Here is a 130,216-nt window from a genome sequence, read left to right on the forward strand (position 1 = left end):
ACTATCCTACTGAATAATAAAATAAGATATTCTAAATTCTCTAACATTGGCTCTAACTTCAGTAAATAAGCTTAATAAACAAATCAAATATTACTATATTCTAATCTATACAATACGTCGTTTATGTACATCAAATATGTATAAAATTCTGATCTCAGCCTAATCAACGTAGAGAAATGAATATGATAAAGTGGTATCAGTTTGATGCTAGACTGATGCATTTACAACAACATGCTTCAATGATGAGTCAGAAAGTATTTCTGATTGTCACTGTCTGCATACCAGCCGCTCTGTCTGGCATGAGAATCGAATAATCCGAGCTTTCTGATTTTATTAATGAAAGATTTTTTGTATTTTTGACTGCATGAGAGATGTATCGTAATGTATTTGTTGACTAAGTTAGAGCACACACATGTAGACTACGCACTGCGAAAAAAAAAGTATCTTACCTAAACCTATGTTGTCTTACTACAAAAAAAAAATAAACAAACGGCCACGTGTTTAAGGACAAACCATACAAATCTAAAACACGTGACTGCGGCTCTTTAAATTTTTTTGGTGTTAGACCACTGTTGTTTACCAGGTCTCAATCTTACAACAATAATTTGCTTATGTAAATAACATTTTCTTAAGGGGCATAATTACAATGCCAAACAATCATTACCAATCCTCCATACACTAATAACTATGCAGATTCCAACCTAAAATCCACCAAATACAAAATAGCACCAACACAAAATTGAAATGAAGCAAATTCAAATAAAACAGCATACATTCAAGGCAACTAATATATCCAGATCAAACAAACCAAACATTCATTGCTGAATCGATACGAGTAATATACAAATAAACGGATAGGCTAATGAAACAACACATGGCCGGTATAAAACAGTTCGAATCATGTGTAGATGTTGTAAACTCCATGTCAATAAAGGGGCCTGTTTACGAGATTAACGGACAATACGGATGTAGAGGGGGATTGGGAATTTTTGTTGCAGAACATGGCAAAACAAGGATGGATGAACGAAGTATAATAGGAACTATAGGTAAACAGTGACAGTATTAAAAATCAGTCAATAATATGGCATAAATAAAAGTCTGTCTGTTCTGTGTCATGAGCAATTGTAATTTAAGTTTCATCTTATTAATTATCTAAACATTTTTCGTACTTCAAAGTTTCCCTTTAAAAATTACATTATTTCACTTGAACATGACAATTACGAAAAAAGTATCGAAAATGATTGTAAAACAACGAGGAAAAAATTCAACCTGTATAAGAACATTCCTAGCAGTAGGTGACCCTGAAACGTGTATCTAGGCAAAGAAGGCGTTACAGATTTTGGCAATTTGATGAGGAAGGTCAGAAAACAGTAGCCATTCGGAGAACCCTTTTATATAAGGTGAAACGAATTATTTTGCAGACTGTTTTACCTATAAAATGGTGGATTTATTTTTAACAAATACAAAGGAGAATCCTATTAGCAAGACCCAAGAAAACTATAACGCTAACAATGGAACAGTAGTTAACTATGTAGGAAGCTCAGAATTATAATTGAAAAATATCACTTGACATGGATCTTAAAGCAGTGAGGTAGATCAAGGATAAAGAAATGCCGAAGGCCATTGAAGACTTTGTACAGAAGAAAAAGATTGCAATGAAAGTATAAGTACATTAAAAAACACTTAAACCACCAACAAACAGTGATAAATCCCAAACAACTGCTAAACACTTCGAAACAAAAAGATATAAAACAAAATCACCTACCCTACGGTTCCCTGACCCAAATAAAGGGGTGAAGACACAATTTTCTAATGAATTTAAACCGTTCAAGTCTTATGTAACTGTGATTAGGCTACGTCCATATTTGTCGACATGCGATACGCTCGTTTGCTAGCCTTAGCCACGTAATTGATTCAATCCCCTTTATTGAAGCCACGGTGATGTGGCTGCCATTATTTTAACTATGGTCTAAATATTGAGCTGGTTTGTTAAGAATTGGGTTATGGGGGCTTAGGTTCTTGATAGGGGCCGGACTAGAAATACATCGTGAATGTTGATTTGGTCTTTATTTTTTCGGAACATTCTGGGCTAGCTTGAGTTCACCAACCATTTTTTTGTCAGTTTTGCATGTGAAGAAATAAAGTGCTTTGTAAATACCCATATCTTAGGCTACATTAGAGCTCGGAAGTAAGAATGAATATCCAAAATATTATTACAGGTAGTTGTCTTACGTTGCGTATGTTAAGTTTTGACGTATTATCTTCATCACCTCAATTTTGTTTTACTACCTCAGGAACAGCCTATTATGAGGGAGCACAAAGCTCAAGGGAGACAACATTAAAGTCTGATATGCCTACTAAATTAATTTTACCGCTACTATAAAGTTCCGTCTAAAATATAAGCGCCAACACTTAATCCTTTATGAGAAAAGTTTCGAATGTTATTAATACTAAAATAAGTTTTAACGCTCACAGCGAAACTGTAAAAAGTAAGTGTGAAATATATTTTAACACTTAAGTTTTTGAAGAGTTAAATGGTGTAAAGGCTATGTGCTAACTTAGGGTGTGCACACATTGGCATACACCTAATTAGATCCCATATTGGTTAGAATAAAAATATTTTTGCAAAATCTAGATCCATTATAAACGCCAGCGAAATAATGTGTCTTAAATATTCCCATACCATAAATGAACACAACACAACTCTCTTTTTTCACACACAAGCAAAACGAATACATTGTCATATTTACAATCCAGTGCAACGTTTTTTCAATCATCATAAAAATTAATTATATAAATAAATCAGTCTCACATTAAAAAATACTTCTGATCAACTTCAATCTTTTTGCCAAACTCGACATCTTAAGTGGTTACAAAACGACCCCTATGAATAAGCTTTGGGGCGGTTAATTTATTAACTTGTTAGCAGCTTATACGCAGTTTATATTTTTGGTCTGCTATATCTTGCTTTTTATATAACATGTTGTGTTAATTGTAAAACACTGGTACTCAGCTGCCTCACGTTAGACGAAAGGCCGACCCAAACATTGTAATTGAGAAATTCTAGGCAAATGATGATATGTAATTATGCAATAGTAGCAAGCAAAGTATAGCCTTGTCAAAAAAGAAAGCCTAAGTTTAATTTTAGTAACACGATAACATCTACAAGCCAACACAAGTTCACGGCCACACAACTTTAATCTCCCCACAAAAGGAATAAAACCTCAAAATAAATCAATCGAATCAAACAAATTCCAGCAGCCAGCCCCAATTATACCACCATAACAGTTCCAAAGAAACCCAATAATCCAACGAAAATAAAACATCTAATCGTTTCATGGACTGTAAACACAGGAACATCTGAAACTGAAATAACGTTATAAATAACTACACAAATAACGGTTAGAAGGCATTTCTTTGTCGATACATGGAGACTGATTTGTGAACGGTTTTGTGTTGTCGCGGCAAAGATTATGATGTAGAAGCGACAAAATATTTTGAACATTTTACGCTTACTGCGATCAATATCGAAGGTGTTTTGGAAGCTGTGGGATTGTTCGAAAGAGTTATTGCGGCCCTGGTACATAAACGGCTTTAGAAGGAACATGATGGGTTCTAGTCAGTAAGGGTTTTATACTCCCTCACGCTGCACAGCGGGATTTGATGAATTCCCACAAAAAGGTGACCTTCTAAACCTACGTCTATGTAAAATAATACTCGACTATTGTATTCTCTTAGGTGCTAGGTAAAAGCCAGGAATGCACACTAAGCCACAGCTTTCTTTGACAAATTATAATCTTGCAAAACTCCCACACACTTCATGCTATAAAAAACTTTAATAACTCACAACCCTAAAAAGGCCTTACAAAACCTAATTACGCCCACATTTCTACCCTCACGTCGGGGCTCAAAATTTTAATCTATGTTAAAATATTCTTAGTCTAAATATAGGAAGAATGTTGAAACGTCCGACAGGCGGTACTATAGTTAGTTCGCTTCGTGAAGGGCATTCGACCTTGGACGTTGAGTACTAAGACTTGCATCTGCTGCCTTTGTGCAAAAGGAGATCCTAGACGGACGGTATTGGTAAGGGTGCTTGACGAATTTGATGGATCGCTGCCCATGCTGGTATTAGGTATGTTCATGTTACTTGCAGATAAATGTGATACGGGAAATCTAGAAGTAAAACTCATTTTGGACAACCGATACAGTAATTAAGAATTGTTTTCTGATAACCAGTTTTAAACTAGTTTGAAGAGATCATATAGGCAGTATCTCTTAAAATATTGGTACTCGGCTGCACCTACTGGAATCCAACCCCAACATAGTTGGAAAAAGGCTAGGCAGATGGTGATAGTAATTAAGAATTGTTGCATCTTGCACATCTAATCGCGAAATTAGTTTTTTAGTATAGGAAAAAAAAAGTATGGAAATTATCCCCGTCGAGGTTATCTGTGGTTTCATTTAGTTCAAAACGAATGAAGTTATATATTGCTGCGTGAATTTCTTGACACTAATAAAACATATGGTTTGCTTTTTAAATACATCAGCTTTGTCTTAAACGTTCAGAAAACTGCTTCTCATGCATGTCAAACAATTTTGACCGTCTAAAGATCCTTTAAGCATAGCTGAAGGAAACAAGAAAGAAACGGCCGTCAAGACAGATTAGCATTCCGTAACGTGGAGGGTAGTTGCTGACAGTTTTAGAATGTCTTTTGAACTTGCTTTCCGAGAATCTTCAGTAGTTCTCGATCTAATGAGTGGTAATGGACTTAGATTTATCTTGGAAAAAGAGAAGTTTCATGTAGTGCACATGTGTTGTGATTTCAGTAGCTTTAGTTGGAAAAGATTTGAAAGAGATTAGGCAGAAACCCGCTCACTGATTACAGATTGAACGTTCACAATGTTTTATTGTGTGACAAACTGGATATGGGTTTTGCCTCAAATCTTATAACATAAAAGTATGAAACAGCATTTAAATATTTACGTCTGTCGATTTCAGTAACCTATAACCGATGGTTGGTTTACTAGTAATACAAAAAAGACATTAATGCCAAACATTCAAGTATGTAATGTCAAATTCCTATTTCTATTAATCTAAAGAACCGATAGATAAATTATTGAAACTCGCCAGAAATTGACGAACTCCAACCAAATACCGAAGGTTTCAACCTTGACAATACATTGAAGATACAATACATCCATACAATATATGAACATCAATATCTAGATATTACTAAAATAATATTCGAACCAGAATGGCCTATTTCACCAATCAAGCCTTGTATTTTCATAGCCCCTGTTACTAGACTAAATTAATTAATTCCTTCTAGGCACGTGAAGGATATTTCCATCTGAATATGGGCCTGAATATATGTATGTGGAATAATTATGTGCCAAGTTCCAGATCTTTGGAGAAGCTACAGTTTAGGTATGTACTAGAATTACTTTGGATCAAAAGGAAAATCATTTTCTGTACTATATGTATATCCATACTTAATAATACTACAATCAATACATGTTTTTTTCTTTGTACTGTAAAGACTCTGAAACTACTGAACCTATTGGAAAAATTCTTTCACTGCAAGGAAAACTACTCTCTTCCCGAGGCTATATTTTATCTCGATACGTTCCCACGGGTCGTGGGCCAAACCGCGGGAAATCGACTAGTAAGTCATAAAAAAATACAATAAAATCAGGTAACTATTTTCAACTTTTCATAAAACCGAACCAAAAATGCATATAACATAGCAATCTTACATCCACTGGTCCAATTCCATGAATACGCCACCCACACAGCCCTTCAATAAATCTAACATATTTACCAAAATAACCCATAAATATAAAGGTTAGTTTACATAAGCAATATTTATCGCGTTATTTACCCGTCTAAATATAATCGAGCATTCCCAACAGCTCAATGGCGGTTGATAAATCCATATAATTGACAATCTGACGATGTGTTCGTGTATTTGTAATAATGATTTTGGCATGTTTTGCAAACATTTCGGTTGAATTATTTGGTGGAACTCACACTACTGTGTGGTTCGGTTCGGTTTTACTGCGTTCTTGAATACTGTCCATTTGTACCAACGATATTTGAAAGGCAAAAATTATAACGGGACTGTGACATTTTTCGAAAGAGTTACCGCGGCCTGGTACTTGAAGAGCTTAAATTAAAGTCAAAGACATTTGATGATTTCCTATAAAAAAGTGTAATCGATGTTTCACAATTTTTTACTTATGTAACTGTATTTTCTCCACTATGTTTTGCTCCTCTCATTAAGTTACATATTCTTCCTTCCATTCACTACTTTATTTATGCGTTTTGTAATACGTCAGTAGTACACAGTGACAAAGAATCCACGACCGTGGTTACAGACGTATCACCATGTACCATGTATCGGAACGTAACGCATGGTAGTGTGTGATACGCCTTTACCCTTCAGTTTGTTAGGTAGCACCTGTAGGGCGTGGGAGTGACGTACAAATGAAGGGTCCGATCATGTTATAATTGGAGTTCTATAGATGGGTGCTGATAGAATTATTAAACTTGATAATGATCGTAATAGGGTAGGTGTTGATGTATCGGAATAGATAAAACATGGTTGTATAAAATCCGTCCATGCGCTGCGCATTTAGATGGCAATATAAACAACTTGATTATATACACCTAATATAGCCAATGAAATATCCTTAGAATCTAATAAAGCATCTTGACCCGAACTAGATGTACCAAAAACAAAAGCATAGGTTCCTCAAGAGAGCTTAAAACTTAAACAAGTTATCCAAATAAAAGTCAAGTTATCATTCGATGCACTCTTCAATCAAATAAACTTATTTAATAAACATGATTGATCAAACAATGAAACTCTTGAGAAACAAAAAACTACCAAGATCGATAGTTCCAACTACACCAATCAATAACCAACTGCCAAATTAGGAGAGAAAGATGAGAAAACTCCAATAAATCTATCGAATCAAAACAATAATGAATCATCCTAATTTCATAAAACAATGATATATTATCATGTCCAAAACAGTTAACATCGCAAGCTAGAAACTTTCAATTACAAAGTTGGACTCACAATACCTGGAGACTTGCCAGCCCAGAGTTGCCATATGAAATTCTGGAACTACTATAAATTCAATTATTCAATTCTATTTGCAACTGAGACATTTGTACGTCTAAGTTTTTCTTTGCATTGCTCATTTAATGTAGGAAACTGCGCTGATCTTGCTGAATACATTCGGATGAGGATGGCAATAAATTTGGGAAGTCTGGGCAACTGGTATTCTTTGCCAAAAATGTTTGGTGCACCATTGGGTGCTGTATGAAAGTTGAAGAGTCAACGAACTGTCTCAGCTTTTATGGCTCTTGGAAACATGATATTTGAAAAAAGTATAAAAACCATTAGTAAGGTCAGGTATTTTGCATTTTTCTTGGCATTCTTAAAATTTTGTTCAATTAAAAAATATCTTTGTGTATTTCTGTGAAAAAAGTTAGCCAGCCATATTACACAGGTTCTTACACGTGCCTAAGTGGGTAGTATGTTTCTTCCCAGGTAACGAAAACTTCCATAGCATTTTCGTGTTAACAATATACTTGACAATAGCCAAAAGAACTTTTTCACTATTTTTGATCCATCAGAACATAGAAAGAATTTTTTATCTTTCTTTGAATGGAAAAAAAATATTTCTTAAACTTCCTGTAACATGAGAAACTTGTGCCTATCATGGTTAACACAATTTCGCGATGGTGTCGGAATGGTTGCACAAAAACTGCTTGGAAACCAGTAATTGCTTTAACTATGGGAAATAGTAATTACTTTGTAATACCTTAAGCTTTACACCTTACGATACGACCAAGATTGCCAAAGTTTTTTTTTTGCTAAAGGCTAAACGTTAAGAAGAATTTAATCAATGTATAATTGCGTAAAAAATTGCAAATTTTATATGTATAGGTTTTAACTGAAATAAATTAATTTATTTTTTTATTTATCAAATCATATGTAAGTACATATTGCTGATACAATAGAAGCTTGGAAATATATGAATACTTGGATTCGATTCCCAAGTAAAACAAAATATTGTTTGTTTTTCATGTTGCATTTTTCATATACTGAGTGTCAAACACGATATTATCCCACTCATAAAGTATTGCGAAAAAGAATCTTTTAATATCAATATAGAGAGACTTGGATACTTGGATTTTAATGGATATCAAATTTTTATAAACTCTAAGAATATAAATCGTCTCATATAAAAAGCGTCAATTTCAATAAAATTATAGGTTGTGACAACGGGTAACAATTATAGTGACAGTTCTCAGTGAGCAATTAATAGTTAATAACGATTCTGATTGGCCCTAATTGTGTTGTTTCTTGTTAATAAAGTGACGGAGAAAAATGAGGATTTTATTCTACGCTACTTTTTATACTTTTTATTTATAAAGGATATTGTTATATAATGTTATATCTATGTCTATTAACAGTGATATCTATCATAGTAAAAACTGTGGGCATGCAATCACAATCCTAGTTTACATATGACGTCTCACTTCTTTCTTCTTTTAATATCCTCCTTACGTACTCTCGTATCTGCTCCCCTTAAACAGTCCATTGTAATTCCTTATGTATTCCCCTTACAAATTCTCTTATGTAATTCCTTATGATACTCTCCCTATATTCTCCTTTATCTACTTTTTTTATAAACTACCATACATATGTCGGAGAATGAATAATTATTTATTTTTCGAGTAGCAACACTAGACTGAATGTTGTGAGCTTCATATTGATGTTTGACAGTGACGTTGTCTGTGTCATTTCAATCTGTCAGTAGTGTGAATGTCGATGGAGCTCGCTCTCTTGCTCCTGAGACGTCGCCGGCGCCGGGTGTGCGCACTGACCGAGAAATATTAAGATGGCGGACGAACATCACCAACACGTGGATTCAAATCCGTTTGAATCTGCGACAGCAGCGGTGGGATTACCCCAAGGGGCAACCTGCGAGCCTATTGCGATGCCAGGTACACAAGAACATGGATATTTTACGTCCCAATCTACAGCGCGAGAGAATATGGCTGATGGAGCTGGGAATTCTAACCAACAACCTTCTATGAGTGCCGGCTTAGCTAGAAAACTGAAAGCGGTTTACACGGCAGTTTGTAGTAACAGAAAGCTTTCATGAACTTTTTCGTGACATGGTGGAGTACAAGAGCGATCTAGCTGCTACGAATAAGTTGGCGCTGATAGATCGGCTGGAGACTGGCTGGAACGAGTCCAACAAGTTTGAAGTTGTAGTTTCTGGTATTACGGATACCCAGGTATGGTCAGATTTACTTAAAAATACCCTAACCTCCTTTGTTTGATTGAGACGTTATAAGAATTACAAATTATTTTGCTTTTTGTTTCGATAAAATGATTGTGATTGTGACCCAACCCAAATAAATGGATTGTAATGTGTGAGAACTTTTTATTACACTTTGACTGAAAGCTGATACGCTTTGTCTGAGAATTTGACTGAAAGCTGTTACGCTTTGTCTGAGAATTTGACTGAAAGCTGATACGCTTTGTCTGAGAATTTGACTGAAAGCTGTTACGCTTTGTCTGAGAATTTGACTGAAAGCTGTTACGCTTTGTCTGAGAATTTGACTGAAAGCTGATACGCTTTGTCTGAGAATTTGACTGAAAGCTGTTACGCTTTGTCTGAGAATTTAACTGAAAGCTGATACGCTTTGTCTGAGAATTTGACTGAAAGCTGCTACGCTTTGCCTGAAAATTGGTACGCTTTGTCTAAGGCATAGATTGAAAGCTTGCTGCTTGAACCGGTGTGTCTTCTGGAAGCTTCTACGCTTCGTAGGCTTATTAAGCTAACGTGTTATCAAGGTCCTTATGTTGAAAGCTTCCACGCTTTGCGGGTTAATCATTTAAGTTTCTGAGACAGACCTGTCGTTTCTATGGTTTCAACGGACAACGCGAGAGCGCGTTGATTGTCAGTATGGCCGTGTCGGAGAATGAATAATTATTTATTTTTCGAGTAGCAACACTAGACTGAATGTTGTGAGCTTTATATTGATGTTTGACAGTGACAGTTGTCTGTGTCATTTCAATCTGTCAGTATTGTGAATGTCGATGGAGCTCGCTCTCTTGCTCCTGAGACGTCGCCGGCGCCGGGTGTGCGCACTGACCGAGAAATATTGAGATGGCGGACGAACATCACCAACACGTGGATTCAAATCCGTTTGAATCTGCGACACATGTGTACTCCCTTAAATAGGTATTCCTTCAAGTTGATGGCTATTTCCTTGTCTAGTCCCTTCTGTTTTCTACTTATAAACATCCTTGATGATAAAACACTTAAGTGTCCATTCTACTAAAACTTATTGCCTTTTCAACGACACATCCAAACAGAATACATCCGAGAAATCAATTAAAAACTAACATTTCCCGTCAACAAAGTGACCATAAATCGTTACTAACACTAAGAATATCGAGTAATTAATCGCGAACGCCAGTCGATGCGATGATCTGAACATCGATTCGTATTTAATTATATCGATACATGTAAATCGGAAGATGAAAATTGATCGTCGACCGCACTGTGTTCATGAATATTGAGCTACGGCTGGAGCGGGGCAAATTTCATGTAGTGCTATCATAATGTGCAGTTTACCATCCCTTAGATGGAATATTTAGATGATTTAGTAACATATTATTTTTATTGACATATTTTTTATCGGTCAGACTCCGTTTGACTATATTTATAACTTGAATTTCATTTCAAATCCAAAACTATGGATTGAGATAATTTATTTATTGATTGGAGTCAGATTCGAGATAATTCCATTTTAATTCTCACTCTTATGAGAATCTAGACCAAGACTGCTTCTTGCAGATATTAAAATAGTTTTGTGATTATTAGAATACATTAAAATTGTAGTCCAGAATGAAAGTAAGTAGAAAAATAATCAACGAAAAAGCTGTGATTTAGGAGACATGTATCGGATCCAGCAAAATTCCAAAACCGTGCAAGTAAAATATCCTCACGGATGGGCACCAATTTATCGCCTAGATATTGCTATAAAGCGGTTCTAGGCTTCATTAAAATTTGCCCTTTGATCTCACACACATGTATGCGCATATATCAATAGTAATTTAATGAAATTGGTTCTGTATGCTTTCATGTCGAATTCTTGATGTTCACAGGTTTCTTTGACAGGGTTTATTAAATGATCTGAAGAATGTTGGTGAAATAGGTATTTTCATTTGCACCTAGGTATGAGGAATCTAGATTTTGGGGTTTCACCTTTTGGATAACATCCAGTACGAGTTCTGTATAAAGTTAACTTTTCTCATCATCATCATTGTCATTCGTAAAACTCTGTCAAAAATGCACTTATTATTTTCGTGTTCCATTTCAAAAGTTAGGCTCAGTCAGGCCTTGAATCCCTGCTTTCTTGGATATTTCCAAATAATTCATACTTCACGTTCATTTCTTCACGTCAAAGTTACATCCCTTCAAGCAAGAATTTTACAAGAAATAAATGACGAGCTGTTAAAGTAAACTAGACAGTAAGTAAAACTACTCGTTATCTAACTAGCCGAGAGGAATTTAATCACAATGTACTTGCTAACTTCCTTAACAAAGCACTCTGTTAATACATGTGTAGAACATAATAAGTACATAGTGTTGTAGGAAGGTAGGTAAATCGGGATTGTTGAAAATAAGCCAATATTTTGAAAGTACATGACAAAGTAGTGTTACAATATTCAATGTTGAAATTAAGAGCTCTGTAGGCGGTTACCATTAATAATAATTAATTGTAAAATATTTAATACTTAATAAAATATGGGACACGAGAACAGCGAATAAATAAGATATTTAAATAAACACCAGTGGCACTAAGCTTCCCGAGAAGAAACACATTAGACTTTGCCTAGAAAACGCTAAAACCTTAACTAAATATCTGAACCAAACATTAATGGAATCTATAATTATGATCCAACTAAGTGAGCATGTTCTCGAAACCAATTTGCGATGCAGCTTCAACAAAGCTGGGAATTCCACGAAAAACCCGCTTTCACATACACACTATAACACAAATAATTTACTCCTATTACACCATGCATGAGTTTATGCAAAATATAATAGTACTACCTATTAGGTAACCTATTAGGAATTTACTTGTAATTTACAGCCCAGTTATGTCCAAATACTTTTGCATGGTTATACAAGATGGATGACTATAATATGTCAATATCTACGAGTACTAATGTATGTGATTTCCTAATGTCTAATGTACCTATGTTTAGCCATGGGTCTCTATTGTAAACCATATAGAAGTTCTGTTACGCCTGAGAGCATTGGCTGAATATTTTTGGGGTGGTACCTTAGAACCACAACATGAGAAACAAAACTTTTTATCCCTATCCAGATAAGGGAGGTAGTTCCCTCAGACCTTGGGTGATCCCGCAAGTGGAATACAGTTTGTAATTTTGACTGTCTTTAGTTAGGTCTTTAAATTAAAACTTCTAATTGAGGTACAACAATTAAAATTCCTATTTTATAGTCTACCTACGCAATTGAATTTGACGACACGAGCTAGTTAGATTTTAAAGTCTAAGCTACGCTACACACACACATGAACATTTGAACTCCAAACTAAAATACTTGCTGATATTAATTTTCTCCTAACTTATAAGACTTCGCTCCCATACCTAATAGACGTTCAAACAAACCAATCAGAACTCATTTGTTACAAAATTGAATTGGATCGCTTGTGTAATACTTAGGTACTTGCTTGCTTGTATATTTTTAGGTTATTATTTTTTAAGACCTATTGGGACTGTTTAATATTGATTTATTAGAGTATCATGTCTGATCAAACTCTGATTTGTTGCTTAGAATGTCACTGGTTTTTAGGGTTTCGTACCCAAAGGGTAAAACGGGACCCTATTGTTTTCGCTCCTCTGTCCGTCCGTCCGTCCGTCTGTCACCAGGCATGAACCGTGATAGTTAGACGGTTGAAATTTTCACAGATGATGTATTTCTCTGGCCGCCATAACAAATACTGGAAACTAAAATAAAAAAATATTTTAGAGGGCTCCCATACAAAAAACGTGACTTTTTTTGCTCATTTTCTCAAAAATGGTACGGAACCCTTGATTTGACGAGTCGCACTTGATTTGACGCGGTTTTTAATCTTAATAAGCCAGTCCCTAATTCTGGCACAAAACTCCTAAAAGTCTAAATGACATGATTATAGATCTTTCTCATAGAAAAGAGGTTCTCTGAGTTATCTCACTAATCTGACGCAGGTTTTGGTCTTGTATGACCTTCATAATTAGATATTGCCATTCACTGCTAAACGTAGACCACCCCGAATGAACATCAAGGTTTTCGTTTTAGACTCACACATAATCCGAGTTCATAACATAATCAATTTTGAAATCATCTATGCAGTCTTCAGATATACTTCAAAACACATAACTACAAAACTTAATAGCTGTTATAACATAACCGATATGGAATCACACCATCGAGATACACCATAAGATTTCTATTATATGGAAAATATAAGGTAAACGGCTCGGAGCGAGGCGCGTCTACAATCGCTCGATGACACGTCAAACGTACCATGACGAGGTCGGGAGCTGGGGTACCTTGTTGTGGTGTTATTTTGAATTAATTATATTATTTCTATTTACTATTAGAGAAAGTTTTAAAATATGTCTTAATGATGTTTATTACGGGAATGTTTGTGTATAGATACTAAAGGCGTTCTGGCGAAATTTTGGCCACAGTGGCTGTTCTAAGTCTAAGTAGATCAATCAACTGTATGCGCTCTCCATTTTCACAATTTCCTAGTATAATAGAATGTCCGGATCTTTAGCAGACACAATAATAGTGCAATTAATTACCTATTTGATATGATAAATGAATGCCATGGAAACTATAATTATAAATTTAAAAGTTGTTATTTAAAATAATAAAATTACAGTTTTTAAAATCACCCTAAACTAAAAAATATTTCATTTGTGCTTATCAAATTTTCCTGAACATTAATAACAATTCAAGCAAACCGCAAAATAAAAACAAAAATACACAAAAAAAGAACAAAGCCAAAAACATCAAAACCCCATCAACACAAATCTATTACAGATTAAATTTCAATCTATAAACCTAATCCGGGGGCGCGGAATCCGTTTAAAAAACCTATCATGTCGAAGCAAATTGGAAACCGGTTCTAAACAAATTGTTTTATACAAGTCACGGGCAGATTACACGTGCTAGGTGGGAGCCAACAGGAGGATTACGGGCGATCGGTGTCCTACCGCGAAAAACATTGCTCTGGACGGTTGAAACGCTACCCGTAAAGCTTGCTTGAATTGCGTGGCGCGTTAAGTTTTTTGTTGTTTCACTTTTGTTGACTTTGGTGTGATAGGTGTATGTCATAGGTTGATTTTGCTGGCAATTTAACGTGATTTTGGGGAGGTAATAGTTTTGGCTATACATAAGTTAATAAATGTAAAATAAAATGTGTAAAAAATCGGCACATTTTATAGTAAATGAAAAAATCTCAATAAAGTAGAACAACTGTGTCATTTTTAAAACATTTTATTTCACCACGTCTTAACACACGTTCGTTAAATACAACATTAAGCTACACAATTTCCTAAAACCCCAACCATTTCCAAAACCACACAAACGCGAAAACATTCACCTAACATTTTTATTTCAATATTCAACACACACAGTACAAATATTGCATACTTTAACACTAAACACTTGCCGAGCTCCCGGCCTATAATCACACGCCCCAGGTGTTGTGATGCACTTGTCTGCGAATGGGTTTCCATTCAGCCTCCCCGCGACTGCCGCGCTCAACACCACATGATCCAGAGTGGGATTTTATAATATAATGGATTATTTTATTTGACAGTTAAACACAATCGTAAAACCATGCTAAACTCTACTCTCTTTCCAGCTATTTATCCCACATGGTGGTGGGGTCAGCTTTCCTAATTTGTCTTCTCCACTTCGCTCTATCTACGACATCGTTCTCGGACACCTGGCACTCCTTCAAAAACCATACTAAACTCTACAATTTTCAAAAACCCCCACCATTTCTAAGGCCACTAACGCGAAAACATTCACCTAACATTTTATTTCAATATCCAACACAAACAGTACAAATATTGCACACTTTAACACAAAACACTGTTACCGAGCTCCCGGCCTATAATCACACGCCCCAGGTGTTGTGATGCACTTGTCTGCGAATGGGTTTCCATTCAGCCTCCCCGCGACTGCCGCTCAACACCACATGATCCAGAGTGGGATTTTACAATATAATGGATTATTTTATTTGACAGTTAAACACAATCGTAAAACCATACTAAACTGCACAATTTTCTAAAACCCCAACCATTTTAAAAACCACACAAACACGAAAACATTCACCTAACATTTTTATTTCAATATTCAACACACACAGTACAAATATTGCACACTTTAACACTAAACACTTACCGAGCTCCCGGCCTATAATCACACGCCCCAGGTGTTGTGATGCACTTGTCTGCGAATGGGTTTCCATTCAGCCTCCCCGCGACTGCCGCGCTCAACACCACATGATCCAGAGTGATTTTATAATATAATAGATTATTTTATTTGTCAGTTAAACACAATCGTAAAAGCATACTAAGCTCTACTCTCTTTCCAGTTATTTATCCCACATGGTGGTGGGGTCAGCTTTCCTTATTTGTCTTCTCCACTTCGCTCTATATACGACATTGTTCTCGGACACCTGGTACTCCGTCAAAACCATACTAAACTCTACAATTTTTTTTAAAAAAAACAGCATTTTCTAAAACCACACAAACGCTAAAACATTCACTTAACATTTTTATTTCAATATCCAACACAACCAGTACAAATATTGCACAGTTTAACACAAAACACTGTTACCGAGCTCCCGGCCTATAATCACACGCCCCAGGTGTTGTGATGCACTTGTCTGCGAATGGGTTTCCATTCAGCCTCCCCGCGACTGCCGCGCTCAACACCACATGATCTAGAGTGGGATTTTATGATAGCTCTCGTCGAATCCATATTGAATATATATTTAACTAGCTTTCGCCCGCGGTTTCACCCGCGTCAATGGTGACAAAAACTATCCTAAAACCTTCTCCCGGGTCTAAGATACCCCCTCTAATTTTCAGCCAAATCGGTCAAGCCGTTTTCATGTTATGTCGTGACAACGGAAAGCGGGTTTCATTTTTATATATATAGATAGATATGACAGTTGAACACCATCGTGAAATCACACTAAACTCTGCAAAAAATCAAAAATCGTTTATTCAAACTTGGCTGCGAAACAGCACTTTTTGAACGTCAGGATTTTACAAAAGACAGCGCCAAAACACCCACTCTACGCAAATTTCGTAAATCTCCAACCTGTTCTAAAACCACATAAACGCGAAAACATTCACCCGCATTTTTATTTCAATATCCAACACAAACAGTACAAATATTGCACACTTTAACACTAAACACGGTTACCGAGCTCCCGGCCTATAATCACACGCCCCAGGTGTTGTGATGCACTTGTCTGCGAATGGGTTTCCATTCAGCCTCCCCGCGACTGCCACGCTCAACACCACATCATCCAGAGTGGGATTTTATGATAGCTCGAGTGGAGTCCATATTGAATTCTTTTATTTGATCTTTGGGAGTAAATTATGAAGTTGAGGAGTAGTTTTATGAAATGCTTAGCGGTTTATTTTATGTTATGAATGGTATTTCATTCTTCTCATATACATATAATATCATGAATTGGATCTAGCCTGGATAGGTTTTTTTATGATTTTCTAAGGTTTTTCCAAAAAAGTTTTAGTCTACTTGAATGTCGTAATTTGGTAAGAATTACCTACACTTAGTTCAAAACAACAGACTCTTAGGATCAATTTCAAAATCGAAGCTCAATTTTAATAAAAGCTGAATTTTGACACAGAAATTCACAACTCCAAAATGGTTGTTAAATTTTTCTTCTTATTCATCTTCTTATCTTATTGACCTTAAAGAATAAAAGTATATCCATAAACGTTTCAAACAGAAAAAAAATAACTTCAAGTCCAAACAAATCAGGACAAGACACCCTCTACAAAAATATTTGGACCATCATAAAACATTGTGGGAAAGATGTCCTAATTTTAACTGTTTCTTTATAGTAACTACACACTGCAGACTTTTAGTCGGCCGGGAGTTTGTTTGGGCTCATAAATCGGTATGAAGATGAATAGTAGTACGCACATCACAAAGTTCAGGTACTGAGCTGGTTTTAGAGCGACTGGCAACTTTGATTGGAGTCAAGTTTTTATTTTTGCTAACCATCGGGACAACTGTCGGCCGACTTTTTAGTTTTCAGTGTATGGGTACTCTTCACGGTTAATATAACTTTTAGTACTGGCTTCCTAGAATGACTTACGATTGAATCTCGACACGATGCGCCCATATGTTCTTAATGGGTTAGAAAAATTTCGTCCTTTTATTTAACTGCGTAATACCAGTGGGAAAGGGCTATTTTGTGGAATGTGTTCTTAATTTTTGTAAAGAGTGTGACTTCATTTAAGCAGATTTTCTCCTGAAAGAAATATATCGGGTAACTGTATAAAAATTATGATAGATAGGTATTAATGTCCTTCACCTAAATCATTGCCATATTTCCAAAACAAACCATTAGATAGTACCAGTGTGCTAAAATAACATAATGTACATAGACAATGTCGTTTGCATAAAACGGTTCTTTAACCTTACAATTCTGTCAATCTACGCACAGGAAATGAAACAGATAGACAATCGGGAAACTTACCCCTTTGGTACGCAAAATGCGCTAACATTACGCACGTACTTTGCAAGAGGGCTACGCAGTGAAAATTATAAAGGTATCTTGGAAATGAAACAAAATGAATTATTTTTAATAAGTTTGATGTATATAAAATCACGTTCATCTTAATATGATTAATTTAAATTATAGGATATAAAAAATATCTTATGAAAAAGATTAAGGAAAAACAAATTCTACGACATATAAAAAACCCAACAAAAAAAAACTACAATTGACACTAAATCCACGGAATAAATACACAATTCTAACACTATTGTCGTACCCGGGTTCCAAATTAGGGCTGTAACCACACTGCCCCGCGCTGAATATTTATTATCGCTCGCAACGCTTTCCTTTCCTTTATTGTAGTCTTTCGAAATCGGACGTGATGAAGTAATAGAAGACTGAAGCAATGAGATTTTCTTATTGTGTTTCTAATTACTGTGGTTTATTAATTGTTAACTTCAAAGTTTGGATGTACTCTAAAATCGTAGCATCATAATTGGTATTTACATAACTCTTTTATTGTCTTCGTGATGAACTTTCAAATGAAATTGTATTGACGATTATTATCAAGGACGTAGACCATGAAACGTACCCTTACGGATCGAGTGTGTAACATCTCTAACTATCAATCTCCAGACTAATAAAATTATGGCATACTTACCTAAGTAATGAAAAAAATATAATTTCCATAAATCTGCTTGACTGAAAAATGTTAACTATCTCCATAGTAATGGATAGCAATCCACGGTACTCCGAACTATCCACGGTTTTCAGTATCACCTAAACCCAACCAAAAAAAAAGTTATTAAAATCAGTTGAAATTTAAAATCCCCCATCATAATTTCTAACTCATCGAAGCCCGAATACGGAGGAACTATTCATAAAATTCATGCTTGTTCACTAACTACGAACAAAGGTTAATCTAGCAGGCTCGTGGTGAACAATGCTTCATTCGCAGTACTATGTTATAACATTTGAGCATTCTTTGCGTTGTTTCGGAGCTCAAACTTTTCCAATAAATTTTTGTGACGTCGCTTTTGGGGTTTTGGTGAAAAAGTGGTTGTATCGTCAATTGTCACTTTGAAGTCTTACTCTAAGCGTAGCAAGACGTAGGAGTCTCGTTCAGGACTTACTTTCGACGTATGTCCATCTTAGCTACAGCCAAAACTCCATAACTACAGCTTGAGCAATTTTTAATCCGCAATAAACAAGTTAAGCTTAAGTTAGCTCTTTGGTCAAAACATCATTTGAATGTCAAAAAAATTGAGACTTATGGCAGAAAATTGGTCAGACAATTCAATTATGACGTGCATTAAGAGAGGGCGTCCAGCATTGTATGACAATCATCTTCGCTCATACTATATTCCTTTCTAAACCGTAATGCTTAGATACCCATAAAAGTACTATCACCACAGAACCTGTAAGCACACCTCAAAACATTTTCATACTCCATAAAGACAGTTCAGTACATAAAACCTAACTATCTACATATAAAAGTGTCGTCTGTACGCCTGATCCACGGAGAAAAGAAAGATAGCGGAGATACCAGAAGGAAGGTAGGTCAGGCACCTTCTTCTTACTCGAATGTACGGTGGTCATGACCAAAACGATTAGTTATGAGTGAACTAACGAGGCGTTCGAGCTCTTTGAGACATCTATCAAAAAATGTTGGTATTACAAAAAATAATCGGGACCAAAGAAGGCATATAAGGGCGAAGACAGTAGCGTTGCTCGTCCCTCGCATAGCCGAATTTTAGCGCGCTAATTTCTAATGAGATTTTGCGTTATGACATCTCCGCTAATCATTTAATTCTCCATGGTTTGAACCCTTCCCCTTTTTAGTGGGACTGTAGCTACTGATAGATAAATAGATACTGAATGTTTGCCGTATTGATTGAATACTGCTCCCTATTTGCCTTGCAATGTAAATTGAGAAGGGGAGGCGTATCATTTACCTAACTGTTAGTAGGTGTAGTGTGTAGGGAAGTCTGGACGTCCGTATCGGATCGTAGAAGTAGATATATTTTATCATCATTCAAAGTTTTCAATCGCTGAAAACTTTGTAGGTAAGTATTTAAGAACATTCTTTGTTATGAAAACTTGAGGATTAATTCTTTTTTGTGCTCAAAGATGTAACTTATTTCATTTATAGCCTTTTTACGTATACAATTAAATGACCATTAAAATAACGAACAAAACCATGTTGACTCTCAATAAATTAATTCACCTAGTAAATGCTCACTACCTTGTTGTGTCGAAGCGCAATAAAACGTATACCTAATTTATAGCCCTCGCAAGTCCCCATAAAACTAAGCATCTATCACAAAGTAAGCAAACCTCTTTGCTAACAAGAAACCCACAAACAATGAAGAAAGCCCTTCAAATTGCAAGAGCAGAAATAAAAAGAATGTACTACTAAAATGTATGGCCAGTCATATCCTTATTGTAAGGGCGAGCGCACATGCGCGTCAAGTTATAGCCCACAGTGCGCGCTTGGACTTAGTTCCAGTACTTTATTGTGAACCGTTAAATTTTACAGCCATGCATAAGCTGAACGCTTGGGGCAAAGATTACGTGATACCACAGAAGCGAAATGGTTTGAACCTACACACATTAGCATCTGTGAAGATGATGGCGGTTTTTTGAGTTTTAGTAATACGGAATCATAGGTACATTATACCCAAAATAATGTATGGTTTTAAAGTTGAGTTAAGATGGAGTCTAGTTGCTGTAGTTATTTTTTTACATTCTTTTTTTTCAACAAGCACAGGTGAATATGTAAACGAAAGTTTCTTTTAACAGATTTCCCAAACAGGAGGAGATAAATATTTTTTTTCCTAAAATGTATTTAGATTTTGCTTTTTTAAGATAAGAAAAATATGGTCCCAACGCACTCTAACATGTAGAAAACAAATAATCCTTCAACCCAATTCTACCTACTGCCGCATCTATCCCACCCTCCATATCTTGGCCACTGACCATCAGTGCGAGTTTCACGTCGCTGTCCGCACCACACTTTTTTCCACCAACTTTTTGTCTCGCAAAGTTGGTAACACTGCGCGCTCGACATATGCACATATGCTTCGCTCGTACTACCAACTGTTCGCGTATGGAGTTAAAATTAAATGCACTTTAAAAAGCTTATTTTTTGGCGTCTAATCATATGGGTTTTATGGTGGTTTGCGTTTAATGTTACTGGCTAATTAGCTTTGGTTCTTTTGTGTTGCTTGCTATTTCTGGCAATACTTTCACGATTTTTCTTCCACGTTTGCTTCAGTCATTGGTGTCTAAAATATACTTGAAAATTACATATTACTTAAATGAGTTACATTGACATTTGCTTGACCTGGAATCGAATCGCATCTACGTTCTTAAGGGACTGGTGCTTTAATCACTAGGTCACCATGACTTTTTGAACTAATTTTTAATACCATTTAGCTAGGACTAAAATATAACTAAGACCATTTTACCTGACAAATAAGATTTTCTTGAATCCTCACCACAGCAATATGTCTTAAGACACATACATACACAGACGCCATCTTAATGTAATAGATTAAAGCCAGATTTACGACAAAGGATTTACGCTTTAATTCCAGCATTAAATAAACCTGACCTTATCACAGAGTAAACATGTACAGTTGTGAAGGTACGTACTAACGTTTGTAACAATGTCACTCATGATGCGCTGATGATGATGTCCTCCTAGCTGATTATCGGCTTCGGCCGCTGTTCTCATGTAAGGAGATTAGCCAAATGCGCAGGACATATTATATTGAAGAAGCATTTGCACAGACACACATTTATGTGCATTTGTGTGCCCTCCGATGCACGGATGTATAAATCACCAACTTCCAGGCTCCGGGTTACTTTGTGAAAGTCTTCTTAAACCCAAAAAGCGGTGCTGTCAGTACTGAGTGTCGTGCATCGAGCACATGCGTGTGTGAGTGATATTATTTCTGACGTCAGTACCTACCTACGTAGTTTCATAACTGTTTACAAGAGAATATAATTAAACTGTGCCTTTATTCATGGTGTCATTCAGTTTATGGTATAATTGAATTGTAAACTACGTATTTAGGCTAGGTAATTTTGTTTCAGACTAGGCCGTTGGGTCTAGATTAAGTTTAAGCTGATATTAAATACGCAGTAAAGCCTGTCTTAGGCTGGGTGTAAAAAATAATGCTTGTTTATTTGGATTTTACGCTGCTGTTAAATGTGATTAAGTTAAGGTGACAGAGCAACCTTGGAAAAGGTTGTAGGGTGGTATAATCTGGACAGTGTTAGTTCTTTTCTTCAGGATGCGATTACATGAGATATGCACAAAACATGACCCTTCTTGGCAAGTAAAAGGGCTGCTTACATTCAGTTTTTATTCAGATGTACTTAATCTGAAAGAGAATTCAAAAAAACATGAGTTTTATGAAAATTCAGTCCTATACTACCTTATCAATATTAATCAGGTATCTAAAAGATGGAAATATGACTCCCCAAAAAATGTTTTATCAGAATTGTACTTTCTATCGTTTTATCTTGAAACGTGTTTCAAAAATACTAGTTTCCATTTAACTTTCAAATTAAAATTCTACTCTTAATTAATTCCAGCTAATATTTCATACAGATTTAAGTAATTCGCATAACCCTTGATCACGTTATAATCGTATATCTAGCTGTGAACGTAAATCCATTAGAATCCTAGGACGAGTAATTAGCCAAACGATTGTAGAATCTAGGAATTATTTCACTCGGTCTAAATTACCCAAAGAGCTTAAAGTTCGAAAAATATTGCCAATATATTGTGCAGTTAGCGTGGGGAAATTAAGTTCTGGTGATTGTTTTTCTATTGGGAAATGGTATAAATTGGTTTAACGATTACCCCGCCAGTGATTCAGGGTTGAGACCTTTACAAGCAGATATAATATACACACCTAATAGATACCTGAGCAACACATTATCAATTGATAAGATGATGTGTGAATGTTATCGTACTTTCTGGCTGCTGATTGTCATAGCTGAAAATAACAGCCGGGTCCTTCAATTTTACTTGCCTACTAAACCATGGATGTAGTAGATATGACATATTAAAGACACAGGGGTCACTCATCCAAGGATTGACTGCGCCAAGCTTAACCTGCAATTGATCCGTGCGGCTGTTACTCACCCATTCTACAAAGCTGCATTTACAGTCCAATCAGTTTAAATTTCTTCCCAAATGCTATTTTACGTCACAACCCAGATGATATCGGAGGGGTCCAGCTAAGTAATTTATACAAAACATGCGACTTCCAGGGTTAGGAATACGTTCGGTCATAATAGTAACATTACTATTTAAGCATGCGACAGCCATGGAGCGGGTTAATAGTGGGGTGACCATGTGTCATGTGGAATTCAGGATAAGGTGTTTTTTAGTTTAAAAATGTTGATGGGAACTTTCCCACTGATGGTTGATGGGAAACTTACTTAAGTCTCCTATTTTTGTCACTGCCAAGATTTACAAATACACTTTTAATATTTTAATACATTTTATCTTTGTACGAAATACGTGTGTATAGGTGCACTTAAACATGGTCTAGACACACGGCAGTGTGTCCGCCAAGTTCGAGCAAAAAAAAGCGACACACCGGCCGTGGGTTATATTACACGAACCATTTCGGGCCAAATGCGACCCCCCTATAACTCAAAATCTATTTTAGTTACGCATATCAAATTTATAGTATCTGTTGAGACCTCCTCACTTATCTTAAATACAAAATTTCATTAATATACCTATTGTAGGTCTTGAGATATTGACGTCAGAAAATCGCTATTTTTACTATACACTCACTGACTGACTGACTGACTGACTGACTGACTCACTCATCAAAAACCTAGACCACTTCCAATGGTCGTATTGACTTGAAATTTGGCATGGAGGTAGGTCTTTATGTCAAGGTAAAGGGAAAAATTTGAAAATGGCCAAGTGTGAGTCAGTTTCAAAATAACGAATGTGTAACTTTGATCCACGAACATAATATATGATAACATGTCATGTCAGTCAGTTGGTAAATCTAGTCCATTTAGTTTATCTAGTTCATTTCTTTGTAAGAAGCATAGTGCATATTCAAAAATCTGAAAGATAGTATATATGAGACATTTCCTTAACTTACTTAATCATAAGAAAAAAATAAAATAAACAACCTTACAAAAATGAATGAAATCCCACCCAAAACAAAAATGTGAAAGACTGCCAAGTTCGATAACATGGGAATGCTTCGCCTATAAAAGAAGTGAGATCTAAATAAGTACCAAGTTCCATACACATACCTCAGTTAAAAATAGTTACTTTTTAATGAAGTTACTTGGCAAGTTTTAATAGAAAATTAAATACTTGATTCATTGCGTTTAGTAGGTTTATAACAAGGTGTGTGAAAACTTGCCAAGTAACATCATTAAAAAGTAACTATTTTTAACTGAGGTATGTGTATGGAACTTGGTACTTATTTAGATCTCACTTCTTTTATAGGCGAAGCATTCCCATGTTATCGAACTTGGCAGTCTTTCACATTTTTGTTTTGGGTGGGATTCAAAGTTACACCAGAAGTAGCAAAGGAACAATCATACATTTTCAAAGGTTTATCTAAATTCGGAATAACTTTACTCCATGTTTATAAAACATAAGCTATAATAGATATAAGCTTCTTGCAAAAATAGTCTTAACTAAGTACTGTGACAATTATTTTTGCTACTTAGCGAAGCTTCCTCTTGATCGAGGTATAAAAAAATCTGCAACAAATTCACAATCACAGATTTGTGCTCGACAAACATAAAACAAAACTTTTTGTCACTTTTTGTAACGTAAAGTCCCACACACCTATTTATCCTCACTGCCTCTGCAACCTATCCACCCTACTTAATGGCGGTCATGCCTTACTCGTCTGCCATTAAAGACATCTGACGATGGTTAAATAATAATTAGGTCGCACACGTGCGCTTAACCACGTATGTATGGAATTACGACGACTATGAAATGTAATCGGTCCGCCATGATAGTGGCACTGGACCTCTGAAGTTGCTACTTTTATCTGTGGTACCAGATTTATGAGAGTCGGTTATGAGTTATACTGTGGCATGGTGTTTCATCCCTGTGAGTTATCCGGATATTCTATTGGTTGATTACCATAGAAATTAGAATTAGGTATCTTAACAGGAAAGATAAAAAGAGCAGCTAGAGAGATCAGCTACTTAACCCAAAAAGCATTGATCATCCTCAACTTCAAATATTTTCTGCAATATTTTTTTTAACAAACTTAAAAAATACTTTTCATATTTTTCTTCTTTCTCCACACACCACACTGAACAAAAACAATCTATATATTAATTCCGGCTAAAAAACACTCCTACAAAATGAATGAGAATACTTACTATTTTGACAACGGGTACTATATCTTTCTTCCATTGCGCATGCGTCATGACTTCATGAGACACATTGTTGTGTTCCGTTTGGAAGCATCGCGGTTGTCTTTTGATCTATAATAAAATATAAAGCTTGTAATTAAAGTTGTGTTTTACGCGTGGGACAAGTTATAAACTGATGTGTTTATTCTTGGAAGTTCTACAGTATAAGCAAACTGGCATAAAAATGATAACCGAGAACCCAATTACCTATATTTATTTTTTAATGGGGTCTATTCTAAATCTACCTACATTTCTGTGGTGTTGCAAACAATTAAATCATTTCGATTAAAGAAAGAAGAACTCAAAACTGTTTATTCGAATTAGGCGTTTATAACATAAATCAGCACTTTTTGAACGTCGAAAACAAAACACTGCCCGCGAAACTCCCCCCACTCTTTTAAGGGCCATTTTGTAAAAAATAAAAAACAAAACCAACTTCAAATATTTATATTTTTTTTTATTGCTAATATGCACACGGTTGACCACTTCACCTGATGATAAGCATTATAATAGACTAAAGTCTAAAGCACGCTTGCACTAACAAACCACACCCGCTACCTCTTACCCCTCACACCCCACCCTAAAGACGTCACACAAAAATAAAATTTCCCACTCGAAGTGGAAGCTGAGTGCTGTGACGTTGCACTTTTCTCACTGGCATCACACTTGTGTGCGTGTGTGTGTACACACGCACGCACACAAGTGCAACCGTACGTATGATATCTTGTTGCATTGTCTTGGGATGTGGTTGGCCTTTGACAATGTTTCTAACTTTGTATAGAGAAGAATGTTATTTTTGCTAAAGAAATTGGTATTTATTTCTATTTAAAAATATTTTATTTTTATTTTTGTTGAACTGAAAATAGTCTATTGTTGAAAGACTTTTTTGTCAGGCTTGTAAGGTATGTCGTGCCTCGATCCTATTCTTGGGTAGAAAGTGCTAATAATGAAGCCTAAGCAACAATCTGATAATGCAGGGTGAGAATTTGTGTATCATCCTTAGTAATATCTGCGAAAGTTTCTCTGTCTGTCGCAATTTGATTTCCCAATTAGACACAAATACTTTTTATCCAGGTGTGGGAAATAACACGTGGGTGGTACCGCGAGAAACTGCTATAATATCATAACTTCTAAACAGATAAATGAATTATTATTCTGTTGTACCATGCATTGGGTTGTATTGTAAGTTAAACAGTTCTAATAGTACCAAAAAGGCAACACACAGATCCAAATATTCTAACTACAAATTCCGCATACAAAACCATAATTTCTAACGATTTTCCATACACGAAGCACACAACATAAAAACCGTCGATGACACGCTAAACGTCATAAATATAGCGAGCACTCGAGAACGCGTATATTATTCACGAGAGAACATTAACATAAATTGAGCTACGCTTAGGCGTAGTTTACGCTGGCGAAATTTACGGCAATATGCTTTGGGACTGTTTAGGTAATCAGCTGTTTGGGGTTCGGCTTTTTTCCTGGTCGTGTGTTCGCCTGGTTAGGTAATTTTTGTTTTCTTACTTACATGGTCCTTATGGTCATTCTGTCCGTGGCTCCAAGAAACTACAGGATTGCTCAGTTAATCTAGCCTAAAGATTTACATAAACGTCTACACTACAGGTTAAATAAAGGTAAAGCCACTTATTTTTCAAGACTGTTGTCATTTTCTTTTATGCCCAAAACTTCTGTCTTTAACTTTAATTTTATTATTAGTTTGAAAGTTCGTTTTATGTCCAAAACTTAAGAATGCCAAAATTGTTTAAACCAACACTTACGTAAAACTTGGTCCATACATTTTAATGTCGATACTTGATCTTAAACACCGACAATGTTGCTAGTGTTGCTACACTCCAGAATTCTGCCCAATAGTGCGGTAAAAACTGCAAGCGAAGCATAAAACTGGTCCATTTTTCCCCTCTCCCGTACTAAAACACCGATATTCCACTAACAATAAAAACTACAGATAACAAGTTCACTAAGCCTCTCCTACACATATCCTTATGTAATATTCCGTTTCAAAATTTTACAGTTTCCAACCGGTTTTGTGTAGTAAAATTTTACGGTCGGCCCGGGACCCGATGTGGGGCAAAACTTTTATATACGACTATGTACGGCGAACGCAGTAAATATCGGCAAAATTTAAGCGTTCCGCGTAAATGTTATGTTTTATTAATTTTGTACGGATTTCGTGATGTGGAATGGAATTTTGATTGATCTGATTAATACGCTCGTTTTGTAAAAGCTCTGTTTAAATAAGCATTTCGTAATATTCACAGGCAATTGGCCTCTAATCACCAGTCTAACCAAGGGGTATCGGGTTGCCCGAGTAACTGGGTTGACGAGGTCAGATAGGCAGTCGCTTCTTGTAAAGCACTGGTACTCAGCTGAATCCGGTTAGCCTGGAAGCCGCCCAACATGGTTGGGAAAAAGGCTCGGATTATGATGAATTGGCCTCTAATCACATGCAAAATAACCCAATGAAATCAGTCTACGTTTTGGAAAAATACAAAAAAACCGGCCAAGTGCGAGTCGGACTCGTGCACGAAGGGTTCCGTAAATTACAGTTAAATCAACCTATCTCAAAAACTATAAGAGATACTTTGATCAAACCAAAAATCGTTGAAAGAGTTAATTAGCATGCATCACCTCTATTTTTTTTAGAATTTTATACCCCGTAGTTATAAAAATAGAGGGGGGGGACATACTTTTTACGACTTTGAGAGCTGATATCTCAAAAACCGTTCACTTTAAGAAAAATGTTTTTTAGAAAACTTTATATCATTTTAAAAGACCTTTCCATTGATACCCCACACGGGTATGTACATCGAAAAAAAAAATTTCATCCCTCAGTTACATGTATGGGGGGCCCCACCCCCAATTCTTTTTTTTACTATTTAGTGTCATATTTTTGTAGCGGTTCATACAACACATATTCCCATCAAATTTCATCACTGTAGTACTTATAGTTTCCGAGTAAATCGGCTGTGACAGACGGACAGACATGACGAAACTATAAGGGTTCCGTTTTTGCCATTTTGGCTACGGAACCCTAAAAAATGCAAATCTTCTCTGGTGACATCAATATTTCATGCTCCTTGTGTGTTAAGAACATTATTAGGCTACAATTTTTCAAATCATCTTATAGGGTTTCTTGTAAGATATTTTACATGGGACATGGGTATGTATTATATACCGTGCAACTACTGTGAAATTTCCAGCAAAACTATAAATTGATTTAAAAACATTTGACTACTATACAATATCTAAAATCAATCACCATAACGAAACGCCCAATACCTAACACGAACTACCCATAACCACTGATTCACCTAACTAGCTAATCCCATAATGTCTTAATACCTGACCAGTTTCGGCAGGTACTAAGTGCTCTCGTAAATTGCATACAACCAGTTCAGCATTAGGTACCAGATGGTAGATGGTACTATGTTAAGTAACTTCCAATATCTTAATAGCGGTTTCACGGCTGACTTGTCTACTAAGCTGGGAGATTTTGGTGCTACGAGTACTCCGGTGGTGCAAGAGAAGTTAGTAATAGTATTAACTGTGTATAATGAGTGGTGCGGAATTTGGGATCGTTTGTTGTGATAGGTGTTCGTGTGGATCATAAGTTGTGGACGGTTAATAATCTTGTGCAGAAATTATCGAATGTGGCTTTGTCATTTATGGAACTACTATTTATGTACATCGTATCGTGTTCGTTTTTTTTTCACATACAGAGGTCGTTTAAAGTCATCGTAATGACTGTAAAAGAAACTTGAAGTCCATCCCCATGAAAATTCAACTTGTATTGCATGTTGCACGAACTAGGAAACGCAACTAGAATCCCTCACGTGCAAACTTCACTACAAACACCAACGATCTTTGAACACAACCGAAAGTAATTATCACCATTTAATACCCAATTAAACATACACCTTCATAAACGTTGAACATCAAACCCTTTACCAGTTCAATTATACATTTCCTTGCCAACACAACCAGACAAACTAATAAACTAAACTCAGTAGGTACCACTCCTCAAAGTACGCCAGATATTCACACAGCAAAGTAAATAATTACTCAAAATACATTTCTGCTTCAAGCAAATTAATCAAGGGGACCGCAAATCAAACGATACTGGATTTGAGACGACGCACTAAATATACAAACCTTCATACTAACTACAAAAGGTGGATGAGCAGACAACACGAGTTTGCTATACGGCTCTGTTTTCCACTATAAATTACTCGCCTTCTTGAAACCAACTTACTCTATCCAACACCAAGCAAAAATGGACCCTGTAGCCTTAGTCAAAGGGGTTGATGAAGATGCATTAGTAAACTTGTTTTCAGTGAATAAAGATGAATGGGTGAGCCCAACTGTCGCACGGTAGGTGGTCCTTGACAGACAGACGGCTCTTCACTTAGATCGTGTAGTTGTATCACATGTGCCATTTTAAATTCTACTCTTAAAACTGTGTGAACATCGTTCTTTTATATGCTTGTTTATTTTTTACCTGCGTTGTAATGTTATCTAGTAAGTTCATGAGGTACTTCTTACTGATGTCTTTCTAAGCATAAGCTAAGGCCTAAGGTAATGATAGGATCCAACTTCGAGTAACACAATTTTATCTTCTTATGGATTACTATCTATATTATTATGTACTGTTTATTGAATTGCTTCTATCATCGTAATTTCATTTAAAAACTCCCATGAAATCATTGCATTATCATAAAATCATCATTTTTTAACCAGAAATATTGCAATTATTCCTGACGTGTTTGAGTGACGCATCTGACTTTCCAGATTGAATGTTGAGCGAAGGCTGACGTTGTGAAGTGGACACCTCATGGATGTTCAATCAATTTTCAGTTTTATTGATAGGTACAATTGGGTTCAAATTGCTTTCTTCAGTCCTGATGTCAGAGGTGTCTTGCTCAAAGCAATTGTACCTAACTGCGGTATTTTTTATTTTCTCTATTGTCTACCAATACCATTTAAAACAAATATTCTTCGCGATTTAAAACAACATGTAACATTTGTTTTTGACAGTGTTTTAAAATTGGTTCTTTTACACTCTACACATTTACTTAAGATTTCGAAATTCACTTAGTTCTTGAATCGTCGTTTTTCGAATTTTCTCTTAATAACTTATCTAGGTGTAAGTTTTTCTACATATCTCCACTTAATCATTCTTTACTTCATGAATATGAGTACACATTACACGCTCCAAAAAAAAAACTTTTTTCACACACTTAAAAACCGATTCCCTAAAAACAATCCAGATCCAAAAATAATTACGAAACGTATTCAGATGTCTTCATAAATTACGTCATTCTCTGCTCAGTTCCTTTCATAAAAAGTCGTGAATATATATCGTTGGTTTGCTGTAACAAATGACTGGGAGCCCTTCGGAGGCAGTTGTCAGTTTCAAACGTACGAGAGATGAATTGTTACAGATGGGATGATGGTACCGTTGGTTAAAAGGTGTTAGGAGGATTAGCAGTTTGAAGCTAGGTTAAGTTACGAGTGGTTAGGGTTATAAGTGGGTTCATGGTTTCTGTACGTTGATACATATAGGTATGAGTTGCTAGTGTGTTGACTTCGGTTCCTCCCACATCTAGAGGAAACTACTTCCTGCAGCCGGATAAACAGTGGTCTATTTCTCGTTCTATTCTCTTCACATCTGTGTACTTAAATCAGTAGTTTTGGCATAAAAGTGCGTCAGGCAAACAGGTGCTTTTGCATTCTTAATATTAGTAATATTTTGAAGCAATAAAACACTAAAACGACTAGTCAATTTGAAACTTAGAAGTTTAAACTGAGTTTTTAATCGTCCGTTTAACTAACAGTACCATCAAACCCTAGAGATATAGTTGTCAACTAAGTACCGCGGTGTGTGGCTCATCATTAGTGGGAACTTATCTTCATTGCTCGTGTCTGTCTGTGTAAGTATATATGTGTGTGTGTGTGTGTCTGTGTGTGTGTGTGTGTGTGTGTGTGTGTGTGTGTGTGTGTGTGTGTGTGTGTAACAATCTACGTCACTACCGTCCTTCCCCTTAGTGTCCTGTAGTAAATTAGGAAAATTAACGCTGAGGAAAGACAAATGAGGGAACTACTTGATTGAAGGTTATTTTTGGATGAATCTGACAATTTATTTATATTTATTTGTAAAATATAAAAATGTTCACTTCTGTTGGCTGTCAGTTTGAGCAGCAACTTCGCAGAATGTGTAATTGGGCAAATAAATATTTTTCTATACATTTGAATAAATTCAAACCGGTTGAATGTTTGAATTTTTTTATGAAAATAACAATTACGATTACAGTCACTAATTACAAGTTATTTTACCAATTAACAATTATCATAACATGATAAATCATCCTAATATTTTCTATAAATTAATATCATCAAACCAAAAACCTCACGATATTATTTACACATAATAAATAAATAAAATAAATAAAAAATACATACACAACTAAGAATTACTTGTAAACGACGCTTCGTGTAAAATTCGTTTTCTCCTCTCATACCGTGCATTTCCCCACGGAACCGTCGGCAAGAATGGGCGTTATATTTTGTAACCCTAATAGGGACATATCTTGCATCACCCTGTAGGGCTCCGTAAACATGTTCGTTTTGTGTTGTTGTGTAATTGATTTTGGGCTTTTTTGGTAATGGCTAGATCGATATCCTAGTTATTCAGATGATTATTTGGAAATGAGGGTCCAGAAATGTGTCAGCATCAAATCTTACATTTTTCGCCATAACGGTGTACTGATGATGTCAGTCAAATACACACTAGAAAAAATTAACAACTTGAAACTGAGTATCTAGTGAAAAAAAAATAGTTACCTAATTTCACACCTGATTATATATCACAGAAAACTAAACAAAAAAAACATAGTCATTTCCCAAAACACCCAAACTTCTACTTCTCCTGCCACCTACCCATTACATCGTCAATATATGAACGGCGCCATACATTGCATTAATGATACAATATATACGATATGAAATGAGTATTATACCTATTACACATACATACACGTCTATATAACAACAAAGGGTGTTTAGATACCTTTATGAGTTATTTTCCAACTGGTTTTTCCCTCACGCCTTAGGAACATTCCATGGGTTTATTACGCCATTTTCTTCCCTTAGGATATTAGCCACGTGAATCTTGTTATAATCACGGCGTTAAAATAGCATTGATTTATAAATTATGTTGTTGATTTCAGGAGAGGAATTTACGGAGTTCAAAGGTCTTGTTTGAAAGGAAAGTTGAAGTCCCGCGAAATAGTCTAGTTTTCACATAGAGTGACTACCGTGCATGGGGGTTCGAGTTCGATTCCCGGGTCGCATTTCAAGAAACTTTCACGGAATACCTATATATTGGCGAAATTGGTTTGGTTGAGTTGTCGTGCTAGACTATGAGAGTTAATAAATAGATAGCAGTATTTTTTTTTTGGTGGGAAATCATTAAATGGTGTCCCGCTTTGGGTGCATCGTGAGGGAGTTTCAGACTCTTACCGACTAAAACCCGCCATTTTCCTTCGTAAGCTGAAAATGATACATAACTATATTGTACCGGTCCTAAAATAACACACAAGGAAACGTGAGTGCCTTAATGACTCCTTAAATTATAACTAGGCCTCTGACCTTCACTGACATAGTTTCCTAATGACACAAACAATGTTATGATTAGATCAATTAACATGTAAGTGATCGTAAGTGCAAACCGCATTCGTGACGTCACACGTCACCGTTAATTCTGAACATTTCTCTCATAGTTAACTAACATAGATCATCACTCTTATGTTTTAAAATATAAGATTGACATTGCAATGGCTTGAACCTCAATAGCTGTAATATGTACTTTCAACAATCATACATAATCTATCTTATGACTAATCAAATAAGGTTGAAATTTCATTGACAAAAGCTTACGGTAGTTGTTGAATGAAAAATATAATATTTTTCAGTGGTAAATTGACTAAGTGTTAGTTGGTACAATTAGTATTAAAATATTGTTACAGTTTAGGGTCTAATTTATGTGGTAAGTTTTAAGTGCCTATGGTGTTATTTACATTAAAAAAATTAAAAACCTTTTTTAAAATGCTCGCATTTTATTAGAACTATAATTTAGGAATGCTACGAAGAGTTCGTAAATAGTGTGATAAAACCATTAAACATTTTACGTAAAGGCCTAATAATAATATGTGAGTCCAAACAAAACAGTACTTATTGATAACTAATCTGCATTAGTTATTACAATACCATGCCTACATAAATCATAACTTATTATTCATTATAAACGCAATGCCTCCGGTCCATTTCACTGCCCACTAGGTACATAAATTTTAATAAATTATCATACCTAATTCCACCGTTACCAAATGCAAAATTAACGCAAACGCTTATTCATGACCTTTTTGGTTTGTTTTCTTTTTTCGATAAAGCCTATTATCACTTCGCCAATAAATATCACGATACTAGCCCCATACATAAAACCTATGAACATAAACGCCCCCAGTAAATTCTGAATACTTAAAGGCATTATAGTACTAGCTTCTTCAGAACTAACAGAGTGTATCAAAAGCTCGTTCATCCATTTATCAATCAATCCATTCTCCGAAACACTTCTAATAATATTGTTAAAACGCTCCAACATAGGAAACCATCTTCTCGTAAGAATAGCGACGCCATACTTGTACATATTATTACTTTCAGGAAAGCAGTAAATTAACGGAGCCCCTTTACCCAATTTCTGGTCTTGGTAGACGGCTTGACGCCTCGACGAAACAACAGCGAAGTTTCTCTCCAGAGCTGCCCGCCTCACGCCCTCCGAGAACGTAGTCGAATTGTACTCGCGATATAAATAAAACGAACTCGCGTTATTAGTCTCAAAATAAGACCTATAAATCTCTCTACCTCCCAACGGAATTCGAGACTGTATAAGATCCGCCTCGGTACTTATCTGCTTTTCAAATCGCGGGTGCATTAGGAAACTTCTGAGAAACGATTCGTATGATATCCCCATGTTTATACTGAAGCAGAGCCAAGCGAATATTAAGATGCGGAAAGTGGGGCTTTTGGGTTCGAATGACGCTCCCCAACCAAGCAGCATGCTAAACGTCATCAGCAAAGAATTTGTCGGCCATTTTGTTGCGTTAGTATGCTCTCTATAATAAAACACATGGAACACCAGACCCATTATCACCAGGCTAAAGAAAGTAGCGACCCAAGTAGTCCATTGGAATATGATAACCAGATTGTCCCATGTAGGTGCTTGACCTGCCTTTGGTAGGCAAAACGTCATCTCGTCTTGTAGATAATTTACAGTTGGATGGAACCATTTTCGGAGTATCCTCGTCACTTCTACATTACCAATCACCAGGTCCGCTGACTCATTTCTCAACACCTCAAAAGCACCCGTAGCTGTGCCATTTTGGTAGACCACGCCCCAATTTTCTAAAATATCCGACGTTCTTGTAATAAGGGACATGTTTGTGAATTGGCTAATAATTTTCACAAGGTTTATTTCACCGCCTTTTGCGAACTCATAAGCATCGTCGAACGAGGAATTAGTTATCTTTCCTACTGGCGGCATTACGTAAGGCTCAGCTATGACAGCGTAAGCCACCAAAGGACAGCCTTTCATGTCTGACGGGAACATGTCATGCTGCTTCTCAAACTCGTAAATCGTGTTATTAGTACATCGATCGAGCACGTACACTGAATCACATCTCCCTCCACAATTAGTATCGCTGTACGGCCTCCAAGTGTAAGATATAACCACATCATTATACTCGTCGTAAATGAACACGATTGTTTTAAATAACTTGTAATCGCGAAGTTCGTTAATGAATTCTATAGACGTCTCCTCAGCGGTCTCATTATGTTTCAGCTGATAAAACACTATGGCCTTCGCAAGAGGATTCCAAGTTGGCAATTTATTCAATTGTAGTATATTCCTCTCCAGTTCAGATTTTTCTTCCAAAATCAACATATAATTTTTCGCTTTCTCAGGGAAATGTGAAGCGTTTGCATGCGGGTAAAAAGAATCTTTTACCATAATAGAATATTTGATACCGCTGTGTACAGTTTGCAATAACAGGCCTTGTGTGGTTGAGGTATAAGAGTTGATGTTGATTATCACGATGCTGCCACTTAGAGCCTTTTTCTCGACGAAATATTTAGCGGAGAGTTTTAAAACGCATTCAGCTGTTTTTGTTGTTTGTCCAGAATTTCCAGTTGTCATTAGTAGTGGGTTTTCACTCATGGTTGAAGAGAAATGTATGAAAAATAAAAGTGTAGGAAGAGGAGCGAACATCTTGGACCGGCGCTAATGTTCTCCAAGGCTGCACTAATGGGGAACTGATTCATTGCGGGGCAAAAACTTTGAACTTTAAAGCTCAGGGGTACACAACTGCGGATGTTATCTCAGATTTTGTTTTACTTCTGACATTGTTTAACCATCTTGTATGTTCTGATTTATTATTTATACTCGTTCATAACTAAATTTTACTAATAAAAAAAATATTGTCGAATTGTGAAAATACAACTTACCTACTCGCGCAGTTTTGCATAAAAAGATCTCATTAACAATTAAAACCAATCATATTTGTAACACTACTATTTATCCATCTACTATTTCTATAGCACCAAAAATGTATTTCAGATATCAGAAGATGAAAGCAAACATGGGCTTACACATGGCGTATTGTACGAAATTAATTATTAAGTTCCTCTTAGCAACATGATCACTTTGTGTTTGAATATTTTGGCCATTAATCCTTCGTATAGTTTATACGTCGATAGTGCTACTGTAAATATTTGTATATGTGTGAGTTGCTGCCTGAAACTTTCATTGGTATTAGCATAAAACGTTTTCAATTTAGTTAAACCGTGTTATACTTCATTGTGTTATGAATGTGACAGTACCTGTCCGTCTATTTGTTGCCCACTCAGTGTAAAACGACTAAGTTGATGTATTTATTAAGAAACGGGACTAAACGGATGTAAAAAACTCAACCAATTTCAATAACCGAACCTAAACAAGTGTGTTAAAAATAAATTAATGTAAAACCATGGTTTATATTGGGATTACTAAAGCAGTCTATATAATTCTTAGATTGAGATAATACAAAACAAACTACTTAAAACAGTTATACATTCCTGCTCAGATTCAGTCTTTATTAAAATAAACGCAGCAGTAATATGTGACATTATACAAAATAGCAGAATCATTACAATAAATTCTGAATGTCTGAAGGTTTCAGCACGCGAACCTTTAAGCAAAATATCAAAAGTTCAGAACAATCTTGAACACTTCAATACTTCTATAGCTATACTGCATAATAAAGAAGAAACATTTGTTTGTTTGTGCCCTCAAGATTCCGAAACTACTGAATAGATTTGAAAAATTCTTTGACTGTTAAGAAGCTTCATTATTTCCGAGTAACGTAGGCAATTGTTTTATCGCGGTTATATTAATATTATTTTAATCCCGACGATGTCAGAGTCTACCCGTGACCATGGATGCTGTAAAGGATCCGAAACGTCGGGATTAAATAATGTTAATAAAACCGTGATGAAATCCGTAAAAGTAATTTAATTGTTTATAATACTTATTACACGCATTTTATACAATGAACAAAGGCGGACTTAACACATTGAGCGTTGTCTTCCAGTCAACCTTTAGGTGGGGACGAAATATCTAGGAACACTCAGTAGTTCCCGCAGGACGGGAGTGAAACCACGAGAACAAGCTAGTCTTGCATATTTTGTTAAATCGTGAGTTGATTGTTTTTGTATATCGTTTGTTTAAAGGTGAAAGTTCAAGGGTATATGTGAAGTTTTCTTATTTATTTGTTACCTTTATTTTGAGAATTCATTAGTTTCACATGTTAGAAATAATATTGTTCATTTGACTTGCTGGTTGTTATTTAAATTGAGAGATAGTGTTCAGTGAACTATACAGATACCTACATGGTACGTTTGATTAGCAAGAAGCCCCGCGATTTTTGTCATTAACTTACAACGCAGTGGAGTAGGTTGCTATCACGTTAGTTAGAAAAATCGTAATTAATATCATAAAGCCGATAAGTATTTTATTTGCACGAAACTAAACTCTAACTCAGAAACTTCTCAAGCATTTTGATAAAATCTATGAGATAGATATAGAAAGTCCATAATGCAAAGTGAGTCGTACCTAATCACATTAAATTAAATACGTAAATATACTGGTTAATACATGTCATTTGACACACAGAAAAAAGAAAAATGCACAAAGTAACTAGAATAAAATGTGCGAGATTTTGTACACCATTTTAATAAGTAGGTATATTGCATAATTCACTGACCTGTGTTGTAGGAGCGCCAACATTGCATCGCAACAATATGTCGGTCCTCCTATGTACTCCTCTTATTTATTCCACTTATACTTACACAACACTTAAGCACTTATGTGCTTTCTTATGTACTCTCTTATGGATTTTCTTATTTACTCCTCTTATGAATGCTTTTATGTACTGCTCCTAAATACTCCACTAATGTACTGTCTTATGTACTCTCGTATTAATGCTCTTATGTACTCCTCCTGAAATTAAAGCTATACTTACCACCGGGCAGTATCAGATTCCGGGCTAGATAAAACTAATAGTACTCTAAATCAAAGTTCATCAACAGAAGTAGCTAACCTTTTATAAACCTCAAATTCAAGATCCTAATAATACAGCAAAATATACTACCAAAACAGTTATAAAGTAGCAAATCTATACGACACATTCTGTTTTCCCTAATTTGACACGGATAATCAATAGTCCTTAATTCCACGTGCCTTTTAGAAGGAACCTAAAAGCCTTGGTTCAAGGTCCATCGATTACTTCCATAATCGTTTATAATGTATGTGAATATCGTTAAGATCTGTGCCCCTTTTTGGCAAACTTTGTCGGAGTTCATGATTTGTGACCCAAGTTCGAGAAAGTTCTCTGGAGTTCAGATCTGATTATAACATAAAGATAGACGTTTTATTTTTATTATTGCGGCTTGCACGGGCTGTGCTTTGGGTGCTATGTATTATATGCTTTAAATGTATGTATGCTTTTTGCGTGGCGTTAAATGTGGAAGATTTCAAGATGTCATAAATGAAGTACTTCTGAGTTCAAGACTTCATACATGGATTATTGACGTCAAGAAGCAAATAAATGAGCTCTGTACTTTAAAAATATTTAAACCTTGGCGTAGAACGGCCAACTTATTTTCTCTGACGCTACCAAAGAATCAATAACTACATTTATTTTATTTAGATCCTGTTGCCACAAAAGTCGAAATCTATCATCATCATCATCATCGGCGCAGCATGTTTTCTCCTTCCATACTCTTCTATCTGCCGTCATCTCACAAGTAACATTCTTTCTTACCATATCGACTCTCACATAATCCAACCATCCAAAAGTCGTAACCATTAATAAAATTGATGTTTGGTTTTTCTCCTCATTCTTACTCATTCGAAAATTTCGTTCGTTTTGTTAATAAAACAACCCATCTAGGTAGCTTTTACCATAACTAAATAATATCATATTCTTCACACAATCCAAACGATTAGAAAAAGGGATTGAATAAAACAACGTCGCCATGTAATTTACATAATATATTATTATTTTTAAAAACTGTCGCTTTTACATTGAAACTAAAATTGGTCCGACCGGAATCGTGAGTAACGAACATCAGTTAAACTTGGTTAACAAATAAAATTATTTTCCAATTAATTCCCCACAGACACTGTTATAAAATAGAAGATTATCTGCAAATTCCAGCTATATCAACATCAGTGTTGTTTGTTTGTTTACCAAATATTTGAATGTTTGCTGATCTGCTAACCTGGTTTGCAATGGGCAATTTATTAATATCCGCATTACCTTCTGTATGACTGTTCGTTTTTGTTTTTCTGTTTGCTTCAGTATTTCGCGTAACATCTCTTTCTGTATCGTTTATTTACCACAGATATTTTCTTTTGCTTCTATATTAGTTCTTCTTCTTTCTTACAATCCATAAAACATATCTTTCTGAATCACAGCAGTGCAGTTTACAGTTTTTCTTTTTTATTTGATGTCTTTAACTAAGTTACTATCCTTTATATTAGTGTCTGTAGGGTAATCTATAATGACAATATAATTACATCACGGTATAAATGATTAACACACTAAATTACCACTAAAATTGACAGATAAACAAATTGTTTTTACTAACATTTTGTGCCGTAAAACGAGTGTTACATACACCGTACAGTACCGCTTATGTTTACAGTATTATATTGAATAACTATTTACAATAAATGCTGTGTTTTTTGTACAGAATAAAAATGAACGACAAATTGGCGCCCAAGTAATGGAGGAAAGAAATCGAGTATATTCGGTCAAAAAACTTCACCGAAGAAAAATTGTTTATACAAAGTAAATGTTTAGAAAATTGGCTTCACTTGATATGGTTATTCTATCCTATTTTTCTTCTAGCAAGAAATCAATAATGACATGCGATGATTTAGATACAAGTGCGAGACGCCAATTCAATCGCTCATCTTTATTCCATACACTCCAACATGACATTAAATGCAACTTCAAATACCTAAAACCTGTGCTTTATAACAATCTATATAAATATGTTATTTTTTCGTCTTATTTTAAAGCTAATTCAAGTTTTATTAATCGGAAAGAGGAAATTGGGACGGTGGATGTACAAATACACACTAGATGTAAAAATATAAGCAGCTTTTTTATAAGTTATGGTTCAAGAGGAAATTGCATGCAATATTTTCGGGAGGATAGCCAGAAAATTGCTTGACGCTATAAAATAGTTGTCAGAGAAGATAGCTTAGAGTTACTGAAGAGACATTGCCAATTAATTTCGTGTAGTTTGTTAATATTATTTTTAACTCTTATTGACATCGTGTTCAAACTTGGTGATAACATAATTTAGCGTTGTAGAGATCTTACATCAAACGATAGTAATAGCGGGCAAATATCGGGTCCTTGTGGCACTCCAATACTTCTATGACATTTACAATGCTTTATAGCCATCTCTCTTCGCGAAAAGCTTTTGGTGATTATTTGATGAATTCTGATGATTTTTATGTGAATGTTATTCAGCACGCTGGGTCTCTTACTATCATTAACCCTTGCTGAATGTGTCAAATGCTTTCTTAAGAACCATTCCCTTGACATACCTTATTGCATATTCTCATGAAACATCGTATTTTACATCCCATTTAAAAGATATCCTTATCTCACCTTCTCACATTTTAATTAATTTGAGTTTAAATTGACTGCATATTTATAATTAATTAACTTTCTCACTATAAGTCAATTAGGCCTGAGATCAAAGTAACAAGGACAAGTTGAGCAAATTAATCTATAAGGGAGGGAGGGAATATAGAAATTTGTTCACTAATGAAACTCTTGGCTAACTAGAAACTTTTGAGGGTATGGCTTATCCAAGATTTTCATTAATGACTTATTCATTGAAGTGTCCCAAAACAAATACAGAATATTCTATGGAGGATATGTTAAAACTCAGAACATCTATATTCCATACCAAATCTACAAGCTCACTTGTTACGCGTCCTACAATAATATACCTGTTTTCATTTCTAACTCCAAGCGAATTTAGATCTTATACTCTGATGATTATGATTCCTTTTTCTATGCTACTCGCCTCACCCCGCCTATTTAAAAATATTGTATAACATCTAATATATATAGGAAAGATTATTGAGAATCGTAAAAGTACTGTAGTCTTCAATTGAACGATATGCTTCAATTTCGTGATGGCAGCTCCAAATATAGCATTTTCATCTTATGTCTTAGATAGTCGAGATCATCAACAAGCATTGTTGGTATATAACAATTAGAAATGAGTGGTTTGAATAAGCGGAACAAAACTTCTTAATCAAAAGTATTACCGTCTAGGTTTGTGATAATCCTTATGGGTAAAATAGGCATAAATAAAACAAAATATGGAGCCAATTGTAATATACCAACAATTGATTTTCTACAACCAATATACATTAGTCTTAGTTTAATTTAAACTATTAAAGGCAATGTAGATAGAAAAGTTAAGTCGCAAATACATGAATCATAGCAATTTACAGGTCAGAAAAGCTAAGGTTTAACAATAAAACATCAGTAACAAAAACAAACAAAACTAACTACACAATAGTAAAATGCAATTCCATATTCTCTAGGTTTTTCTATCAGAACCTTGGCATACTAGACTATGTAGCAGTTTTGGATCAAACAACGTCTCATGAGAAGATAAGTAACTTCCTAAAAGATATTAGTTCTGAGAGTGATCTGTTATCTGAAACAGACACTACAAATCTAGTATGTACAAGTCTCAACAATCGCATCCGTACACACAAGTGACCCATCTATAAACATTATCAATTAATATTTACAAAATACTAAAAACACTTGCGTTTCAGTCATTATATCTTATCATGTTAAAGCATTTGCGCCCAATGTTCCGGCGAGGTTCGATTCGAAGCGTCTAAGATTCACTCACTATGTTCCTGATATGTCCGTCACGCGTCACGCACAATACTACAGTCGTCTGTGGTGGTGCTTACACGTACCACTCCTTGATGCCGTCCCGCTTGACGGGCTGCGTGGGTATGGGCGCGAGCGGCGCGGAGGGCGCGGCGCCGTTCCTGTTGAGCGGGAGGGGCGCCAGGTTGCGCACGGCGCCCCCTGTGGGCGCACTTGAAGCTCCGCTCTGGTAACTTGAGTGAGCCTGGATAGGGGAAATAGAATTAGTCATATAGAAGGAGGTAAAGAAGGTTGACAAGTTTGAATATGTAGAGAATCGATGGTTCAAATGAGCAATCCACCATGTTGAATTTAAGTCACATGACAATTTTTTTCGTATTCCTGACAGCAAACTCTTTTATTTAATATCCTTATCATGGGGGTGAATTTCAAATAGCCAGTCAGCGACCTTGGGGAGGCCGCCATATTGTATTTGTAATGACGTTTCTTAGCTTGTCATGTGTTGTCATCAGAACTCAGAACCTGTGCAAAATTTCATCCTGAGTGCCTAGTGCGAGTTTTGCAAGGGTCAACGTCGAGTTAACTTTTTCGATGCGAACATTATCATGCCTTTGAGTGATTCAGTGGCACTTATCCTAGAATTGTTTATTTAATAAAGACTGTCATCGGTACTTGGTCGTATTACACTCGAGCTCACTTTTGCGAGTATAAGCATTATTTAAAGCATTATGTTGACGGTATTAACCGACTGAATGAAGATGTAATGTCTAAATCATGTATCATGACATAGCATACGACTCTTTATTTCAATAAACTTATAATTACGTATCGAGTTGCGAGCGCTCACCAAACTCGGAATCAGCACTCTGATCGAAGATCGGAAATTAGGTCAAATTAAGATTCCAAAATTTTCTTACATTTGAATTTAGTTACCAGTGAAGCTAACTATAGTATAAACGTGTTAAAAACAAGTCGATGATCTAGTAACATACCTGATTTCCTAAAAGCGCCGCACTCGCTCCCTGCTGATAGTTTTTATCCTCTGTTACCTTATACGAGGGGTCGAACTTGAATACAATGTACTTGAGCACTAGGATCACTATCAATATTATTGCTATCAATACCGAAGCGACTATGCCTGAAAAAAAAAACAACCCTTCTATGGTTAAACTGGACTTGCAATGGGTCATTAGTAGGTCCTATGGATTTAACCACATCATTTCCAATGAGAACACGTTAAACTATAACAGCCTCACTACAAAAACTTAAACATCTGTTGAACACTAGTCTAAAAAATGTGGCTGCAAAACGGACCTTATTTCAACGGCATGATCTGTCATTTTTTTAGACAAGTTCAACAGACGTTTAAAAGTATTTGTGGTACGACGGTAAATCATTCAAGTTAAAAATAGTTAGCTTACCAACAATAGTCGCAAAGAATTCCGACTCAGGTGGCACAACTCTATTATCAGTTGTTTTCGGATGGTACCACTTCGGCGTGACGTCATACCCATTGTATTCAGGATGGACCTTGCCTGGTCCTCTTCTATCTTCAGTTTCAAATGTAGGTGTTCCCGGGTCTATTTCATTCTCGCGTCTGTCTTCGTACTCTTGTATGTGGTTCGAATCTTCTTCTGTAGTGTGAGTTGGTTCTTCTGGCATATGTCTGCCTGTTAGTGTGGTTGTGAATTTGTAGCCTGTGTGGGTGTGTGAATGATCTGCAAAATAAGGAATAAGTAAGTTCATAGAATAGCTACCGATTGTATACCTATATGAGTAAAAGATAAGAAATGATGTGGAAAGCTTTTCAGTGGTTTACCTTCCTGGTGTAGTGTTACGTACATAAACAGTTAAATATGCTACAATCATGAATTTTGTGATAAACATCATTCTATCATTAACATTACCATCAGTAGGAGTAGTTCTTCTTTCAGGTGGTGTTGCTGTATCTATAGTGCCTGCATGCATATTGTCATGATCAGGCAACGTCGGCTGTCCGTCAGTGCTACTCTTAGTCGTCTCACTGGATCCTGTAGATCCATCAGTAGAACCTTCTAGAGATTTGTCCACGTGTTCTGTTGATACGACACTGGCGGTTGGTGATGTCATACTGTGGGTACTGCTTGCTCCAGATCTGAAATATTAAATTGATAGATTTTTGAGGTTTTCAACAACACACTCACTTCAACCTTGTCAAGATTAACGGTGTTGATTTTGGTTATTAATTTAATAACTTACGTAGTCATAGGATGGTCCGGTTCTGTGATTTCATCAACGTTAGAACCGGATCCTTCGATGCAGTCTTCGTCATCACATGGTTTCATCAACTTTCCACTTGTGTCACCCTGCAATTAAACAAAATTTCAAATCCACCGTTAAAAACGAATCATTTTATTCGATGACTTAAAAAAAAGAACAACATTTGTTACTTAATGTTTACCATATTCTGTTGATTACTAAGAGAGATTTTTTTTCAAATCATAGTACTTTTAAAAGTGTTATTAATTAATTTTATGTGTCGCACCTTATGTAACCTAGAAGGTGGTCGCCTCGTAGACGGCACATAGACCGGAGTGATGAGATCATCACCAGACCCCGCGTCGGGTAGCACACAGGCATCTTCATCATCATCTCTACAGCCGGATCCAGCACCAGAGTACACCAGCTCATCTAGAACTCCTGGACCTCCGTAACCTGAAGGTGGCGTCTGAAAAAGAAGGAAAACAGATATCAATAAATTGCATGGAGAGTATTACTAGCTAGTAGTAGTAGCTACGTTATTGTTGTAAGAAACCTTAACTTTTTGGTCAAAATTGCAACAACTCAAAGAAAATATTCTATGACATAAAATAAATCTGCGAGCAACAAGAACGAGATAAGTTAGTAAAGACAATTTCTTCATATATTCAATTTTAATCGGATTTTACATATATGTAGTTTTTATTATGTACTGGGTTTTTAATACTATTTCTATAGTTATCTTAATAATCATCATCACATACCTGCTGCATTCTATTGATATCTCTGTCCAGCGGCGTATGAGCTCTCCTCGCGTCACCCCTCACGGAGACAGCAGGATCCCCTGCAGCTGCGAGGTCCAGCACCCTGACTCCATCCACCACCATGCCAGCGATGACACCACTGAACGTCCTAGAACCGCCGGCACCACCTCCCACTGTGATCGTCGACATGCCGTTGAAGATTGTGGATTGCTGGCCTCCTGGGAGAGTTATAAGTAAAAAAAAGTTTGTTATTTTATTATTTGACGGGGTTGTAGGAAGTTGTGATTTTATTATGAAATGTGAATTTTGCTTTAAAAATAGTGTCTTTTTACGGGAAATCATCAAATGATCCCTCTCGCTGTGGGTTAAAAGATTGAGGAAGTGTCAGACTTTTACTGACCATCTTGTTATTTCTTAAGCCATTTATGTACCATAGCCTCAGTAACTCTTTCTAAGAATCCCGCAGCACCGGCAGGAAAATTTAGTCTACCTACAGAATTATAGACAATTGGATTTGATTGGTGAAGTTGCAGGAAGTTGAGTTGCTTAGAATGTAGGAAACAGTAAAATGTATACTTAAACAGTCACGTGACCCTTTTGAGTTTAATATCTTACCTTGAGGATGCCTTATAATGACAGCATAGTTATCCAGCTGCAATGAAGCTCTGCTGCCATTTCTCGTGAACCTGGCAACGTGATAGGCTCCATCATCTACCCTGGCAGTCTCATCACCCAGCGGATGATCACCACCACCCACGTTGTATACCATGAAGAGATTGCCTCGTATCTGAGAATTAATAATAGCTGTAGTTTTACGTATATTCTATTACGGTATAGTACAGTTCCTACTATTAAATGTAAGGTTTCATTTCTTTCAAATATGTTAGATCACTGAATTCTTTGTCTATTAGTATAAATCTACAATTGGTCAAAATCTCAAAATATAAGCCACAGCATCTACCATATTGCAATTTAGTAAAATGTCTAAAATTGTATTTGTAGAAACATTTCCGTGTCCCTAAAACTATCACACCATCGAGACACTACGAATTTAATTTTTCTTATAGGTAAAAGCCTCAAAATTTCTAATAGAATTTTCAACTCCCAACCACATATTACTCACAATCTCCATCTGCATATAATCCTGTGTGTTAGAAGACTCGATCCTCAGGAGTACGGCATCGGCTTTGCTGGTAACAAAGCCTAGCGCTACCTTGTCGGTCTCCGTGTCTGCTACCGAGTCTGTTTGGAAGGTGTAGGTGATGATACCCCGGCCGGGTCCGAATTCGTATGCTACTGATTCTGAAATAACAAAAATGATTAATGAAAATTTTCGGAAAGTCATCCATAAAAATGATTAAGTAGGAATGAAAAGTGAATGGACTCCATCTGATCATGTTGTATGGTATATTAATAGTACGCTTAGGAAAGACACATAAATATCTTGTACTGTAACACATAAGATTAATAACTTTGGTTCTCTTAAATTATGTACATACCATCGTAACAAGTAGGTCCAGTAAATGAAGTCAAGTCACAATCGCAAACGTAAGTATTCCATTGTTGTACGCATACTCCTTTATTTGCACATGCATTATGCGTACATTTTGTTGGTCCTGCAAAAGAAAATATCATGGGGTAGTTATTATAAAAAATGACAGCAAATGGAATTATAACTAAACGGGTCTGCAATGTTTTGTTTTTTGATTTCAGTAAGTTCTACATAACCAAGGAGTAAGGAAAGATGAGTCATTTTGTTTTCCATGATGAAAAAAATATAAATGTCAAATCACGTGTAACATCAATCTTACCTTCACATCCCGACCCCAACGAGGAGCTAGGAACCACAGCATCTTCCATCAACGATGGTGACTCTCCAGGTAGATCCAGACTGGACATGCAACCTTCAAACCCTTGTCTAGACAGGACTCCCACAGGTAAAGCTGTGTACATGTCTTTTGGTACTCCACCTACGTATAACACGCTGTCTAATTCTAGCATTAGATTGGAACCTGAAAGATAACAATACTTCAGTAATATATATTTAATAACAAGTAAATATTCCACAAGATTGAATGTGTTTTGTCTTGCTTCCATCATCGTCTCTGGTGTTTACTAAGATTTGGCATTACTGCTTAGGAGTATTTTGATAATAACTTTAACCATATTTGCCGAATAAAATAGTGTACTTACTTGTAGTATGCATTTCTAAATCATCATCAACTTGCAACGTATGTATCTTTGGTGTCGGCCTTCTCACAGACACCGTATGCCACCGATTGTCGTTCAAAAAGTTCTTCAATTTATCCTTCATAGTTACCACTCCATCACCCAGATTGAACACGCAGTGTATATGACCATTTACTAACTCCACCGCAATGAAATCTTGTTTCTTGCCTCCATTGTAAAATAGTAATCCATCCATTTCAGTTGTTCGGAAGTAAAAGTCCAAATACGTGTTCGCATATGCCTTCAAAAGCGGTAATCCAACGTACGTATGCTTTGATTTGAAAGTGACTGATTTGTAAACATTCAATGAATCAGGCTTGACGAATTTTCCAGTGAAAATTAAGTTGGACGTATCATAAATGTTGTTCGTTTCCTCGTTCGTACCAACTCCAAGTGTCTTAGCCATATCTATGTATCTAATTCCATTGAAGACAAACTTTTGTAGATAACCAACAAAGTTTGGTAAAGTTGAAGTCATCTGTATTTCCTCTTCAGGGTGGAATAATCCTCCTAAATGTAACGTTGATATTTCTAATGTAGACGCTTTCCCTAAAATCGTCTCAGCTGTAAAACCAACTTTAGTTTTAGTATCATAGAAGCTAATTTCTATTGAAACACACCTAACCACAACATTGACTGTAAACGAAAAATAAATTAGCAAAGTAAACTGTCATAGAATTTTTATTAGCAGCCATTTTGAAGTTATTTACACTTTATCTGCTTTTACGTGATAGACAAGCTTAGATAGATGTAATGATTCAGATAGACGGTCAACCACTAGAAGATGCATAGCGTCAACTTGGTAAAGAATTCTCTCACAGTGAAACGATTTATTTATCTAGAGGCAAATCAACTAGCAGAAGTTATCAGCATTGTCTTACTACTTTTTATATCCATTCAATTGCCACACTTATAAATTCATCATTGTATGCTAGACACTTTATATTTAGAATCCAATGTACATTACGTCAGAAAATCTATTTTTAAAACAACATCTCATAACGTAATGCACCAAACAATTAAAATTAATAAAGAATTTTGAAACGTATCGTTTTATTCTTCGATACACATTTACATAAAAGCTGCTCAAATCATCACCTTGGCAAAAGACCACTTAAGGATGAGACAATAACATTTAAAGATTTAGGGAACTTTGAAAATAAGTTAGGTGACATAAAACCTGAGCAGCATTTATCAGCTCTAAGAACTACATTAGCACATACACAAAGGACACTACTAGAAGAAATGAATATAAATGAAGTAAGAAACAATAGCGACGAACAGAAAGGTGATACACAGTGCCAGCTATCAAACAACGGAATATAAGCCTCTAACTACGATCTAATAGGACGTCTAACAGATATACACTTTTCTGAAGAGGTCGAAAAGTGTCAAATTTGAATTGACTTGGAGGGTACCAAGTTAATTCATATTTTGTCTTAAGTTCTATATTTGGTTTGACTGCGTTGGGGCTTTTAACTCATAAATTACTATTTTATATTGATGCATTTTTCTTTGCTCTTTTGAGAATGTTAAGTTTTCTTTTTGTTTTAGAGATGTTTAATGGTGAAATGTTACTGGTCTTTGTCCGAAAAGTATATGGAAAATGTCAATTTGGAATTTAGAAATAAGAACTGGCATGGTAGATATTGACGGAGAAAAGTATTTTCAGAAAAAATAATTTTAAAAACTAAGTTCAAGTTGTATCCTCATTCTTTAAATCTCAAACTTGTTCTTTCATAGAAGTTAATATTTTTTATCGATTTCATAAACTTCTATGACTCACATTAATATTTATTTAGATCATTTATACAAGAATTTTAAATTGCTTGTGTGAAGATGCTGTACTGTATGTAAGTGTGTGTTAGCAACTCTTCAATACCACAACCGCCGCCGCAGCCAAAGCAAAACCAACCTTACTGTCGTCTAGTTAGGGGTGAAAACAAAAGGTGCGTTCTGTGCCGCGGGTACGTACATAACATACCGCGCACGGGCGCCGCGCCGTCCACCTGCAGCTTGAGGTTGGACGCGCGGCGCGAGAACCGCACTGTGTGCCACGCGTCGTCTGCTACGTTCGTGCCCGCTAGAAGGTTCTGGAAGGAAAAGAACGGAGATCAATATCCAGATCATTACATAAGTCAACTATTCCACGGTCTTATCATAACTATAACTTGAAACAAATTATCTTGCTGTTGTGTACCATGGTATGTAACAAATTACTTAAAATTGTTTTTCTGTTGCTGCCATTAAAATTATATGATGTCCTCCTAGCCGATTATCGGCTACGGCGGCTGTTCTCATGTAAGGAAATTAGCCAAGTGCACAGGACATGTATAGTGCACAAGCATATGCTTGTGTATAGTGCACAAGCATTTGCGCAGACACAAGGGCACTCACTATTCCTTCACTCTCATGCCGATGGGACGGCAATCCGACACCACCGGAGAGAGATCAGGCGCAGGACCGAAAGAATATAACTTTTACTTTAATGTTTGGTATTTTTGATATTATGCTTCGTATTTGCTGCTAAAACGCAGTCGAAACCTCAACAAAAACAAAGGACAACGAAGTACTAAAACCCAAGCATAAAGATACTATTGCTTACCTTTTCCCTATCCCCAAGTCGAACACTGGCCCTCACTCTCCCAGCTGCCACAGCCAGCTCGATCCTATCAGCAGAATGTTCAGAAGCAGTCCTGAGTAGCAGACCAGCTCTCGTCGTCCGGAACCGAAGCAATAACTCCTCAGTCTGTGTGATGTGTTCTGGTCCTAAAGCTGCTGTAAGGTGCTGGCTGCCGTTGAGGAATATTGTTGCGGTTTCTGGAAATGTGATTTTATGGTTTTAAGTTGGTTGGTAAAGAAAGTGGTCTTTAGATTGGTTCTTTGAATTATAATCTCTTCTAAACATTGTTTCAAATATCACTTCATTTACCAAAAAACGTATGTAAGAGGCTAATATTTACGACGAAATAATGATTTTACTGATTGATGGACTTTGAAGGAGTAAATTTCTCTAAAACATTTGAAATCTTTCGAATCACAACACTCACAACTTTTGAGGTTCAGGATTCATCCAAACTGTCTGAAGAATCTAGAAACATATTCATGTCTTTTTTATCGCATTCCTTATCCCTCACCTCTTCCACAAGTAGGACCGCCATAGCTAGTCATGGAGCAGTCACACAGCGGGCGGTTCCATCCCTCGGAGCAGGATGCACCATGCTGGCACGGGGAACTCACGCATTGTTTCATCAGCACATGGCAGGCTGGTCGGACTGACGCTGGAAAGACCAGAACATAAATTCAATTCTTATTCTATTTATATGACATATCTCTTGCATCGTGGTTGTGTGGTAACGAGCAAAACACTTGATTTATGATAATATTAGAAATCACTTTAACAAACTTTATGCAAGGGAATTGCAGATAAGTGCAAATTTGATTTAATAGGCTGTCAGGTGGATAAGGGAAAACTCTGAGACTAACAAGGCTTGTTAGATGGTTATACGAAAAGCTCAAGGCATTTCTAGTAAATTATTAAGTTGCTTAATCAACTTACCAGAATCTTGTTGCCTAGCAAACGCAGTAAGATCCTGAGGTTTTCCATTCAGCACCAGATCTCTGATGCAGCCCACGAACCCTTGCCTCAATGCCGCCGTCCACAAAGCTGGTGGAGTTCTTGATGCTGAATACTCCGAGCCAAGACCTCCGACGAATAATGGTCCATCTAGTTCCAATTGATTTGATTCTCCTGAAATTGGTAACGAAGTTTTGGTTAAGAATAAAGACAGAGAGGATAATATTAAATACAAAGTTAATGTAATACAGAGAATAAGGATGTAAGTGAATTAGATACATAGTAAGGACTCTGTTGGAGGAGCCACTGATCAACTTTAAACTACGTACTTTTGCTACGCTCCTTGTATTTTAGTAGACCATACATTTTAAGAAGCTATTCATATGCTAGATAAATATCATCTTACAATTTACTTGACCACACAAATCATACATAACAATCTTACGTCACTGATTAAGTCCAAAACGTTACATACATTATGTCAAGTTAATCGAGAATGCTTTATCGCGCAAATTAATTGTCATGGCATACATAAATTGAATCCACTCAATGTTAATGAATTCGAAGCCATTAATAAGAGATAAAACCGTAATGGCCTTTGACGTACGTTACACGGAGATAATGTCATGTAATCATCAAGTTAATGGCCTATCAATCAAGAACTATTGGAATTATGCTGTTAATCAGATAGAAAGGTGATAGGCATGAATTTCAAAAAAATATGTAGTAAAAGTCACGATATAAAATTATATGAAGGGACAAGTTTAAGGGAGTATAAAGTATTACAAACACAAGGACAGACAACAACTCTGACTTATCATGAAGCCTAGATATTTTTTTATTAAAATACATGAAAGCATTCTTCCAATACAGCTTTGTTGTAGCTAGTAAAGAAAAAAATCCAAAGGCTTACCGGGCGTCTTAAACTCAGCATTAGCCCCATCAACAGTGACCCTCCCATCTCTGCCACTCCTCCTCAACAAGAAGTCATGCCAGTGGGAGTCATCGACTCTTCTTCTAGATGCTCTCACCCTGACCCCTCCGGAGCCAAGGTCAATGTGCACGTAAATGTAACCGTTGAGGATCTCAACGGCGAACAGATCAGCCTGGAAGACGATGGTGACAATGATGAGGAATTTGTTGAAATTGTATATGAACGGATAGTAGGACAACAGAAGACAAGCCAAGATCACCACTTTTGGATAGATACAATCTGTGTTAGTAATCTGCCATATAGTTTAATGGAAATGTTGAATGTGGAAGATAATACGTATCCAGAAGTAGTGAAAGGCACAAAATTACACAACAACGTTACAACACCAAAAGTGTTGGAAGTGCTGTTCACATACGACATCAATATTATCGCTGTACTGTATTATACAAGAGCGACATTAACATCAAAGACATATTATAAAACATTCGAAAGAACATACTGACTGCTTTTTGTTAATTTAAATAAAGCTCAGGTGGTCACGAGCAAAGAATTAAATCGGGCAATTAATTGAGTATATTTATTATATTACAAATTACATAAATTACGTATATACTTAATTATATGTATAATAACTAAAGTGTATAACTACAGCTACTGTAATGATAGATATACTACATATAAAATCTACTTGAATAAATACTCCAATATGTAAAACAGTGAAGCTAAAACCGAAAAAGCATAAAACAGAATAACAGAAATAGGATTTTATATAATTGAAAAAGTAAACGTGTATCGTATCAAAAAATCAAATGCATAAAAAACTAGACTAACTGTTATCGAATACTGAATATCGTTGGTACAACATAAATCAATAGAAGCGTACCTAATACTAAAAGCCAAATAAAAAATCGGCTTCGACTGACTGCACGTAACACATGCAAACTAGTCGCAAACTATTTGAATACTAACATTCGGGACCAGACATGCAAATTCTAGTAAATTTGTACCAACCATCCCTCTGAAGTTACTTTATATTCAATGTGGACTTATTGAAAAAACTCAGTTGAAAAGACAAGCGAAATAAATTCAAAAGTTCTTGTAATAAAAATTATACTGGTGAAAGCAAAAAATCTAATAAAAGAAAAAGTGATTCAAGAGACGAAAATGGTGCGAATTTGTGTAGGTATTAATAAAGCCCTTTCTACATCAGTCTGTACTTTGGTCCCATGAATTTGCCTAGCGTCATAAATATCAAACTGAAAAATTCAAACACCAATTCGAAAATAAAATTGTAACATTTTAATTCGTTCAAGGTTACTCGTAAAAGCATTTCGTGTTGTGCTGGGGAGTCAATTTGTGCTCTGGATTCTACAGTGCGTACCAGGTAGACAGATAAACATAAAAAATCACATCATTAAAGTGGGTGAAACTTTATAAGGTACCATACACAAATTCCCCTATGTCTGTGTTTATCTTCTTTATAATAATCTCTTCAACTTGACCTACCATGCAGCACCTCAATGGATTGAGATCATTTCAAACAATCAAATTCTCGAACAACTTTAATCAGATTTTATTATAAGTCGGTCCATTTTACATGACAGGATTTAATAAAAGGGACCTCTTAATTTCTCCCTCGTGAATTTTGACTCGTATTATTAAATTCGGAGATTTGAGTATCCATTGAGGTTAGTGGGGTTTCGCAAGGATTTAATTTCTACTTTTTAATATCTATGACAACTTTGAATCTTCTTTTTACATTGTGTTAGAAGCTAAAGAAATGTTTATTACTAGTCTTATAACAATTAGGTAATTAAAAAGTGCACTGAGATGATAAACCTAAGTAGATACGAGTTACGTAATTTCAAGTAAGTACTGTTGCTGAACGAGTCACCTAATTTAAAATAAGTTAACAAGATACATTATCTCCCATAACATAATTCTAACCCACTGACAATCAAATGACTTCAAAATCCCAAATTTCACCACACCTCAACTCATAAGAAACTATTGTTAACCAAAGAAAAATAAATGCGATACCCCACAAAGCGACTTCTCAATGACCATGATCGTGATTTACTTTCCAATGAAGATGATATTAATCTCTTAAGTGATCGTCTAACCCCAAAAGCTCCACCCCTTACCGTGCAACCTACCCTTGGTGGCTTGGCGCCCATGTTGAAGAGAACAAGCCCATTTGGTTCGTTTGTACGGAACTTGAAAGATATTGTTCCTGTCTTCACTGCTTCCCATTTTGGTAGAATCTGCGGATTAGAAAAAACATAATTACATAACCTATCATCATGTCTATGGAAAGTAGATAAGAAAGAAACCATGGTAGTCATTGAACCAGTTATATTTAGGAGCCATGTAAATACAGGAGGAGAGATTGTCATCAATGAAAATGAAAAAGTATTTTAGGCAAATAAAGCTTACGTAGGTGTAACATGATCTGACCTTTACAGAAATAGAAATAAAATTTCAATTTACCAAGTTTCATTTTACTTTAAAGCTGGTATACAAAAATATGCCAGCTTTAAAGTTGAATAAAAAGTTAGTTCTCCAAAAATGTTATTCGTGGAAAATCGTTCAGACAATATTAAAGAAAAATAAACGGTAACTGAGTGGTTAAAATTACATTTATTGCTAAAGAAATATACAAAAGTTTCCCGATCCCTGATTGAAAAAACACGTTAGCCAAAAATAATATCCAGGGTCACTTAGGCCTTGATTAAGGAATTTTCAAAGTAATGCACGCTATTTAAAAGCCTTAAACTCCCTGAAAGAATGGTGAAAAATATTCAGCTTTATCAGCAATCCGCGCAATCTCCATTGTACAGAAAATCAGAGCTAAACAAAAGATGGGAACAAATGTCTACATTCTATCTTCTTTTGATGTCATGGAAATGAAATATCCTCACTTAATTTGTAGTAACAAAAGCTGGCTTTAACTTTTAAATTTTTTGCTTATTAAGGCAAGTTATTTTCTTTTTGATTAATGTTTTCTTCATTACCAAGGAATGTTTTATCAATAAGTCTAATGAAATGCAAACTATTCCAGAATACATGAATTGCATCAAAATTATCTTTACCATCAAAACGAGCTATGCTATCTTTAACCATAGTAGTTACTAAACAACACCAATGAACTTCTATATTTACCATATTCATCAGGCAACCTTCAATCTTATTACAATTGAAATCAATATCATTCCTGAACATCATTTGTACATTAGTTGGTGAATTATTGAGCGCCCAAACTGTAGGCGAAATCAATAAATTCATAGCTTAAGCACGGATGGGTTCGGAAATTAGTGGATATTGGCTGTACCTGAATGTCGAATACGAATGTAATTCCAGTTCATTTCTCATCGTTTGTGTGTGATTTTGTTGGAAAGAGGTTTATTTTTTGGAGTCTGGTATCTTTTAAAAAACGTTCAGATAATATAATTGCAGTTTCAACTGTATCTGCAAAATAATGTTCTTATTTTCATATCAACTGTTTTTGTTTTTTTTTATGATCAATAACTGAATCTCAATTCGAAAACTTGTCCTTGGCAATCTATCTCTATACGCTGTATAAGAAGTACAAATTCAAATCTAGCTATTTCATCACAATCATCAACCAAATCCATCAAACATTACTTAACAATATCACGATCATAAACAACCATTGTTTCAAATTACCTACTATCATAAACACAAATAAAATCAATATGGTTATTGCTGTAGTACAGTCAGACTCGTAAACTAATACTCCACAAGGGAACAATGAAGTTAATAGCAACACATAGCTAACTGCAGTTACAGCTAATATGTTCATTAGAGCTAGAATAACGAACAAGGCAAATATGTTTTGTGTAATTAAAGCTAATTTGTTGATTGTGATGATGTGTTTGGCGTGGCCGATCTAAAATGAGAAGACTTAATATGCTTGGTAAGTAGGCTGATGGATTTGAAATGGTTTAGTTTTTGGCAATCAAATTGATGATTTTCAATTTTTTTAAATCTTATTAGGTAGACAGTATTTAACTTTGCAGTACTCTAATGCAAAGCTGCAGATTTCTAAAAGCCTGGTAATCGTTTCATTTAACATGGGAATACAACCGCATTTATCTAAAATAGAAGCCAAACTCAACTGCTGTTAGAAACAAAGGCAGAGAACTTCATATTTACGTTAGTAGATACTTTTAATCTATATGACAACAACAAGACTATTATTATTTATTTACCCAAAGCAAATATCGAAAGCACTAAATAAACAATGAATCTAAACATTCCGCGAAAAAAATCCAATGTTTTTACAATAAGATTCCTAGAAGCAGCCTTCGTAAAAGCAAACAATGCTTCGAACTGTACACAACCGTGGACAATTAAAGCCGAGGGTTCACGAACGGTTACAAATACACACGAGGGGACCTTGGGAAGGTCATAGGTCGTAGAGGTGAACATCGGAGATCCTAAGTGCGATAAAATTGGCTTTCACTGATGTGAAAGGCCTAGGGTTAATGGCTATTGTAGGGTGGTTATTTGATATTTCATCATCATCATCATCATCAGCCTATCGCAGTCCACTGCTGGACATAGGCCTCTCCAAGTGCACGCCACTGAGATCGATTTTCGGCTTCTCGCATCCAGCTCCTGCCAGCCGTCTTGCGCAAGTCATCACTCCATTTGATATTTATTTAAAAGAAAATGAAGTCATTTTCAAGTTTTGTTGTTATTTGTGGCACATATTTTATTGGTCTAGTTAGGTTAGATTAGTTTTTAGTTATTTAATAATATCAGGTAGGTATGTTAAATCAGGACTGACCAAAAATGTTTGAGTGCTTTGCTAAATCCCAGAATCTACATATTCAAATATCCAAAAATGGTGACTTTTATCAAGCTGCTACTCTAACATGATAACAAAACATTTTTGCATTCGATTAGTTTTTCAAAATAAAAGTCATAGATACAGCAGCGTATCCACAAATTCGAATCGACTCAAACCATTTGATGTCGCCAACATCAATACGTTCGAGCTCTAGTAAATTCCAATATAGTCCAAAAAATATGATCGTCGCTAGAATATTGAGAAGCACTATAGTTCCATAATTCGTACATTTTCCATGCATCTCCCATCAGTACAAATTGTTGCAGAATTACAAAAAGCAGATTCTGAATGAACCTCAAATTGCCGTGCAAAAGGTTGGTAGGTTCTTTTACATTTTATTTCTACCAAATATCCCTTTGTAGTACATTCGTTAAACCTGCGGGCATCGTAAAATATTTTCGCGTTGGTAACTAAAATAGCCGTAATTACCCTGTTGTAATCCGTTAAAAGCAAGCTTTAGTAGAATCTACATGTATGAGGATTAAATCTACGTAGCTGCGTGTTAGAGGGTAATGTTTTTTAGAGAAAATAGGTAATGAATTCTTTCTACTTTAAATCACTGAGGTTTAGTTTATTCTTATACTACCAAAACGACCACACAATTTGCCAACATTAATAAAGCCAAGATGTTTTTTACTACGCAGAACATCAGAGCCTTCCTAAAGTCACTACTTAGGGCATACTATATCTTCTATTGCTTCAAGTTTTTCCAGCTTACGACCATTTGTAACCGCACACCCACGCAACTTAGCCTGCCAACCAAAAATCGAAACATAAGCACCGGAGCAAGTCCCAAAACCGTTCTCAATGGCCCTCACATTTCCTTCGCGCCCTTATCTTTACATTAAAATCAGTTATTCCCATTAACCCCAGCAACTGAAGCGTAAGACTTGCTTCAGCGAAAGCGACGCGAAGGCGGGGCTAAGCGGAAAATGTGCCTACTTGCGTTTCTTTGGATTGCGTTACATTTTTTAAGTGATGTTAGAAGGTTGGATTGTTTGAGGGACGATGTTAGCAGAATGTTAGTCGTTGATGGAATTAGTGAAAGAGATAAACTTGTAGATAGAATAATTGTTGATGAAGATATAATTCAGTTGGTATTTATATATCAATATTTAGGTATGTTGATGTAAAAATACATAAGAACATGTTTGTAACGCAATAAAACATCGATGCTAATCGAGGATATTCAATTACCTACGGTAGTGATACCGATGATGATATGAGATATAATTGATTGATATCATTATTGATATAGTACATTTGATGATGCATCCAAACGTATGAATTTTATGGAAACTTAACTTTCAATGCATTGTCGCTATTGCACTACCCATTCCAAGATTTAATTATAAACATTGCAGCACCAAGAGAATTCCCTTGTCTAAGAGAAAACGTTTTAGTAAAAAAATAGCATTTTCTAAGAGCTCATATTAGTTGGCGTTTACGTTAGCTGAGCGAGCTAGTTGTAAGCCTGAGCTAACTGCCCACTTGGGTTATCATAATTTTCTTTTATAGCGAGCATCGGGTTGTTCAGGAAAACTGTTTTCTTCAGTAACTTTAGAAACACAAAGGGAGTTAAGTTCAGAAGAATAATGTAAGGTTGTTTGTATTGATTAACATCCAGTATCAGCATATTATAACCTGGCCTAGGAAGCACGTAATAAATTTTTGCTACGCTAAACGCTATTGATATCGTAATTGAAGAAGAACAAATAAACACGTTGATTCTGATACTGAAGAAAAAACGATTATAAAAGCTTATTTTGTTTGCCAAAAATATTACAATTGAATATGATATTTTTTATTCTACAACAAGAGGACAATTGCTAAGACACATACAAATATGTAGCAGTACAAATAGCAGTAATAGGTATAAACATTCAACCAATCACAAAACACACACCCTTTACAAAACACCGAACTTGAAAATAATTAAGGTCGTACACAATGCAATCACCAGCCATACGCCATACACTACTGAAAAGGTCACTTAATCGCCTTTCAAGCACTTACGAAGAAACCACTGAATTCGTAATGCCTTTACTAAGAACTGCTATAAACACATTAGGTGGTTTCCAGTAAATTGAGTGGAAGTATGGCCGACCTCGCTGACATTGATTTAGTCCAAAGTAAATATAAAATGGCTGGTAAAGGATGGCGATGTAGGGCATTTGTGAAATGTTGTAAATTGAAGGTTAGGATTGAAATGTGAATATGATTGTCCTTAGTTAACTACGTTTTGTATCTACTCGTCAATAATATTTTCTGTCTGTTTATTCACTTATCTCCGATACCGATAAATTCAGGTTGCCAATTTTTTTATGACTCGGGACCACTGAGCGCTCTCGAGCTTACGCATACAAAGACAATATGCAAGTACATTTTATACGCACAGTTATGGTTCACCCGCTTTCCTGATATAAAACATCTATAACGAACATACAGCAGTACAAAACAAAAGAAACTATCCCGATGGAAGCAATGAAGCTTGTTCGATCTGCGGCTTTGATTCCCTCAACTCAAACAAGAGTAGAACTATCTGAGATAGTTGCTCCGACTGTTCCAGTATGTTTTGCATTTCAGATATGTAGCAAAATGGAACTACATATGAGAGGCATTTATACCTGTACGTTTCTAAATACAAAACTCGTAATTTATGCTGAAGGAAATGACTACAATTACACCAGTAAAATCTCAAAACACGCCATGAGAAACCCGTCATTAATGTCAAAATTTCCAATAATCGCCCCTCATTATTGTTTTCAACCCTGTCACCGAAATTCATAAATCATTCCATTTCTAAATCACAAGAAACTTTGAAGGGTTAGATCCACACGTTTTATTCAATCAATATCGACTAACCCGTCCTTAGTTCAAATCAAATAACCACCACTCCGATCTAATCAAGTTCCCGGTGACACTCGACCGAATTCAAGAGTCCGCTTTCTAAAGTGCTCTTGAAAGACCAATGGTCATCTTTAAACGGGTCGGGTTTTTCGAAGCACCCATTGTTTTTAATTGCTACTTAGTTTTTGCGAGTATCGGAGGGGAAGTAACGAATTGAGTATTTTCGACGTTTGCCAAACTTGTATTGGTTGATTAAAATGTTTGTTCACGGTTGTTTTGGTTGTAAATATGAGTTGTTAACCTGATATTGGTTTCAGAAAGTTGTTGACTGTCTATTTTTAGGTGTAAATGGAGTAACGGTGTTGAATCTTTGTTGTTTACGAAAACTTGGCCCAACATTTTGAAGTAACTTTTACACCTTACTTTATTCATGTCAAGGTTTCTACTGATCCTCATTATTATATCGATACCTCCCACGTAAGTTGTTGTAACCCACAATATGCATGTTTTACGTTTTTTAAACCAAACCGCCTATTTTTGCCTACTGTATGCGTTAAGAGTAAAAAAAAATAATTAAAAAAAAATTTTTACTATATTTACCAGACGTATTAAGTTGTATCATTATTACAACGGCGGCGTGTAACATTGTATCTACCTCCGCAACAGTTTACGCGGGCGAGAGCGCGGGGTGCGTTGCGCGTTCGCGCCGCGTATGTATGACATACGACAGTTCACGCCGGACTTCATGAAGAGTGGAGGTCGCGCGCCTATGATCGTCGATTTTTACGTAATTAATAATTTATAACGATATTTTAGAATTATGTAGTTTTATAACGACAACAACCTAAACTGTTTTAAAGATTACTTACAACAACTTACGTCGCTTAGAAGATACCAAATCAGCGTTGTATAATCACATACAACACTATACGTTGTTGAATAATAACAAATTATATGTGAAGTAATACATACACCAGTTTACGTCTGAATTACATACACAAATAATTATTGGATGTTGACATAGTATATTTTACGTTGCGAAGATATTTCTTTTTTTAATGACATACAACAATATAGGTAAAGGGCTATTGAATAACACCGTGGATTTTAGTCAGTACAAGTCTGACAGTCCCTCCCACTCTGCTCTGGATGCTTTTGATGATTTTACCACGCTCTAAAATTTTTGATTTAAAGTTCTGATGATCATGGGCTGAATTTAGTTCAGTAATCAATAGATAATTATGAAATTGATACCATTACATTTTATTACAGATTCTCCGTTGCCAGTTACTTTTATTGAATCTGAGATGAATGAATTAGCGAATATGATATCAGATGTTGACATTTTTGAAAATCTGGAGATAACACACACTACAAATTCTAATGACTCCGTAATTCTTGAATCAGCTCATCCTTCACCTACCTGTAGCATTAATCATTTGGACTATGATTGTGACAATAACTTCTGCCCGTACTACATAGAAAAAGAAAAGCCTTTTTCCCAATCATGTTGGGGTCGGCTTCCAGTCTAACCGGATTCAGCTGAGTACCAGTGCTTTACAAGAAGCAACTGTCTATCTGACCTCCTCAACCCAGTTACCCGGGCAACCCGATACCCCTTGGTTAGACTGGTGTCAGACTTACTGGGTTCTGACTACCCGTAACGACTGCCAAGGATGTTCAATGACAGCCGGGACCTACAGTTTTAACGTGCCATCCGAAACACAGTCCATGGTGTCTGAGATATACTTAGAAAGTACATACAAACTTAGAAAAGTTGCATTGGTACTTGCCTGACCCGCGCCCTTATACTTGAGAGGTTGGTCCTTTACCCACTAGGCCACCACGACTCCGACCACACGACGAGAAAAAGAAAATTCATCAGTGTTGGATATTGTACCTCAACTATCACCAACAGCTACTTCCATAAAGTAGCTGTTCAACTCCACAAGCAAATAGTCCACCGTCCGTAATATCAAATAGTCCGCAATCTATAAACTTGATGGATCTTTGTAACAGTGGGCTTATCCCAGCTACATATCATGACTTCTTCAGGAGTCTGCCAGTTGTGGTAGCAACGCGTTCCGATAGTGAAACTTCTGATTCGGAGTAGTAGAGTTTCTTAAGTATTTTTTTATTATTATGTATGTCTTTGCCAGATCTCGGGACTAAAGAGTCCCGGATTTTTGGGAGGCGAACGTGGGGCCGAAGCCAACACGCTGAAGCCCTTTTGAGACAACTTTAATGAAATGGTGACACAAAACCGACGATTATCCCTGTATACACTATAGAAATGTACCCAAGGACAAGCCCCGGTTCTGTGCTAAACTATTGCTAACTATGGATGAAAACTACTTGAGCTATTGTGATGGGATGCTAATAGACTAGGAATGGGGAAACTACGGGAACTATGGTACCTGCCGATGACAATGTATTAAATACATGTAAAAATGGCAGGTGGAGACTCGCCACCTCACTTACTGGGCCCCCGGGAATCAGTCGCTGAATCGCAACAAGAGGGCAACGGGTATTATTATTATCTTGTATGTCTCTACTCGACCACGGGACTACAAAGTCCCGGATTTTGAAGGCGAACGTGGGGCCGAAGCCAACACGCTGAAGCCCTTTGAGACAACTTTAATGAAATGGCGACACAAAACCGACGATTATCCCTGTATACTATATAAAACGTACCCAAAGACAATCCCCGGTTCTGTGCTAAACTATTGCTAAATATGGAATAAAACTACTAGGGCTATTGTGACGGGATGCTAATGTAATGGACTGGGAATGGGGATAACTATGGAACTATGGCACCTGCCGTTTTGTATACGTAAAATGGCAGGTGCAGACTCGCCAACTCACTTACTGGGCCCCGGGAATCAGTCGCTAAATGGTAACAAGAGGGCAACAGTTACATGAGCGGCTGAAGGGTGAGGATACCTCGGCGGACTTTAAACGCAGATCACGCGCTCCCTGTGGGTCCAGCATCACCGGCCCACTCGCCACTTACCACGAGGCACCTACCCTCCGAGCAGAGCTGCTAACCCTGCTCTAGCGAGGCGGGAGACCTATCCCCGCCATGCTTCACCCGGCAGGCCGGAGATGGGGACAGTATACTCTCTGGAGCATTCGGATCTATAGCCCCGCGGGTTCGCTACTCCCCGTCATCCGCCTCTACAGTCAGTACTATTCTTATTTTAATACTTCGTTTTCAATTTATTTATTTTTTACTGTTTAAAGACTGTTGTGACAGGAGCTATCACACAGTATTTCATCGATACCTTATTTCTTTTTATGTTTAAGTAACTTTAACATAATATAGGTATCAAAGTTTTAATAAATAAAAGACTGGAATAATTAATCTTACTAATAATTAACCTAGAATCTTGATTGTTATTTGATGTCAGAAGAAACTGTTTTTTTTTAGACTTTTTAATTATGTTGCATTGTTACTATTTCAGAGTTACTTAAGGGGATTAAATATGGTTTTTTACTAAGCCCTAATTATATGGAAGTACACATACTGCCACAAAATATTAAATTTATATCAACGTACACTATAGTATTTAGCACATACAGTTAAATGCAAATATTGTTTTCCGCTGTAAATGGTTGTAAGTATCCTGTACAACATTTATGTAAGGTAACACTACAGTCTAGAATGTTGTATGAACAAAATCTCAAAAACTACAACTATTAAACAAAAAAATCGTAGGCAAACATTGAAAGCACTTTAAAATATATGTGTATGCAAAATTTGAAAAGAATATATTGAAGCAAGACAATTTGACGCGAGTGTTCCTCTTTAAAACGCTGTAGTGTAAAATTACAATTTTGAAGATACAACAACTTACGTGGGAGGTATCGATATTCTGACCACTCACAATATTGTCGCATTATAATTATGAAACTTTATAAACATGGCTCTTCAATTTGTAACTGACCGTCCATAAAAAGGCAGAGGTTTTTTATTTGGATGTATGTATTTGCAAAAGGGGATTTTCTATGCTATATATTTCCCACTTTATTTGTCGATTTCAGAAGGTTTGCAAACTAGTGCATAATTTAATTTCGTTGATTTCTAAGCATTAGTTCTAACTTTTCATCTAAATTAAAGTCTCCTACTGAGTGAGAATCAGTTCGATCTTCAACTACAGCAATCGCGGTCATTAATTGTGGCTAGTTCCGACCAAGGAAGCTTTCAAATCGATAGGATTTACTTCAGTAGAATCCTTTACTTCTATTTCTTGTAGTATTCATTAGATGCTATCAACGTTATTGATGCTACTTCTTTTTACTTTAATTAGTTGATTCTAATTACCTGACTGTCTTGTGAAGGAATTGAAACAAAAATTAATGCTACTGGCTTAAAAAATTTGCTGGTTCCTTTCCATGTTTTTGCGGTCTGTTTTTTTTTTGTTATATGTTCTTTTTGCTGCAACCTAAATTCTCCTACATGCATTTGCTTTGTTTTCAGGCGAATATATATTTTCTTTGTCCCTATTTTTCATAATTACTTCTGCATTTATTTTTATTTCGTTCTCTCTTTTTTCCTTGGAAACCAAAACTACGTCTAAAAATCTTTGCATTCTTTTGTCGACCTCAAATACGAAAAATACCTTACAACAGTATAACTGATGAGAGAGCTCAGGCTGTCGTAGTGAGCAGTTAGAATCAATATCTATTGCTTCAGCCGCGGCGTGAACAAGGCCAGAGGATCTAACCCTCGGAGAAAGGTCGGATTCAGATTTGTGAATATACAATTCATGTATATTGTAAAGATGAAAAATCTTATGGTTGTTATACAGCATATGTTATAGAGTTAACATCATCCTATGGTGCAGTATGATGTTAAACATCGAAGAAGAGCGTTGATAATTAAACGAAGGGAAAAATGTCTAAAACTTCATATGACACTCCAATAAGTAAAGATACAGGATAGGTTTTATCTCGACTCACCAAATGTGCATCCCTGGTAGTGAAAGTAACGGGGTCAGCAGAATCAGTGGCGCTGCAGACGTACTCCAGACGTCCAGTTACGGTGATCAGCTTGCTGCCAGTTCGAGCCAGATCAATCAGGTTCAGCCGAAGGGTATCCGCTGAGAATTCCACCTGGTTACCACAGAAATCGAGATTATAATAGGTGCATAGAAGATGTTCTAATATAATGTGAGATTCCAATCTTAATCAAACTTTATTCTGTTTACTGATTAGATTTTAGAGAAGATTTGAATGTGTCTTTTCTACAAACTTCGTTCTATGGTTCTATCAACCATTTTGTTCTGTGGTTAGTATCGAACCACAGAACGTGCTTAAGTCGAGAAAGAGTACTATATCAAGCAAACGCAACAGCAGTTTTGTAACTGTTTTTACATTAAAATACGGCCTGATTAAAAATCTTTTCCATTTCTGAGAGAGTGGAAATTCTATTATTAAAATTTTTATCCACATTGTAGCCTGAAAAGAACCGGCTAAAACGAACTGAGATTTTAGCAAAAGCCACGTATTCTGAAATAAATGCAAATAAAGTTTCATGCACAGTTTTCTTTAAAAATAGCGACCTTAGTGTTTGTTATTTTAAGCTGGATATTGAATATGGCATGAATGCATTTCTGAATACTTTTATGCAAATTCAGGCACCGTTATGGGATAGCTTTTAAATTATTTAAGAAGAATTGCAGCGTCCTAAAAGGTTTGACAAAATAACTTGTATCTGGAGGCAATAAATATATTACGTGAATACTTTTGAAACCGTGTTACATTTTCATATATGCCATCTTTTCTCTATTTGCTCAACCAGGCCATTCACAAAAAATCTCGCGTATAAATCAACAATGATGTAGGTAATCAAGTTCAATACTAACTTTTCATATCCATACATCAGTCTACTTGAGTATTCAATTTTCTATGCAAAACCTACGATGCTTATCAAAAACATTTCACATGTCCATCCAACGATAGCCAGCGAACTCACCTTCTTCAAACAGCCAATGAAGTTAGTATGGACCCTCGCTCCGGGCAGAGCCCTGGCGTTGAGGGAACCCCCCACGTGGGCTCTGGATGATGCCAGCATCGTGAACGACCCGGCCACGTGCGAGTGATCGGAATACACATCGTCTACTACTGCTGATACCTGGGAACAAGAGAGTAGATTTGAGAATATTCTGGAAATACTTTCAGTGTTTCTGAGTGTTTTTGTCGTTACTGTTCATTTCAATGTATAAATGAATACATGAGTCGCGGCCAACAGTGCTCTGAAACTAGTGTTAGAATAATCCATAAGCCAGTATTCTTTCAATTTTCATCAATGACAAAGACCAGATACACATAAAGAACCACATTTTAATAAGTTTCTAAAGGTACACGGTACAAGGTACAGGGTAGTTATTCCAAAAGCATATGATACTAAACAGTTAAGTTATATTTCCGAATATAAAATTAACTCATATTAAAATGGCGAAACTTCCACATAAGTGTGATTAAATGTTTAATCGATGCCGTGTTCAAAGTCTTGCAAACCACAGCAAATCTTACACCCCCCAAATTTATTACAGCAATGAAAAATAAAGACTTAATTAACTTCCTGAAGCGTTACCTTGTAACCACTCGAACTTTAATAATAAATGTAAAAACAAAACTTTTTTCATATCGAACCACAGAGGTTCTCAAAGTTGCCTGTCTAGCTGTTACTCGTAAAATATATTGGATAAACACTTGGCTAGCCAGATGTCCCTATTGTTAGGCTCGAGTGACGACGTAAAGTTTTGTACAGACTAGGCGTTCTTATGTACGCGTAGGCGATTACGTGTCCACAGTGAGAATGCGTGCTGAAATACGCCTCGCGCTGCACATCTAAGCAAACTAGCCAAAATTGAGCCTTTTTGAACGGCAAAAATGACAAAGAAAGTCAGCAAACCCCCATGGGGCCTTCTAGGGCCTAATCTGGCCGGGGCTGCAGGATTGTTCGAAAGAGTTACCGCGGCCCTGGCACACAAAACGCTAATGGAAGATGGTGGGTTTGTTCAGTAAGAGTATGACACTCTCTCATGCTAAACCCAAAGGGCAAGGAGTCATTTGATGATATCTAATTAAAAAACAGCACTTCGTATATGTTTTCGCTCAAAAGAAATGACAATAATGTGTGTTTGTAAACTTCTACTAGCATATTGGAACGCCAAGTCTGAACGAAGCCTTAGGTTGAAACGATGACGTAACAACATACTCATATACTAAGTTCAACTCAGTCGTGCGCGCGGCCTTATGTGTGGGTAACCCTTGTACATATACAGTGACTTTGTGTGCGTGACAAGAGGTACAGTCGGGTACAATACAGTTATTTAGGGGTTGTATACGGGTGTTTAAAGAAAAACAGTTATTACGTAATTTAATGTTTATTTATTTATAATGATTATGAATCGCTATTTGAAAAATCAAATGATGAATTTTCGGATTCGCTACTCTCCAAGGTGAATTATAAATTCTGACTCCATGTCAAAATGTCTATAGTATTCTTCTTTTTTCTTTTGTACATGTCGACAAGTATTACGCCACATCCCATCATCAATTTGACTTAAACGTTCATTTATGAGTTTCATTATTTTGTTATTTTGGTCGACATTATGCGAAGCAATATAATTTTTTAAAATTCCCTACATATTTTGTTTATATTATTATACTAGGTTATACCTCTTTTTACATTCTTAGTCCCCGAGCTAGAAAATATGTACCTAAGGAGTATTTAATTCTTAGATACTGTTAATGTCAATTTGAAAAGACTTATGAGAAAATAATGAAAAACTATATTTAATAATAAAAAGCTTTGAATGTTGTTTTTTTTTTGAAACGCTTTATCTGACTCCTTAATAATTTCTCCGTGAATAACTAGTATTTTCGTAAACGACTGTACCCATAACAAAAAGCGATAAGAACACGTCATGCTCGGACGACGTCACTGACACACGAATGAAAGTTGTATATTTACAAGCCGACGCACACATAGGGCCGCGCGCAAATCTGAGTTGAACTATCTATACAAACTTTATAGACGTTGGTGTATTATAAGCATTTGACCATGACCGGATGAAAAGCGTGAACGTGTAAATAGAATGCTATTTTCTATTAGCTGCCTCTTCGTCGCTATTCAAGAATCTGTGGAAGGAATTTGAGCTCTATTTCTGAGCTGTAAAGGTCATTGTGGTAACGACCTTGAGCTAGAATTGAATATCCACGCCACTATTAAACCTAGTAATTTCACAAAGACATTTTGCAATTTTGGAAAAGTTCTCATTCGTTCAAATGAGTTTAAAGTTTGGTCAAAGGAAAATTGTACTGTTACGCTTACAAAAGCTAGTCCTAAAATAATCTGAATTTGTAATAACTCGTGAAAGTTAGACCTTTTGGGAATACAAAGTCTATTAAGCCTAAGTGTGATGTGAATCTAAAATCTACAACCATTTACAATGTAGAAACTTTACAGGTCTTTTTAGTGTTTTTTAGCGGCTTTATCATATTCAATTCATGAAAACTTTATTTTATATCAAACTTTGTAAATTGCTGTAATTTTGTTTCATCCACCATTTTTTTTTTCGCAAGATATATTTTTTATTCTTTTCAAGGTACTAACCTTGTATATAAAAGTTTATCGAATATTTTAATACAACTATTAAGAACAATATCATATTTTTGTTTATTATCATCTCCACAAAAAGCATCTTCACAACTCTATTCCGATATCTTGAAGATAAATCCGTCTATTCTCATAAAAGAACAAGCAACTTCCCCAACTATCGGATCATCATTTTCCATTAAACCTTATAAAGAATTGTTTCGCTTTTCTCATATTTCAAACTCTCCGATCGGTTTATCCGTTGGTCTGTTGCAAAAGATATAATATCGGGAGAAACTAACAAGTATTGCAGTAACTAAGTTTTCAGAAATAACTGCTCCAAGTTTTATATTTAACTACATCGCGATAAACTAGTTGGTAGCTGTAAATCTTTCTTTAGCTGTAATTTTGTAATCTTCAGATAGAATATTTGAAAGTTTAGCATCTAAATCAGAATTAGTTTCAAGTTTATCAATATCAACTTGTTGTTTATTAATATGAATGGTATTACTTTTTACATCAAACTCAACTATACGTCTGACCATTTGTTTATATGTAGTTGTAGCCATATTTTGACCTGAAATGTTATGTCAATCTTCATCAGGTTTATCATCAACACCATTTTTACCGACTTACAAAATTCCTTCACCACAGTTACCACAAAAATCTTCATCGATCCCATTACCAAAAAGCCCCACCAAATTCATTTCACAATCGATACCTATTTCATCTTCTACAGCCAAGAACTGAATATTGACATTAAACAATAGTACTGCAGAAACCTTATCTATTGCAATACAAGCAGACTGCCGGTAACAAAGTGCAGTGGCTGCAGTAATAAGACGCCCGCTACCAATTAGGACAGTTATGGTGCTCTTAATGAATTGAGATTGAATTGCTTGTAGTTTCTAGTGACCCATATAGCTGAGTTGGTTATCAGAGTATTATAAATATTTACTAATGCCCTGTTTATTGTTTTGGTATTTTTATTTATAGGAGAGGGATTAAATCTATCAAATGTGATACGTATATGATAAGAGACTCGGATTTCAGTTATCATTTATGGAATGAAGGAAGAAAAAGAAAACACATGTTCACTAAATAATTCAATGAAATGAAAAAATAAACATAAATAATCTCATAAAAGTGGAAAAATATCTCATAACCAGTTTAAATACTAATTTAACATAATAGACAGAACGCTTTAAATACTGAATAAAACAACTAAATCCATAAGGTAGGTACACAAAAATCCAAACTCAAGTCTATAGACCCAAAAACTAGAAACCAATAACCTTACCTAAGCTTTTAATGCTAAAGTTGTTCAACATAACACAAGCTTTGAAACTGCCAATATATCAAATAAATTAGTGTATTTTGAAGTGGCGGTTTAAAATCCTGATGGTCAATGACAGGTATCCGATAGTAATTTCAAATTATGTAACAACCCTGGGAGCGATGTCACCTGATGTCTAGTTAGCAAACGTGATGGTTATGTCGACAAATTACAGAGTAGGGATGGCACTACTTATCAAACTACGACGAGCTATTTTCTTTGTTTCGAGATGACTTCAGTGTTTTTGGATCACATTTATTGAAAAGTTAAAACTTTATTCAGTTTTGCTTCAAATATTGGAACCTTTCACATCCTTATTTTATTTTTGCATTTCTGTTGACTTTGATACTTCACTAATTAACTGTTTTATATTATTATTATCTGCACTAGTGCAGTAAAGATTGATAATTTCTTTTATCTTTCTGATCTGTTAAAAATTAAATTATGTTTATAATATCTCCCTAATTAGCTCAACTACCCCATATCCCCACAGCAAATCTCCAAGGCCAAAAAATTAACATTCCCACCTTCAATTAGGCCTGACTCGTGACGAAATAGCCGTCTACCCTTAAAAAAACTTCCATTGTTTTTCATAAGACAAAGGAACTGTAAATTAAACACGCCACTAATTGGACCAGTTTATTCATAACGTCACCAGCTGCCGTTTTATTGGGATTTTAAAATGGCCGATAAATATTCATTTGTTTGTAGTTTTTTGCTGACCTTATTGTGGTGGCGTTTGTTTGTGAATTAGTTTTGTTTCTTTTTAATTGGTTGGGATTATTTGCTTTTAATTGTTAATGATTATGTCCTCATAATTGCGTTAATTTGTTTTATTTTCTATTTGGGTTCTACTCAGATTGACACTTTGATTTGCTGCTAACACAGTGCTAATACCTATACAACATACAAATATATTTTTATACAAGTTTCAGCGGTTTCACCTGCGCCCTGCATGCACTACTCCGCGCCAACGGATAAAAACTTCCAGCCTTCCTTTATAAAATAAATCCTTTATAAATAGAGTTATCTAGAACTAAAGGGGTTTTTAAATCTAACCAGTCGAGTAAAAACGTACAAACAAACTCTTCAGTTTTATAACATTGTAAGTATAGACAAATATAAAAATTAAGGAGATTAGTCGAAGCAATTGTCGTTGATAGAATTATTAAAACATCGATTGCTCGTAAAACTTGGCCGATTAAAGTTTTCAAAATGTTCCAAAGTAATGGAAGAGTTAATTGGTTAATTGACTCTCTAGCTTTATAGATTAATATTTAACTTATTTACTTAAATGGTTTGGGAACGATCAAATATGTTTGTAAAATGAAATTTTGTACCAACACTAGGTTTTCGCCGCGGATTCACTCGCGTCTAGAGACAACTTCGTCCCACGCCCAACTAAAGGAAGCCTTATCTTCCTAGGGTTTTTACTTACTACGCGCCCAACTAAAGAAAGCATATAGATACGTTATTCCGATGAATGAGCTTATATTGTCATGTTACGTCAACATTTCATTATTCATTTTTACATAAACAAGTAACATACTTATAAATTTTCGCGTTTAATTGATGAAAAGTGTTCAGTTCTAAAACTGAGCACTTAAAAACACAGAATTAATTTTTGTCGTATTGTTTGTGAAAATTATAATTCACCTTGAAATTAAATGTTATATTGCCTTTCCAAGGTTATCAATATTTAATTATAAAATATTTTAATTGAATGCCTATTATTTTAAAATTTTCTTCTAAAATTAACATAAATATCAGTGTTAATTACAAATTAAACGACACCCTAATCAAATAACATAATTTGGATTATCATAACGAAGCATAACCAAACAAACTGGAATAGATAACACGGGTAATTGAGCAAATTAATTATTTCATTACGCTATACTATATCCATTTGATAATGAAAATTAAATCAGAGAACTTTATTATGATAATTATAAACATTCAAATTAGTTTCCATTCGAACTCAATAATTATTATCTTTTGTAGATAAAACATCGTAGGGCCAATTGACTTCAAAAATTTGAAAACGCCTGACGAAATGTACCTTGACGATGTATCGTTTCTATGGATTGGCTCTCATGGAAAAAAATAGAACTAGAAACTCATAATATGTAGTAAAACTTATACGTTTTACCTGGCATATGTTCCATTCCGGACAACAATATCTACTTATATATTTTCTGTAAATAATTAAAAAAACTAAATTATAATGTATATATTTTTTTTGTAAACTTTTATGATAAAGTAACTTATTATCTTTTATACCACCTTGAGAGCAAAGCCCACAGACCTTCATATACTAATTCCAATTTAAACCTACCTATTGTGCAGCCCCTATTGTGGGGGCCTCTATTCATTGACTTTCACCCCATTACGATGCAGACGACGCCTTTTATTACAGAAAACTTTTAAATCACTAACTATTTTTAACTTCTGCCTTTAGATTGCAGCTCTATTTGATTCTCTGCGTTACTCTATTGAAGGGAATAAAGAACAGGTCATGGTTTTTACCCTTGACTTAACTGTGGGTTTGTGCAATTTAATTTAATGCCTGAATGGTAAAGACAGGTATTTTCTTTATTCAAAAATACATTTTTATTTGGATTTTTAGTTGATTTTCGACGTAAATGATTTGATGAGTCAGTAAGTTAGGTAACCTACAATATATATTAATAATATCATTTAAGGCCATATTTTTAAATAAATTTTTGATTCTCGTAATTTTAACCGCATCCCAGGGTAACTTCTTTCCAAATCCTGATCAAATATAACTTATGTCATCCGGATACAGTATAGCTCTAGCGTCGGAGCCTCGAGGGTACCGACATAGCAAAAAAATTAATAGTTAACATTAAACATGTTTACAGATAGCTGCATTCCTCTCTATAAGTTAAAATAACGACTCTATTACTTTCTCCGATATTTGCAATTCATTAGCTTCGTTTCATTTGAAATGAATTGCCACATACGTAAAATACATTTTCCCCATTCCCCATTAGTAAAATGACTAGTGCACACAGAATTTTCCCGAACTGAATTAAATTGCTGTCACGAGCAAAATTATTTCTAGAGAATATAAATTCTAAGGGCAACTGCAAACTACAGACTAAAAAGTCGGCCGACAGCTGTCAAGAATGCAATTTTTAAGATTATATTGACTTCAAAGTTTTCAGTCGGCCTAATACAGGGTAAATACTTGATCTCTGTAATGTGTGTACACATTCTTCTCCATACTGAATTATGAGCCCAAACAAACTATCGGCCGACAAAATTTTTTTAGTGTGCGATACTAAGTCCTGAAGCAATTACTCTATTCGTGGTACAGTGTTCAGTGTATTTCATGAAAATAGACATTAAAATGAGATTGATTTTCAAGAGAAATGGTAACAAGAAATTGGTCAATTATAAATTATCTTTATTAAAATCTACCAATTAATTTGAATGTGAACTGTATTTATTTATTGGTGAATTATTTTGCTTAAATAAATAATATGATACATCTGAGGGCACGGCAGTGCCCCAGCCAAGACTCGAGCAAAGCGGGCACGGCCGTAATATCTTTTCTCGAAGCGTTTCGCGGCTATTTCAGCCCCCTGTATCTTCCATGTGAACAAAGCTAGGAGTTTAGGTTTTCGATGACCAAGAGTAAGTATTAGAACAAGCTCAGTCTCAAAATTACAAGACATTTGAATAAATAGTTTACGAGTTATGAGCGGTCAAAGTTACACCATTTTGTCACTGACTCACTCACTGACCGATCATCAAAAGTCTAAGGTACTTCTAGCAAACTTAGAACCTTCAAATTTGGCACCAAGATAGGTTACTAGCTACATATAAAGGGAAAATTATAAAAACCTTAAAACTTAATAAAAAAATAGGAAACAAATTTATATTTGCGGTTTTTCAAGAACATTGTGTATGAATTTTGACTGCATTGATAACTTTGTTATTTATTTATGTAGGTACAAAATGTTACTATTTGTTTTATTGTTACGTAGTGTGGTATACTGTTATTATGTATCTGAGGGCACGGCAGTGCCCCAGCCAAGACTCGAGCAAAACGGGCACGGCCGAACTATCTTTTCTCGAAGCGTTTCGCGGCTATTTCAGCCCCCTGTATCTTCCATGTGAACAAAGCTAAGAGTTTAAGTTTTCGATGACCAAGAGTAAGTATTAAAACAAGCTCAGTCTCAAAATTACAAGACATTTGAATAAATAGTTTACGAGTTATGAGCGATCAAAGTTACACCATTTTGTCACTGACTCACTCACTGACCGATCATCAAAAGTCTAAGGTACTTCTAGCAAACTTAGAACCTTCAAATTTGGCACCAAGATAGGTTATTAGCTACATATAAAGGGAAAATTATAAAAACCTTAAAACTTAAAAAAAAATAGGAAACAAATTTATATTTGCGGTTTTTCAAGAACATTGTGTATGTATTTTGACTGCATTGATAACTTTGTTATTTATTTATGTACAAAATTTTACTATTTGTTTTATTGTTACGTAATAAAATATACCACTATTGTTATTATGTATTAAATATACATACATATGAATAAAAAAGCTAGGTTAAAATGAAATGAATAATCATAAAATCCAGATAAAATCTTTCATATTAATGCAGTGCAATAAATACTGCATGCTCGCTCGATAGATGGCGTTGTTCTGGTCTAAATCGCGCTATGGTTTCGTTACATAGCTTAGTATAAGTAGTACTTAAAAAAAAAAACAAATAATTTCATGTGATAGCGCCATTTACCTCTGAAATAGATCTCTTTTTAACCCCCGACGCAAAAACGACGGGGTGTTATAAGTTTGACGTGTCTGTGTGTGTGTGTGTGTGTGTGTGTGTGTGTATGTGGCATCGTAGCTCCCAAACGGATGATCCGATTGTAATGCGGTTTTTTTTGTTTAAAAGGTATGTCAGTCGGGAGTGTTCTTAGCTATGTTTGGTGGAAATCGGTTCAGGTCTTCAAGGTCATCAGCTCGTTTGCTAGATGTGATAGGAATGTTACACGCTCTGTTTACTTGCAAGTATATGTGGGATCTGAAATTTGAAACGCTAATGTCTTTTGGAACCACTGAGCTGGTCTGCTGTTAGGGCACGAAGGTAGGAGACGTAACCCTGAGCTGCCTTTTAGTAAACCCATCGAGTTTGGGCTCGTTGAATTTGTCTTGACGAGTTCTCTTCATGTTTCTGATTGACGAGAACCTGATGCTGGAAATGGGATGTGGCGGATGGAACCCTGAAATGTCGGAATGAAACGGATAAACCGATTTATATTTTTGCTGTAAATCTAGAATGTCCAAAGGTTAATCTTTATTGTTTCTCAGTCTGTGCAATTTTCCCAGAGCCAGTTTGTCATGAGGATTGTTAAACAGTTCCTTTGGCCGAGATCGCATATAGCGACCCCATCTTAAGATAAAATAAATTAAATGAAAGAAGGAAAAATTAAGGAGCTCCTTTAAAAAGCATGAAATAAAATTAAATTATAAATTTAAAAAAACCCCCGACCCAAAAAAAGTATGCAATAATTATAACAAAAGGTTAAAAACGCTAAACCCTATAAAAGCAAAAATAACTTTTAACACTAGGTACGTAAACTAAATTTTGACGTGTCGGGGGACCGCTTTTTACCTTCATAAATACTTACATAAATAAAATGATACCTACCTAATTACAACATTCGTTTAAAAAAAAAACACGTATCTAAAGTAATGAATTAGAGCGGTCCCCCGACACGACAAAATTTAGTTTACGTACCTAGTGTTAAAAGTTATTTTTTGCTTTTTATAGGGTTTAGCGTTTTTAACCTTTTGTTATAATTATTGCATACTTTTTTTGGGTCGGGGGTTTTTTTAAATTTATAATTTAATTTTTATTCTAAAAGATATTCGATTCAAGAATTCGAAATGTTTTAGTTAAAAAAAATGTTGTTTACGTGCTACTTTAGGTGTAAATATTTAGTTTGTTATATATTTAGTTACTTGCATGTAAGTTAATTTAATTTGTTATATACTTAGAGAAGAAAGAGACCTACAAAAAATAAATTAGATCCCACCAAAAACATTGAATGTAAAAAAAAAGCCAATCCTCTACGCAATTCCTCCACCGTAAAAAGTTTTGAGATCGCATAGAAGCCAAGTCCTGTTCAACATTATTTGTAATAATAAATCAATATTTTGTGACTATAATATCAATAGTTTTGTTCACATTACAATAATATTGTCTTGGCCATGAGCACAAGTTAAAAGTCGCTCCTTGAAATAATGTGTTGAATTGATAAATATATATTATGGACATGATTTTACGATTGGACTGATTGGAATTTGAGATCACCATGGACTAAACATGCGCCATAGTACATGTGCAGTTCATTGATGTTGGATGATACTCACTGTCGGTCATTTAGTAACAATCGAATAAACTAAAAGTATTTAATTATTTGATTTTAAACTTCATGTTTGACTTTCACCTCTCCGCTATGCTGTATTATATTTGTAGTTTATTGTGCTCATGGCCAAGTCAATATTATTGTAATGTGAACAAAACTATTGATATTATAGTCACAAAATATTGATTTATTATTACAAATAATGTTGAACAGGACTTGGCTTCTATGCGATCTCAAAACTTTTTACGGTGGAGGAATTGCGTAGAGGATTGGCTTTTTTTTTACATTCAATGTTTTTGGTGGGATTAAATATACATACATATGAATAAAAAAGCTAGGTTAAAATGAAATGAACAATGATAAAATCTTTCATATTAATGCAGTGCGATACATACTGCATGCTCGCTCGATAGATGGCGTTGTCCTGGTCTAAATCGCGCTATGGTTTCGTTACATAGCTTAGTATAAGTAGTACTTAAAAAAAATCAAATAATTACATGTGATAGCGCCATCTAGTATCTACCTCTGAAATAAATCTCATTTGTTCTAAAAGATATTTGATTCAAAAATTCGTCAATTTCGAAAATTATTAGTTTATTTAAAAAAAAAATTGTTTACGTGCTACTTTAGGTGTACATATTTAGTTTGTTATATATTTAGTTAGTTGCATGTAAGTTAATTTAATTTGTTATATACTATAGAAGAAAGAGATACTTAGAGAAGAAAGAGACCTACAAAAAATAAATTAGATCCCATCAAAAACATTAAATGTAAAAAAAGCCAATCCTCTACGCAGTTCCTCCACCGTAAAAAGTTTTGAGATCGCATAGAAGCCAAGTCCTGTTCAACTTTAATTGTAATAATAAATCAATATTTTGTGACTATATCAATTAAATAGTTTTGTTCATATTACAATAATATTGTCTTGGCCATGTGCACAAGTTAAAAGTCGCTCCTTGTAATAATGTGTACATACCATTGAATTGATAAATTCTATATGGACATGATTTTACGATTGGACTGATTATGCACTGAAGAACTTAGACAAGGACTTAAAAGACTTAGAATTTGAGATCACCATGGACTAAACATCCGCCAAAGTACATGTGCAGTTCAGTGATGGATGATACTGACTGTCATTTAGTAACGATTGAATAAACTAAATGTATTTAATTCTGTGATATTAAACTCCATGTTTGACTTTCACCTTTCCAAGATATGCTGTATTATATTTGTAGTTTATTGTGCTCATGGCCAAGTCAATATTATTGTAATGTGAACAAAACTATTTAATTGATATAGTCGGGTCATATTCAAAAAAATTGTATATAAAAACGTCCAACACAGTTATTCTTTTTTAAAAAATAGCTACTGGCCAATTACTCTTAAAAACAGAATAAACATTTATTATTCAGCATTATGAAAAACAAAAATAACGCTCCATAATCCTCAATGAATGATTAATTAAAAGAAAACTACAACGTAGAACATTTGTTTTCATATAAGCAATGCGTGTCCACATTCTTGGCGCGACATTTAAAAAACATTTTATTATTCAATATTAGTATTTTAACTGACAAATAATTTATTTCTTAGCAGAGCATTGTGGAACCTGAAGGAATTTGCTAAAATTATCATGAAATATAGCACGCAGGATTCAGGAATAATTAATTAAAGCATGTCTTGATTTCACTTCATTTCTGTTATTCCTGTCTGTTACGTTAGTAATTTTAATCTTTTTGTAGTAGTTATCAAAATTATTTTACCTAAAACATTAGCAACTGAACTGTCAAAAGAATCGACGAATCAAAAATGTTCGGTAATTTTGTTAAGCGCAACAAGCACGAAATATTGTGGTGCAGTGATTATTCGACAGTTAAAAGTTACTTATTACTGTGAGACTTTTAAAGTATCGGTAAGTAGTTTTACTGTTTTATAACTCAGCTTAGAATAAATGTATATTGATACTATCACTGTACTATACAAGTTTCGTATAAAGTAAGAATTAGCATTGAAAAAGAGTTTTTTTTAGATTAGACACAAGCAATTTATTCATATCGGTTATCATATCGATTACTTTTTTCTGTGATGTAACAGATATGAGCGGTTAAGGTTTGCTCACAGTGTACGTACCGAGATAAAAACGTATTTAATCAAACCTACCACTTTTCTTTTTATTTTATAATTTTGTAAAGGTATCTTTACGAAAAGTCGACATGGACAAATTAAATAAAAATCAATCCACAAATAAAATTTAAAACTTGAACATGTATTCTATCGTTATAAATTTTTACAATCGATATTTGCATGTATTATAGTGGGATAAGTTTGAGATAGTTGAGAAAAATAATTTTACCTACGTACTTCCTAGGGACGGCTTTAGTTCGGTTATAAGAATTACTGTGGGGTTTGTTGTAAAATATTTAATATTTACGTATTAAGGTTTTTTTTCTTCACAGGCAAAATGCTACTAACACCAGCTGAACGACAGCGAAATTATAGAAAACGATTACTACCTACTTATTTTCTTTTAAAATTATGTCGTTGTATACTAACCCTAATAATTCATCTCCGTTACTTTTCTGTTATAATAATATAGCTTTCCTATCTGTTTCATATCCGTTATTTACAATTATTTTGAAAACGACCCAGTCACAAAATATTGATTTATTATTACAATTAAAGTTGAACAGGACTTGGCTTCTATGCGATCTCAAAACTTTTTACGGTGGAGGAACTGCGTAGAGGATTGGCTTTTTTTACATTTAATGTTTTTGATGGGATAAAATATTACGTAAAATAAGAAGTACAATAACATACTGTGTAAATATAATATAAGGTTTCGTTCTATCAATTTTTTATTTCGAAATTCTTGGTGTGCTTTATTTTAAATCAGTCGTCATATATGTGTGACAGTTTGTCATTGTGTGTGTGTGTGTAATAATTTATTTTCGTCATCATTTTGTCTAGGGCACGGAATTTACTTCAAGATACTTAAAAATCAAAGATGAATAAGTCACAAAAGAAAAGAATTAAAGTAGGAAGAAATTCAAAAGGAAAGGAAGATTTAATTTATTTATTCCGTGCTAAAAAATCTAAAGGTGTACGTCTTAAGGAAGATTTGGTTACGAAGCTAATGAATAATACTTACCCTGCAGAAACTGGTAAACGGCGTGATCTGCAACAATAATAAGCTTAATTAGTATGCGAAACAACGTTCCGCGTCAAATGATATACAGAACAAAATGTACCTTGTTTGTTTCTAAATAAATGATAAAAGGACCAAACTGTTCGAGCATACCAAGTATTCTCACCATGTGAAATTAATCAAAGTACCTACTACATATATGTGGGTGAAAAGATTTTAATGACTAGATCAAACAGATTATTTTTACTGATGATTTATGTGAAAAAACAACGGAAATAAGTCTAAAACATCGGAACCTTCTTCAAAGTCTAGACAGTCAGACATTCAAGCTCGCGTGTAACACCTACCAACCATTAACAAGACAGTCCATCACAACATAAACCCAAACTAATCAATATCCAACTAAGACCACGTCAAAATACCTTCATCGAACGAAAAAAAAAGATCACCTATTCACCTTCGAAAACCTAATCTATCACAAAACTAGAAGTAGGTACCTAAATAAATCTACGCATCAAATCCAGGTCACATGACCAGTTCCGATAAGCCCCCAATATTCCCAAAGAATGAGAAAGCCCCACATAATACATAATTAAAGATAACGGAATAGCTAGGAATGGAACGGGCTCGCACGCAGTACGTAAATAAACTATTTACTAGCGGTTTGTGCCTCGTTTAGAATGGTTACTCGACTTGCATGTCGGTCGGATGAGGAAACGGGGAGTATGTGGAAGTTTGTCCTTTTGATACTAAACGGAATTTTATACGACTAACATCCCGATTCAGAAAGGATCTTTAGAAAGTATTCTATATCTGTCAATATCAACTCGTTACAGGTATTTCCTACTTTTAGTATGATGAGAGAAAATAACCCAAATAATTTAAGAACAGGAGAGAAGAACAGTTACTTTATAAAATTCTGCTAAAATTTAAATCAGCACTTTCTACGTAGAACAAGCATTGAAAGATCTCAGGCTTTTCTGAATTCAAACAATGTCATACATCGTTTTACCCTTCTGAAAGGAATGATTATGAATGTAATAAATCGTGATCGAGTAACCTCATAGTAAGCCATTTAACACCAGCTATCTTGTGGTAATAGCGTAATAAATCTGCAAGCAATTGGGTCTCCAAAAGAGGTCACACGTTGTGCAAAAATTGATCACGAGACTCATTTTTGGCGCATTACACATTCATGATACCGAATTCTATGAAGTTACTTCAGAATTATGAAAAATATTATCATTTACGACATGTTTAGTGACTATAAATTTTTAACTTCTGTTTGAAAATATAACCATCAATGCTTCATAATTTGTTTCACTCCTCTTGAACGTGAAGTGCAGAAATAAAGCCAATTGCAGATTAAATTACTTCACATTTATTGTTCAATTTCGCTTTTGCAATTTTTCCACCATTCGAAGCCCGTGTAGGTAAGTATGACAGAAAAAATGCAAATATGACAAGCAATGAATTAATACGGGCTGTAAAAACATCTTAAGCTACGATATCATTGTAATATCATAATTGCATGAATTCAACCGTCGAAATTAAAATTCACAGGTGGTGCTGTTGAAGTGAAGCACACAAAATCAACGAAAGCTGTCACAACAGCAAAAACTCCACAATATATAAAGATAAATTATTTAAAATAAATTACGCGCCAGTAAAGCGGTCATCGTTCAAACACTCCTCCGACCGATATACAGGAAACATATACCCCAATTCCACTACCGACCAAATTTATCGCCGCAAAATTGCTTCAATTACAAAAGCCAAAAGATCGAATACACACTAATTACGTTCAAGCGAAACACTTGAAATATTCGCTTTTCGACGAAAAAATCGTTTCGACTTTAATAATCAAATTACTCGGATACGAATCGATTCAGTTTTTTGAAGTAATGGCACCAATGATGGATGGGTTTTGGTTTAAACACGCCAATGGGCCATAAGTCGTGTGCTATCGATCTGAGTTCAAGGTACAGCTTGCAATAAAGGCCTGGGGTCATAAAATATTTGTAGAGCGATGAAAGCGCTTTATATTCGGCTGATGAAATCTCGGAACATGGGGGTCGTATAAATAAGAAAGGGTGAATCGACGGTCGCTGATTGTAGTTACATGCGATTACATGAATTGTATGGAATATTTTCAATTACACATATCATTTGAGGTTCCTATTCTGGTAGCAAGTTAATCTTCATCGGTTCTTAGTAAACTGCCTATCTTAAAAAAAAAAACAGTTTTCTATGATTAACAGTAACAAATAAATTAAAGTAATGCTTACCTCTTGTATCCTTCGATGTACTGTCAGCTTATGCCACTGATGATCATCGAATCTGGTCTTAGCTGGTTTGATATGCATCTCTTGCTTGCCATTGCCCAGTCCCATCGTAAGCGAGACGCCACCATCCCGTACGGCAAGGTTGAGGTAGTCTGCTTCATGACCTGTACATAAAGAATAGAATAAGGAGATGATCTTTAGTTTAGTCTCTAGTCTTCTGTTAGGGTATTGGGGATTGCTTGATAAAGTTTTTCTGGGACTCAAAAGGACATCTCTGAAGATATGTCATTTATCATCCAGAACAGGAGTTATTTGTTTTGCATCCGTTAGGCTTTAATTGTTAAATTAAAGCCATTTTCGGATTGATTCATATTGAATTAGCTGATTAGAATATTCAAGCACATGGTGTAATCAACCGACATCACATTACTTTTGTGGAAACTAACTTAAAATTATATCAAATTCACTGGACTTATTTATACCTAAATTGCATTTGATTCATTCAAAAACAAAAGACAGAGATCTACCACATATCTTTACACATCACATACTACTTTCAACCAATAATGAAAGCTTTCAAACTTCACAGCACAAAGGCACAGCAGATCTTACCAGTGTAGAACAGCAGTCCATTAGGCTGGCGAGTCTTGAAGTACAGTGATATGGCGTCTTGTGTGCTCACTATGGGCTCTCCGCCGGTTTGCGTCAAATCGTAGGAAAGAAACTCCGCGCCGCGAAATGTTGCTTCGGATGGAGCTTTGTCTGTAAAGAAGATTGTTGTTAGTGATGCTGATTGTGTTGTTTCAAATATATATCGACGGGTAAAAGGCAAAAGGGGTCAAGCACCACAGATCAAATTGTTCAGGAGAGTAAAAAGAAAGTTTTAAAAAATAATATCTCTTTATTGCTTTATTGAATCACATCACAATCTTCAGAAAAGTTTACTAAAATACAATGTTCTTTAATAATTTTACATCAAAATAAGCCTGGAATCAATAGTTTTAAAGTTAGATGTCGCTTGACCCCAGGTTTTTACCATGTTTATCGCATTTGCGAAGGGGTCAAGCACCAATATTTAATGTTGGAATATTTAGATTTTGGCCTAAGCTCCATGTGTATAAAGTAGTAAAGTATTTTATTTTATTTGGCACAACAGATCATAGAACTAAGTCAGATTTTGGCTTAAGTTAAAATATCTTAATTAAGAGTATTATTTTATATTTGGCACAGCAGGTAGGTAATTGAACTATGAATTATGTATTAAACTAAAACAAGACAAGGAACAAAACTGAGATCCAAAAAACAGCAGTTACCTAACTGATAGTACATAGCATGTTATCACATTATTTGAGTATAATAGTTACTAATATTATATGATAATAAACCACAATAATTTGGTAAAAATTATGATTGTTTACATTTTTACTAATTTTTAATGATTTCCTAAACGCGTGAACCGATTTACATGATGGTCTAGCCTTTTATTTGACACCAATATCGTTAAGATATCTCAATAAACATATTTTCAAGTTGATCTCGTAATAAAATTATCCAACATGTACCTATGAAACGCGTACCTACTACCTATTACCAGGTCTTAAAAAAATCACGTTTTTTGTATGGGAGCCCCCCAAAATATTTATTTGCTTCTAGTTTTCAGTATTTGTTGTTATAGCGGCAACAGAAATACATCATCTGTGAAAATTTCAACTCTATAACTATCACGGTTCATGAGATACAGCCTGGTGACAGACGGACGGATGGACGGACAGAGGAGCGAAAACATTAGGGTCCCGTTTTACCCTTTGGGTACGGAACCCTTAAAACTATCCTAAGAAACGTTAAATGTATTTTTATAAAATAAATAAAATGAGGTTGAATTTACCGATGATAGTAGGGGAATCACGTCATCTTAAATTTCTTCGACCTCTCTATTGCTATCATTATAATCAAGTAATAACCTTCTTGGTACTAGAAAGTCTTTTTCGGCCTAAAACACTTCGCAATTTCACGTTTTCGGGAGTTGCAGACATGTTTTATATAAAATTTTAATCTGTGTTAAAAACTGCGATCGCTTTTCAAACACGCCTGAACTTGGTTTCACGTACCTACATAAGACATAATATGTCTGTTATACCCATTTGCAAGGGCGCTGTCGCGCGTGCTGAGTGGATCAAATGCAACGTAATGAAAATAAAATTATTTAAGAAAGGGGCCAAGCGCCAATTTATGTTTAGTTGAAAATTTTTACTATTGGTGTAAGCGACCTTATAGTTATTAAACAAATAAAAGAAAAATGGATACAAACGACATATTTACTTCTTATATTGTTTTTAAAATTATGCCAAACGACAAGGCGATACAAAAACGTAAAGTTGGTGTCGCTTAAGCACTTTTGGTAAGTATCGATTTGGCACTTCAGTACAAATAATTCTTTGGTGCAAGCGACTTTTTTTCATGCTAGGAAAACGATACTACGACCATTCGAAAGAGAAAAAATCGTGGAGTTGGGGTCAATAAAAAAGTTAAAATCGCAAAATGTGGCGCTTGACCCCTTTTGCCTTTTTACCGTCGATATGTTTCAATTGTAAGATTGTGTAAGACAAAAATGTATTAAGGTTCGGGTAAGATCGCTTTTTGCTCGCTTTTGATGGAGATTAAAAAAAATAGTTCGTTCTTTATTTTACGAAAAATATATACTTGGATAGCTTTATGAAGCATTCTTCCTCTTAGCACAGTATAAATATATTTTGTTGCTTTCAGGCAGCTAAAAAGCTTTATTTTTTTTAGTTTTTTTTTTTCAAAATAAACATAATAAAGAATAAAAAGACTGCCAAAGGGTATTCTCTAATGAAAGAAAAATATTAAAGCCGGTAAACACACAAAAGATTGTTATAACAATATTATTATTCAGTGAAATTAAGTATAATAGACTTTTTTTAATAAATTATGTTTGCCTAGAGAAAAGCAAACTGTTAATCCTAAGAAGCTCTATTCGTCAGAAATATCATAACTCAGAAATATAAAAAACATTTTTCCTCTTTATTCATAGATATCGTGTGTACTTTCTATTGTGGAAAATTCGGTACATCCTGATCTGCCAATTAATGATGTATCCTATACATTTTTTTTTACTATAATTGTCTTTTTTTCCTTTGATGGAATAACGGCGCACCTTGATAGTGGGATATGTGATACCCTGACAACAATTGTAGACTAGCTATATGAAGTGTGAGCCGCTCTGGACGTGGGTGAAACTTCTGGACTAATCAATACTATTGAACTAATACTAGAAATAGCTTCGAAACAAAGTGATACAGCTAATCACGAAGCTGCCTGTATCACAAAACCGCCGCAATGTAATTAGAAACATAATTAGTTTTAGATTCTAGCTCACTAATTAACGAGGGAGTTAAAATTTGACAGAACAATTAGAAATATGCTATGTCATAATATTAGTTATAAAGATCATAAATGGTTTAACAATATCAGGACTTTTTTGTACTTTATCTATATCGTTTTAAAAGTTTTTCCAAAATTCAGTTTTACTTCTGTAATGACTATACTACGTTGCATGAATAAAAACTGGGACAATATTTTGAACCCAATAAATAACATTGATGACACCATAATTCCAGTAGAAAATAACAAAAAAAAACTTTAAAATAAACGATTCACAACAGCTGTGTCTCTTCGATGCAAATGACAATTCCACTATTGATGACACCCAAAAAAAACTTGAAAACCAAATAAATATCGTTTCCCAACATTTTCAAATTGGATCTTTATTATTATAAGCGTTAAATGCAATGGATGAAGTTCATAAATTACCTCGCAATGTGCAGGGAGAAGATGATTAATTCAGAACAGCCGTACCGGTGATAAATAACTGAATTGTATTGGGCCGTAATGAATTTCAGCGAAAATACGTGTTGATACAATGATTAATTAAGGAGGGGAATTGTTTTTTTGGACGTGTGTTTTATCTCAGGCAGGAATCGTTCGTGTAATTATCGCTGCCGTTTTGGGTGTTTTTGTTATTCTGTAATTATTGCGTTAATTTTTGTTTATATTCAAAGGTAGCTGTGGTTTTGCTCGGTCGAAGCAGGCAATCGAGCGCATGACATCACCCGCCTATACTTCTTTCTTTATTGCTTTGCTCTTTAAGGGTCGTAGTGTGGATGATAGCCTTAAGATTTTTTCTAGGTTAAGTCTATCAGGTGGAAACATATAAAAACCCATACCTAATGATATTTTCAAGTGTCGAATATCACGAATTCGATGCTTATGACGATGGTTCCAAACATTCGAAGAAACAAAATAATCATATTAAAGTTATTACAATAAATAGAATAGAAATGCCTATAAATAATAATGTGTTCAATCTTCAGGTTATTTTGCCTTATTCCCGCGAGTTTTTCCTTTAGCAAAGAAATTGTATAAGGCAATAGTGGCCTTAGTTCAGCTTAGGCTACCACAACCCTTACATATTATAGTATCATCATTCCCTTCGGAGAACTTAGTCTTGCTACTAAGACAGCCTATATTTTTTCTTTTATAAATTCTGATATTTCTAGTGAAGTTGTGAGGGGTTTTTACTGTATTGATTTTGTGATGTTTGCAAAAATCTTCAAGTACCAAAATTATTACAATTTAGAAAAAAATGTCGTAGTCAATTAAGAGGTCGTCTATATAAATCTGTGTTTAAATATAAATATTGTTTAATTCTATAATACACTACGTTTGACCTTAACTTTAACTTTGCCTACTAAATTCTTGGGTTCCATTTTCGCATCGTTAACGATACTTTAGGTTAATAATAGTCGATTTGAGTATCATCCGGTCATCCATCACTTGATACTATCGGAAACTGTTGATAGTTCGTTGTGATATCAGATAGGCTCGCACAGGGTAATCGACCTTTTTGCTAAGTTTCGTACACAGAATTTATTTATAACTTGAACAGTACCAAAATACTTTAATATAATATTACAGATCAATTTAGATAACGGGATATGAATGATATCCTTTTGTGACAGTATTGTTTTTCCTTCTGATCATTCATTAGCATCTTCTATAAATTGTACCTACATCTCCTGTTCAAGTAATAATTTAAAAATACCCCACATTTTCTACCTACTAAAACACAAGCACTAAATACTAGCGCTAGTAATACTAGTAATTGGCTTCACAAAGTACAGTCTAGAAAAGGCTAACTAGAAAAAGTTCTTTAATAAAATAAGCCCGTAAAAGAAAGCCTGTACTGCCATACTTTCGTTGAACTAATAATGGAACAGTCTCGCCTAGTTATGGCTTTATGCAGTTTTAATCGAAGACGAAACTTGGCGCCACCTGAACTCTGGAAATTGATTAATCGCCGCAACTTTCTCGTTGTTAGATTTTTTTTTGTTTTTGCTGCTCTCTTTACAGCTTCATTAGTTCTTTAAGGTTCGAGCAGCTGGCAATTCACAATTGTACAGAAACTAGTAAATATTCTGTGGTTGAATTCAAAACATAAAAACGTTAACTAGTCTATTTATTAGCTTATTAATCAATATTTGCTTGACTAGATCTGATTTAAAACCAAATAGTAAACCCTAACTTTAAGTTGTTGTTTACTTATAATATCTCATTTACCTTAACAAAACACCAACAATTTAATTACATAGTTAGTATTTTCTAATATTATTTACACATTTCAAGACCACAAACAACTAAAGCTACGTAACAAAGCATTAGAGGTTGGAACAGCAAATGAAGTCAATACAATAACGCTTAGCAGAGCGTAGCTTGAAGCACCTGTACTAGACTGTAATGCTGCAATATAACTGAGAGGGTTGACAGCAAACTCGTAATCTTGAGATTAACACGGAGGTAGCAGAGATACAATATGCGATAGCGAAGGTAATGGAACGAATATTGGTTGTGGTCTAATTTGTTGATGAGATCAACAATTCATGGTTGTGGTTACTGAAGAGAAGATTGGTTTTATTGCTTGTTCGGATTTGATTGTTGAACCAGATTTTGACGCGCAAAAGCTTTAGACTCTAAAAGCCGTCAAAGCCATGTTTAATAGAACAAAGTTCGCAGAAAAAGTACACAAAAAAGAAATCTTGTTTTCAATAAAAGTAGCGTTTAAAGTAATCGTTAAAACTGACGTTTGGAATAAACCTTTCAATATTTTTTACGAAGACACTGTTATGCCCAATACCGATAAAGACGAAGAACGTGACCTAAAAATAAAAGTCTACTAAAATTCAACGTCTGACACTGCAGAGACGTCTATAAAAAACTTGTATCATACTTTCACAGTAATGGTTATGCCATGACAACTTCCAGGAATAAAAATGGACATAAAATTTCAGCTTGTTACGAAAGACAAAGCTGGGAAGTTGTGACGTCAGATTAGTTACAATTACTCTCCTGGGCCCTATGGAGCGATGTAAAAATTTTAAACTATGCTAACCACGACACTCGAAGTTAATGGCATGGACATTAAATCCGTGGATTTTAATGTATGAAGTGGAAGTTGTGTATTGTGATTTAGTGTGTAGTTCTCGGAACTAGTTTGATTAGTAAAAATGTAAAAAGTGTGTTCAATTAATGCCGGTTGAAAATTATGCATTCTCAAAAACTATGAGTGCCTGTACTTCTGTTTGTGAAGGTCATTATCAAAGCAAATAAACTAAATAAATCAAGAAATAAGAAAACACATCAAAGCAGGACATTTCGTCATCACCTACTCATAGTAATGTAGACCACAATAATCAAAATAACCAACAAACAAACCCATCTAAAACAGTAAACATAGCAAAACTCTAATAAGATTGTTATTTCCAAAACTTTGTCTAATAAAATTAATTTTTCACACTTCAAAGCACAGGAGACAAAAAGTTGCAAAACTTGAAAACACCATGAATTTGGGAATCAGTGAAGTTTTAACATGAAGAGAGAAACGTGACTGAATATAATGAAAGCATTTTAATAAACTGGATTGTTTGAAATATAAAGATGTTTGCAGAAGCACGTAATATATGTTAGAGAGCGAATATTACTGTTCTCCTCGTTTTAGACATATGAGCGCTATTTGCTTGAGTTTCTGCTATTCGGGTTATGACTAAGTTTTAGTACGGCTTTGTGATGATATTTGTTTAAGTATAAGTACTGTTTCCAGGTACCGTTGTGTATGTTACTAAGACTTAGTAATATTAGCAGATTCCTCTACTTTCATACGTATTTTCTACAATTGTATCGTTCACTATTAATCCATGGACATCCTTGAAATTATTGATCTTAACTTCCCGAGTCTCAAAAACCCGCTTTACTTTCACCAAATACAAAACTATAAAGTATAGCCAACACAGAATTGCTGGCAGTCTCCTGGGTACACTTCCAGTCGACAGCGATGAGACAAAATTTTTCATCGCTATATTTTTGTTAAGCGTTTAAAAATATGATTCGAATACTGATCATGTATTTGTATGTAATGTTGTTAACTTCGTAAAAAGAATAATTCTCAAAATAATGTTTAACACTAATGCTTTAATAAGCATGATTGAAAAAAACACATTTTCTTTCGCCTGCGTCACTAAAGGTAAAAAGCTTTTTAAAATATGATCTTAAAAGAAAGCAGGCCATTATTTCTTGCTGCACCATAATGACTAAGAACGAGGCTTATACTTTGCTGTTAACATTTTTTATTAGCAAGGCAATATTTAGTTTTATAATGCTTCAAATTCTGAATATTTTTTACTCACCTACATTTAAATCTATGGTATAAAACAGTTCATACTTAAGCAGACCTTGTTTCAATAAATACTTTAGCAATAGTTCGTATACAAACAATATAAGTATTGTAAAGTAACTCTATCACTTCCCCAAACATTCCATTTACCTTAAAATATCAGTTTACGAACCGTGACTCGTCTAAAAGACAAAACAACAGTCAAAAGTTACTGAACCATCGGCCTCGCCCCAAAACAACCTTAAGGTTTCACTCCTTCCAAAATACAATAAAGTACACAACTTCTCTTTTACACAACTTACTGTAAAGTTTCATTAACAAAAATAGCTTGTTGATATTTTGAATCGCATAAAATATCGTTTGTCTGAACGTCAGTAAGTTATGGTGTTCCAGTTAAATTGTTCGAAAAGATAAATTGTTACCTGTTGATTTATTTGTAAAATATCTACTTGCAAGGTGGAAGGCGTTTTAGAATTTACTTTGAGCACCTGAATATTTTATTAGAGCGACGAACACAAAATTCATCATCTTAATAAATGTGGGTTATAAAAGGAAATTGTATCAACTGCTTATTATTCCGTGCACGTCTTACAAGTCGCCTGAGAACAATAGATTAATGTTCCTTCTACCTAATAACCTGTCACTATGCACCAACGTTAACTTAAGCATAATACTCTATGACATAAAACAATGCAAACGTATAAGCCGAGAGATAGAAGGGGAATTTACCCACACTTACGCTATAAATAACTTAAATTACCCGTGAACCCGTAAATTCCAAGTCGCATTAAACTAGTTAGGTTAATAGAAAGGTTTCTAATTCGTGGCTCAATAATAGTGGTCCTAACGACGTACCCTGTGGCACACCCTACTAACTATCCCCGCAACTCTCGACGTTCCAAGGGAAACCGTCACAATTCTGCCCGGGAGAACTATTCATGGACTATTTGTGTACTTGTAACTAGTTTTGTGTCTGCAATGCCTTGTAACAACTGTGTAACATACGCGTTTTACGATACTCATTTTTGGTAGGAGTTGTATTTTAATCAAAAGTTTAATTACTCCTGTTTTTTTAGTGTCGCTTATACAAAAACTATCCACGCAAACTTAATTCAAACGTTCGCTTAACTACACAGCATTATTTATAGCAGTATTTTAAATAAACGTACTACAACCCATACATCAAAACATTACCCTAACAAGATATACGTAACCCAATCCAAAATACCATCAAGCAAACATATTTAACTAGATAAGAAGAGCCATAAATTAAAATTACCTTGTCAAGGCAACGGGCAAATCTTGATGCGTTTTCCTTAAAAAGTTTGTTGAGATATTTGCATTCCCCGAGGTAGAAGGAGCCATCAAATGGAATTTCCCATCATTTCTACAAAAAAATATGCCAGCAGGGAACGTTCAATATTGTGAATGGTTTCAAGTGCTGATCGATTTACATGCATTATCCATTAGGGATGATGTATTCGTATCACGAGTGCGTTATACGGCGAAAATTGTACGTACTAGCGTATAGCCACAAAATACATAGGTACAGAAGTCAATCTCATGTATGTACTTCACTTTTCATGCCTAAACTCGGCGGTCGCGCTAGGGTCGTCAACTTTTTATGCGCATAAAACTAACGTGGTAGTGGTACTCGTATCTAATTATTTGATTTATTGTTGAGAATAAAACAGGAAAAATGAAATATAAACCAATAATAATAAAATATTTAATGTGGCATACATGAGGTTAATAAACACTTTCAACGGAAATTCGTTTGAACGAGATACCGAACTTTTTCAGAAACCGCAATTTATAATTTTGTTATTCATACATATACTTATAGGTACTTACTTATTACTCTTTACTTGCGAAAAAAATATTTTTGTATGTAATGGGTTGGTACAGTCCCTGATCTAAGCTTGCTTCTACCTACAGAAACCTTGATTTGCGAGTTTTATTTCGTCTACCTTACAACATACTCTCGCCATGAATTATCAACTCCTACTACTTAGTAATAATCTTTGAGGGTAGGTTGGGCGGTTCGCCTGGGCCGACACTAGCAAAACTTATTACGGCATTGGGCCAGAGGCCGCCAGGGCGCTTACCTACCCACCTAACTGTACCTACCTACTGCGTTTATTAAAAGAACCATCGAAATATGAGAAAATAAGTAGGTCCATACTATAGGTAATACGGCAGGCTAAAAAACGACAGTTCACTGTTTATTGTTGTATTAAAACAACCGTCTTTGACTGCCTCGTTGGTCTAGCTGTCGCAAGTGCGGCTGCTGAGCACGAGGTCTCGGGTTCGATTCCCGAGTCGGGCCGAAATCGCTTTGTGGGTTTTAGAAGACTTTCACAAAGCAGCCCGGAGCCTGGAAGTTGGTGATTGATACACCCGTGCATCGGAGAGCACGTAAATGTCGGTCCTGCGCCTGATCTCTCTCCGGTCGTGTCGGATTGCCGTCCCATCGGATTATGAGAGTGAAGGAATAGGGAGTGCACCTGCGTCTGCGCAAATGCTTGTGTACTATAATATGTCCTGCGCAATTGGCTGATCTCCTTAAATGAGAACAGCCGCCGTAGCCGATAATCGGCTAGGAGGACATCATCATCATTAAAACAACCGTCCACTGAACAATTACATAGGTATAATACGACTTTTTTTGTTACTCCATTATTACTTTTTCTTTTGTTATTAAAATTAAAAATATTACAGTCAAATTACAGTTAGGTAGGTATCAAAACGCGTGCACATTTATCTACCTTGTGTGTGACGCGCGTATCTCAAGAAAACGGCAGCCCCGCTCGCACTGTTTTGAGTTGTTTTGAGACAGCGCGTCTGTGAACACGCACACATAGACACCTATGTCTGCGTGACTCGAACGCGCTTTGTATGTAGATTGACTTCTGTACCTATGTATTTTGTGGTATAGCTAGCTATGATAATAACGCTGATATGGAATTTCATCAAACAATACCATAATGGACTTGATTTGCAGCATACGAAACAAAACACGATCATGAAGAAGTTATTAAAAAAGTTAAACAAGTTTGGAGTTTTACGAAATTCAGAAGCTATTTTGTCGTACCTACATAAGATTGATTGCCTAAATTATAACAATTTTGTGTTCCTCTAATTAGTAAACTAAAACGTTTACATAAACTACAACTTCGAATAATAACTTAATCGCCTCAAAAGGATGAAAACTACATCCAGGTAATTTGCATTTTAGATTGAGTTAAAAGCAGACCAAAGAAAATTATTTCTCTATCTTCTTAGTTCAGGTTATTTAATTATAACAAAGTAGATTCTGGCTAAAGAAATTATCCTTTATGTTTTGACGAAAATGTTCAGAAACAAAAATGACTTACACTAATTTATTCCAATGAAACGATATACTAACCCTTCGGTTTAAAACTGCTATCACATCACCCCAAACAACTAATAACGTTTACGATAAGGTCCTATATTAAACCTCTAAATACACACATTAAGGCCATTTTCGCAAACAAAGAAAATTTGCACAAGAAACAAAACAATCCTTGGAATGGGGCCGTAACTTCAACAACTGTGTGTTATGCATTAATGGAGAACGCGCAATGTTGGTATACATTGACGGTAATGTTACAACGGACTCGTATGGCATTCTGATGTGGAAAGCGATAGGTGTGAACATAAATGCTTCGTCGGTTTTCTACAGGTATCGTTTGTCGCATAGTAAGAGGTACGTTCGTGAAGGGATGGAAGCCATATTGGTTTCGGGATAGGCATGGGAAACTCAATTTTGGACGCAGAACGCGACCCGCACTGTATGCAAATTTTATTCGACGCGGTTTATTCTAATTTTGGTACCCTACTTTAATGGAACTTTTGAAACGAATTTCCTTCCATAAAACATTTAGGTTTGTTGACGGAATTTATTGGAGACTGGGTTACTCGTAAATAAAATAGTTTGTAAAACATGTAGTATCACATTACTAATGTTAAAACATATACATTACGCTATTGAAATGATATTTAAAACCATATAGGTACCCAGTAAACTAATAAACAACATTTTTAGATGTTTCAGAGTTAATAATTGTCACGAGCAAAGAAGGGATCTCTGTAATTTCATCTGAATGTCAATCTTTATAATACTGTCCTTGTTATGTAAAACCACTGAAATAGACACAAATTCTTTTGAAGTCATTACAAAGCTAAATATATTTTTAGAACTATCCTTTTCAACTCCTTTCATCCCTTATAATCCTTTATTTATACTTGATTAAACTTACCCGTCTTCGTTATTTTGGTTAAATTTTAAAAACGTTGAGGAAAATTTACGATCACCATATATTTGGTTTATTAGAATTTTGAGGTAACTGAGCTTTAGTTAGTCTACCTAGTTTAATATTAGGTTATAATAAAGGCTAGGGTTTTATGGTAGGAAACCATAAGCAGTTACTTAAAATCAAGACTAAAATTGTTACGTGGTACTACAATGATTCCCAAACTCTGAGATCGCTTATCCATTACAAGTAGGTAACAAATAAATCCAATCCATTATTATTACTAAGGTAATAAAAGTAGGATGAGGTAACAGAAATTATTGAAGCAGGTACATACATTCAATTACCCAAGTACTCAAACACTCAAAATTAGCAGCTAGCAATTATTAAACGCTGATTTGAAACTATTTCATCAGCCTACACTAGAAGTTCGCTAATTGGTTCATACATGAAATGTTTTACGTTGTTCGTAACTTAGGATCGCGAATTTTGGTACTTGATTCCTTTCGTCATTATGTAACGTTTGACGAAAACGTATTATGTAGGTATGTTGAATTTATTCGTGTGTGCTCATTTGGAAATTGTTACTGAAAACGATAATAATAGAACAGTGATTTCATATAAAGAAGAAATAAATGTGGTAGAAACTGAAAATCTCCTTTTTGAGAAGTTGGAGTTAGAAATAGAAAGTACGCTAAGGATCAGTTTGCCAAGTCATTATCTGAGTACATAATGTATTAAAAATAAGCTGAACGAAATGAACGTTACGAAAATAATGATTTTAATATTAAAACAGACATTAAAACAATGCTCAACAAGAAAATCTTTAATACTGGTAAAAACCAAGCTTCCCACGCAAGCAAAACAATATTTTATGAGGAATAAGCCAAATTAGTTAAGCAACAAAACTTGCTATTTTTAGATAACTCAATTATAATTTCATTTTTAGTCTAACAAGACAAAATTGCTTTCCAACTTTGTAAAGGTTTATCAACCTGCAGATCGAAAATTATTTATCAGAGTCGTTAAAATATACCATGCTAGAATTCAGTTTCAGGGTACTATAAAAATTATGGTCCTATTGAATATGAAATCTAGTATGAACATTATAGTTTTACAATTCCTACAAGGCTATAGCATGCTCAGTCTATTTTAAGACCCATTTGAGTCAAGCATTTCATAGCTCAACACACGCAAAAAAAAAAACTTTTATCTGCCATCGTAAAATATATCAAACGTTACGACCGAAAACATTTCTAGATTTACGTATAACGCTACACTGATTACAAGGATCCGGTGTGAAGCAGTTGGAACCAGTTAGAACCACATCAAACCGCCTCACGCCGGAATAGCGGTAACAATCTACATGCTAATACCCTAAGGCATCATAAAAACGAGTTACTGTTTTCTGCTATAGCTTTCGATTGTATTCGAATTGCTTTTTGAAACTTATTACGTTAATTAAACGCGAAGGATTTGTGGTATTAGGGCGCACTATATTTTCTGCCACCTTCGCTAGCAGAGCCATTCCAAGCGGTGCTAAATAGCCTATTACCAAACTGAAAACGGGCTCAATTTTAGATTCTCGTTCCAGTAAATGGGTCGCGATGTTTTCAAGATTGGTCTTTTTGTCAGTTGCAGATTCTATTATACGAGATTGTTGGAAGTTGACTTCGCAGTATTCAGTATTTTCTTAAACGGGGTGAACGAAATTCAAAGCTGGTACCACTACGTGGCTTGAAGTTACTAGGTCGTCTTTTGAATACTAGTTTTACGAATTCAAGTTTGGAGCTACTACTTTTCAGAGTATGCAGATGTCCAATTCTGTTACTAAGCAGGTTAATATGTATTACTAGATGTTTACGTTTCGGTAGTTTTGGCCTGAAATCCCGATAGAAAGATAGACAAACAGAGTTGTATACATTTATAAAGCTAGTATATACAGCTTAACTTAAGTAAAAGTTTCCAATCAACCATGAGAAAAATGTGCCAGTCAATTACCTCAGATTACATACACCTTTTAAATATTTTCATGAAGAACCTTCATCGTCCTTTATTTTTCAAATTGCGAAATGGATTAACAAATCATTCCATATTCGAAAGGCCTTTTAAAACAAAAGTATCAAAAGACCTTCCAAAGCAGTCTCCAACATTTGGTTTTTCAATTTTAAATGTCAGCATAATACTGCCAAACATTTGTATTGTAAGAACACAAAACAATGACGATAGAGACACATTGTTACCACGTAGTGCTGATAAAAGTATAACATGTTCTGTTCTCTCCTTATCTTTGCAGCGCTCGTAAAACTTTACTGTTACGACTATAGCCTTTGACCGACTGACCGAAGCTGTAGACAAACGTATATGAACTTTTGTATAGAATTTTACGTTATTTACGAGTGAAGAGAGTTCTGTTTGTAATTTTTTAAGGTTTGTGCTGGTTATTGGTTAATGAAAATTAAGGTTTTTTAGGAAACGAACGAGCAAATCAAAGGGTTCCTAAAGGCAGCATTTTTGAACCTGCGCATTTTTAATACAAAAGGTACATGAGATTTTGCAGTCAGTTTTGTAGTTGGATACTTTTGTCAAAACTAAACTAAATTAATTCAAAACAAATGTTTGAACTGCATAAAATCATAGTAAAAACGAATTTATATTTTCAGACAGAAAAATGAGCCATTATAAAAGTCTACGATGTCACTTTGTACTACGCACGTAACTCAATGTAATGCCTGTCCTTTTCCACTTCAAGAGTATTTTAGTTAAATAAATAATAACTAACTTTCCAATCACAGATATATTAATCATCCCAGTAAACATCACAGGCTACTATCGCATTCAGCATCTGTTACAGAAGTTGGACAAGCGCTTCTTCCGGTTAGTTTGAGCGACAGGCCTATTCCCTTGATACAGATCAAGGCTTACAACTCGAGATATGAGCAGAATGTTATTGTTTTGATGTTAGATCAAGTGGTTTGTTAGATTTGTAGCTGTATTAATGTTGAAAGGTCAAGAGTCTGTTTGTTTATTTAAATCTGGAGCTTTAGGACCGATTTGAAAAAATCTTCTAAAAGTGGGTAAGTTGCATCCAAATTTTCGAATGCTTCTAAGTTTTATCCGAGTGTGCGGAGCCGTTTCCACTGCTCGACATAAAAAAATATTAAGCTGGCTGGTACATTCTAACTATTCGCTTCAACATCAAGTCCTAAAATATTTTTAGTGACTAGTGCCTACATCAAATAATCGCTGGAATACAATTTAGTATTGAATTTAAACACGGTTAATCAAAAAGTTATCATTCAAATCATGTATGATGTTCACTTTTTAATTGATACTCACAATATTGTCATTATGTTTTGCCTAATTTAGTGCTTCAACAGAATTTTACCTACTTACGTAATTTTTTTGCATAAAAAAGTGCACAATGGACCAATCCACTGTGTAATTCCGCTAACCTGTTTGTGGAAGTTTGCCAAAAACCAATTTTCCTCGATTGACTCTTTAAAACTTGACACAATGACACAACGGGCGAAGCAAAAATGTGTTACGGAAATGTGCATATTTCTGAACGAGCTCCAATCAGCTGTTTGGGTAATTGTGTTCAAGTTTTTGCAGAATTTTATGCCTTAATTTTTTATGTACAGCATTTTGTTTATGTGAAGTGGACAGATCGTTTGATTCGTCGATTCGTATATAATACATTTGCTATGAAAATCATTATTTCACCTGTCTTTACTCAAGCGGTTAAACTTACCTCTTCTCATGACCATCTGGGTATCCATTTAGACAATGAAAGTCATTTATACAACAGTAGCCCATGACTTTCCTCTAGCTACCTAATGCCGAAATATTCTTTCAAATCGGGTCAAAACGCATTCTATCAAACAAACGAACTCCTCAGCTTCACAATATTAGTAAAGATAAATATAATCACTTACTATCTTCAACTACAACAAGACCATTACAAAACCCTGTCCATACAAAATCAACGTGCTCTATAGTGGAGCGTCTATAAAGTAGTTCAGTTAACGATAGTTCCGGCCGCCGCAGGAAATGGTTCACAATCCCTTGATACGAGATGTTTCTTACTGGACGATCTATTTATATATGTAGCTAGTTCATTGATTCGCTCTGTATTATATGATGTGGTTATTTTAAAGAAATTGATGGACGAAGGCTTGGTATTCGTGTGCTAAAATCATCAAATCCGTATTGGATTTGCAAAATTGTATCTTTACCATGTGCGGAAATTATAGTTAGACTGAACTTATTAAAGTGGAATTTAAAACAGCTGTAGGTTGTAGGTAACTAGTTTCCGCCAGTGGCTTTATCCACTTTCCTTGAGAACTACAAGCCTTGCCTCAATAAAAAGTGCCTGTCTTAACATGCCATATGTCAAGACAGGTTTTTCACTCAACTAATTTTTCAAATCAGTCCAATAGTTCCTTTGATTAATGCGTTCAAGCTAAGAATAATCTTCAGCTTTATAATATCAGTATTAAATAGATGTCCAGGAATAATTTTTATCGGTGCTATTTTAGTGATGTCAGTAATAGGACACAAAATGGCATAAAATAATATAATTCGCTAAAAAGCTCTCCTGTATAATTACAGCCACCATTTTGCTAACAACATGCACTAAAACACATGGCCAATAAAATACCGCTTATACCTCTGAAATTACGTTCCTAGTTCCGCGTAATAACGGTGTAATTCATTTTTATTAGGTCGCACTGAAGCCGATTACATGACCTGCTATAATGGCAATCCTGCACATACTATATTAGGTATTTCAGGATAAATGTGTTGCTCGTTGGTGTAGAAACGACTAGAGAGATATTGATAAAACTTTACAGTACCTAATTTTGTTTAAAAACTAGTGGAACAAACAACACAGTGGTTAGTAAGCCTCAAGTAGGTATATTCAACGATAACCTAAGTTAATGGATTCATCTATACCGAAAGTATACTATACCAAAGAGGAAAGTTTTTTTCTCCCTTATCAATCCGTTAAGAAACTAGACTGTTCTCGATTAACATAAGTTATATTTTGTCCGGGTACGGAAAGACGATCCCCCGAGACGGGGGTGAAAGCAAGGGAAAAAGTCAGTGTCGACATAAAGCAATGTAAGATCAGACTAAATCATCTCAGCCCAAGTAATATAGGTGATTTTATACATAGAAATTCTTTTGTCATACCAATTTAAAGCCCCAAGCAGACAAAACCACGGTCCCTAGCTAGTTTCACAGTACCACAATACAAAGACCGCGGTGTGAGCTGTAAATTCACGAAACAACTGAAACTCCATAGGTGCGCCAGCTCCGATTAATTGAAAATTGAATTTGGAACGTGAGTATTCTGGCCAATATTGTTCGGACGTTTTTTTCAATTGTTTTAGATAGGTTAGAAGCGTTTTGATAGTTCGTGGTATAGGAGTTTGGTATTTTACACTTCTACGCAGTTTTTGATAAAAATATGGACATGATAAATGGTTGATAGTTGCCTTTCCAAGACTTAAAATCTTGTATTTTACTTCTTCTTCTTCTTGGCGAGTCGATGGCTACTTAAATTTTACTTTCAACACGACAGATGAGACCGAAAAATTCGAGCACTTTCACGATATAAGTACGTGATTTTTTGTACAAAATAAACTAGTGATTTAACAGCCGTGAAGAAGGCACCTAATGGTATCTATCTCATACGAGGATTAAAAATAGATACACGCACAATATACTGAAAACTTTTATCAGGTTTCAACGCATGTTAAACTCAAGTTTTTTTCTCTACCAAACACCGATGCGTCGATTAATTGAAAAAGCGGAATTTTGGGAGCCGTGACGCAAACGGATTGTATGCAATATCGCGCGAAGAGCGTTTTAATTGATTTTATATAGTGCTCGTAACGCGAACGCTACCGAATTGATTGTCAAATTGAATTGTTTAGGTTTTTAGATGGATATAACAAAATATGTTGCCGACTAAATTCGAAAAAACTATTTCCCACTTATGGATAAAATATAACCTATATGTTACTCTTATATGTTTATTAGACATGATGTGTAGGTATATAGGGCTTTTTTTTAACGACGTCAAAAATCATCATTACTGACTAAAAACTGTCGTGTTCCGTCGTAGGCCTTTTTATGTGCCAGGGCCGCGATATCTCTTTCGAACAACCCGCAGCCCCGGCACGCCTTAGCCCTATTGGGCCCCGCATATGTATATAGGGCTTAGATAGGTACAGTAACAGAACATAGATACATTTAAACCAATGCTGCTAAAATTAATAGTTCCAGTTACATCCCCTAATCTTGTCTTCTAAGAAACATTCTAACCGACACAACATCTCAACCAGTTCCCGCGTCCTTGACAAAACAACTGCCAAAACACACTTCGAGCCATAACTAACACAGCTCCATTCACTAATCTACCATCGCGTTATAACCTCACAAACGGTTATGTACGATCTAATATTCAAATTCATCAGAGAGTGAGACGAGACCTCCAATATCGTACCTCCGTGCCTCACCACGAATACGGCGTACGTAAATCTGCATAGCACCCTTTGCTACCCAATTTGGCACATGCGGGTAGGGTTATCAAATCCAGTGAGAGGATTTGATTAAATATTTAGGAGTTTTGGGCCGGGCTGTTGGATGCGGGTGAGTAAAGTGTTGGTATTGATTTAAATGTCCTTTGATTTGTTGTGGTTGGGAGTTATTTATTGAAATCAAGGAATTGTGTAATAATTTGACTCAATAAATGCTGTAGACATAAAAGAGGATAGCCTTAATGATATCAAAAATATTGTTACTCATTACGCAACGACAAAATGTTGTATTGTAGTGTAACACAAATATCTATATCCTGACAGCCCTACAAAACGGCTACTCAGACAGTTCTCAATTCAAATTTCCGAACGATCGCCTTCGGGTGCGCTCGGCGATTTCCGTCGCACGTCGGCTGGAATAATGGCGGACGACGCGTGTCACAGGAAATGGGGACGATGACGGACCCCGGAAACGTTCGGGACAAGAGTGACCTCGCATGAGGACGTTCGGGAAACATCGGGCGACATCGGGGAATGTCGACCTACTGCATAGTGGCACGTGATAGGCTGAGTGGATTTGACAAACTTTTAACTGGACTATATTTTTTGGAAAAGCAAAAAATACACGAACCATTTGAATGAAAACTAATATTCGTAAAGTCAGTAAAAGGCTTTTGGTATTGAAAAAATGATTGTGGAAAACCGGACTGCAAAATTGTTTTACGTGTGTAAAATTGGGTGTGAATAAAAATTGTTCTGTCTGTACTTTTTGTTACGAGAAATGTTTGTTTCCGAATATTGTTGTTGCAAAAGTACCGCGACTAATCTCAAGGGGCTTCTTTCATTTTACAATACCTGTATTACAGATGTTTTCCAATTTCGCTGACTCTGTAATAACATTATGCAGTCAAAGTTAAAGTATTATTTATTTTGCAGCTGTTCCCCACGGTTTGGCCTGCTTCCCGGGAAAACTACTTGACGTACCTGGATAAACAACGGCTATATTCCTGTAGAACTTCACTATTATTTGTTTAACAGGTCAAATGTCAAAGATTTATAAACTTCCACTCTTACACACAGACAAACGTTAAAGTGTATTGAATGTATTTTAATACTATGGTATCAAATGAGTAGGCATTCTTAAGCTTATACAGAAATGTAATGACATGTTTCCAAACTTAGCTTTTTAAAATAAAACACTCCTGAAATCGCTATAGACACGTAAACCTCATTCCCAAACAACAAACCCCACGAACAACGAGATTCCCATTCAAAAAGACGTCAGGATTTAACCATAAGTCATTTCTGTCACAATCGAGCCCAAACCAAATCTCGGAGACTAAACCATCAATGCCGCTTAAAAATACAGTCTCTCACGGGAATAAACGCATAAAGGGGGAACTTGGAGGAATTGCTCCGGTCCACGGAATAAGGAAAGCGGAGATGCCATAATGCAGGTAGGTCAGGCGCTATCTTCTAGGTCAAATACGTACAGTGAGAATTACCAAAAACTATCAGTTACCTACAAGTGAACTAATGAGGCGTTCGGGTTCTTTGGGACGTCTATCAACAATTTTTGGTATTACAAATAAAAACGGGTCCAAAGAAGGTATATAAGGGCAACAGTAACTTTCCACGTCCTTCGCACACTCGCATTTTGGCGCGCTACTTTCTTAGGAGATTTTACATTATGGCACCTCCGCTAGTCGTTTTATTCTCCTTGTTCCTGCCTTATCCCGGGGATATCCAAGATAACGAATGGGAATCAGATCCTTTATCTTTTCTATCTTTATCCGTTCTTGTTTTAAAAAGTAAAATCTGAAATGGATTTTTCATTAGCTCCTGGCTCGAGTTAAGTTTATCGGAGATTGTTGGAACTTAAGCTAAGTTATTTAAGTCTTTATTAAAGTTAAAGTTCTGTTAGTCTTAAGATAGAACTAGTTTTTTAATACTTGGAATTTTATGTGAAAATAATAAAGAATAGATAAAAGTTGGCACTATAAAAAATTATAGTAAGTGGATAATGGATACCCACAAATGGTTTTAAAGACAAATAAGCCATAACATCAATCAAAGATGAAATTTTCCTTGCTAACAACATTTTATACCTGCGCACTAATTATCCTAAAATTATAGTATGTAACATTTATATGATATTGTATGTATGTAATGTAATTTATTTTTCCTAGTCATTATTTTAATCACTTTAATTGTCAGAATTGGCACTTCCACCAAACAACACAAAATTACCATCACCACAAATCTCAAAAACCCTTAACAATACAACATAACATTATGATACACCCTCAAAACTTCCGAACACAATTCCACGTCAAATAACTCTCATTGCCAACTTCCCCTATATTCCCCCAAGTCCCCCACATGTTCCCCCAAGTCCCCCACAAGTTCCTCACATGGCCACAAGTTCCCCCACTGGGCTATGCTAAATTCCCCGGGGGATTATTCACTCGAGCGCAGTATGTTTGCACGAAGAAATATTGGTGTGTTAATGTGAATTAATCTTTGAATGGTACGTCTTTTATTTTTAGGAATTATGGAATTTTAATCCCTACTTAATAATCGAGCCATTTATTCGAACTAATTAATATCGTAAATGCGAAAGTAACTCACTATAGCGCTTTCACGTTTAAGCTACTGGGCGGATTTCTAACGACATAGTGAGAAGTAGTTCTCTTGGGAGACAAGTGGAACTGCGGGAAACAGGCAGTCATAATCGAAGATATTAACATGGACAAAAGCTGGATTACCGCTCAGTCCTTCTCCATGTGAGGGGAGGCCTGCGCCCAGCAGTGGGACTATAAAAAGGCTGTAACGTAAAAGGAGACCTAACGCATGCTTTATCTAATAGTTTGTAGAAAAGCAAAATCCAAAACTGATTAACACAATCATCCTTGAACATAATTAATGATCCTTCATTGACTAAAGTTAAAATGATTAAAATAATGATATCCCGCTGTATATGAGAGCTTAATCCTGACACCAGCTAATTGGGTTAAGCTGCAACGGGCTGCAACGGGCAGCTACGCAAATTAATAACAAGGAAAACACACAATACTCGCTCATGGACGATGAAGAACTGGGAATTTAACTGGCAAAGTCTCTGTGGAAATGTTGCTACTAGACTTTGCTGGAAGTCGAAGTTTAAACCTTATATTTATGATGCATAGAATTGAATTCAAATGATCGCTAATTCTTTATTTCTCGTTGTCAATCAATAAAATAATCATAATCTCTCTCATAACGGGCCAGCTGGAAGAGATTTCTAATGAAATAAGCTGTGCCTTGGTACTATCTGTTCTATTTTTCTTCTTCTCTGTATTCTGTGTGTGTACATAAATTGTTAAATAAATAAATAAATTGTTAAATAAAATATGAAACATTGTTAATCATTACTGATGCTACAAACGTCAAAGTCACTTTAACTGCGTGTTACGCTAAAAGACTATTCCAGTTGAGACTCCATTTAGCACAGAGATAGGTGTTACCTTGAAACTAGACTACTTTTTATCTTTGTGATGGAAAATGTTTAACCGAGACGCGGGTGGCATCGCAGGAATAATAAAAACGATTCCAACAAATTAATGTACCGGAAAACGGCCACAATAAAAACAAAATCAAATCGATAACATAAATCTACCGACAAATCGTTAATTTCTAAACAAAAAACCGCAGAAAACTCGCTTGTCGCTAAAGGCTCTTTTGGAAAATAACTCGATTGAGCAAACCCTAAAATTGGAGCTTGATCCGCTAAATCGTCCGTGAAACGCGATAAAGCAATCTATAAACCTCGCCAATGCATATATTAGACTAGACTTGACCGGCAGTTTCACCTGCTTTTTATGCTTAGTCTTTCTTGGCACATAAGGATCAGGACCTTGATATTTTTCAGGAACCAGAATCTTTCTCAAGAACCTGGTAGTCCAGTTCTGACTAATACTGAAAATACGAAGTAACATACAATACAAAGCTGAAGATTTTGTAATTGTTTGTTTGAAAGCGCTTGTTGGATTTTTCTCAGTATTAACCAGCCCATTTATCGAGAAAGGCTACTTTTTATCCAAGTGGGCGAAGTCATTTCCACAGAAATAAGTTATGGTGAAACCAAACAACGGTCCACCGTTGTCATGGTGAAAGGTATGATGTGATAAAAGAGGCAGATAGAAAGATGGAAACAATTTTAACAGTAGAACGGATGTGTCATTCTTCAAATAGAACCAAAATTCCCAGCTTACAGCGTGTGTAAAAAGACTCACCATCTATCTGTATTCTAATAGATAAAACCAGTCGAAAATTTTAAATTTTACACCCTCGCTTGGTAGTAAAATTCTCAAACTATGCGCATTGGAGAAGAAACTGTGCGGTCGAAGTATGTGGTAGGTTTATAGCCAAGCATTTTGCTTGATGGCATATTTTATGAATCATATCAGGCTTTCACTAAAATGCTATCGATAACTTTCCTTGTGATTGAATTTTGGGAACGAGTCTTTAAAAACTGTAAAAAAAAATCTGCGTACTAAAATTTATTCTCTGGTTTTCACTCTCTAAACTTATGTGAGTTTTAGTCAAATTCTAATAATACTGTAGGTGATTTTAGGACTAAATCAATATTATCTTAATTTGTAAATAGCAGTATTCATATATGAAACATAAAGAATAAAAACAATTAATTTACAAAAACACTTTTGTATGGACCCTAAAATATCGTTTTGAATGACACCACCTGTCTTCAGCCATTCTTTCTTTATCTTAAACAATAAAATATTTTACAGCTTTCTTTAATATAGCCTATCAAGCCACTGAGTGCGGAAATAAAATTCTGAGTTCTTAATAATACTGTTTTATTCGATTTCAAGGGCGACTGTAGGTATCTAAATTTCACTTTTTTACGAGGAATAATAGAACTCGAAGGAGAAAACCATATTGAGAATAATGTTAAGTTCTGAAGAAAATCATAATTGTCATGTCAGCCAATTGCCGTCCACTGCTGAACGTAGGTACAAAGTGGAATAATCAATACTAGAAATCTCAATTATAAAGTTCATTTAAGAACATTTCAAGACATTTCACTAAAGATAATCAGAAATAGGGTTGACCACAAAATACTTTCCTATAAACACCCAATCCACAAAACCATAAAACAACTGAATAATCCAAGTCCATTATTCACAACGTTTAAATTAACTCATAATTACTTCGGTATCCCGGATCTTGAACAGTTTGACACATAAAGGAAAGTTTTAAGACTTACGGTGGGGATCCGAAAAATTCTCCCAAATTCCCGCCATACTTCACGATTCGGAAACTTGTGCTATCGATTCAACTTTGTGGGCTCGGTAACACCCCTACTATTGGATCGTATTTTTTGGAATTAAGTGAGAAAAATACAAAGGGATAGAGAAATTAGGACAAAGCTGGTGCATTGGTGGTTTCGCGACCAGATAACATCGTAATCTCTCTTTGTGACAACTACATAGGGGTCGGCTTTCAGTCTATCTGCAAGCTTTGAACGCTTTCCTTGTTTTCTGTAAACGACTATCTATCCTTCGCTACCTATTCACCAGAAAACACTGGTAGCCAGATTGACTGAGTCAACTCTGATATTTTTAACATTAACAAATGACAGTTAGAGATTTGTTGAACAGACTCTAAGAACTAATAAGTTTAAGAAACAATATCGACACAAATGGAGGGATGAGAAAAATTAAACCTCCAAAATCATGACAAACGGACATACCTTCATCCACCAATTGGTGGATAACAAAATTCCCACCTCACTAACAGACCATATACGTTCCATTCCACAGGGAAATCAGCGTGAAGACAGTAAGCCTAAAAATACCTCACTCCATATGTACCACGAATATTTTAAAGCCTCAATATTTAATGTGGAGCTTATTCGTCGTAAAACGGAACGTCATAAACTCCAGTTCCAGCTTTTATGCATTAAACACGGATTTTAATATGGGATTATTACTGAACAGAATTTCAACGTTAGATTGGCAATTGTAATGCAAGGTCATGCTTGAACGTTCAGTTTGGGAAACTGGTGATAAAAGGCGTATAAAGTATGTGAATAAGGTATTTATTCTGAGGCAAATATATTGCAAGTTAATTTTTTCTGTGTTTTCCATATTTTTTTATTACCTCAGTGCCCTACACACGACTAGGCACTATGCGCTATAATTACCTGATGTCTCTTTCGGACTGATTTCGGTCAAGACGAATGAAATAACTTAAAAAATAACACAGCATTAAAATAGATATCAATTTATTAATTTTACAAATTAAGCACTGAACAGAATTTATTACTTTTTAAAAACCTTTGTTCCAGTTTCTGTTTGACGTTAATCGTTTTCGACTTCAAAAATAATAAAAGCTGTCAGCTTTATATTTTCTAAAAAGCCAAAAGTAAAACAATTTTATTGAAATTTTTATTCTTTTTCAATAAAAAATTTTAATACGTGATAGAAGTTTCAAAAATGCTGATAGAATTTCACATTTCTGTAGTTATATTTAGTTTTAATCAAAGTTTTAAAAATATATTTGAACAAAAAGATCTATTGAATGCTAGACATTTATTGGATATATACTTTTATTATTCCACATTTTAATCTATTGTGCTTACAAAAGGCGTCTAGACAGTCTATAAAATTACCGAATAATAAAATCATATTTTTTCTGAACTCATCTCTACTTTATATTTATAAATGTGAAAGTAACTCTGTCTGTCTGCCTGTCTGTTACGCTTTCACGTCTAAACCACTAAACTATAAATAAAAAATAAAATAAAATAAAATAACGTTTATTGACAAGAGAGTAACATAACATTCTGGTAGTTGACGTCGAGCCACAAACTAAGCTCTGCTTGTGTCTTGTGGCTCTGAGTGCGATGTTTCCATATTATATATATATAATCTTGGAGTTACTATAGAATAAGTTATCAGCTAATAGAACTTAAATTAGGGTTTAAATTAAAGTCTAAAATTCTAAAATTAATGAGATAAAGAAAATTGAATTGAAAAACAAGGTAAAGTTAAAGTTATCGGGCTTTTGTTCTGGTGTGTATGTGAGGGTATGAATGATGGCACTCCATCGTGTGAGGTGAGTGAGTGTGTGGTGTGTGGTGTCTGATTGGGAGTGATAGTGTTAATGTGTGTGTTTGTTGGTGGGTGGGTGACTTTGTGCTATAACAGAGCTTCGGTTTCGGTGTATGTCAATTTTAGTAGGGCTGCAGTTAGTTTCTTTTTATCCCATATTGAGTGTACAGTCTCTTAGGTCACAAATTCGGTTGACCTTATTATATGTGCTTGGATGTGAGTACTGTGTACAGCGTCTAGCTAGTTCAGAGTTGGCGTTTGGTAAGGGTATCCTGAATACCCGTTTGCTAATTATGTCCTGGTAGTCAGCGCGTTTTTTGATAAGGGAGTGTGCAACAAGTGTAGCCTTGAATATGAATAGTTGGCGGACCCTTAGAACACGGAACTTTTCGTATACGGAGTCTGTCGGGTATTTAAATGGTAGTTTTAAGGCTACCTTGATCAAAGCTCGTTGTGCCCTTTCCAGAGTTATGAGTGTGCTCTTTCCAGCACTCCCCCATATGCGTATACAATATTGTATAACCGATTGGCAGAGCGCGAAGTAGACGGTTCTTAGTACGTCTAGTGGGGAGCAGTCCCTGAGTTTTTTCATCACATAAATTAGTTTACGGACTCTAGCAGACAGTGAATATATGTGCGCTTTGTAGTTTAAGTGATGGTCTAAGGTTATCCCTAGGTACTTGATGGTCTCAGTGCGTGCGAGGGTTTCACAGACGCAGTGTTGCTGGGAGCCGGTGATGTTTGCTTGTGTACATGTGTGTATTTTTAGGGTAAAGGAGCGAGGAGGGCAGGTAGAATTAGTTTTACAGAAAGTTATGAATTTACTCTTGCTAATGTTGAGTGTCAGTAAGTTGAGGTCTAAGGATAGCGCCATTTCAGTCAGGCCGCGTTCTGCTATGTCACGTGCAAAGTCCCAAGACTTACCATGAAAAATAATGGCTGTGTCATCGGCATATGTGACAATTTCGGCACCGGTTATGGGTAAACTTACTATATCATTTATATACAGGGTGAACAAAGTAGGACCGAGTGTACTGCCTTGAGGCACGCCGTAGTTGATTGGTAGAAGTTTGCTTTTATGGTACCCTATTTTGACATACTGCTTTCGCGATGTAAGATAGCTACGGAACCATTCCAGTGAGTTGCCCCTGAGACCTATGAACTCTAGTTTTTTTAATAGTAACCCCGTTGACACTGTGTCAAACGCCTTTGCGAGATCGAGGAAAACACCTATACAGCAATGTCCGTTTTCAATATGGTGAGCGACCCGATCTGTCAAGAGTGACACAGCGTCTTCAGTGGATCTACCTTGACGGAAGCCAAACTGCCTATCCGAGATGATGTGGTTTTTGTCGAGGTAGTCTATGAGTCTCTTATTAACAATCTTTTCTAGTATTTTCGAAACTATGCTTAAGAGAGCTATAGGTCTGTAGTTTCTAGGGTCTTCTTTAGGACCAGTTTTGTAGATAGGAGTCACGGATGCCGTCTTCCAGGAGTCAGGAAATACTCCTGTTTCCAGGCTTAGATTGAAAATGTGAGTTATGGGTTTAATGAAACTGTTCAGGCATTTTGAGAGTAGGTATACAGTGAGTTGATCAGGGCCAGGTGTACTGTCTATTTTTAGATTGCGTATGATATCGGCTATTTCTTGTTCGTCAGTAGGATTCATGAAGAATGATTGTGAGGTGATTTGTTTAGGTTGGTAAGTTTCAATTAATGAGTTATGCGTCGTTCCGAGTCTATTTAGAATTTTGTCTGCGTGTTGTTCTCCCACATCAACAAAATGCTGATTACAGCTGTCGAGTGCTTGTGTAGGGGAAATACTGGATCCGATTAGTTGTGTAGCATTGTTTTGATTGTTTTTATTTCCACATGTTATGTCCTTTATGGCAGTCCATAGCCTTTTAGGGTTGTCTTTGTTGTCGTCTATTTTCTTTTTGTTGTGTAAGGTTTTGAGTTTACGCAGCAACAAGTATAAGTAGTTTCTATATCTTGTGTAAATTAAATGTTTGGTGTCATCATTAGGGTTGGCTTTACATGCTAAGTGTAGTTTGTCCCGTTGTCTCATGCATCTAATTAGACCAGGTGTGATATTGGTTGGATATTGGCTAGTTTTCTGGAGATTTTTATTTGTTTTGTGTGCCTATTGATGGCGTTAGTTACTATGTTATTAAAGAAGTTTAATGAGTTATTGACACATGAGGAGCTGTATATGGGTTCCCAGTCTGATTGTGCGATCTCAGCGTTCACAGCGTCCCAATCGGTTTTGGTTATCCATCGCTTAGTCTGTTTCTTCATATGCGAATTGAGGGGTACACTGCAAATCGCTAAGTCGTGGTCTGTGATGGAAAGGTTGCAGACTAGGCCGAAAGGATTTGTAATCGTTTTGACAAAAATGTGGTCAATACATGCACCACCTCTTGTAGGAACAGTAATAGCAGGGGTCAGATTATGTGAGGCCATGAGGCACGAATAGCTCGAGGCCTGGTTGTTTTCTAGGTCCATAATGTTTATATTGATGTCACCAGCTAGTAGGATGGTTTGCTTGTGTTTTAGATTGGAGAGGGTCATGTCTAGCGATTCGAAGAAAGTGTCTGCGTCTGTAAACGATGGGGAACGATAAATTGCTAATAGTATAATGTCATTTGTGATGTTTAATAGCATGCTGTCGGCGTCGGCTAGGTTAGCTTCGGAATTAGTGGCGTTATTCCAGACTGTCCTTATGTAGGTAACAATGCCTCCATTTTTATTGATTTGTGACGAAGTTTTGAATGTGTGATACCCTGGAATTTCTTCTATGATAGTTCCTTCTGACAGCCAGCACTCAGTTAGCACAATTACGTCAATGTTTGAATTTAGTCGGTACAGTGCAACTTTGAAGTCTTCAAAGTTTTTTTGGTAGCTTCTTATGTTGTATGTGAGTACTGTGAAATTATCTTTGGAAACATTGAGGAGGAGTTTGCAACTTTCTGGGGATTCTACTGTGTGGCATACTGTTGAAAAAGATTCGTCTAAATCGTTAATGATGTCAAGAGAAACCATTTTTGGTAAATTTAATAGTAAGTGAGCCGTCACTTTGTGAATGTTTTTTAGTTAACGTATTCGTTGCGTCATTAGTATACAGAAGGAAATATACAATGTTTCCATAGAATTGTGTTAGTGGTGTATAGATTTGTGTAATCGTGTAAAGTATGAATTGTGTGTTTGATGTGTTTGTATGTGTGTGTTTACGGGGAAACCCGTGTTTGAGAATTAACAGTGTGTGTTTAGTTAACAATTTTGTCAGGATGTGAAGTTCTACTATTGTGTTTGATTCACATTTATGTGTGTGTTTGTGTACAAGCCCGTTAGTGCAAAATGACATTTTTTTCTTAATAACTAATAAAATTAAGGAACTAAGAGTATTATAGAAGTTACAAAACAATATAAAATTCTTACAAAAAATTTGAAGAATTATTTTCTTAATAACTAATAAAATCAACGAACTAAGAGTATTATAGAAATTACAAAACAATATAAAATTCTTACATAAAATTTGAAGAGTTAACAGGTTTGTCAGAGCTTTATCCATTAAGTTGTGCTGTTGTAGTGGGGCAGTGGCGCTCCAGGTCGTCCATGGTCTTGATAGCGATAGCAGGGTTCCCTTCCTTTTTGCGAATATTAACCGTTCCGTTCTTAATCCAGCAGTACTTGTACTCACAATCTTTGGTACGTAGCCTGGCCGCACGAAATAACTGCCTGTCCTCTTTGGTGAGCCGCTCATTGAAGTATATGGTTCTGCGTGGGCCTGGTATATCCAGATTTTCACTGGAGATGTTGCGTCTAGTTTTCCCGGCGCGAAGAAATTCGTTTCGTTTGTTGTTTCTGAGAAATTTAACAACAAGAGGGCGCGGCTGGTTATCATGGGGTGAACTAGAAGTTTTCTCGGAGTTATTGTTGAAGCGGGGGCCAGATCTAGTTACGTAGTCTATGTCAGTGTCTTGAAGATCGACACCTAACTTCACAGCTACTGTAAGTATTGTATGTACGGGATTTTCGTTAGGAGTTTCATTGATACCGATTATCTCGACTTGGTTCTTCAGGTTAGATTTAGTGTGAGACTGTACTTGCTCGCTGAGTTGTTGTATTGTGGCCTTTAGCACCGGTATTTCGTTAACTTGTTTCTCCAAGCATTGAATTTTGGTTTCGGCCTCAGTTACTCTCTTCTCAGATAGTTCTAATCGCTGATTACATTGAATCAAGAGATCTGTTAGCATTTTAATATTGGATTTAAGGTCACCGACATCGTCGCGCAAGAGCTTTATTTCCGACGTGAGTTGGGAGAAGCTGCCTGGGTCTGGTGAGTCGGAGGTACAGTTCGACAGAGGCTCATTTGTGCTGTTTGGTGCAAGCGATGACGTATTTGGTGTGTGCATGTCGGTATTACTTGAGCTAAACTTTTTGTTGCGGCAGCTTGGACAAGTCCAGTTAGCTTTGGTTTCTTCAGTCAGTTTGCGGTAGTCAGTTGTTTTTGTACAAGAAGGATGATAGCAATTGTTGCATTGTACGCATTTTAGAAATTGGTTGGTTCTTATTTGCTTCACACATATTACGCAATCGTTTACCATCTTCAAGTCGTGTCAATAATTCCAAAATATTAAAAAATGAATAATAATGAGGGCAGGAGGCTCGCAGGTGGCCCGCACGTGCGCCCGGTGACAAGGACGAATTATTAACTTTTCGCGTCCCGTCTCTTTTACCCGAGGGGGTGAAGAGCTTTCCTCAGCGCACCTGTGTCCGAATATTTTTTTGCGCACTGATTATTTTATATTTTTATTTGTTTACACTTCACACAACAATGAGTTTAATCACAATAGTTTATGGGTCAAAGTTCCTTGAGGTTTATACAGTTTTTTACGGAGAAATTTGGCACGTCCTCTCCTTACAAGTTCTAGACCGGCACTCCTCCTCAACTGATTTTAATAAAATTTGGTACAGAGATAGAGTTGACCTTGAGAAAGAACATAGGATAGTTTTTATCCCGGACTTTTGAAGAATTCTCTTGGAAACGCGATATAACCGAACTCTACGCGAGCGAAGCCGCGGACGGAAGCTAGTATTTCTATAAATTATTCTCTCACGTTCGAGATTTTTTCACTTAGTAGGGCTCTAAAGAGCGTTATTCAAAAAATCGAGGGAACTTCCCAAATAATCCTAGGAAGTAATAAAGGGGAATTTATCAAATTGTAACTGCCAGAATTAGCTTGTTCTACACAATGTTGGCAATTTCATTGAATTGCCTACCATTTTAGGAGTTGAATATTAAGTCTGGTAAGTCTAGAAGAATAAGAATCTTTTATTTGTATGAAACACGGGGTAAACAGATGTTACATTGGTTATATGTAACCAAAAATTATCTAAGTAAAAATGTAGAAGTATTTTTGTAACACCATCATGGTATAATTAGGGATAAATTGAATTTAGAGAAGCCTGTGGAAAGATGTCTTAACAGGTGTGTGAGAAGAGCTTTGACATAGTAACTCAAACAGCAGAAAACGGCTTTTTTCGTACGTTGGGCTGGTACATAATACACAAGTGCAGTCTGCTCGGAGAAATGAACTAATGAACTTTAAAACAGTTAGCAGTAAGAACTTCACGCAGTTTCTTAGTAAGATTGTTTCCTTTTTTCGGGAACTCGTGGCAGGAAACAAAGAAGGATGTATGATTATGATTTCACTTTTCCTACTACATAATATTATAAATGCTAAATATTTGTATGTTCCTTCCTGTTTCACGCAAAAATTGCGGAATGGATGTTGGTGAAACTTGGTAGTAATATGTGCAGATTATACACCAAAATAACATCAAATATAGTGTAAATGAAAGCAGATATATAGTTGTTAGAAAAATCACTTTAAGTTGCACGGTATAATTTTTCAAGTTCCCTTAACGTACCTATTCAAAATGCTCCATTATAACTGATTATAAATACAACATTTTTGCCACACAAACCTCAAAAACACCAGTAGGTACCAAAAGCCACAGTCTGAAATAATGCCTAGCAATTAAAAGTGAATTCTATCAGTAGGACTGTACAACTGTGTGTGCAAGTAAATAATACACGCGAGCACTTTGTTGTCAGGCGTAGTGCAAGACTCATTTCCTCTCTCTGTAGGGTTGACTATGTACGGAAAGGGAGGTTTTTAGCATAGTTCTTGGTTTGTTATTTTGTGTAGTTTAGTTTATGCTATGTTTGTTCTTTTTTTTTAGGGGGTTTGATCGATTATCACAAGAAGAGCCTGAATTTGATTCCTTTATTAAATCGATAATTGGATGAGATAGAATACACCATTCGAAGTCGTATGTTATTAGCTGTAATAGCCATAGAATACAAAGCCTTTTTAAACGACTTGTATTTTTTTTCTAAACTTTGTGGTAGATTGCGCCCCATTATGGTGATTTCCTTTCATAAAACCCATTCAAATGTCATATTCATGCCAATAATTTACCATAGTTTCTCCTAAGAACATTCAGGTATAGTTTACTTACTGATACCCCTCAACGTCTATAGGGTAAAACTTTGCTGCAAAGGATCTTTCTTGGAAGCTGTAACATCGCACCTTTTCTTAAGGAAAACTGCATTTATAAGGATTGAATGCCGGTGAGATAATAGTAAAGTACTCATATTTTCATTAGTGTAATTCTATCCTTGAGATGATCTTTCATCTAACTTATGTAGGTACTTAAAATTTCACAAAACTCGTAGCTACGGTAGACATAAAATAACTAGCTGTTGTCTAGTTAAACAGAACATTATGAACACCAAAATAATACAGATCAGTACTCCATCTTACCTACTCATACAGAGAAACCCTTCTACAATGAGCTTCCAAATAACGAAGGCAAGAAATCACGATTAAAATTATGGATAGTTAAATTTTTTAACTCAACAAGTCATGAACTTCTAAACAAAACAAACTGAAAGGCATACTTGTCAATTGCGTTCGTGATTGAATTCGCTTGATTGCTCTTTATCTGGGTGAGGGAAATAAATAGTCCCTCAGCCCAGCTAAAACCACGAGCAAAATCCAGTACTTCACATAAACACAAAAGCCACACAAACCCCTATCAAACAATTACAACAAAACCAGAACTATAGCAGCTCACTTATAATTAATCGACCGATACGTTCTGAAGTTTGACAGCCCTGCAAGGATTGTGCGCTAGTTTCATACACGTGTTTGTAGCAAAAAGTTTGACATACGCTGCCCGTTTGTGAAGCTGTGTTTACTTGAGAAATGAATCGGAGATTGTGGGAATATAGATTGTAATTTTGTGTTTCATAAATAAATGGGTGTAAGCAAAGATAATAAAAACCTACATAATCTACATATATCTCTTAAACAGCTCACTTATAATTAATCGGCCGATACGTTCTGAAGTTTGACAGCCCTGCAAGGATTGTGCGCTAGTTTCATACACGTGTTTGTAGCAAAAAGTTTGACATGCGCTGCCCATTTGTGAAGTAGTGTTTACTTGAGAAATGAATTGGAGGTTGTGGGAAATGGATTGTAACATAAAGTATTTAATTCAAATATTATGTTTCTTTTTTTGTGTGGGTTAAAGTGCTAGTAAGGACAAGTCCTTACCTACTACTTAAGTACGTTTTATTGACTAAACTGCAACTACGACATAAATATTGCGTTAATTTTTACCGAAACAAGCAAAAAATGTGAGTTTTAAACCGATTTCCCAAAACGAAGGAAAATATATTTTTAAAATAAATATAAGTACTATGAATATGGAAACAAACGTTTTACAAAATATATTTTCAATTCCATTAAATAAACTTTCTACATTCTAAACTATTTTCAGTTCCACTAAATAAACTTATACACTCTTAAAAGTCTCGTTTTCAATTTATAAAATCAATATTTATAGAACTGACAGCCCTACTACATTGAAACTTTGCCGCGGCCGTAACGAAACTACATACTACGTAGTAACACGTGTCGGCGCAAAAACTTTGACAGCCGCTGCCCTTTGCACTGGTCGGAAGGTAACGTATGACTTTAATATTTACCTCTCTATGATAGTTTGTAGTTGCTATGTTAGATTTAGTACAAAAATACATTGTTAGTCGTGTATGTTTTAATTGGTAGAATAGGTATTTGCTCTTAAAGAACTCATGGCTGGAGTAATATAGCCGTACGGGTCGACAAACTGTAGGTCCCGGCTGTCATAGAACATCATTGGCAGTCGATACAGGTAGTCAGCCAGCAAGTCTGACACCAGGGCTGAGGGGGTCAGATAGGGCAGTCGCTCCTTGAAAAGCACTGATACCCAGCTACATCCGGTTAGACTGGAAGCCGACCCCAACATAGTTGGGAAAAGGCTCGGAGGATGATGAGGATGTGGTTCGATCAATCTTAACATTAAGAAACGCTTGGCGCTGTCGGTCCGTGGACTAGATACCATCTTATTATCATGAGTTCCTCCGTTTTTTAGTAGACATGTGACAGTCGTAAAAGGTAGTCAGAATCTAGAAGTCTGACAACCAGACTTACCAAAGGGGTATCAGGTTGCCCAGGTCACTGGGTTGAACAGGTCAGATAGGCAGTCCCTCCATGTAAAACACTGGTACTCAGCTACATTCGAACTAAGCCTACCCCAATTTATTACTTTCGTTGACCACCTTGAAAAAGAAACGACATTTATATTTTCCAAATCACTGAACGTAGAATTTCTCTTGCTCATCCTAGCGATTACAAATCTATTGGAACGGCCCATAATTTAATAACATGGTTTGAAAAAGTATGAGCATTCGTTAATAAAACCCCCAACCCAAAAAAAGTACGCAATAATTATGACAGAATTTAAAAATGCTGAACCCTATAAAAAAGCATAAAATAACTTTTAACACTACGTAAGTACCAACTAAAGCATGTCAGACTAAACTAAATTTTGTCGTGTCGGGGGACCGCTCTAATTCATTACTTTAGATACGTGTTTTTTTATACGAATGTTGTAATTAGGTAGGTATCATTTGATTTATGCAAGTATTTTTGAAGGTAAAAAGCGGTCCCCCGACATGTCAAAATTTAGTTTAGTCTGACATGCTTTAGTTGGTACTTACGTAGTGTTAAAAGTTATTTTATGCTTTTTTATAGGGTTCAGCATTTTTAAATTCTGTCATAATTATTGCGTACTTTTTTTGGGTTGGGGGTTTTTTTAAATTTATAATTTAATTTTATTTCATGCTTTTTGAAGTATCTCCTTAATTTTTCCTTCTTTCGTTTAATTTCTTTTATTTTAAGATGGGGTCGCTATACCTATGCGATCTCAGCCTGTTCGATCGAAGCTGTTTAACAATCCTCATGACAAACTGGCTCTGGGAGAATTGCACAGATTGAGAAACAATAAAGATTAACGTTTGGTCATTCTAGATTTTCAGTAAAAATGTAAATCGGTTTATCCGTTTCATTCCGGCATTCCAGGGTTTCATCCGCCACATCCCATTTCCAGCATCAGGTTCTCGTCAATCAGAAACATGAAGAGAACTCGTCAAGACAAATTCAACGAGCCCAAACTCGATGGGTTTACTAAAAGGCAGTTCAGGGTTACGTCTCCTACCTTCGTGCCCTACCAGCAGACCAGCTCAGTGGTTCCAGAAGACATTAGTGTTTCAAATTTCAGATCCCACATATGCTTGCAAGTAAACTGAGCGTGTCACACACCTATCACACCTAACAATCGAGCTGATGACCTTGAAGACCTGAACCGATTTCCACCAAACATAGCTAAGAACACTCCCGACTGACATACCTTTTAAACAAAAAAAACCGCATTACAATCGGATCATCCGTTTGGGAGCTACGATGCCACATACACACACACACACACACACACACAGACACGTCAAACTTATAACACCCCGTCGTTTTTGCGTCGGGGGTTAAAAATGAAGTAAGAATACGTAAAATTCATGATTAAGAGGTATTCACAATCGTCATCAGAGAAATATAAATAAATGTTCAAAATATAACTAGACTACTAAGGCCTTTATATAGAAATAGTGGTTGTAGCTTATTCAAAACAGTTCATTGTTTACTAATGACGTGTACCCCTCACAAAATCAATAGTCACAGAAAGGATTCAGAGACTGTCATAATCTAATGGTCTGAAATATTATTGAGTTCATAAAAAATATTTACTGGGGTTTTGAACCTGATCGGGCACAATAAACTCTTGGCCACCAAACGATTAAAACGCAAGCTAACCTAATTACACTATCGAGCAAAAAAACCTACCGATCTCAGAAAACGTACACTTAGCTCAAACATGAGCTAAAAAGCTGAAAAATTTTTAGGATGTTAGCGTGCCAACAAAACATTCAGCTCAGCTACCTTCTAGTAACGATTCTAGCTGACATTTCAACTAATGGAACATTAGCTAAGGTTGAACCGAGATCGGTTTAACTGCACAGTTATATTTAACTGAAACGTGTTTTATTAACTGGTAGTTCAAGACGTGTAAGTGAATGTAAACACGCGATTCTAAGATGATGGAGTGTTGTGTGTTTTATTTGTGTTTATGGTGTGTAGCTTGTTAGTGAACCTTGTAGCTAAGTTACATTTCTTATGAGTTTAATGCCCCTTGTCATAGATATTTTAAGTCTGGCAAATCGCCAAAAAGAAAAAGAACATTCATTGCAAAAATCACAAACACATAGAATAAAAAATTGCTATCATCGATTGATCCGTTGCATAATGTTTTATTTACATTATCTATCTTATTCAAAACTTGTCTTTCCAAGGCTCGGCCACCACAGAGCGCTTCCGAACTTACGCATCCAAAGATAATGCTCCTACACATTTTGACACACAAGTATAGCTAACTCGAAAAAGCTAGCCCGAAAAACGTCCACTACTGAATAAATTCCTCCCCAAAGTTCGCCACTTTCCTCAATCTTCAGCAACCCGTATCCACTTCTCACCGACAACCTTGGCCAGATGGTCAGCCCATCTAGCGGGGGACCTGCCTAGTTGCTCACCGGCTTTCGTGTAGCAAAACTTTTATAACTGATTGACTTACCTCTTTCACAGAACGCTCCTTCATAGTCTCCATCCCTACACTCGCAGAGGGGTCCGTCGTCGGTGCTGATGCAGACGCCGCCGTGTTGGCACGGGTCGCGTCGCTCGCACGCGTCGCCGCTTGCGTTGGTGATGCGGGTCGTCTGCAACAATGAGGATTTTTGTTAGGAGGACTTCTTATCACACTAGTTTATAAATAGGTAAGCCAGAAATAAGCCAAGATTGTTGAGGATATAATCATCATCGGCCCACCAGGGCCAAGGTCTGCCGGGGCTGCGGGATTGTTCGAAAGAGTTACCGCGGCCCTGGTACATTAAAGGCCTACGACGGAAAACGACGGTTTTTAGTCAGTAAGAGTCTGACACTCCCTCACCGCTGCTAAACCACAGCGGGAGGGGTCATTTGATGATTTTTGACGTGGTAAAAAAAAAGAAAAGCCGTAGGGTGTCCACTGCTAATCATAGGGACTCGAGATAGACCACCATAGTGGGAGATTTTCACAATTTACTAGTTACAGATTCGCTGAAATGATATTGCAAATAAAAATTATTGCTGTATCATACACAGGTAGTTTTCTTTCATTTGAAAGTTCGATTGTATAAAACTTCTTTATGAAAATAATGTCAAAGAAAATAAATCGACTTTAAAAGTCAACGACATACCTTTGCAATACTGAATATAATATATTGTTATATTTTAATAGGTTACTTTTCTTTTTTTGTAAGTAAACTGTCAATAACATAAGTACAATGCTTTTGTTGCTTTTGACTTACAAAGAACCTGAAAGGTTACTTGTTTCGAAAAGCCTACATTTTGATTGTAAGTATAAGGATAATATCACTATTATAACTCTCTTTACGATGTTTAAATTATTTCTGAAACTCAGACCTAGAAGGTGGGAAATCATCAAATGAATTCAGTGGGTAGAAAAAAGAGTGTAAGACATTTTCTGACTAAAGTCCCTCTGTGTTAGAAGGTCCCTGGCGACAGAAGTGGATTCACCAAAAGGTAATATTCATAATGATGTACCTAATAACAAACTTTGCTTGAAAAGTCGAGCAAAAACATAAAAGTTATTGTCAGCGGTTAATTAAAAGGACTTATAAATTAAGAGCGTGTCATCACAGGGCTTATTAACTTGTGTTACAAAAACTGTTTGAGCCTTTGTGGACCAGCTTATGACCAAAATGGGTTTTTTACTGTAGAAACTTGTTATTTCCACAGTTTAGTAGTCCTTTTTGACTTTTCCTGATTTTAATCTTACTCTATATAAACGTGGCATATACAGACAGACATACATGAGTTTAACATTACCTAAATTATCTTCATCTAGCCTTTTTGCTACGTTGGGGTTGGCTCCCATTCTAACTAAATGTAGCTGAGTACCAGTACTTTTCAAGAGGCGACTGCCTATCTGACCTCCATAACCCGGTTACCCGGGCAGGCCCAATACCCCTAGGTAAGACTGGTTGTCAATTACAGCCGGGACCTACAGAGTGTACCGTGCCTTGCGAAAAACGGCAAAAAATTTAGATCACAACCATTATCACTAAAAATGTAAAGTCGCGATAAAAACCCTTATTTAACAAAATATAACATCCAAAAAAGGCCGTACAAAATCTAGCTACAAAAACAATACATATAAAAGGTACTTTTGTACAAGGGTTTATCATATGACGTCACAAGGGTTTAGGAGACCGGTTTTAGGGTACTTGATTATACTGAATATCAGCTCTTTATGTTTACTTATTAAAATTCGGCACCTCTTGTTGGGTCATAAAGGAAGTAATTAACTTGCTTTAATCCTGATTATTATTTAAAGGATCGCTTTTAATGTGAGCCCGGTTTTCGTGGCAATAAGTGTACGATAAAATTGTGTCTTTTATCCTATTCATTGTTTGTCGGATTTATGGTTTGAAGTGAAAGGGGTAATTTAATGTAGGATCCTTTTAATGGCCTAAAAATATTTACGACATGTTTTGTGGAAATTAAAGTTCCACGCGTTTTATTTATTTTTTGATAAGTGAAATCTGCTGCTTTAAAATGAACATAAGTACATTATAAAAAAAAACAAGATGTAGTGTTTAAAAACAAATGCTTAAAAATATCCTATCATATCCCTTTTCAAAATAAAATTAAGGACTTTACTTTCCTTCTAGTACCGACTTGTTCCATTATTTTCAGTAAATCCGCTATCTTGACTTAACCCTCCAAAATCCAAAGTTTGACCACCAATCAGGCCAGCCGAGAAAACAGAATTATTCCCATAGATCTGCGAGCAAACCCGCAGAAAACTAGTTAGTCTTGGTGTCCGACTATTATCAGATTAAAGCTTATGTAGGATCGTTTGAATGGTTGAATTTTCTTCTTGATCAGTGAAATCTGGCGCCCTAAAATCCACAGGAATTAATTTTACTTGCACTTGATTTTGTGTAAGTAGTTTGATAAAGCATTTTTTTATTCTTACAGCCAAATATGAATCCATATTTTTTACCATTCGCATACACTTCACCGTTTAGGTTCAACTGTTATATTTATGTAGGTAATATTTTCAGTAAATACGCCATCTTTACTCAACCCTCGAAAATCCAAAGTTTGACCACCAATCAGGGCAGCTGCGAAAACAGAATTACTCCCATAGATCTGCGAGCAAACCCGCAGGAAACTAGTTAGTCTTGGTGTCTGACTATTATCAGATTAAAGTTAGCGTCTTGCAAGCCTGTAAGATTAACTGGCGGCCAATTAAATAGGCCTTGAAATACGCGTTGAGTAAATTGGGCAAAGTTTAAATTAAGTTTTTTCTGTTTTGTTTTTCTTGTTGTACGTTTTGTCAAGGACATACTGCCTTTTTGTGTTACTGTGATAAAATAAAAGGCTAAACATCACAAGGAAGGTATAGAGTATCTGTCGCTTGTATTTTACAATTATTCAAACTATTTGAATTATGATCTGGCATCATTGTTATTGGCCCTAACCACGAGTAGCTGGACCCTGTTTTCAACATCGATAGTTACTTTTTTTGATTCTGTTACTTTATTGTTATTTGAAAATTTACCTAAGCAGAATCAAGACGACATTTCATCATAACATCGAACTTTACTAACATTTCCTATTCAAATTTTTGCTAACCTATCTTTAATACCTATAATCACAAGTTTTAAACATTCAAGACAACAGAAACATAAAAGCAAAATATCATCCTAACACCTCATAACTACCTATTACAACACCAGACACTAAACTTCACCGCGGACTTTATAGCCCCACACTAACGACACTGGCAGTTATCTCAGCATATTAAGATCTGGCGTCTGGACCAGCGTCTAAGCTCTCAGTCTAGATCTAAACCCAATTACTGAATAATCTGCTCGTTAGGTCGGCTGAATTTACACGCGGTTTACAAAACATCAGTTTGTTAAACTAATTGGATTTGGTGATGGAAATTGTCGGTAAGTTTGATAGTGAATTTCTTCTTTCGTTACGTCTTTGTACAGTTTCAGTAATTCATACTGAAAGAAAGAAGTATCGTATACAAATTTACTTCATAAATAAGCAAAATCAATTACTCAAAAAACTTACCCTTATAAGGTGGCTTTAATACAAACGTAAATCTCATTTATACAGATCGAGCCAATCGACTTTTTTAACGCATTTTTAACCGAGTTCCCAAATAGGAGGAAGTTTTCAATATGATTTTTTTTTTTTTGTTAAAAGTTAAGTACCGTATTCAATGCTTGCTGAGAGAATACATACTAAATGTACCCATATGTTTATGACTTAAAATATGATTTATATTATTATATTAAAATTAATTAAAAATCTAACTCAATATATCCTTCATAGCCACAATTATTTTTAGAACTAGGCTTTAGTTTTACCATCGCGTGGTTCACGTAAGTAAGCGGACTAAAAGCTCGCGTTAGAAAAGCTGTGATTATGTAATTTGTATGTTAGAATTATAACATTAAATTAAAGCGTTGAAATAAGCTGTGACCTTGCAATATAAATGTACTTGTGGTTAAATAAATATTTGAAAATAAACTTAGATTAATTATTTTTTTTACGTATAACTCCATCACTCTACAATGAAAGCCTAATAAAGTAAAGCTTGAAAAGATCTACCTGCAGTCTATATGCACTTAAATACATTTACAGGTAAGATAAATAATTAACTTTTGATGCCCTGTATTAGTTTTAAGTTGTATATATATATAAGTTTATTTTATTTTCAATCAATGTAAATATTTTGTGAATAAATAACTTATCAGTTTAAAAAATAATTAACTTATTTTATGTGTATTGTTAAATCACTGCTTCTCATGGTTAAAACGTTCCTTTTCCCTATCCAAATTTTTTTAAAAATAATTTCACATCCTATTTATTCCAATCAAATTAAAATTAAAACATAACACCACCAAACAACAACATCCATTCACCCACAACTCATTCAATCATTCACTTTCATTCACTCCTTCCATTCAATCACCACATTCAATTAGGTCATTCATAAAGAATGAATTCAATTAAGAACTCCCGTTGGAATCGGAACAGCGTTCCTTTTAAATTCCTCAAATGAACTTGCAACACTCTAGCTAGTTCTTAAAGGTATAATCTTAGACTGAAACATGGAGTACAAAATGACTAGCGGAGGTGCCATAACGGAAAATCTCCTAAGAAAGTAGCGCGTATAAAAGCGGGTGTGTGGGGCAAGAAACGGTACTCTCTTCGCCATTACACGCCTTGCTTGGACCCGATAATTTTTTATTATATAAAAAATCGTTGACTGATGTCTCAAAGAACCAGAACGCCTTGTTAATTCACTTGTAACTGATCGTTTTAGTCATACCATATTTGAACTAGAAAGTGCCTGACCTATATGCATTATGGCATCTCCGCTCGTGTTTCGTTACTCCGTGGGCTGGAATATAGGATTACTAGAGTCTTGGAATACCTAAACCTAAGATCTAGAGTTTGCTAAGTACAGCAGTAATAGAATTGCGGTTTTGGTATGCTGAAGATGTATTTTAAGTTGGAACTTGAAAGTTGTTGAGTGTGTTAGGCGGTATCTTAGATGTACATGAATATTTTCAGGTATTATTTGGCTTAAAGTCAAATAATACATGTTAACCTAAACATTATTGTATGTTTTCAGGTGTTTTAGATTACATAATGATACAAATTTAAAAATAAAACCTTGCCTGAAACCAAATTTTGATCTATCTTTTTACAGCCTCCTACCAAGGGATTAAAAACTAACATGCTTGATTTATTTTAATACAGTAGTATAATTATTGCAAGACAAAACTGAAACTTATACCTATAAGAACGTAGTTCAGTTACAATAAATTCAGTTTTCCTACTAGCCAGGGTGAATTTACGGAAGCCCATACTAGAGTAAATCTGAATAACAAATTGGCGAGTAACTAGCTAGTCTCAAATTAGAACTATTTTAGGCTGTCGTTAGCAAGTACCGTTAGTTGGTCCTGCTACTAAAGAATATGAATGCGAAAATAACTGTCAGTCTGTTGGGCTTTTATGTCAAAACTACTGAACCGATTTATATGTTTGGTAAGTATAGGTATTCTAGGCAATTTATTATCCGGCTACATAAGGTAGTTCTCTCAGGGCCCGGAACTGAAGGGAATAGCTAGTTGATAATGATGATAAAATTATTTTTGCCTGTTTTGGTTTTCAGTCAGGCTACAGCTGACTGAAGCTTTGCGACCAAAGAGTAGGTATTATAATTTCGTCCCTTCATTAAATACAAGTTCAAACAGATTTTTTAAATAATATTTCTTCTACAAATGCCCTTTAAAAGTTATTCACCTATCGACCTCTTGCATAAATCATAACACACGATCACGAATCTAACTTTGCAAATGCAAAACAATTGTCATTGTATATTGCACTTTAAGCTTAGCGCATTAAAGTTTAATATTCTTTGAATGTTTCATCTGTTTATAGAAGTCACGTGTTATTGGAAATTATACTTTAACTATGAAATGTTTAAGTTGTAATTCTATATTTCAGCAGTTGTAATGTATGTATTGTAGTAGTAGAATAAGTTGTTTTAAAAGGTAAAAAAATAATTATGTAAACAATGGTTTAGCATTAAATTATTAGTTAACATGAGAATATTTTATTCGTTACTTGGATTGATTACCAAAGTGAAAACTATTTCTTCAGTCAACGTCAAACATTTTTATTTCAAATAGGTCTTTGCATGTTCATTTGAAACGACACAATGGTCGCAATGACAAGAAAGAGACATTAACATACTTGGTATATTTTTTCTAGCCATCTAGCACTGACCCCTGATAAATTAATGAAAAAAATAAGTCATGATACGTCCCCTAGTATCTCTACAGACATTTAGAGTTCCACAAAAAGAATCAAAAAAGGTTATGTTAGCCAAAATCTAAAAATAAACGTACGCAGCACAAACCCAGATTTTTTCACTGTATTTCAGTATCCTTACATAGGTAGGTGACATTTAAACATGGTCCTTTTTCCTATTTTGACCCTGCCCTCGAGATAAAACGTATCGCTCGACAAAAAATAATTCTAAAGGGTTAACGGATAATACCTGGGATGGTCCCGTATCTATTTTGTGACCTTTATGTAAATATCGAAGCAATTTTTGTTAGAAATTTTCTGGCTATCTTGCATAACTTAAAGGAATTTTAGGGACATAATCTCACCAATATACTTTCCCTCCTAGTTTTTATCCTACAAATAAAGTCTTCATCAACTTAAGTGTGTGTTTATAATGAAAGCATAACGAACATTTTCCGCTGAATTTCAGCGATAATCTTTCTACTTACATAAAATCATCATCATCCTCCGAGCCTTTTCCCAATCATGTTGGGGTCGGCTTCCAGTCTAACCGGATTCAGCTGAGTACCAGTGCTTTACAAGAAGCGACTGCCTATCTGACCTCCTCAACCCAGTTACCCGGGCAACCCGATACCCCTTGGTTAGACCGGTGTCAGACTACCCGTAACGACTGCCAAGGATGTTGAATGACAGCCGGGACCTACAGTTTAACGTGCCATCCATCTTTCTACATAAAAATGGCACCGAATTTTATATGATGCCTTTTTTAACCTGCTAATCTCCAATAAAAAAAACTTGTATAGCAATTAAAGGTCAGCAAAACGCCTTCGTATTGCAAGGGCAAGCACTTATGTATTTCATATTACGCCACTAACATTTAATTCCTAATTCCATTAATTAGTCGACTTTCTCAAAAAAAGTCTTGAAAATTCTCTTACTTTTCCTTCCTCGTGCCAACACCACATATAATGTTGCCAAGTAATTAAAATTACACAAAGTAAATGTAGCCACACGGCTTCGTGTCAAAATAGTTTTTTTTTTAACCCATAGTACTTTCTTCAAGCACGAACCGTCTAACACGGCTAAATTTTAATTGCTGAAAGAAAAACGAATATTTTAAGTTTTTACGTTCCTTGAAGGTTTATTAGGAAATTGCTGAATTAGTTGGCGACTGCAGTTTAAAATATGGCTTTCTTTTAACTTAAGTAAATAGTCCTAATATTTTGAAGATCCTTACCTAAGTAGCCGCTAATAGTAAGAAAACATACTCGTACCGTAGTAGTGATAAGTGTAGGTCGTGCACTTGACCTTCAAATCGATATTAGGTATCACGAGGGATTGAGGGTTTAATATAAATAAAGCTTCTTATACATAGAAACACAATGCAATTGTGACCCATAGTAAATAGTAAAGACATGGAAGGCGTGAGGTATATTATACTTATATCGGCCCACATACCAGGCTAAAAGGCGTAAAAAGTATTGATGCAAAATGAAAGTGAAAATAAATAATTACTGTACCTGTTGAATTGATTAATTAAGCTGTTTAAATCAACATAAGTCTACATTTTTTAAATAGCAGCAGCCTTGCAAAGGTAACTCTTGGTGTCATTTCAAAGTCAACATAGTCCTATTTTAGTATCATCCCAAAATATAATCATGTCACAGACTAGTGCTCCAATTCCCATAAGTGACATTTGCGTAGGTTTTCATACTATTTGCCATCTCGTAATGGAAATGGTTTGTATTCTTTTTGCTCTTAGTACTGACGAGACGAATATAAATAGATGATTGATAGCAATTGTGACGCTAAGCCTTGACGTTTGGTTTCTGAAGTAATGTGTGTAGACAGGCTCTTTGCCTATATTTTAGCTAAGATTTTTTTGGGTCTATTTTAGTAAGAAGAAGCTTTGCGTTTTCCTGGATAGGTTCCTTAATCTCAAATACTTTATAAACAAAATTAATTGACATTGATTAATATCAAATCGGTGGAAATTTTTTAAATATTTTTTCGAGTTGAATCAGTAAGTACTTAATAGAATAATCTTAGAAACCCTTATCCTTGCTGAATTAAAATAATTAATTTATTACAGGTTATGTACTGTTTTCTTTCACCTTTGAAGCTACAGATGTCATTTCGGATTATTACACCACCGGACAACCATAACCAATCCTACTAACCAAACAAACATACCACATTCCTTATCCAACATTATCATTATCCTGTAAGATGGAAAGTCATTATTCGTCATACGTTGTCGCGTATGCACGTGAAAGGTTCTTTCATTACTCACTCGGCAAGCAATGTACGTGAGGCCAATACAAATCGTATAGCACGCTAAATCAAAGAGCTCATTTTTCATATAAATGGTCCACCATCACGGTATGGGATATTAATGTTCTACGTTTTGAAATAGAATGATGTATTGCTGATTTTTTTTTTATATATTGTCAGGTGTGTGACCTAAAAATTTCTAGGTCTTAGATACTAGTCAAAATTTTGTCAAATAAACTTGAGGTAGTTTTGTCATTCCTTCTTGAAGGTGCATCCAACCTAAAAGAGCAAATTATTTTTTCAAGACATAATAAAATCATGATTTGCTTTCAAGTCAATTAACTTCATAAAATGTTCTTTATACATATTTAGCTTTTTACACGTTTGGTCTTATATATTGACTCAGCTACTCAAAAAGCAGACAGTAAGGTATAACTGCCCCAAAATATTCCTGAATATACGAACAACACAATATTTATTAAGAAAACGTTATTCAATAATACATTATTATTCATAAATAAGAAATACCTTCCATTAAATCTTACACGTGTTGTAATATAAATTGCTCCTAAAATAGCCGCATAGAAAACGCTTTTTGAAATCAACGGGTACTTAATATAACTTTCGGAGCTTAAAAATGAAACTTCTAGTCCTACGCAAAATTTAAATCAACAGTCAGAGGAAAATCGCTTTGTTACGGCATTTCAGGATTTTATCATTAACGTGTATTTTACCTTAACAATAATTAATCAGAGCTCGAGCAAGATTACTCTTGTAACACCCACGTTCTATTACAAATCACTGTTTTAGGAAAACAGAGAGTTGAAAATTTAATTTTTTTAATGATCTATATATAATAATCATGCATTTTTATATTAAAAGGCCTTTAGCTCTCTAAAGGCTATAATGATAAAAGGTAACTTGAAAAAAAATAACCTTAATTTCCATCACACCTACTAACGACTGATACAAAGTGAAACTCAAAAGCAACAAACAGTAATAAAACAAGAAAATCACTCAAACATAAAACCTTCGCTTTTGTTTCAGAGATTTCAAAGTATTTTTAAACTAAAAAGGTCAATTAGCGCGCCCACATATTTGTAACGCTAGAGTGATTCTGAGGCCCTAAAGGTCATCAAAACTCATTAACATTAACAAAACTGAGATGAAAAGTATCCCTGTTATTGTTGAGAATTTTTTTGGTATCGATATAAATTCAAAATGAGTTGTTGCTTTTCTTAGAATTCGGGTACTTTGCAAAAAATTGCGGGTCCTTAAAAATAACTTCACCTTTTCTATTTTTGGGATTCTGTATCCAAAGGGTAAATGGGACCCTATTACTTAGACTTCGCTGTTCGTCTGTCTTTCACAAGGCTGTATGTCACCGTGTGAACCGTGATAGTGAGGCACTTAAAATTTTCACAAATGATAAATTTTTACCGTCGCTTTAACATCAAATACTGAAAAGAAGAATAAAATTAATACTTTAGGGAGCTCCCATGCGATAAACATAATTTTTGTGAATCTTAATATGGTACTTGGATGTTTTTTACCTTATATTTTAAATCCCTCAGCAGCTAGCGTTCTAGCTTATTTATAAAAAATTTTGCAATACGTAGGCCATTTTCATTATAGCAAAATAAACTACTTTCACATGTAGAACTCTTCACCAAAAACAACCATAACACAACTCGAAACACCGCTCCGATTCACGGAAGCCCACATCAAATATGCTCCGGGCAAATACCCCGACCAAGGCGTATATCGGAACGTGATATTTAGCCACTCCCACGCATTGGAACCTATCTCCGACAATGCAACGTCCCACGTGCCGGCAGAGGAAACGCTTTGATAGCTTGCGTATAGCGACGGCCTTTCGCAGTCCCTATTCTGCAAAACCAGCCTTTTGTGAAGGAAAAAGGATGTTGGAAAATTTTTGTTTAGTTGCTTCAAGAAGGGTTTTAGGTATTCTATCTTTTTTTAATGTAGACGGATTTAATGGCGTATTTCTTAGGTAGTGGTTTTAAAAAACTTTTGGATATAATTGGTAGATCTTTAATCTGGATAAAAAAAATATCAATATGGATACACAATCACGAGAAGACAGTTTTCAATTGCTGAACTGATTAAAATTAAAACAAGCTTCCAAAAGTTGTAGTCAAAGAACATTAAAATAACGAAACACACAAATTCCTGAAAGTCTCCAATCTACAAAATACCTGAAACAAGATTTTCCAACCGATACCACATATTTATAAAAAACTCTTTTAAAAACCGAATTCCGATGAAGGCCTTATTAAAATAAATTGCAGAAGCGTTTAATTTAAAATATCATATATAAAGCTGCATTTAAAATTGACAGAATATTTTGTAAATGAGTGGAATCTTTCGGCGGTCTGCGTGTGATGGAATGCATTTTGGGACAGCCCTAGTTGTGTCGGTAGATTGTAACATATTCAGGGTTGGCACCCACGCATTCTATTGAAAGTTATTGAGTATACAGAACAAACACTAATTGAAAGTCATCTCTCAAATTATGATAGGGTAGCTGGTATATTAAAGATTTAACTATATAACAATGGTTGGCTATTTTCGGTCGTCAAATCGCCGTGTGACCAATGGGCATCAATTTCACTGCCTAGCCTTTAATAACCATGTTGGGGTCGGCTTCCAGTCTCACGGAATGCAGCTGAGTACCAGTATTTTAGAAGGAGCGACTGCCAGTCTGACCTGCTTTTCTTGTGTTTATAGAAAAAAATATAATAATATATCATGTAATTTTTAAGTGCATTAATGGTATTGTAGATACATCTAGGCAATTGTGCAACTATAGACAGTTTTTTTAATACCTATGTGAGGCTTTTTTTTCATAGAACACAAAATATCTACCCACATTCCTTCACAATTTTCATGCAAATTAAACACACTGAGCCTACGAAAGCAAATTACGCGCATTGGTGTAACAGACAGCCACACGTGGGCGACGAGTGGGCGACATTCGGCTGATCCAGGGGTGTTACACTCGGGGCCGCTTTGAAAACTCTGATCCTAGTGTTGAGTTGCGGATTTGTACTAATGAGTAAAGGTCAGGGTTGATTAATTTTGGACGGGATTCTGCCCATGTATGAATGTGTGCTCGCGGGCCGTAGTTCAGAGTATGTTAAGTACCACTGCTTATGCTTAATGGAGTAGGGAATTATATTAGGGCGGTTTAAGCAGTTAAGACAAGGACTACAAAGTTAATTTTATTACAAGAAATATTCAGAGCTATGCAGCTATCAATCACCAAATATACGAAATATTTATTGAAAACAACGTCAATTCATAATATTGTTACAGTTATTATTTTTAAACAAACAATTGAAACGATATTCGTATTCAAAAGAAAATTATTCGCAATACATTTTGATAAATTCGTCGAAAATATTAATTGAGAGTTATATTACTGTAGAATATTTTAACGAAATCTGTAGCATAAAATGTTTTGTACGTGAATGTACCTCCCACACAGGTTCTACGAGCCTTTTAGGTGAACTACCCACATTCATGAATCGTTAATTCATTACTACATGTGTTATGACTAGTTGTGTCACGCGGTTTTACTTAGAGTGCTTGTCAAACCAACTTTTCCCTCCCTTTTCCACAACATGAATGAAAACTGAAATCCTACTTATAAAATTATGGATG

General features: G+C 35.4%; 3 protein-coding genes across 3 annotated transcripts; all 3 read right to left on the reverse strand.

Moving 5' to 3' along the window:
• Positions 1 to 33,604: 33,604 nt before the first annotated feature.
• On the reverse strand, positions 33,605 to 35,694 carry LOC110372514 (uncharacterized). Its single transcript, XM_021329275.3, has one exon. It carries the CDS (start codon positions 35,676 to 35,678, stop codon positions 33,750 to 33,752), a length of 1,929 nt encoding a protein of 642 aa, XP_021184950.3. The 5' UTR covers positions 35,679 to 35,694; the 3' UTR covers positions 33,605 to 33,749.
• A 6,020-nt stretch (positions 35,695 to 41,714) lies between these two features.
• Positions 41,715 to 118,062, reverse strand: LOC110372505 (neurexin 1). Its single transcript, XM_064039616.1, has 24 exons — positions 117,921 to 118,062; positions 81,770 to 81,919; positions 81,161 to 81,321; positions 78,876 to 78,902; positions 65,338 to 65,496; positions 64,323 to 64,475; positions 53,779 to 53,898; positions 51,614 to 51,806; positions 50,683 to 50,874; positions 50,261 to 50,404; positions 49,729 to 49,943; positions 49,099 to 49,216; positions 47,088 to 47,687; positions 46,706 to 46,906; positions 46,394 to 46,510; positions 46,018 to 46,196; positions 45,510 to 45,681; positions 44,895 to 45,112; positions 44,417 to 44,599; positions 44,131 to 44,237; positions 43,800 to 44,026; positions 43,314 to 43,610; positions 42,885 to 43,030; positions 41,715 to 42,136 (listed from the first exon to the last, which is right to left on the reverse strand). Exons 3-24 carry the CDS (start codon positions 81,263 to 81,265, stop codon positions 41,969 to 41,971), a joined length of 4,041 nt encoding a protein of 1,346 aa, XP_063895686.1. The 5' UTR covers positions 81,266 to 81,321; positions 81,770 to 81,919; positions 117,921 to 118,062; the 3' UTR covers positions 41,715 to 41,968.
• On the reverse strand, positions 110,411 to 111,262 carry LOC135118295 (uncharacterized). The gene has a single exon (XM_064039848.1). It carries the CDS (start codon positions 111,260 to 111,262, stop codon positions 110,411 to 110,413), a length of 852 nt encoding a protein of 283 aa, XP_063895918.1.
• Positions 118,063 to 130,216: the final 12,154 nt, after the last annotated feature.

Source organism: Helicoverpa armigera, chromosome 20, assembly GCF_030705265.1.
Source record: "Helicoverpa armigera isolate CAAS_96S chromosome 20, ASM3070526v1, whole genome shotgun sequence".
Taxonomy (NCBI): Eukaryota; Metazoa; Arthropoda; class Insecta; order Lepidoptera; family Noctuidae; genus Helicoverpa; species Helicoverpa armigera.

Bases quoted from the DNA above. Each gene is read 5' to 3' on its own strand.
- LOC110372514 (XM_021329275.3), bottom strand. From the start codon at position 35,678: ATGTTCGCTCCTCTTCCTACACTTTTATTTTTCATACATTTCTCTTCA.
- LOC110372505 (XM_064039616.1), bottom strand. From the start codon at position 81,265: ATGGGACTGGGCAATGGCAAGCAAGAGATGCATATCAAACCAGCTAAG. The intron at 51,807-53,778 runs GTAAGGGGTGGA...ATCGTCTTCCAG, and splicing joins CACCAAGGGTAGGTTGCACG to GCTGATCTGTTCGCCGTTGA. The intron at 44,238-44,416 runs GTGCGACACATA...GTTTAATTGCAG, and splicing joins CACCTTCTAGGTTACATAAG to GGTGACACAAGTGGAAAGTT.
- LOC135118295 (XM_064039848.1), bottom strand. From the start codon at position 111,262: ATGCACACACCAAATACGTCATCGCTTGCACCAAACAGCACAAATGAG.